General features: G+C 30.8%; 1 protein-coding gene across 1 annotated transcript; it reads right to left on the bottom strand.

The window, feature by feature from the left end:
* Positions 1 to 9,718: 9,718 nt before the first annotated feature.
* Positions 9,719 to 108,227, bottom strand: LOC148275050 (adenylate cyclase type 3-like; the record flags this gene model as incomplete). The annotated part of the gene is made up of 6 exons (XM_088236222.1): positions 107,263 to 108,227; positions 98,166 to 98,281; positions 45,343 to 45,454; positions 44,464 to 44,591; positions 22,084 to 22,242; positions 9,719 to 9,857 (listed from the first exon to the last, which is right to left on the bottom strand). Coding segments are annotated over exons 2-6 (609 nt in total), but the record flags the coding sequence as incomplete, so codon positions are not given.
* Positions 108,228 to 120,861: the final 12,634 nt, after the last annotated feature.

Consider the following 120,861-nt stretch of genomic DNA (forward strand, 5'->3'; position numbering starts at 1 on the left):
TGATCAACATCCAGAGCAATGTTGTTCTGCATAGCGGTAGCCTTTTTAACAAGCATAACCATCGGCAGGTCAGTCCTGTATATCAGAATATGAAACAACCTATAATGACGCTGTCTGGGATTATTATCAAGAACATACAAACCAATTCTCATCATAATCTCAGAATTATCGATCATACTGCGCAACAATCGATAAAAATGTGTAGTCAAATACACATTCCTGTTAGTCTCTTAACTGTTGTAGCCAGGCATACCCTGAAGAAACTCGGGCAGGTAGAGCCAAGGATAATACCCGCACTCTATCATGTTGAGATATCTCAAAAACTTATTTTGGGTTTTCTATATCATAAGAGAGTATTCCATGTGGCTCACAAATCATCGAGCCACTCTCGAGTTTACATGGCACCAAGGAGTTGTAAAGAGTTCTTAGAAAACAAAAACTTCAAAAACTCTGACAGTACGCAGAACAAATCCCGACACCTTCAATACATTACCACTGATTGTCTCTATGTATTCATGAAATGTCAGGGTGCTCACAAATCTTACGCCCAGATCCTTAACACTCGATGTTCGTAGCAGATTCTGGTCGTTCGTTTGTAGCGAAAAAATATAGTATTTTGGGCGTGAAGGACGTAAACAAACACTTGGAAACGTTAAACCTAAGTTTGTTTGTCTTAGTTTGTCAAGCAGCATCAGGCGCAAATTTGATAATGGTCAAGTAATTGATCAGTATCGCTGACACTTAATCAGATGTTTAAGGTCAAACCACACGACAGCGGCGCTGCACATCAAAATTTTTTATTGAGCGCCGCGCAGCTCTAGAGCAGTACGTTTAACTTAAAGCAGTGAAAAAAATATTTCGAATTGCTGCCACACGCCGCGCAGTGCAGCGCACTGACGCTCTGCTGCGGTTTGACCTTTAGATTTGAACTCGGCCCTATCACAACTTGTTACCGTTTTCTAGCGCATTTATTAATTTACCGATTGAACGTGACCACAAAATATAATTATCGGGCTACACATAACACAATTAACATTGATTTTCATTTTACTAATTTCATTTTGTAATTAGATATTGGCTTCTTAATCAAAAGTATTTATATGAATGTTCTCTAAATTTGATTCATATGTATTTCAACAATATTTTGAGTTTTATTATATAAATAAAACACGAGTGATACTTTAATCCACAAATTTGGAATATCCAGTGACCGGTTTCATCGCTTTCGCGACATCTTCGAGACTGGTATCTTTATTAAAAAGTTAAATGTATTTATACAGAACAGAGGTGAGGATACATAATTCAAAGTTATATGTAAGTAAACTAAATAAAGTTATTTTTATCTTAAGGATCATTATCGACAAATTTTCTATGGGTTAACTAATGAATGGATATAATGTTATTTTAATGAGTTTAAGTATTTTATTTTATTGTTGGTGTCCCATCCTTCGTGAGTGTGGTTTTGTAAATAATGATTTCTGAAAAACAAAGGGACGATGAAACGATGAAACCGGTCACTGGATATTCCAAATTTGTGGATTAAAGTATCACTCGTGTTTTATTTATATAATAAATTACAATGAACTTCCATCAAGAATTTTCACTTACAAACTTGAATGTTTTATTTTGAGTTTGTCCAAATTTTTGTAGACAAGGACTGGATTCAACTCCCTGGGGCGCTGTTTATATAAACATATTACAACAGAGATGAAGAACATTTAACAGAAGGTAATATAGAAGTCTAGGCATCTACAGGGCTTATGACCTGTCAATGGCTGGTTTAAGTGGCTACTTTACACACTGTGTAACATTCACCATTCTGCCCATATTTGAACATCTGTTGTAATATGTTAATATAAACAGCTCCCCAGGGAGTTGAATCCAGTCCTTGTCTACAAAAATTTGGACAAACTCAAAATATTGTTGATAAATCCACCTGGTCCATGAAGAAATATAGAAATTGAAAAAATAACATTTTCAGGCGTTGCCTAGTATGTAGGAGAAATAATTCAATTAGATGAATCTCTTCCGCATAAATAAAGGTTTCAGCTCTTTAACTACACAAACATCAATAGATGAAAGAATTGAAGGAATACAGATGTTCAAATATGGGCAGAATGGTGAAAGTTACACAGTGTGTAAAGTGGCCACTCAAACCAGCCATTGACAGGTCATACGCCCTGTAGATGCCTACACTTCTATTTACCTTCTCTTAAATGTTCATTATCTCTGTAGATATTTATTTATAAGAAGGCTTAATATTAATATCGGTAAACTTCACCAGCAGGCTTTAAAAAGTGGCTTGGTGAAGTTTTTGTATTTATTTGGTTTATTTATTTTTAATGTTTCTTATTTTTTATTCATGTGTACTTTTACAATTAAATAAATAGAAAAAAAATTAAAAAGTTTTACAAGTATTTAGCTTACATTTTATTTTATCTTTAAACTAATTAACCTTAGTTCTATGTTAAGCTAGGGTTTCCTAGGACAGCGGTGCCTGTATTTTAACGGCCGTAGTGAACGGTGATGCGGTGGACAGCCATCGTAACGGTGACTAGAGTGTAGTTTCCTAGGAAAACGGTTTTATCAACACCATTTAACACCGTTTCCCTAGGAAACCACTCTCCAGTCGACGTTACGACGGCTTTCCACCGCATCACCGTTCACTACGGCCGTTAAAATGCGGGCACCGCTGTCCTAGGAAACCCTAGCTTAAGAGTTGCTATTATATCAAAGTTACTAGCTAATTTTACGTCAGTTATAGCGTAAAACTACTTAATTGATGTTTAATTACTAAGTCTTCGATAAACTCTCGGTGTCCTTTGTCCTTAATTGATGGAAAAGCTTATTATATCGACTTAAGGGACTCTAAATTTGCTCTGAATAATTAAATATATTGTCAAACTTACTTTATATACGAATATATTAGTAGGAGTATACTAGGAGTACTTTATTGTTTCATTGCTCTAGTACTTCTTCCAACCAACAAAACAATACATTGATACCGAGACTGCATAGGTTACACTTAGGTAACACTTATGGAACGGCTGCAGACATTCTGTCCAGTTCTTTACCATCTTAAAAGTCCACAATATCAAGTTTATTTGTAGCTGCAAACTATTATTGATAATTTAATTCCATAAATTAAAAAAAAATACTCTTTATTTTTATTACCTTATACTTGTTTTTTATTTTTTACTATTATATCAAATTGCATTGTAGTATTGACAAATACGCATTTCATAGATACAAATTTTTATTTCTTATTTTTTCTTGATAATATATGCTTGCTTGTTTATGAACTTAACTTAAAAATGTCTTTCTTGCTTACCGTAACACTTTATATAAATAATGTTTGCTTTACAGAATTTATTTCATAAGCTTATATCTTTGCATTTTTTGTTTATATCCTTACTGTTTTTTCTTGCATAGCTTTGTTATAATTGTTTTTTTTTTTTTTACTTTGTAAAACTATTTATCATATCCTTTTTAACTAATTTCACAATTTTTTTCTGTACATTCTGTTTATTATTTAGTATGTAAGCATGTATTTCATTTTTATTTTTTGTAAATGCCTTTTGGGCGTTAATGAACAAAATAAATAAATAAATATATACATACTGTATATTGAAGTGATTATTCTTAAGTTACTTTAAAAGTTTAAAATTGTGAGATTGCGTTGTATAAAAGATGTGACTTAAAAAGTAATCATCGTTTTATATTATTTACTATTCCATTTGCCTTTTTTTTCTAGCTTCAACCCTTATTCATACAAGTACTTAATTTCACCCGTGCATCAATTTATTTCAGCATGTCTACATCATTTGATACATAAAGGCAAGAAAATCAATCTTCCAATGCAGAGCCCCGATTCACCGTCATCATCATTCTCTTCCTGCACCTAATTATTCATAAGGCACTGCATTGGTACACCAACCGAAGATAATCTTGATCATTTTTACTATATGAAGGTAAGATAATCAGTCTTGCGCTTCAGGTACCAGTCCAGGGACTATGAATTATTTTTTTGTGAGAACACTCTAATAAATTCTTTTTTTTTAAGGATCAACCCGCTTAGCCTCTATTAAGAGGCTTCTCGGCAGGTGGGAGAGAGGGGATATGGAAGTTGGTACTGAAAAATACACCACATCATCCAGACCAATTGAGAAAAAATCTTTCTTGGGTTTTTTTTTGCAACTGGCGGGAATTAAACCCGCGACGCAAGTTTCACAGTTAACCGTCTTACTAACTGCGCCACGGCGCCTGTCAATTCGTATTTACCATGCCGAAAATCAAAGACGACTCAAAGACTCTTGTATGGTAAACAAACGCCCTGACCATAACACCACGAGGCCGCACAAAGAACCCCGATTACAGGGAGTTATCTTTAGTTATCTGTAAACTTAAAAAATATTTTCTGTAACAAAACGTGAACATATTATATTATATTCATCGTCATTATTTTCTTACCGCACCCAGTGGTACATAAGGCACTGGATTAATAACCAATCGCATCGTATCTTGATAATTTTTGTTGCATATACCGGTCCAGGGAATATGAAATATTCTAGTGTGAAAACACTCTTTTTAATAAATATTTCATATCAACCATGTCGGGAATCGAACCCGGGACCTCTTACATGGCAGGCAAACGCGCTGACCATTACACAACGAGGCCAACAATATATAATACTATTCAGGTTTAACCAGTGGCCCCTCGAGGATGCAGCACCTTTTGTGATATAAAGCATCAAATTCACTATGTGCAAATAGAATGTGCTTAGGTCTTTTAAAATCTGCATTGCAGAACCTAAATCTAGGTGTTTGAGAAAAGCTCATTTTGGCAAGTATTTAATCTACAATCTTTTATCATAAACCTCACTTGGTTTCGGTTAAGTCTCATCAGGCCAAAAGAAAACTTTTGCCAGTGCCCCTTAAGTAGTTCCTTCGCATAGTGGTGGTCAATTGCTTTTTGCTGTGCTTCCAGGCCCACGACAGGACCACATTTGGACAACCCACAGCCGGTAGGTCTCTGGGCCTATTGGGGTTGTCTCAATATTACATAAATATACTGAGCTTAGTTACCAAATACCAAAATACTAATTGTTTTATTTAAAAAATAATTTGAAAAAGAAATCCTTAGTAGCTTTAAGCAAGATTTATAGCAGTCTTTTATTTAATACATAATACTTTAAATTCTATTTAAGGTTTATTGTGATATTCAAACATTTTTTCAATTTGTATTTTCATTGTATTGTTTTTTTCTTACCCCGAAGGCAGAACATGGCGTGGATATTGTACTCTATTATTACATTCAAAAGTAACAGTATCAATTTCGCTTTGAACTTTATTGTACCAAAATGAACAATAGCAGGAAATGCAAAACGTTTTCATTTATGGTAAAATAAACATGTTACAATGAATAAAAAACGTAATTGAATAATCAAAATTGTTCGAGGTAACACGAAAATACATTTCATAATAAAGTGAAAAATACAAGTGGGTAGCATTTTATGTTTCTAAACATCAAAATCTCTAATTACATTTTTCTTCTACTTTTACCGCTCCTAACGAAGGTTGGCGACCATCATTCTAAATTCATCACGATCCTGGCCAGTCTAATCAGCGCTGCTGCATCCGGCACACCGGACCACTGTCTAAGATTTCTGACCGTGATGCTTTTTTCCATCCATAAGGAATGTGACCAAAGTATGAGACTTTTCCACTTTTGACTGTGATCTGTTACTCCGCCCTCTCATTGTTCATGATGCTTAAAACAGCTTCGTTGGAGACGCGTTCAGTCCACGAGATTTGAAGCGTTCTTCCACACAACCGAAATTCGAAGACTTTGATTCTGTTCATCGTTGAGACTTTGAGGGTCCAACCGCCACTCCATCTTGCAGCACTGGCAATAAATAAGATTTTATTGCTCTCCATCTGGTACTTAGTCTCAGACCTCAGTTGCACAAGAGTTTCTAAATTTTGTAGAAGGTTAGTCTTGCTATCTCGATTCTGGTTTTTATTGATTCTGACTAATTATGTTAATGAAATAAATTTAAAACATGTTGAAACAAATTACTCAAAATATTGCTGATAAACCATCTCGTATAAAAAAAATCCAGCTTGCCCGCGCTGTACAATAAAAAAATATACCAGCACGTATTAGCTGCAGAGCGTATGGACTAATGATATTATTTCACCTCGTTTCCAATTTAAATTATAAGAGATAGGAGCTTGGTTGCAGCACGTCTTGCAGCTACAGAGCGCATAGACGGTAAGAAATCTAGCCCCCATTTAAACATTTTAAAAATTGACAAAGAAATTTAGTGTATTTATGAAATTTAAAAAAATAACCATAATAATACAAAGGAGTAAGATTACAACATGTCTCACAGATACTAAGCGCATAGACGGGATGATTTGAATTCTAGGCCCCATTTCCAAAAACGTTCCCTGTTGCAACAAAAAAACGTCTGTGTTGCAACAAATTTAAATATGAACAACTCCCTAGGAAGAAAGTCTGCAAGCATTTGGACATACTCAAAACATTGTTGAATTATCTACCTGGTAATAAAAAAGTATAAAAATGGGAAAATTGTTTTCAGGCGTTGCCTAGTAAGTGAATTGGTTCAGCCGAATGAATCTCACCCACATGATCAAGGTTTCAGCTCTTTTACTCTACAAAAGTTAACAGATAGATGAGTTAAGGAAATGCGGATTTTCAAACATAGGCAGAATAGTGAATGTTACACAATGTGTAAAGTGGCCACTTAAACCAGACAGTGACACGTAATAAGCCCTGTAAATGCCAAGACTTCCATATTCCCTTTTTTTAAATGTTTTTCGTCTCTGTTGCAACAAATTAAAATTCGTCTTATATTAAAAATATGTAAGCTAATCACCTCAAATATAATAATCACAGTCGATAATAATAATATATTAAATTAATGTCTAAAATATTTATTAGAGAGGCCTAAAAGTAGATAATTATGAAAAATTAGAAATTTAAACAGCTGTCAATAATAATCTCGCTTTGATTAATTACCTAATTAACTATTTAAATAACAGTCCTTTACTTGAAGTGCTCAATATTTTTTAAATCCTGTAATCCAATACTCACCCCTATTCCTTTTCGGAGAATCTGTAGTCTGGACGTGATCTCATCTTTTCCCATTTATTTTGCTGGCTTATTTTTAACTTGACTTATTTGAAACTGTGATTGTTTTTTATGCGGCTCTATTGAAAGTAACTCTCAACATTCAAGTGAGAGCTTCGAAAATAAATGCTGAATAATTAATTCTCTCATCATCTACAGAACCTGAGGATGGAAGAAGCTCTTGAATATAGATCAGACTCAAATTATTCGTCCCCTGAATAAGTGTTACGCGAGTCTTCTGTGACAGTCCTGATGAGCTCTGTTTTGCATATTTGAAATATAATAAAACCGTGTTGAATGTCGATAAATTATTATTCAAACAAAAATGTATCAAATGAATTCATCTGCATGAATTTAAATGTTCACAAAATAAAAGTAAAGTTGTTAAAAAGCTGTTTAAAAATAATTTACAGAACCATAGATAATCGGTTTTTTATCAGAAGATATTTTTTTATCGCCTACTGAGATTTCACATTCATACATTAAAAAAAAACAAAATACAGGTACAAAAACAATATGCACTTAAAAATAATATTAATCGACTATCTGTTTAGTAATATATATTTTATTCGTTAAAAAAAGTATGTTTTATTAAATGAATTTTATTGAATATATTTTATAAATTTTATTGTATCAAATAAAAAATTTTGAAAAAACTGTTCTTGGTCAAAAAACATGTAAAATGTATACATATCATATATAATCAGTTTATTGAATTTTATAAATTATTTATAAAATTTTAACTAGAAAAAACTGTTTGTTGTCTAAAAATAAGAAAAATGTGAACTCTATTTTATTAACTTTGTCGAATTTTAATTTATCAAATTTAAAAAGAAGTGTTCTTTCTCAAAGAAGTAGTGTTTCTTATATATTTTATTAACTGAATTTTAACGTATTATTTAGTTCTTTGTCAATAAACATCTAAATTTAAAAAAAATAAATTATGTGCTGCATTCTATATTACCAACATGTACATATAATACAAATAACACAAATATATTACTTTTTTTTTTAAAAAAGTTAAAAAGTTAATTTCAAATAAAATTGTTAAATGTATTCCTTGGCATGGAATTTCCAAGAAAAACTATTTTTTTTCATGAATGAAATTATTGATAAAATAAATAATGTGTTTAAAAAATTCAAGATAATATACAAATTTCACTATAAAGATGGGAAAAATACAAAAAAATATAAATGCAATAGGTTTGTAAATTTTAAATGAAACACTCATTATCTTCTATAAATTTAAAATATTTTTTAAATAAATAAAAAAAATTATTAACATTTGTGAGAGTTTCACAGTTCATACACACATTACAAGCACTAGGAAATTAAATAAATATAATATCGTTGGTTACACGGGTTGAGAAGCACTGACTTTACAGATTGAAAGGCGGTGGAGTTATTGTTCAACACACGGGGTTGATTTATGGCTCCGGGTGGCCAAAACATGTGGTGTTTTGGACAGCCAAACTAACTCTTCCTAGTAACAGACGCCTCGCACCGTATTTAGAAGTTAGCGAAAGGGCCTAACAGCCAGCATTTGAACTTCGCTGAGTCGGGATCAATTACTTTGATCTGGATTAATCAAATTATAGATCTAACCAAGAACCCGGTTGTGCTAAATAAGGCAAGCGACTAGGTTAGCAAGGTTTACCAGTATAATATAACCGTACAGGATGAGAGCCGAAGCGTAGCCTAGAAACAAAGAGTTCCAGATAAGAAAAGCAAGCTGGTTCGTTAGGAAAGCCCTGAGAAGGTGTCTTTACCATAAAGTACCAAGAAGATAGGTAAGCAGAAAGGTTAGAAGACGATCCGGATAACTCAGACATCTGGAGCTAGAAATCTGCCTTTTTAAGGCCAAAATTAAAGGGAGATTACAAATTTAAGGGTCTCGCGGGGCAATGGGTAAGCGCGAGTGGCTGAGGGATATCGGAAGGGCATTGCGTTCGAATACCAGTGTATGCAAACCTACTACCCATGTTACAGGAGTTGTGAATGCGTAACTATGTTGTACGAGTAGGATTGCAATATGCAAAATAATGTAAAGAGATAAAAGCACGTGCTTTTCACATTTATTTTGTTTTATTTAGAAAATAATATATTCATCTTAGTATTTTCACGGCTTATGACCAGTCGTTGGTAGTTTTATGAAAACACTTTTCAAATGTCATATTCACCAATATGCAGGATGTTTAAATGTCTATATTTCTTAAATTTTCGATCTGTTGATTTTAGCAAAGTAACGGGGCTGATACCTTTACTGACATGGGTGAGATTCTATCGAATTCATTTAATTAATAACTAATAATCGTAGGGGTAAAATCACAAGGAAAAAAATAATTGCGTTAAAAAATGAATAAATTCTGCCGTTTTTATATTCACGGTCTGAGTATTTGCAAAAAGGTCTAAAGTTTTCACACGAGGATCTTAAATATTTGCCTGTTATTCCTTTAATATGATAAAGTTTAAGATACCCAATCATACTTTAGTGTCTGATATTTTACAGTGTACTTACAATATTGAACATATATATTTAATTAATCAAGTAATGTTCTTTACCGGTTTGTTGACTTTACAGATGAAGTAAGTTTTGATGCCAGCCAGTCTCAGTGCCTCCTCACGCTTCTCTCCATAGGCAGGTTCTACTTCAAACTCTCCATTCAGATAGCTGAGAGTCTTCTCCGAGATGTGAACTCTCCTGCAAGAAAGAAAGAATAATATAATCTGATCAATACAAAATGAGCTTACAAAAATTTAACATTGTGTGAATGAAGAATATGCAGTTATTTAATCAATTTACGGGTTAAAATGTATGAAATAATTTCAAAAAATTGTAATAAGTACCATTTGTAACAAGCAAGGTGGATATTTTAATACATAATCGGTCAGGTCAAATAATATGTATAAAGGACATCTCTTAACCGAAATTTGACTTCTTTCGCTTATCAAACATTCAATTTTAAAATCAGAAAACATAATATTACGCCGTATTAGCTAAGATAGAATATAAGTTTACGTATAAAATTATAAAGCGCCCTTGAGGTGATTTTTCACATACATAGTGCTTTATAAATCAGCCAAAAATTATTATTATTATACAACAAGCACAAGATGTAATAGTACTGTCTATATTATTTCCATCAACACAACATTATTTATTATTTATGTTTAACTTCTCTTACTCAAATGAAAGACATAACCCCTACATTACAAATAATATAATCGCTAGATCCTCAACACAAAGACAATTCAAACCAATACAAACTAATACCACTTTTGGACAAAAGGATTTTGAGTATTATTCAATAAATATCTTTAACCTACTTCCACTATCTATTAAAACAATAAGTCACGAGAAAATATTCAAAAAAGCCATAAAAAATGGATAGTGGAGCTAGGTAGAAGTAAAATGGATTGTCTCATTCGCCCAAACCAATATTGAATCAACTGCTCCACAAGTGTATAGCTTATGTTAGGTTTTAGTTCTTTCATTGTGTGTTTTGTAATATAAATAATATAGATGTACATAAATGAATTATAAACATAAATACGTAGTGTTTAAAACTGTCTGAACATTTCGTTAATTATTTCTGTTTAATAAGTTAGTCTTCTTTGTTTATTCTCAAATGTATTTGTCCTCGGCACGGGTAACTCCAATAAGGTCACATTATGTTTATTATTAATTATAGTTTGTTTAATAATTAGAGAAAAAATATGAATAATAAAAATAAATAAAAGCATTAACTTTGTGTTTAAACATTTTTTATTTTATTTTGAATCTTGAAATAGGGCACACATAAACATATTCGTATGTGTTCTCTAATAATAACAATGTCTGATTCATAAGTTGTTTAACATATATTCTATAACCTTCTGTTTAAATTTTGATTTCTTTTTTTCTTCATAAATGTTTTTCCCATATCATAACATTTTTTACTGCATTATATAATATTGAATTTTGTGACTTTGCCTTTTTTCTAAAGGCTAGCTTTTATAATTTTAAATCATGTTAGTAAATATTAGTATACAACCACTTAATGCATTTTTTTATATCTTCTGGTTTCGAGACCAGGAGTTAAAATTTTACATAAAAATACCAAAAAAAAACTTTACATAGAGGCGTTTCACATTAAAAGAAGCTTCAAAAAATAGTATTTCTCTTATTCATAATCAAATATCATTTCATTTTCGCCCACTTTTGATTTTAAAATTAATAAAAAGTAAAACTTTCAACATTCTAGCCCCTCTCCTTTTCAAACCCTTGCCCTCATCTATTCTTCAACATACTACTAAAAATTATTAATCTAATTAGTGCATATTCAGACACGGTGGTGATTGTATACCCTACAACTCTGCATGTAATTTATATATTTTTTTTGGTAAATACTTTGTATAATGTATACTACGGTGAGTGTTGGTGTAGTAAGAGTATTTACAAAGAGGCGGGTATGTTTCGAAACCAGTAGATATTACAAATTGGTAAGAGGTTATATTTACTAACATCAGTTACAACATTATTTGTTCAAAAGTGCAAGGTTTATTTCTTTGCACAAATTATTTAATATGCATTCGCAAACAATTGAGTAATAAAGAAAATCTCCGTCTTAGAAATGATAGTCTCCATCTAACATGGCTGAGCCATGTTAGATGGAGACTATCATTAACAGAGAACACTCAGTTTTCATTTTACATTAATTGGTTTTATAAAGATTTCCTGTTACTAAATATGCATATTAATTTTTTTGCAATAAATTTATAAATAATAATAATAATAATATATAACAAAAAACCAAAATAAATATTTAATTTATTAACCAAATCTCGCAGAAGAATTTTAATATGGAATAATTTTTTTAATTATTTAAGTGATATTTGAGCAAATTACAACAGGGATGGAAAATACCTAAATGTGGGGAATATAGAAGTCAGGCATTTACAGGGCTTATGACCTGTCATTGGCTGGTTTAAGTAGCCACTTTACACACTGTGTAACATTCACTATTTTGCTTATGTTTGAACATCCATATTTCTTAAATTCATCCATTTGTTGGTTTTAGTGAAGTTAAAGAGTCATCACTTTGTCAGATTTAAAATTTACACCAAACATGCATTTTGTAACTTAGTAGACATAATAATAATAAATATGTACATCTCCCCTCCCCTTTTTATCCTCTCTTTAAGCATTTTTGTGCTTATCCCGCCCAATTTACAGTAATTTAATGTTCTTAAAATAAATATTTAAAAAGTCCTTGATTATTGAGTACATGAAAATAACATTTTTAAATGTATAAATTGTATGTATTTATTTGATATGTAATATTTTCTTTACTAACTTTGTATACTATGTGGAAATCTGTTATTATTTCTGAGTTTATACACTATATCTGTTTGTTTACTAAAAATATGTATGTAGAACTGTTGATTTCCCAAATAAAATAAAGTAAAATAAAATAAAATAAAATAAAGAGCTGAAACCTTTATTCCCTACTTGAAGGTATTCTCCATCCCTGTTGTAATTTGGTAATGTTAATGACTCCCGAGGGGGTGAAATCCAGTCTTTTGTCTACAAACATTTGGACAAACTCATATATTGTGATATTTGAACAATATTGTTGAATATTTGCTATTCTAATTCAATTTGTTATAAATGTTCAATCAGCGTTGATTAATTGAAAGCGATAGCTCATCAATGTACGTTTTCCAAATTTCCTGTACAATTATTTTAGCAATCTGACGGAACATAATTGCACACGTCGATAGTTATCTCATTGATATGGTAGAGAATAATTCAAAATAACATTTCCATGCCTGCATAATAATATGAGACGTTTCGTAAAGTTTTGACTTTGGTTATTATTATAGGAATGAATCGCAACAAAGAATTTATAAAGCTATTTCAACAGAGAGGGAAAAAGTTTTTGAGATGGGAATATGGAAGTCTAGGCATTTACAGGGCTTATGACCTGTCATTGGCTGGTTTAAGTGGCCACTTTACACACTGTGTAACATTCACCATTCTGCCCATGTTTGAACATCCACATTTCCTCAACTCTTCCATCTGTTGACTTTTGTGAAGTAAAAGAGCTGAAACCTTTATCACGTGGGTGAGATTCATCCGGCTGAACCAAATCACCTACTAGGCAACGCCTGGAAACAATTTTCCAATTTTTACACTTCTTCTTTTACCAGGTAGTAATTCAACAATGTTTGATTATGTCCAAATGCTTGCAGACAGGCTGGATTTCATCCCTAGGGAGTTGTTCGTATTTAAATTTATTTCAACAGAGAGGGAAAAAGTTTTTCGAAAAGGGCAGAATGGTGAATGTTACACAGTGTGTAAAGTGGCCACTTAAACCAGCCGATGACAGGATATAAGCCCTGTAAATGCCTAGACTTCCATATTCCCATCTCAAAAACTTTTTCCCTCTCTGTTGAAATAAATTTAAATACGAACAACTCCCTAGGGTTGAAATCCAGCCTGTCTGCAAGCATTTGGACATAATCAAACATTGTTGAATTTATAAAGCGTTTATTAAATGGGTATTCGCAAAGGTTTGCCTTCGACCTAATAAAGTTCAACCGAAATCAAGTGAGGATTATCACAAGAGCCCGCCCAGGGTACTGCAGATTGAACAAACACCTTGCTAGAATGAACCTTTCCGAAACTTCTAGATGTAGGTTCTACAGTGCAGATGAGGAAATACCTTTACAAATTATATGTGGATGTGATGCTTTACATCATAAAAAGAGCCTCATCCTCGGGGAACCACTGGTTAAACCTGAGGATGTTAAAGAGCTCGCCCCTTACCTAATAGCCCGATACTTTATGGATCTGGGCTTGGAGGGGAAGATTTAGAAAAATGTAAACTCTCGCCTTCTAGACAGTAGCCAAACTCTTTATAGACCTGAGCTTGGAGGGTTTATTCACGGCGACCCATCACAATAGATTTTCACAGATTGCAGTTACGTCATTTGACACCTCTAAGAATAAGAATAAGCGTATAATATGATGTGTGGTTGTAGTCATTAAAAAAATAATTTATAATTTTGAAACCCAACAGTTTCTTATTATTATAAGACTCGTGAGTTCCAATAACGAAAATATAATTTTAATAATGACTTTTTACCCTTTGTTTTTCAGAAATCATTATTTACAAAACCACACTCACGAAGGATGAGACACCAAAAATAAAATAAAATTCTTAAACTCATTAAAATAGCATTATATCCATTCATTAGTTAACCCATAGAAAATTTGTTAATTATGATCCTTAAGATAAAAATAACTTTATTTAATTTACTTACATATAACTTTGAATTATGTATCCTTACCTCTGTTCTGTATAAATACATTTAACTTTTTAATAAAGATACCAGTCTCGAAGATGTCGCGAAAGCGATGAAACCGGTCACTGGATATTCCAAATTTGTCTATTAAAGTATCACTCGTGTTTTATTTATATAATAAACTTTATATATCCATTTATTTAAATCTTCAAGTACAAAGAATTAGAACGTTGACGGACTAATTGCTATAAATAATGTCTTCTAGCCATCCAAAAAATAAACTGGTCAAAAGAAAAGTTGGTCAAAATATTTGTTCAAAATATGTTTATATATATATCTCAAAAAGAGAAATATTTGTCTATGGAGAAACCTAATTAATTTAAAACATTAACTGTTTTTTTAATGTAGAGAAAAGGCTTGCACATATTAACTTAAATCAAAGTTTATTATGTTAAACATAACAAAGGGCAAGGAATGTGGAATCAGGTCATGAGTTAGGAAGGAGAGAGAAAAAGGAGCCAAGGAAAAAAAAAATAACAAAAATATGTATTTTAAAAACAATAAAATGAAAGGAGATCAGGGTTCTAAGGATATTTTGTAATGTTTCAGGCGTTTCTTGAAGGTGGCTAGAGAAGGTGCATTTTTTTATATAAAGTGGTAGCTTATTCCTTTATGTATAATAATTTAGACGTTTAATGCTATTTAACATACAATTTAATTATTTTAACAGTGTAAAAATGTTAGTTCGCCTTGTGGTAGATTTAAAATCACATCGCTATTAAAATCCGGCAAGAGTAATCATCCCTCGATCACAAAATTATTTTTTTCGTCGATAAAAATGTGTTAGGATATTGAAAATATACCTGCATTTTATATCTGAGTAGCAAGAACGTGTTTTATCTCGATCAAACACCTTTGAAATAAATTCTTAATTTTGAGCGGAATTGCCTGATTATCCTGATACTATTTTATTTTTTATCGGTAAAAAATCTTCCACTTGTGTCGTTATTTGCTTATTTAGTTTGAAAAGTATGTTTTTAAAAGGAAAATATTTAAAGGTATATAAATTTCATTTCAAACAAAGTATTTCTATAAATGCATACATTTTACACGGTCCCTGTTATCCATAGGTATTGTCTTTTTTAGGGGATTCTGTGTAGGTTAGATTCGTTTAGACGTTTCGGTTACCGTTGCATGAGCCATCTTTAGGGTAAAACATGTATTGTTGTTTTGGTTAGTTTAATATATTTTTTGTCTTAAGATATATCCAATATACACGGGGACATCCAAAAAAGACGATACGTTTTGAAAATATTTTCAACTTTTGCAATCAATACCTCAGGGGCAGAATGTGATTCTTTGAAATATTAAAAAGTGTACTTATTATTTTATTTTTTAATAAAAGCAAGAACTTTGTAGTAATTTAAGTTTCCAGAAACTTTCATTAAAGTACGCTAAAACTCAAATTATCCGGAATAATGCGTGCCAGGCTTTATTACTTTTGAAATAATGCAGCAAATTCAAATCGCAATAAAAACTTACTTAAACATGCTCGGCAGAGTTAATTGCACAATTAAATATAAGTAAAAAAACTTTTACTTTATTTTTTTATTTTCTGAAAATGATCTGGATATTTGGCAATCAGGATGACTGGGGTTCGGATACACGGAGTTTTACAGTATATCATTTACATACGGAACGGTTAAATTTCCAATTACATATTTTATTCTTAAAATCGACGTGTTATCCAAATTAAAAAAAAGACTAGTTAAACATTTAAGTTCGGCTGCATTTAGTATGACGTATTTAAGTATTTTACTTATAATTTTGACAAGTACCGTGCGAAATATAAGTAGCATTTAGGTAAAACGGTAAAAGTTCAAAGATTAGAAGAAAAAGTCCACTAACCGGTTTTTTAGGCTGTTGCGAGGATTTTCAGAAAACTCTACTGATTTGGCAAACATTAATCTGCACGAGTTTGTTCCGGATTTATTCTCAGACAACGCAGCGACGGCGTAGACTGCTTTATCTTATTGGAAAACTGGGCCAGTTCAAAATAATGACTGATCGCTTCCTAGATTACAGTTACAAACAGATGATATCACACCAAATGGTGACTTGGCAAATTTCAGGATCAGGTTCAGAATCTGAGGGTACCTCGACAGCAAAACTATTACGGGGACAGAACAATGGCAACTGTGGTCCCAAAACATTTTAATATGATAGCAAAGAATTATTGAAATAAAAAACAATAACAATAACATATATATAACCCGCGGACATGCCAAACCTTGGAACGCGGGAACAAAAAAATACTGTATGTATCATTCGCGTTCCGTCCATAGATTGGATGGAACCAATGCTTCTCAATGCTTAAATATTAACTTCTAAACAATCAGAATAATTAATTTTTTATATTATAAAATCAGCTATAAGTTAACTGATCTTTTTAGTAACAACAACAAATATTTTTTTATTGGTTTGTTGGTATTTATAGCTATCTGAAATGGGTTTGATATTAATTCATTTATTGTTCCGCCTAATTCTAAAATAAGAAAATACGTAATTCTGTTAGCTTCTATTAGGCGGTTGCTCAGTATTGAATTCACGAGTCGGCGCACGCGCAAATTGAGATCTTTAGTAGCGCTGTGGAAGCAGTTCTAACAAGCCATTTTTTTTTCATAAGTTTGTGACGGTTTTATAACAAATTAAGAACTGAAATTGGTTGACACGATGGTATTACAAGAGTAAATTATGAAATAAAACTCTTTTACGAAGAAATTAAGGCATGTAATTGCTTCTTAGTTTATTTCAAAGTACTTAATGCGAATCACTGTGTTAGTAGTAGGCATATATTTTACCTACGTATCTAGTACCGAGTAACTGCTTCTCTAATCGAAAACCTCATCGCACGCCTCTGGTACGTATGCTAGTTTAATGATAGTATTTTGAATTTTTATTTTTAATTAAAAATCTTCCTCCCTAAAGAACCAACCGTCTTCCGAAACAAAATTACTTTGGATATTGACCTATTTTGTGTTAGCGAGGCGACATTAGTAGCATCACAGTAAGTTAAAAAAGATTCTAGAACATTAAATAAATAGTAATCAAATGTAAATTCAAAAGAAAAGAAAAAATACTACGAATTATTTCGAAATCAAACGCCGTACGTCATTAAGATTATTTGCAAATAAATATATGTTAAATGATTTATTTATTACATTAAAATTATTAAAAATTTGCTATAAATATGAATTTTTCCTATAATAAGTTAAAACAAGAGGTATTTGAAGAAGAGGGTTATGACAATAATGATTTTTGTTAGTGCCCTGTGCGCTACTAAGTAAGGATGACGTGAAAAGCAATTTCAATCTTGTCGTTTAATTAATCATATCAAAACATCGACTCAGAAATATTAGTTTAGGGTTCGATCCACCACCAGCAGATTGTATGTATAGGGGGGTTTATTAAAACATACACAAAATAATTTAATTTCAATGGTACTTGATTTTCGGAACCTTTTTTTCGTCAGAGATTGGTACACATGTTTATGATTTATTAATCTATCAATTTTTGGGCATTTCAAACTCATAGCTGATTTTCGGCAAACAAATTAGTAAGACTCGTTTTGGCGTGATTGGTGAATTTTCAAAATCATTCCAAAGTGAAAATGATGCTCGTGCAATGTACGCTCGCGATTTATTAGCGATTTTTGGATAAAATAGTATAATAGAATAATATGTCAACGGTATCCTATCAAAGAAAAATAGTCTTTCGGAAATAATGTTCGAAATACCAGTTTCCAAAGAGAGAATCTTCAAATAATATTTATAATCTGCAAGCTTGTTTTAGTACTAAAAAAGCTGCTTTGGGTTAAAGATGTAAGATATAGTGTACATTTTTGTATTTTATTTTATTTTATTTTATTAGGGAAATCAACAGTTTTACATACATATTTTTAGTAAACAAACAGATATAGTGTATAAACTCAGAACTAATAACAGATTTCCACATAGTATACAAAGTTAGTAAAGAAAATATATATTACATATCAAATAAATACATACAATTTATACATATAAAAATTTTATTTTCAAGTACTCAATAATCAAAGATTTTTTAAATATTAATTTTAATAACATTAAGTTACTGTAAATTGGGCGGGATAAGGACAAAAATGCCTGAAGAGAGGATAAGGAGGGGGGGGGGGAGATGTACATATTTATTATTATAATGTCTACTAAGTTACATAATACATTTTTAGTGTAAATTTTAAATCTGACAGAGTGAGGTTTGTATAATCTATATTTTTAAATTTTGTATTGTACATTGAAAAAGTCCTACGAAAAAAAGCAGAAATGGAGAAATAAGCTGAGGTAATCGGCTAGTTTCATCGTTGACTGAGAACGGGCTAGGCGCTGTGATATACGGTGCGTGGTGATTTATAATAAGTCTTTTTTTCGCATCAACATATTTTCTATAAAACATTATTATTTATAGTCAAATAAAATGGTAAGCTGTGCATAATTGTCTATTTTGACGATTCACTCCTGCTATAGATGAGATAAAAACCGAATCGCGGTTGGAACTGAAGACCATATCAAGAAGTGCGTTCTAAAAATGTTTTCAGAATAGAAAAAAACGTTGACATAAGTATATTGTATCCAACCATATTCTCATTTTGATGGGGACCATATCAATATTATGGAATAAATATATTTTTGTTTATATTAATACACAAGTATATTAATACTCTACTTGTTTTTTTTATCAAACAGTTCATTTGTATCCACCCGTATAAAATTAATGTTTTAAAATGCAATGTATAATTTTTATCAAATTCCTCCAATTGCATTTTCAATTTTCATTTTATGTGCATCATCGAACCACAATTATTTTCATTCAAAGATATGATCAAACACAGGTTTGACCCATTTCCAATGCAAGTAATTTAATAAACACCACACTAGTACAGCTTAATCCTTTTTAACGGGAATCGGTCTATTTTAGAATTGCAAACGAAACGGTTTTAGGGTTTTTCATTTACGTATCAATTTATTCATAAATAATTTAATCACTTGACAAACGACCGTTATCCTCAATCTAATAAATCAGAACACTCTTGTAATAAAAAAAATTGACCTAAATAACTAATTATCATTTAATATCCCTTTGAGTGAATTAAAATAATTAATAAATAAATATGGATATAATAAAGTGTTCCAAAGTGAATGCCGACTAAAAAAAATAAAATGAAATTCGTTTAATTTAAAAATCATTAAGGAATATATGTATCTAATGTGGTATTTTATTGGGTAATTATAACAAAATGGGAAATAAATAATACCCTTTGTAGTGGATTGATATGAGGGTTTTGCTTGCATAAAAACATATATTGACAGTTGCTAACAGAGAAGCATTTAGGTAAAGTGAGAAAAAAAAATTTTCAACCCAAAAAGTTTTCCTTTCGTTTAACAAAATATGTAAGGTTTTTCTCGTGCTCTGTATTATATTATTGTGAATTGGTTTTTTTTTTTTTGATTTTCATTTTATTTTTTTTCATATGTAGGGGGGGTGTAGTACCTTGGTTATTTCAAATGGTATTTATCTTGGACCGGTTAAAGTTACACTACTTTATTTTCTCCGTGACTAAATTTCTCTCTTATATTCGATGAGTTTTTAAAGTCCTGAAGTGCAGAGGATCGCAAAAGAGGAAGGGATTGAAAAAAGTTAATTTTTTTTCGTGTTCGAGTATAAAACGGGATTAATTTTATCATGTGTAATTTTTATTTGTGTTTGGTACGGTTCAAGATATTTTATTTCTGTCAAATAATATTTAAAGGTCCAATGTACAACACCCCTAGGATCAAGATACATTACCTGTGTTGTAGCTCGGTCCTAAATTTTCCTTTTTTAAAAACGAACGTAGCCCATTAACTAATTGCATTTTTCGTGTCAATGTGAAATTTTATAACTAATTAGAAAGTTGAACTATGATAAGATTTCCCAAAAAATACATTTGAAAATACGTATTAGAAATGGTGAAATAAAAACTTAAAATGGAACCGAAGTACGACAACTTCCCCTAGTGATGATTTATTCCTACGCAAGGTCCCGTGTTTAATTCCTAAAAATACGTTCATAAAATGTTTCGAAAATCTCATGGCTATTTTTTTGTATTTACACATTCATCGAACGGTGACGGGATGTGGCCCCATAGTAATATCGAATTAGAAGTTTGAGGTCCGAACCCCGCTATACCATAACTTGTTTCCCATTTTCTAACACAATTTCGTACGAATGAAAAAGTACCTAAATGGAAATATCATTATCATTATCACTCTCTCGCACTAAAATGGTGCATAGGTCATCAATAATAATTATTATTATAATAATAATCATGGTTTATTAACACAAAAACTTTTTTTATCTACTACATACATACATAGGTAAAAGATTTTTCTTGATCATGTCTATTCTGCCTAACTAGGAACAGCCTGTTTAAGGCAGACATTTTTATGCAAAATAAACAATGACATTACTACCACTAGTCAATTTACTATACCAAATCGGTATACTAAGCGCAGCGTATCTGGATCATTTTTGTTACATGAAGGTATGATGATCAGTTTTATGTTTCAGGCACCAGTCCAGGGACTATGAAATATTTTAGTTTAATAACACCTTTTTGAATATTTTTTTTTATTAACCACGCCGGGAGTTGAAACCCCAACCTCCTGCATGGTAGGCAAACGCACTGATTATTAGACCATGATGCGGAAAAAAATACGACATTTTGGTAAATTATGAGAATCCAGAATGTAGTTTCTCGCACGGATCAGAGGTCCGATGTTCAAACCCCCTCTCTACTCTAACTAATTTCCCATTTTTCAATCGTGAGTTTTTACAACTAGTTGAAAATGAACTTATTTATTTAACCAATTAGCGCTTGCACCTTGTAATGGGCTTTTCCAGACTGGTGCCAATTAAAGGGTGATGGCTGGTCCAATCCGAAGATTCCATTAGAGGATGAAAGCTCTAATTGGTCAAATAAATAAGTAAAAGGGGTTTTTTAATATGTTGCAACAGAGAGGGAAAACATTTTTCACACCCTGTTTTCCCTCTGTGTTGCAACAAATTTAAATATGAACAACTCCTTAGGGAGAAAATCCAGCCAGTCTGCAAGCATTTGGACATACTCAAAACTTTGTTGAAAATAGTTTTTTTTACATATATTTAATTATAAGTTATTATTTAATTACATTAGAATTCCTCCAAGAATTGTCAATAAATAACAATTGTCAATAAATAACAAAAAATAATTTTAAATGTGAATGTTATAATTTTTACACAAAAGTTTTATTAAATCCTTAGGGTAATAATTCTAGCCCTTCAGTTCTATTGCATAGAACAAAAGCGTTCCAAACGTTAGTTTGATTTTTAGTTTAACAACACACGTGTTACGGATGGTTTCGGTTTGCGCTTGTAATTCTCGATACGTATTGCTGTAATCTGTAGCTTAGTTCGTAGTTAATAATCATATAATTGATATTCTCCGTATGGGTGACTCTAGCCTGTGGAGTGTTATTATCATAAAATTATATGTGTATTCTCATATTATTTGAATTGATGCTCACCCCGCCATTCCACTGCTCTCCATCTTATTGGCGAGTTCCACGTCCCTGGAGTACACGTCAAACTGCCACTGGCGCTGGCCAAGTACTCCCGCTAGTACAGCTCCTGTGTGGATCCCTACCCTCATGTCCACCGGAGAGTTGGTGGTCTGCTGCAGGTATCTAAAATGACACAATCATTTTGTAGTGTGGGTGTAGTTCGTAAATACAATTATAGTAAGAAATAGTGATGAAACGGATAGTGGTTTGGCCGGATACCAGATATCTGGCAAGCCTTTAATCTGGATACTCGGATATCAATTATATAAAGCTTACTTAATGTTCCACCAGCTGATACTAATTTCAAAGTTTAATTTAATACGGGAAAACAGATTGCACATAATAAAAGATACTATGAAAACTCAATTGATAAAATATTACATCAAAAAGAAAAACGTTATCTTAAAAATAAGTATTTACATATATCTATTCTACTCCCAAAAAAAATTATGCTAAAACCTAAACAATGGGGGCGGATTCGTTTCGTAAATGACAAAAACAATTATCTCATTCCCAAACATCAAACATTAAACCTGCATTCTACGCAAATAATAATATGGGAACATTGTACAACAAATTGGACAAAATGGAAATCTTAGAAACGAATAAAACGATTTATAAAAAACCAAATAAACCATTTTTTCTTAAGCCCACTTCTGTAAAGTTTTAAAGATCGTATCCATATCACTTCACATATTCCATATTTACAAGAACAACACGACAAAAAATGACTTGACTTATTAGCTTCATATCATGTTCGATGTTATATTTATTAATCACTGGTAATATAATTTAGGATACAATTCATAAGTAATTTATACCTTGATGGAGAAGTTTGTGTAGCTTTTAAATCGAACAGTAAAAAAATTAATTAAGTTGTGAAAAACGAAGTTTTAAGAAATAAAACATTTTTTATTCGCAAGTAAAATTTTTTTTTAGAGTGTATACTAAACACTGACGAAAGTTTTGATGCAAAAAATAAAAATTTTCAAATAATAAGGGTTACTCTTTTTTTTCCAAACACGATCGATATCATTAAATCAATTGAGTAGCCTTGATTTTATGAAATTTTCGCAGTTAAACCTTTATTGGGTGTCCACCGGATATTGACCTGCTATCCGAAATCCGGCCGGATAATTCAACTAGCCGGATATGCCAGATAGGGCAACTAGGGGAGTGCAATACTATGATTTCTACGTACAATATAAGTTTTTTACTCGTATACTTACAAATATTTTAATAAATAAATATTTGCGTTCTTTGATTTACCCAAATATTTCAATTTTGCAATTTCCATCAAGCTGTAAATAACTCACTTAAAAAATAGAAATCAGAATAACGCAAATATTTTAAAGTTTTTTTTAAAAGCCGCATCAAAAAAGATTTCAGGTCTCGAATTTCACAAAAGTCAACATTGGGAAAAAATTAAAAAATATGAATCTTACATTGGCAGAATAGTGAGAACATTTTACATAAGGTAATATAGAAGTCTAGGCATCCACATGTCTTAAGACCTGTCATTGGCTGGCTTAAGTGGCCACTTTACACACCGTGTAACATTCACCATTCTGCCTATATTTTAATATCTTCGTTCCTTTGGCTCTTCTATTTGTTGACGATTATGAAGTTAAAGAGCTGAGATCTTTATTGTTGCGGGTGAGATTCATTTGTTGAATTATTTAACCTAAATACTAGGCAACGCCTGAAAGTATTACTCAATTGTTATTTTTCTTCTTGGACCAAGTGGATTTATCAACAATGTTTTGAATTCGTTAAAATTAATGTTTGCCTAGCCGGACCGAAGAGGGGGATTCAAATCCCCCATAGACCGATTTTAATCATATAACTCGAGTATTATTAAAGCTGTTTGCCTTACATTTTTTGTAATCGTGTAAATAACAGAAAGAAGTATCTTCCTGTTTTTGTTATTAAATTTTTTAAATCGTTTAATAACAATACAAAAAAGACGTAAATAATACAAGGGTCAATTTCACTTTATGTACATAAGCATTTGGCAAACTAACAAAAATGAATAAAATACATGAATTAATAAAATATGTGTGAGCAAAAACATGAACAAATTATTGCACGATAATTAGCACTTCAAACTTTTCCAACTATTCTCGTGACTTGTGACGCTATAAACAAGTAGGCACCGGGGTCGTTTGGTCTTCCCGTTCGAATCATGTGTAATTTTTAAATTCTTAGTGAGGAAAAGGTTAACAGCTCCCCAGGGGGTTGAATCCAATCAATTTGGATAAACTCAAAAGAATATTAAGAAATGTATTTTATTTATCCCTGTTGTACTTCCAAAGAGCTGTTTTTTTATTTTTTCCTTTATTTTTTTTATAAATATTATAAGTTAATGCCTAGTAGGAGAAGATCCGTGCTGAGGCAGACTAACATGTATGTTTATTTATATATTTATTTATGCATACATTCACATGTGCACTCTTATAAACATTCATACACATACATACACGCACATATACACATATACATGCATATATATACATATATGTACATATAAACATACCCACATAAATATTCATATCTATTTATATACACACACATATACATAAACACCCTTACATACACATACATACATATATATTATTTTTTTTAAATTTTTTTTTTCTTGTCATTGTATCGTATAGTGTTTAAATTGTCGTGGATAATCTTAATATTAATGTAATTTACCTTGCAATGTAGTTAAATAAGGTTTCATTTTATTTTCTTCCTAACTTAATAAGCCACTGGGTTATTAATTTTTTTTGCATTGTAGTTACATCGTGTTGGGTGAATAAAATATCTTTAACCTTAAGATAAATTCTAGGAGCCATAAAGCTAAAAGATCTCTGTCCGAAAGAAGTTCTCGTCCGCGGACTGGCTGGATTTCCTCCCTAGGGAGTTATTCATATTTCAATTTATTTCAACAGAGAGGAAAAACACTTTTGAGAAGGGAATATGGAAGTCTAGGCGTTTACAGGGCTTATGAACTGTTATTGACTGGTTTACTTTACAAAAGTCAACAGATGGAAGAGTTGAGAAAATGTGGATGTTTAAACATGGGCAGAATGGTGCATGTTACACAGTGTGTAAAGTGGCCACTTAAACAAGCCAATTACAGGTCATTCTCAAAAATGTTTTCCCTCTCCGTTGAAATAAATTTAAACATGACTTAGAAGCGCTTATTAGCTGGATACATTTCCATGACAACTAAAATGTGAATTTCTAGCGCCTAGCTTGTATGAAACGGAACACTAAGCCGCACCTCTCCGTGTACCGCACGGAGTTCCAATCAGGCAATCTCTGATCGGGATTAAACGTTAGGTATAAGCCCCATAAATGCCTAGACATACACATGTCCTTTTCTAAAACGTTTGTTTTAATGTGTTAATTTATAAAAATATCAATTAATCTCGGTTTAAAAGTTGTATGGTACTGGAGTTGTTGCTCTTAAGGCTGTAGTCGGGTAAAATGAAGGCAAAATTAGGAAATCATACGATTTTGCCATTTTAAACCGAAAACGATAAGGGCAGGTGTAAAGGTTATAAATCGTAAATAAATATAACAACCAGAATTATCTTTTTTTTTAAAAAAAAGAAGATACAATTCTATAAAAAAAAGGTTTCTACTAAAATATTTCAATAAGTTTTTTTTTTAAGTATTACCGAATGCATAATTTTACGTTTAAATAAAGGAAAATGTCACAAAAATGATTTAAAATGCTTGTATTTCTTTTACAAATTTAAAAATTAAAATTTGGCTTTGGCCACTTTCATGTTCAATTTATTATCTTTAAATTATTATAACAAATTTTAGTTCAATACTTATACCCGTATGCAGAGACAAAACTTAAGGTGAGGAAAGTTCATTCTAATTTCAAATGCAGAGAATAACCCAAAGGTGAAAACAATAGAATGTACTTTCCTCACCTTAAGGTTTGTCTCTGCATACGGGTATTAGTCTTTATTAAGAACTCAGATACCTAAGTTCAGTCTTAATTTGAAATGGCGTAAACTGCCGGTCTAAAAGTAATTATATTTTTGTTATATAAAATTTTTAAGTATATTTTTTAACAGAAATACTTTTAAAAAATATTGTTTTTATCTGATATATGTTTTTTTGTTATTGCGCAATTTAAAAAAAAACATTCGTTTTAAAATGCCAAAATTGTATGATTTCCTAATTTTGCGTTCGTTTTACCAGACTACAGCCTTAAGACATTATTTTGAATAAAAATTAGGTGAAGAAAACTTTTACAAAGAATTTTCATTTCCAGGAATGTTGTATGTACAGGGGAAAGATTTTTGTAATATGTCTTTCGTTCCTAAGGACCAATTGAGCTCAATTCCCTTACTCGTCATCCCAATAAGTCTCGTCTTGAGTAACGAAATAAACCAACTAAATAAAGAAGTAATTTTCATTCACCTTAGACACTTAGTTACATTACTTTTTCATTTCTTGTAGTGGGTGCTTTTTTATGTCGTGATAGATTAAAAAAAAAAAAAAATCATAAATGGTACACGTTTTTTTTTTATTACATACAAATCTACTTTTATACATCTAGTAAATGTTATAACTGTAACTCTCCAAAAAACGAGACTAAATTTTATTTATTTATTTATTTAACTTTTTGTACATAATGTTATTTGTACATTGGCGGGCTTATTGCCAAATGGCAATTTCTTCCAACCAACCAATAAAATAAAAGTTTTATTTTTATAATACAAGTTACAGAACATATTCAATAGAAAAAAAAAAGATTAAAAAGTTAAAAATATATAAAAATAGAAATAAACGTATTTGTTTATAAATTACCTTAAATCAAAACTATTACTCAATGGTAAAAAGGAAAAAAGAAGAAAGAGTTAAAAGGAAAGGAGGAGAGATTAAGGAAGAGAAAGAAGATGTTTCTTCAGACGTGATTTAAACAGAGATAATGTAGTAACATCTTTGATGGTGGATGGAAGATGATTCCATAGTCGAGACACATGGACACTATATGAGTTAGAGAAGAAAGAGGAATTGTGTATGGGTATTAAGAGAGTGCCTTGAGAATGAGAACGAAGAGGTAAACCATGAACTGATAAGCGTTGAAATTTTTCACACAGGTATATAGGAGCGTTAGGACTATAAAGTACATTGAACAGAAGTGGGAGGGAGTGATAGTCTCTCCGCTGTCTAATTTTGAGCCATTTCAGTTGCCTACGATAATCAGAAATGTGGTAATATTTCCTAAGACCAAAAATGTACCTTAGGCATGTATTCTGAAGTCGTTCAAGTTTATTGAGTTGCTCACAGCTTAAATCAGTCATGGAAACATCAGCGTAATCTAGAATGGGTAGTAGTAATGCTTGTACAAGAGTGCATTTAGTACTAATGGGTAAGAATTTTTGCAACCTTCTAAGTGAGTGTAGACTGAAAAATATTTTGCGGCTTAATTCATTAGTATGAGCTCGCCAGCAGAGGTGTTCATCCATTTGTACTCCTAGATTTTTTACGGATTTCCTGTATTGAATATTGGTACCATTGACAATAAGAGGATTAAGTGAAGGTATCTCTAGCTTACTAAGCAATCTTTGACTGCCTGCAAACATAATTTGTGCAAACACTTTTGTGCTTGGAGAGTGACTTACACTATTATAGTTATTTATTTATTAGAGTTTATATAATTTTGAACATAGGATTTATAAAGAAAAACAGAATATAATAACACATTCATACTAATTGAAAACTAATGCGGTTTTAACACTTGTTCAAAAAATTTCTTTGGATTTACGTTGAATTTATTTATAGATATATTAGATTTAATAGTTTTTAGTTCATTGGGAAGATTATAGTAATTTTTGACACTTTTGAAGACAAAGCTATTTTGACCATGCCTTGTGTGGAATTTAGGGATATTTATATTTTTCTTTAATTTTTTCTTGTTTATTAATTTGTGTAATGGAATTTATTTTATAAATAGTGTCTATTGTATGAGCTTTAAATAATTTATGTAGACTTTCAGTATTGAATCTTGAGGGTTTCTTTAAAATTACTTAAATATTTAATCTTTGTACTATTTTAAGAGGGTTAAATATATTGGCATATGCACCACCCCATCCAACAATACCATATTGTAACAAAGATGGTACAATAGAGTTATAAGCTATTTTTAAATTATTGATTTTTAAAATATTCCTTAATCTAATAAATATGTAGATACATTTCTTATCCGTTTAACTAGTTCACTAATATGGTATTTCCATTTTCAGTTTTAATGTATGTATACACCAAGATACTTAATTTTATCTGTTATATCAAGTACTGAACATGTTAGATCGCCGTTATTTTAGTTGCAATTGCTTTGGTAAATAATTATTTTTACTACTAAATCTAAATGTGTTTCGTTAACAAAAAATGGGATGATTTTTGTCTTTTCCGTATTTAACGATAGTATATTTTTGTCAAACCATAATTTTAATTTATTTATAACGTCATTGGCTACTAAATTTACTGAGCTCGAATCTTGCATAGAATCGAATTTGTTGCAGCAGTGAAAGAAAACATTTTTAAGAAGGGAATATGAAAGTCTAGGCATTTATAGGGTCCATGACCTGTCATTGACTAATTTAAGTGTCCGATTCAACTTTACACACTGTGTAACATTCAACATTCTGACTGTGTTTAAACATCCACATTTCTTTAATTCTTTCATCTATTGACTTTTGATAATGACAATTACTAAGCCATATAAATGCTTAAACTTTCATATTCCACTCTCAAAAATGTTTCCCCTCTCTGTTGTAACAAATTTAGATCAAAATAAATCAATAAAGAGGAAATCCAATCAGTCTACAAATATTTGGGTATGTAGTGAACTCTTTTGTTTAAATGAAATAGTTGGTTTGACTTACCGCAGTTTCGTTGTAAGGTTGCGTAAATTAAATGAAAGAATCACTTACATTGTTTTCAGGTTTAATAAATAGTTGATGAATACAAGATTAAACAAAAGTGATTAGATTGAATGCAACACTGAATGAATTAACCGTGACACGAATTTATAGTAAGTGGGTAAATTTAATTTTAGAGATAGCTAAACGCTAACGAACTGAAGTCAACGAGGGACACGGAGATTCCGGCGTGCCTCGATCGTGCCGGCGTCAAGCAGTTCCGGTGTGTCTTGCGTGATGTTGCTGGCGATTGAAATAATAGCAGCGTGAGTGCGTGCCCATAGACATATTCAAAACATTGTTTTATTTATTTTTAAAAAAATTAAAATATTATTCTTATTATTGTAGCTAAAAAGGTTTATTGGTTTGTCTGTAAAAAACTGCTAGCGGCAATATGTCATGTATCATATATGCATGTTTACTTTAATAATTATTGTATATAATGATTAATAAAGACTTTTATTATTATTATTATACTCAGAACTGTGTTCATTATACATCTAGACAAGGACAAAAAGAGTTATTCTTTTGCAAATATTGCAGTAAATTGAATATGTATAACTTCGCTGGGGAAAAAAAACTCCCCTCTCCCGAGAATAGGGTAAATATTTCCCTCGTAAGATCCATTCAAAATGAGCTTCTCGTTTAAATTTACACGGGATTTTCATAACAATACCCAGCCGCCCTGTATTATGTTTACCTAGATTATAATATTCTTACAAATAACTCAGAACTTCAGAATTGGGAGATCTTTTCAAAATTGGTGGTATCTAATTTGGAGCGATCGGTTTACTTTAAAGACTTTTTAAGTCAAAATATTTAGGAGGCAAGCCTGATGATTCATACTTAAAGTATTTTTAATGTTTGAAGCAGTTATTTTGTGATAAATTATTAATTATTCAATACATTACAATGAATTACTTAGTTTTTTTTTATATGTATCACTTATTTTTTTATAATTTAATATCTACAGTGAGGGTAGAGTGGGCGTGGCTAAAGGAGAAGAGAGGGGGTATAAAGTTAGGGTTTTTGTGTAGATTTGGGCACAGAGAACAAACCTTCTACTTCACATACCTTTTGTTTTATCTAATTATAGGCAAAATTCATATTTATGGCCAACTTTTAATAATTTTAATGTAATAAATAAATCATGAAACAAAGATTTATTTGCAAATAATCTTAATGGCGTACGGCGATTGCTTTCGAAATAATTCGTAGTATTTTTTCTTTTCTTTTGGATTTACATTACATTACTATTCATTTTATGTTCGAGAATCTTTTTTAACTTACTGTGATGCTACTTGTGAAAACCTGTAATTGGCTTATTTGTTATTTGTTTTGTTATAAATATATATAAGATAATTATAGCTGTTGGTTATACAAATAAATCTAATAAAAATAAAATAAAAACAAACAATAATATTCAAAATGGGACTATTTCTTAAATGTATTTGATTATAAAAAGATATTAAAGTACTTTTTACAGCCTTTCTAATTTTTAATATTTCTTAGTTATTAAGTGTATTTTCCTTTCAAAGTTAAATGAGTGATTATTTGTAAGAAAGTGTTCTCAACAAACTCCAAAAAAAAACTACAGTTTCAAATATACGTGAGGATGTTTTTCCAATTCAAAATGAATTGCAGTCATGACAAGTTAACTTGTAAATAATAAAAAAATGTGTAGTGACTGTCTTGACGAAGAAACCGGTACATCTCGAAACCGGTAGACATAGAAAAGTCGGTAAGTGGTTTTATACAAATATTCAATACATTTAGCACAAATATTTACTTAAATTTATCAACTCATTTACCTTATGAACATGGTTATGTAGAAAGCAGCCAGCTATTAAAATGTGAAACTGAGATAACAGCACCTTTGTAAAAAGGGTAAATAATCAAATTTACACAACAGTTTGAATGTTTTTGACTTTGACAAATGATAAATAATAAACACATTAGTTTTTTAAAGGTATATTACAAACAAGAAGCTAATTATGTATTTGACAAGTTTCAACTATTTTCAAAGTACCGTAAGATTTTTCTTGTACTCTAGGTGTTTTCTGCAAATTAGGAAATGCCATTTTTGTGCGCGATACTTTTTTCACAAGATGATTATTACAGTTTTTTTGTATAAAAGAGGCCTGATTGTTCATGGCAGAACATAGAATTGACCTTACCGCACCCGATAACATCAATATCTCATTTTTTCAAATTGTGGACTGGCCGCTTTCTGCATAACTACGTTCATTTTAAGTCTATGAAATATGTTCAAATAAAGCCGTCAACATCAAAACTTGTTTCAGTTTTATTTTGCCAATTAACTGAACTTTCAGGGAAACTTTACGAAGATGAAATTAGCTTTAATAAAGGAAGTTCTGGTTTTGAGTGACTGCACCATTTCTGTAGCTAACCTACTATGTTGATGAATTTAAAACGTCTATACAGGCTTAATTAAAAAAACTCCTCACCATAAATACTGGTATTTTAGAGTTCTCTTCGTTACCAATTTATTAAAATATTATTTCACTATGATCGTAGAATAACGACGCATGTAATTTTCTTTAACTTTACACGATAGCGGTATTACCATAAACTGCCCAATGTAAACAATCTGTTACATACTGATAATCGGAGTATTAAAGTGATTTCAAACATATTTATCTCTCGGCAACTAGTGCATTATATTGTATGAATACTAGCCTTAATTATTTACTAGCTTTTTCCTGTGGTTTCACTCACGTGGTATTAGGGATCAATAATTCAAGTAATTAATTAGTTGTGTCATTTGTCAATAAAAGTTTCAGTTTATCAATCCGAATTTTTGGATGGAATGCTATATTTTATCAGGATTAAAAGTAATTTGGTCTTCCAACGAGAGAAATACGATCCGTTAGTCATTCATTTAATATTGAATATTTTTTACATCCCACCTTACCGCCTACTCATTTACGAATAATGTTGCTCATTGTTACTGTATTTCATTATTTTTTTAGTGTACTTTTTAAATTTTTGTTTCGAAAAATAAGTAACTTATTTTACTTCTTATCTTTTTGACTATTCCTGTGCAAAAAATCAAGTCGATCAGTCACTCAGTTGAGACGCAAAGGACACACAAACATTCGCATTTTAAAATTAGTGTGTATTTCGTAAATCGCCAGCAGGGAAAAATTGTTCCATAAAATATAATAAATAAATAGCTTATTTTTAATGTGATTTCTTTGTATTTTTTTATTTATTTGAAGTTACAATATTTGTTTCCGCAATTTGCATTATTAGATAAAAAAATGTTCATACAAAACGTAATCTTGTTTTTCTTATATTCTTGTATTTTTTTACGTTTTTACCCGATGTAGCATATTATTTACATGCCTAAAATTTTAAAAGCAAACCGTTTTTTTTTTTAATCATTATTTTTCCCAGTATCTACATCAAAAGATATGAACAATAATATATTTTTAGCTAGAATTTTAAAAATTGAGCAGTGAAAGGTTAAAAAAAAATCATCCCTTATGTCACAAATTGACAAGTACAAAAAAATATCATTTGGTACTCGGGTTAGTTATATTTATATTATTTTCTGGACCTGACACCTGCAATATAAAGCCTTCATATTATCCTACTAAGATTAAATATAAAAGGGAGTCAGTACCGCATTTTTCACACTTTCATCGTTGTTCTACGATCACGACGACTCGTTTATAAAATATTGGGTTTTTCCAAATGTTTGCAAACAAACATATAACAGAGGTGAAGATCAGAGCCCTGTAAATGCACAAACTTCCATATTTCCTTCTTTCAAATGTTTTTCATTTCCGTACGTTAGTTTTAAAAATTGGGAACATTTAGTCTGTATCTATAAACATTTGAAAAAAGTCCAATAATTCTTGATAAAACCAACTGGTCCAAAAAATTTTTTTTTTAATTCAGATGTTTTCATCATCAATAAAATTTTCAGCTTTTTAACTTCAGAAAAATCATTTGGGAGAATTGAAGAAAAAAGAATGTTCAAATAAAGGTAGAATGGTGAATATTATTCAGTGAACAAAGTGGTCATTAAAACCATGCAATGACTGATCCTAAGCCCTGTTAATGCTTATACTTCCACATTTAATTACCAAAAATTATCTCTATCTCCAGTACATGTCTTCAAAAATTTATACAAACTCAAAATATTTTTATTTCATATTGTACCTAATTTCAAATGCCTATATCTAGAGGTCATTTTATGTATTTTAGATTCAACAGGTCAACGTTGGTTTTTATCTAAAGTGCTGAAATACCCTCAAAATACGTTTTTTTTAAGAGTAAATAAGAAACGAAAATTGAAAATTAATTTATTTTCTTTGACTGCTATTTAAAAGCAATTATTTACTTACATATTAAAAATAACATTGACACATTTAAGTCGCGAACTTTCATAACGTTGTCATAAAGGTTAAATCGTTCAAAGGTGAAACACATATCAGTTAATAAATATACCTTACCCCTTAACGCTCATAATAGGGTGGTAATAAAATGTCTGATGAAGGATATCAGGAGATGGGCTTAAATAATAAAATGAATCAATATTTTAGTAAGCATATGCCTTTTATTTTATTTTAATTATTTACTGACAATTCTTGATAGAATTCCATTGTAATGATGTAATAACTAATAATTATATATATGTTATTACTTTTAAAATACTTAGTACACTTCCACTTATTTATTTGACCAATAAGCGCTTTCACCCTCTAATGAGCATCTTCAGACTGGTGATGCCCAATCCAGTCCAGCCCGATCTAATCCAGTCCAGCCTAATCCAGTCTGAAGATGCCCATTAGAGGGTGAAAGCGCTAATTGGTCAAATAAAAAGTAGAAGTGTACCTAGTATTTTTAAATTAATAACTAATTAAATTATTTCATCATATACCTTTTATTTTCATTTTATCGCATATATTTATTTTTATTAAAAAACAAAAGAATTTGAAAATTGGCGGTATTCATCATCATTCCCTTTCCGCGCCTAATGATGCATTGGGCACTGCATTAGCAAAACAATCGCAGCGTATCTTGTTCATTTTTGTTACATGAAGGTAAGGTGATTAGTCTTACGCTTCAAGTACCAGTCTAGGGACTATGAAATATTCTAGTGTGAAAACACCCTTTTATTTATTTAAACGCCTTTTAGGCTTTTACTTGTTTTTACATACATATATACAATTAAAAACCGTAATGTATTTTACACAGAAGTAGCAAAAAAATATATAAATGATTTTTAGAAGAATAGGAAAAATATCAAAAATATCATCTTTACATATTAGTATAAAAGTGGAAATAAAACTAAAATAAAAATAAACTAAAATATTATTTCATTCAACCATCTCGGGAATTGCGGTCGGAATCGCGTCGCGGGTTCGATTCCCGCCAGTTGCAAGAAGAAAATCCATGAAAGATTTTCTTCTCAATTGGTCTGGGTGTTGTGGTGAATTATTATCTACCTCCTTCCATATCCTCTCTTTTCCACCTGCTGACAAGTCTCTAAAATAGGGGCTTTGCGGGTCATTCCTTTAAAATAAAATAAAAATTACGGTTAAATATTAATTATTACAAATGTGAAATATGAAATGAATATTTTCCTGGCACTTGTTCATAGCACCCCCATAATTCATAATTATTAGCCTTTAAGTTAGAATACTTGAGTTCTCCTTTCTGGCTACGATAATTATTTATGGTGCATAATTAACTTTGAAAATGGCCACAAGTTCAATTACAAAGTTTTTCTATAAAATTCGAAACTTGAAATTCGCGGTACAATCTGTTCATTCGTTGCTTAATGTTTAATCCCATTAGAGACTGGTCCTTTACCATTTTAAGATGTCCACTAATTTTTTAGACCGATATTGAAAATGTATAATTCACCCACCCCTTCTTTCTGAATTGAAAAGATTTTTTGTTACAATCCAAAACTTCGAAGAAGTATAATCAGTCAAAACGTTAACAAAATAAAAAAATCGTGTCTTTAACTTATATCCAAAAATCAAATTTTTTTTTGAAAAATAAAAAGGGTTGCATTTCCATAAATTTTATTTTAAATGCTTGTGATTTCCATTTTTAAAAAGCGTATTAAACATGTTGTCATTAGAGATGGTAAAAAAATGTAATTGCTGTTTTAAAACAGTTACCCTTTCAAAACACCTAAAACAGCGTTGCAAAAATAAATTAAATCGTTTAAAAAAAAAACAAAACCAAATCACCGAGCGCGGAAGTAAACAATAAAAAATCTCGCTTCACTTTCGAAAACTTTATTTAATAGTATTATATTCCGAAATTCTCACCCCTGCTATCAATATTCCTCATCATTAGAAAAACCCCACCTCATCCACTTCACATTGCCTTGCCCTTTCCACCCGACCATATTAGTACCTAAGTACTAATACGTGTATATATTTTAAAATACAAAGACAAAGTATTATATAATACAAAATATTAATACGCATTCGTGATAAAGCATTAATTTCTTTACTCCAGCAGGCCCAATACATAAATAAAATATGTCTCAAAATCTGCTCATAAAAACGTCGAAACAAATATCACTATTTTCAGGCGTTACCTAGTATGTAGGTGAAATAATTCAATTAGATGAATCTCACCCGCATAAATAAAGGTTTCAGCTCTTTAACTTCACAAACATCAACAGATGAAAGAATTGAAGGAATATAGATGTTCAAATATAGGCAGAATGGTGATGTTACACAGTGTGTAAAGTGGCCACTAAAACCAGCCATTCACAGGTCATAAGCCTTGTAGATGCCTAGACTCCTATATTACCTTCTCTGAAATGTTTTTCATATCTGTTGTAAAATGTTAATATAAACAGCTCCCCAGGGAGTTGAATTCAGTCCTTGCCTACAAAAATTTGGACAAACTCAAAATATTGTTGTTAAATATCACTAAGATTTGTGGAGTAAAATAGCCTAAGTAAAATTTTGTTTTAATTCGATAGGTACTGAAAATATTGTTAAATACATTTGGATCAATTACTTTACAATATTTCAGATAAACCATTAAACATACTAATGTTATCTATTAATAGTTTTAAAATAACGGTCAAGCGAAGTAAATTCATTCCTACTTTGGATTTGTCCTCGTTAGCAATACAAACAGCGGAGTCGCCCGCGGAGAATCATAGCAGTTAAAACAAGTAACAAAATATTACTTGTGATTAAGTTAACTCGCTTTGTAATATTGGAGGGATGTCTGGTGGTGAAGTTGCCATGGCGGTAGATTTAAAGCAAAAATATTTCACAACGATTTGCTATTTAATCTCCTGAAGGAATAAGGAAAACAAAAGACCTGAGATGGCCTCATTACACCCATTTCTGTATCTGGAGGCGTCAGGTGGTTAAAGGTATAAGTTTTCATTATTGTTCTTTATTTGGCTTGAATGGTAGCCACGATACATTTCAAGAACGAAAATGCTCTGCAAAAATAAATTGAAAAATTAATATAAGGTAAAGAAAATTAAACAATTTTTTTGATATAAAAATTATACACTAAACTAATCGATTATGATATAATAACTTTATTTACATATAGGTTATTGATTTAAAATACTTGGCACACTTTCACTTATTTGTTTGACCAATTACCACAAGGATCTATTTTGGGTCCAATATTATATATTTTATACATTTATGATTTGTCACTGTACAATTTTAAGGGTAAAAATATTATGTATGCCGATGATATTAGACTATTTTATAAAAATCAAACAGACGTAATAACTAACAATGACATAAACGAAGACCTAACTGTATTGACTAAATGGACAAACACAAACTTACTTACACTTAATGAAAAAAAATGCAATATTATCCATTTTGAATCCAGAAAAAAATGACATAAAATAGATGCTCACATAAATGATGAACGACTAACTGAAATTGAACATGTTAAATATTTAGGACTAACAATAGATAGACAATCAATATGAAAAAATCATATCAACAATTTAATTAGCAAAGTGGCGACATTATCGAGTCTTTTTTAAAAATCAAAAATTTTGTTCCAAAAACAGAAAAAAACATAATGTATGAAGCCTATGTAAAAACTAAAATTTGCTATATGCAATTACTATGGGGAACAGGATATCAAAATGAGATAAACAGACTACAAAGACAACAAAATAAAATATGAAAGTTAGTATATGACCTTCCCACCCAGCACCCAGCCTCCGAGCGGCTGGGTATGAAATATAGTTCCTCTCTGCAACTTTAGTTTAAAATACACAAATATGTGTTAAATTGTTATAAACATTGAGTTAAGTCGCTAAGGTGACATACTATAAACAAAGAGTGAGATAATCAATTTAAAGCTTTGTTGTATAAACGTTATTATATTCAACGCTTTGTTCTAATCAAAATATATTCAAACGCCACAAACTCTCTTGATTTTATAACTGTGCTTCTGTTAAAACTGTTTAAAAAAAGTGTTTCTTTGTGAAAATCAAGTGCCGTAATTTAACTATTTATTATAAAACAATTTTTGTATGATATAGTGCTACCTATCTATGTTCATTTAAAAATACAAATGATACCTTTTTTTCTGTATCACGTAAAATTACTCGAATATCAAAAGTAATACACAAGTTTATCTGACATCTTAATTAAAGTAAAATAATAATAATCAGAAATTTTAGGCGGGAAAGATGCGTATAGTAATAACAAATAAAATTAAAGAGAAGCGGATATATTCTTTGGTACCTGCACTCTACACTACGCACACAGATGCGTTTCTACTATCATGCCCCAGGAAACAGCCAAATGTGAACCAAGAGTTTTTTTACAGTTATTTACTAGGAAAAAGACAATAGATCCTGTTTACTCCATACCAAAATAAAATAGGGACGAGTTTGACTTTGGGTATCGTCTATTGTCTTTTAACCTTAATAATAAGTTAAGGAATGCTTTATTTGTTAACTTTTTATATTTTACTTTTTGTGCTGTTACATGTTCACTTAATTGCCATACTTACTAGTTCTTTGCTCAATGTATTATTATTGCGTTTCTTAAAATTATTTTTTATTATTAACTTTATAAAATCATTCTTATGTTGTTGAAATTCCATTTGTCGATGCGTTTTGAAGCTGCAAGATTTTTTGTGATGTTAGCTATCATATTATTTTTATCATATTATGTAAATGTTTTTACACACGCATCCTCACACAAAAAAAAAACTCGCACACGTGCACTTCTATGAATTATATTTAACTGAACTGGATTTTTATAATTGTATTTATGTGGAAAACTGATTTGGATTTTTTAATGTTTTTTTTATAATGTTGTGTATATTTTTTTGTATTGCTGTTGTTTTTCTTAATAAACAAAATTTAAATTAAAAAATTAAAAATTAAAGTTATCAACTATCAAATATCTAAATTTAGTAAATGGGGTCAACAACTTCAACCGTCCATGCACACAGTAGCTGCAAGACTTGTTGTTATCTAACTTCCAACTTTATAAATTTGATTTTTATTTCGTTTTTTAAAATATCACTTAAACTCTAAACTTCATTGTCAAATAAAAAAATTAAAAATAAAAATGTAAATAGGGGCTAGATTTCTTATTGTCCGTGCGCTCTGTAGCTGCAAGACGTTCTGTTATCTAGCTCATATTTATCATAATTGTGATATATCATAATTGGAGACGATGAACTAGAATCCCAACCGTCCATGCGCTCTGTAGCTGCAAGACGTGTTGGGATATTTATTTATTGTACAGCGCCCTTGAGGTGATTTACGCAAAAATGGCGCTATATAAATTATCCAAACATTATTATTATTTCCTATCTAACTGTAACTAGAGAACTTTTTAAACAAACCAAGCAATTAAATATAACTTAAATCTTTCAACTAGAATGATTCAAACTTATCCATAAATTAACCACTAATGTAATTGTAGACGAAGAACTAAAACTTTTTAAAAATGAGTTTACAACCCAAAACTACATCACTTAAAATGTAAGATGGATTCGTTTTAAAGTCATAAAATTTTATTGAGAAGAAAACCGAATACGGAAAAAACTGATATATCTTGTCAAAAAAGCAATCTCAATAAGTCAAGCATGTTATTGTTACCTTCAATAATATTCTTTTGCACAACCTGGCTAGGGGTAAAATATAAATCATGAACATAACTCACCACAAATTGCCAGGCTCTAGTCCTGTGTATAAGTTTATGGTCTTAGTGTTGTGGCAAAATACGAGTTCTTGTGAGCCTATATTAAGATTGATAACGTGTCATGTTATTATAATAAATTGCAATTTTAATATGAACACAACTAGTTTCAGGTATTCTGACTTACCCATCATCAGGTGTTAATATAAACTAAACTAACATTTTACAGTCCCTGGAGTGGATCTGAAACGTGAGACTATTCATATTGCCTTTACGTCTCACATTATCAAGATTTGCTGCAATAAGAGTACCAATGCAATACTCTAGGCACCACTGTATGCACATAGAAAAAAGGCAATTATTGTTTCTATTTTTATGACATAATCACTTACATTTAAATATAAGTTACCAATTAAAAATGCTTTTTTTATGTAAAAAGAGAAGTATTTCAGCTCTTATTATTGACTAAAATATTGAAATTTTCAGGCCATTTCCTAAAAGTCATAAAAAACTTGTGCTTGAACCTTGGACCTATGGCTCGTGAGTCTACAATACTACCACGGGACCACAACCTGATTTGAAATTCCACTTATTTCTTAAAACTATACAGTGTAAGGATAATTGATATAAAACTAAATAATATCTTAAGTGTAGGAACATTTTTTTAAAAATCGAAAGAGATACAATACATAATATTTTAATGAAACAAAGTGGAACAAATTGTTAAAAAATAGATGGATATAATGGATTGAAATTGAAAATACTTAGTATTTATCTCTTTCGAATATATTTTTTTAAATGTACCTAAACTGAATATGAAATTTTGTTTTATGCATATTATCATTACACTGTATAATATTTACCAGTTTGAAGACGGCCATCAAAGTGTGAAAGCGCTAATTGGTCAAATAAATAAGTAGAAGTGAACAGTATTTTTAATTCGTAACTAATATATGAACATAAGTCAATAAATCACTTTAGTGGAATTCCATTAAGAATTAACAGTAAATAACTTGAATCGTTTCAATTGTAACCGAACGTTGCAAAAAAAATATTATTCATGTATTGAATCACAATGTACCTGAACGTGTTTATAAATGGATGGCATTAACGGTTAAACTACAGCAAGGTTTTAAGTCAAATTAAAGCTCTATTTTCTAATGCGTGATATTATTGTATTTATATAACCTACATATGCAACGATTTGTTTGACCTGTGGGTTGTTTCAAAACCTCTTTAACATCCCATTTTTGCCAACGCGGCCTGGTCTAGTGCCAAACGACAACGGTTAAAATTAAGTTTGTAAAAAATTGTTCACAATAAACTTCCAAATATCACAATAAAATAAAATAGTCATACAATTAATATGCATAGAATTTTCAACTGAAAAGAGGAAAACAGTAAAAACTCACACATCAATTATGTGTTTATTTAAATATTTATGCAAATCATTTACTTTTTTCATTCATTTTAACTTTGTCTCAAACTTTTTCATAATTTGAAAATAGGTTTCTTTTTTTCAACTCAGTTTAACTGAGAACATATTAATTCTGCGTAATCTATAAATGTGATTACTAAAATTAATTACATTATAGTATAAACCATAATATATAACATTCAAGTGCAATAAGATAGTAAAAAACAACATTGTCAAGGATTTTTCTTTGTGTTGCGTTGTATTTTTTTTCAATGTTAATGATGAAAAAATCTTTCTGGGTGTTTCTTTACCTTTATTTGCTCTAACTAGCTTAGACTACCTGCAACAAATTATGTAGTGTATATAATATAATAATTTATAATAATTTATTTTAATTGCATTTTTTCAACTTGTCTAAAAGCATGTAGAGGATAAAACGCGAAAATCTACTTTTTGCCGTTTTGAAGTTAATTATTAGCTATTTTATACGTGAATAAAACGCCGGTATTCATTTTCGTCAAAGGAATGCTTTTTTTAAGTTAAAGTTAAAGCCCACTTTTAAAATGCAAAAATCATCAGTAGTTCCAAATACTCTATATTTATATATACTATTAGTATAAAAAAAATCATTATTTTTCATTGAAAGTTATATATTGCAATTATGTTATATATTGAAATATGTAATATATTGAAATTACCTCATTAGGTTCAAAAGTTGTGATGTTTTGGAAATCGCAAAATCACAAAATCTTGTTCCCTGAATATTCATTCGTGTGACTCCCGTGGTTTATCCTTTAAAGTACAGGAATTTTCACTTGCAATAGATTTTGTTCAGGCCTGAAAGGTTTCTTCTTCCGATTTTCTCCTAAAATGGGGAATCCGTAGGTTTCAGGCAAGATTTCAGCAGAACAAGGAACGTTATGCTTATTGCAGTTTCGTACCAACATATATTAATATGGACTGCTTTAAACTGCCCAAAAACTTTTGTACTTCAATTCTGGCATTTTGATTTACCTATGCATTTTATTTGAAAGCACGTTTAGATCAAAAAAATAACTATTCATTTAAAATAATTTTTGAAGTTCAATATTAATTTATCGGTAAAAAAAATAAACATAAGCGGCATAAAACATTACCTTTCGTTGTAGGTAGTTAAAGAGCACTACCGCCAATCCGATCAAATCAACACGTGAAAATATGAAAAAATGTTTAAGACTGTCGGCGTAATTCAATTTTATAAAATAGTCGAACAAAATTGTCAATAGGCTCCTTAATTTCCCGCCATTGTGAATAATTTTCCACTCATTGGCGGAGTTGAATAAAGCCTTTACCAACTTTCAGATTGCCTCCCCACGGCTTCACTTGTACAGAGGAACATTTCGATATCAATATTCAGAAATGTAAATTCAGTTTGATCAATGAGTCCCGGTTGCTACATATTTAATCTTAGCTTTATTTCCCTCAGGTCGAATTTGCCAACACAATGCCGCGGTTTGTGGCCGAGTTAAAAAAGTTCAGAATTTAATATTTTTGCATTTTATCATTTGGATTGTCGTTACCGTAATGGGTCGGAAAGTTTTCATTTCGTTGGTTCTTAGGAGGCTTATTGTTCTAGTGGTGTCGGTCCTTGTTTCAATGCCATAGGTCATGATAGGTCTAATGCAGGTTTGATAAACTCGCACTTTGCTCTCCTTCAGCATATGTTTTTTTTTCCATACAGCATTTCTTAAGCCTCCAGCCACAATGGCAGTATTTTTTCAGTTCTTAACATTAAAGATTACAGAATCTATTAGGTAAAGATCCTCAGATGTCAACTAAATTGTGTTTTGTAATTAAATTCGGTTTCTGTACGGAAAAAGATTTATTTCAATGGTTCCCATGTTCAATGTTTTCTGTAATCAACCGCTTATTTTTAGACCTACCTGAAACCCTTTCAAATTTCTGCTGGCAGCTTGTTGGTGGCATTCTAATGTTTTTTTCTTTTCGAAAAAGTCACGACAAAAAAAAAACATTAAGTGTAAATGTTTTTAAGGATAAGTGGCTAAAAGAATTTTCAAACATTAATCGCACTTCTTATACAATTTAATAATAATATTATACGCGTATTTTATGACATAAATCATTCTTACTGCCTTACCCCTTCTCAGACAATCCTGTACATCATGCCGGGAGACAATTAATCATCAAGTGTTTTCTTGGCAGGTAATAACAATTTATTAAGTGCGGTAACTTTAGAGAAGTTAAATTACTCCCAAAACAGACACCAAAGATGGTTGTTGTTATTTACCCTTCGCATAATTAATTCCCACCGCTCTGAAATCCGATACACTTTAATAATTACCATTTACGGGAATTTCCAATGATGTAATTATGCATTTCAAATTGAGCATCATAATATGAACATATTGATAGGAGGTTTTTCAGCACCGATTTAATTAAACTTAAATAATGTTTTACATCAGTTTAGAAAATCAACGTCTAATAAAATATAAATGTTAAGTTCTTTCCGAAATTGTATTAGAAAGTATATCATTTTATAAACATTATAATACAACATTCATTCATTTGGCAAAATATATATAAAATTCCCTCTCGTATGTGTAGACAGCATAACAAGTTACACATAGACACTGAGAGAAACATTGACATCTTTGGAGATTTGTCAAGCGTTTACAAGAGAGTTTTCTATTTTAATTGTTGTCCTAATTATTTTTTGTACACATCTGTCATTAGCTTTCATTGTCCTAATATTTTAAACTTTCTTTAAAAATATTTTCATTTTTGTGACTCACACGCTGTGGACAGTTATAAAGGACAACTGGCTCAGTTATATTTTGTGTTCTAAATGAGTGTTGCTAGGAAATTGTTTTTTTTTTCAAAATATTATTTTTTTATTGAAATTTTTAAACTGTAACTTTTTTAACTTGTAACCCTTATGGATAATAACATTCATTTTACAAAAATAACATATCATTATTTATTTATACTCTGTTGTTGATAATTATATTTTTTACGCCTTTTGAAAAGTTTGTCTGAGTCTTTTGTTCAGTTTTGTTTGGTAGTTTATTGTATAATTTCAGTCCCCAATTTATTAGTCTCGATTGTGCTTGTCTTGTTTTGAATGTTGTATGTGATATTGTTCCGAAATTCTTGTATTATGTTCATGTTTATTACAAACTTTTTTCAAGTTGTAGTTCTTTGTCTACAATGATATCAGTGGCTAACTTATGAATAAATTTAAAGGATTCTAGTTTCAAAAAAATTTCATTAAAATTTAATTGTTTAGTTCTTTTAAGAGTTCTTTAGTTGGTGTTAGATAAGGGAGGTCATATACTAGCTTCAATATTTTATTTTGCTATCGTTGTAATATGTTTATGTCATTTTACTTTTTCTGTTCCCCGTAGTTGTTGCATATAACATATTTTAGATTTGACATAGGCTTCAAACATAATATTTTTTTCCGTTTTCGGAACAAAGTTTTTGATTTTTTTAAAAAGACTCCATAATGTTGCTATTTTGCTAATTAAATTATTGATGCGAGCTGTCTATGTCAATTGTCTGTTTATTGTTAGTCCTAAACATATTCAATTTCAATTAGTCGTTCTTCGTTTATGTGAGCATCTATTTTATAACATTTTTTTTTAGATTTGAAATTTATAACAAAACTTTTTTTTCATCAAATGTAAATAAATACGTAAATTGAATATATGTGTTATCTTTGTCAAACTATTGCGATGTTTTAATTCGATACGATAGTTGAATCAATGCAATAAGTGCATATTGCATTGATTAAACTCAAATTGGTTTAATAATCTAAATATAAACTTACTTGATTGATTTGACCATTGATAATCCCATGTGAATACAAAGTGCAGCATGATCAGGCCTCTCTACTGGTGCACCGCTAATGCAATAATAACAGTCTCCTAGAATCTTGATACGCAGTTGCTGATATTTCTGGAAAAAATAAAATAAATATAATAATACCGAAATTATATTGACACATTTTATTTTATCATACTATTCGATCGTTTTTTATGGATTTAAATCTTAGTTTATAAACATACTTATCTATTTTTATTTAGAATTCCCTTTAAGCAAGAATTCTATTTTATGAAAATATACGTATATTTTGTACATTATGCAACCAATTATATTGAGTTTAAACAACTGATTATCTATTATTATATAAAACTTTAAAAAGTCAAAAAAGATAAAACCAACCAGAAATGCATTTTAACAACAAAAAACAACATAAAATATTTTCATTATATAATCAGTGCATGTTTGTCCTAATCAGTGCATATGCTTATGAAATGCATGTCGTGTTGGTTTTATATTTTTGTGCAACAACCATGGTGAAGGTGAATCGTGGGTTTTGGATGTTGGTTTAATTGGTGTCCTGACGAAGAGACAGGTACGTCTCGAAACCAGTAGAAATAGAAAAGTCAGTAAGTGGTTATAAACAAATATTTAATAACATTTAGTTATTAAGTTCTTCATTTGAAATATTATTCATAAGCAACCGACAAACGGAATTATTAATCATAGAACTAGTGTTAAAAAGTTGCTACGCTTTGTAAAAACCTTAATAACTTTTTACTTTTACGTGTATGTTTAAGTTGAATTTTTCTTTCAGCTGTCTTGTCATTTTTGTAATTCATAATTGATTTTGTTTTTTAGTAAACTTGATAAGATATTTATTTACCTCTGCTAGTCTATCGAACCTGGCGAACAGTTCGTTGAGGATTGCAACCAGATCTTGGGCGGAGTAAGTTGATGAGATGGCGGTAAAACCAACAATGTCGGCATACAGAATACTGAAACAAAATGATTATATTAATGAATATCTTAATTAAAAATTGATTTGCAAAATCAGTCTATCAAATATAGAAGTTAATCCACTTATTTCATTTCATAGTGGTGCCGCGGACTCGCGGATCAGAGTTATTTACGATAAGTTAACAATCTGAAACCAAAATTAAATCTGGCAGTTGTAATAAATATTTTATTTCGAAGAACTGTAAGATTTTTTTAAATATTTTTTTATTTACAGTTGAGAAGGTTTAGGAGGTTGTTGCATGTTGTCTATGTTAGTTTGAACACACCTACAGTAGATTTCAAAGGATGTTTTTTTAGTATGAGAAATAAATTCCAATAGGGAAGTATCTCTTTTTACAATTTTAAATTAATAAGTGCCTATAAAATACGATTCGTTTATTTTTTTAAAGTTTATTTGTAACCGTTTGAATTTAAATGGAACATCGTCATGAATCTTGACGTCAAGGCCAAACATGTAGCGCTTTTGTAGGGACATGTTTTTCAATAATTACTTTTTTAAAGCTATGTATGAAAACATATCTCGTGGTTGTGTCGAGGTGGGTATTAAATAAGACCTTGAAATACCATTTTGAAGGCTTGAAATCAAATAAAATAACATATATAACGTAAAAATAAACGCTATACCTTGTAGAGCGGAATTTCTTTTTTCAAATGACGAAAACCATCTTTATTTGTAGCAAAAGAGAGGAAAAACATTTTTGAGAAGGTATCATGGATGTCTTGGCATTAACATGGCTTATGACCTGTCATTGGCTGGTATAAATGGCCACTTTGCACCTTGAAAATAACTCTAATATTTATAAATCGTAGAAATTTTGTTTTAGTAACGTACAGTTTCTTATCAGATAATTGTTATTCATCAACTACTTACCTACCAACTTTGTAATAAACTGTCGATTTATAAGTTTTGTGCAAGTAAACAACCGCTTTGACGTATGAACTCTTTAGGTAAAGTTATTTTGTTTAGAAAAGGTTACTGTGTTTTGAATGCTACTTACATACTTTTACCTAACGTAAAATTGACTTGGTTTACACATTAACAAATTCAAAACGACGATTTATAAGTAAATTATACTTTTTTTATTAAAGAAAACAGACAAACAGTAGGCGCACATAAGCATTTTATTTTGTGTTCTACAATAATAATAATGTGTAGCCATAAATCTGATTTGTAAATAGTTAAACACATGTGTCTAAACTTCTGAATTTTGATATGATATGAATGAATCTTGGCCTCATTTATTACAATACAATTCAATTTAAATTTACAACCATTTATTTTTCTTTTTTTTACATTGTGTATTAATTTATTTGAATATAAATTATAAAATATGAAAATAACATACATAACAAATAACAGATTCTAAAAAACACATTAATATCTTAAAACGGGAAAACTGTTTCAAGTCGGGTGTTTAAATGTCTCACCAGAAAAAAAAATACATTCATATGTAGACTTTTACAACTCATTAAATCTGTTATCATGTATAAATCAATGTAAATTGCTGTAATAAATTTGTAAATATGTAACCATAAATAAAAAATGAAAACCGAAATTTGCTCGACTACTTACAACAATATTATGGAAAAAAAATACTCAGGTGAAAAAATCCGTTAAATTGAAAAGCAATAAATTTGAAACACATATTTGTCAATTATCATTGTCAATTTTTTTCTTTGTTCTTTGAATGTTAACAATTTAAATGATTGTTTTAATAAGAGTTCCATACTACGAATACATATATACAGATTCAACACATCATTGAAAACAGTAATCATGTTGACAAACATATAATTAATGCTCTTATACTTGATGGAACTTCCATAATGTTATTAATGAAAATGATGAAATGATGGAACATAAAATGCTTTTACATAAGCCTTTGATGTTGAAATTCCCCTCGCACATTTTTTAAAGATTAATAATTCTCATCAAAATAAACGTTTACTTTAGAAATTTCAGATATTCCTTTGAGTTCTGTGACCAAAGTTTTTTTAGCTAAGGATATGGCAAGGAAGTGAAGCTACCGTATTCTTTACCAGATTTAAGACTTTAAGTGTGTGTGAAAATCCCTGAAGTAATTTTCAAAGCGACGAAAAATAGCGTTGGTCTTAAGTAAATTTTATAAAATGCTAAACAAATACTGAAATATTTTAAAAGGGGAGCTTTATTCCTTTTATCAAAAAATTCAGAGATGTAATTGGAAATTCCAACGGGTTTCATAATGTTAGAGTATTGATTACAATGGATGATTTTTCAGTTTTCATCAAATAACAAATTGAGCTTCTTTTGGAGAAAATAAATTTTAATTTGAAATATAAAATAAATACAAAAATAGGAGTAATGCAAGTCAATTTTTCTTTCACAAATGATGGTTTTCTGGCTTAAAATTGAAATGTTTTTTTAGACAACTACAAAAAGGTTTACTAGTTTTAATAGTACTTATTTAGCTTTCATTTTTATTTTTTATGCTTTGTTTTGCATATACGGGGTCTTTCATTGAGCGCTTCCTATCTTTAAATTTAAATAAAACAAAGTGTGTGTGAGATATCACCGAATTTTTTTATTCGTTTGAGATGCCATTATGTAAAGAATGTCTCTGGGTAGCTCGCATCCGAAATGTCCAATTTGCCATGATTCTGGCGCATAAATTAGCCTGAATTTGACCAATGGCATGAGTTATATTGACTTTGAGCGCCGCCGCAGTTTGTGACTTATTTGCATGGACCTGCGACTAAAAAAAACCTCATAAGAAAATGTCTTACCGAGTCAAATCGCATAATCTCGGTGGCCAGTTCACAATACCTCCTCGTAAGATGACCATGCTCTCAAATCACTCTTGCAGAATACCCAATGAGGCATGAGCTGTATGGCACGTAGCGTCGTCTCGTTGAAACCACATGTTGTTGGTGTTCATATCATCCAATTCAGGCCAAAAAAAGTTAGTAATCATCAACTTATAGTGCTCGCCGTTGACGGTGATGACCTGACCAACGCTGTTCCCAAAGAAATATAGACCGGTGACACCGCCAGACTGAAATCCACACCAAAAAGTGATTTTTTCAGAATGCATTGAACGTTCTTGGATTTCATGTGGATTGGTATCGTCCCGAATTTGTCAATTTTGTTTGTTAACGTACTCATTCATCCAGAAATGGGCCTCATCGGTGAAGATGATTTTTCGATGAAAATTAGGGTCAGTTTCCAACTGCTCCAGAACCCATTCAGCGAACATACGCCGTTGTTTATGGTTGTTTACTTTCAGTTCTTAGGTCAAAATTTGCGACGCAAAATTCGCCTAGTTGTGGTATGCGAAAGGCCGAGTTCTTGCAAGCGACGCGAAATCGGATTTTCCTTGGCTTGGCTAGTAAATAAAAAAAGTAACAACAAACTGGTTTCGAAACTTTTTTCGACTGACTTCTCGGTTTCAAAGTAAATGCAAATCATCATCATCATCATCAACACTTTGCTATTCACAACCACTAGTGCATAAGGCACTGCATTGAAACACCAAATGCAGCGAATCTAAAGTACTTGTTATTGCCCTTGAGGTTGTTTTCAGATAAATAGCGCTATATAAAGTATCCAACAATACATATATATCTACATTCAAATATAGGCGAAAGCCAGGTGATTAGTTTTACGCTTCAGGTTCTAGTCCAGGGATAATAAAACATCACAATGCTAAACCACAATTTTAAAACAATAATTTTATTTATTTATTCATGCAAACCCATATATATTACATACCAATAATTATAACGTATCCCTAATTCATATTGACCTTCTCAAAAATCTAACCTAGAATACCAGGAATAATAATCTAACGTGCTAACCACTACAATACGAAGTGGATTTGTTTACACCATTTTTCTTTTTTCAGGATTTAAAAGAGTCAAAAACACTCGTCCAGGATGCCGGTTCTGTTTGACAAGCAGAACTGTTAAACACAGACTTATTAAAATGGATCAAAATAAAATATTTCACGTTCTAGTAGACTATTTACCTCATTAAATTATTTCAGTATCTTTATCATATTTGATACATGAAAGTAAAGTGATCAGTTTACGCTTCAGGTACCAGTCTAGAGATTATGAAATGTTCTAGTGTAAAAACACCCTTTTAAATAATATTTCACATCGACCATGTCGGAAATCGAACTCGAGACCTCTTGATCGGGTTGTGGTCCTGTGGCTAGTGTCTCGGACTCACGGACCAAAGGTCTGTGGTTCGAATCCCACTCTACCCCAACTTGATTCCATTTTCTAATAGTGAGTTATTTACAACTCGTTGAAAATGGCCCTCAAAATTAAATATTTGGGTAAATCATAAGAACGCAAATATTTCTTTTTTAAAAGAAAAAAAAAAAAAAAAAATGCTGACCATTACACCATGAGGCCGATATTTGGCTAACATTTGGACATACTTAAAATATTTTTCATTTATTATTGTTCTACGTTAAACAAAAATATTTTCAAAAAATTATAGCTATACATGGGTTGTTATGATTTTTTGTAAATAGTCTTGTACCATAAATGGTTGAGTTACCTTTACAACCCCCGTGTTGAACATCACATATTTCTTCCACCCACCATAGTTTATTCCGATTCGGCATAATGTGTATATAAGACTTGTAACTACGTTTATATCTCGGGTGGGTTTTGAATTCTCCGGTAAATTCGGAGAATCATTACGCTATAAATTTTCCAAGTCACGAATACTGTCCGTGTTTCCAAAACATTCCGTACTTAGAACATAAACGTTGGAAGAAAATCTACTACATCGACTTAACAGGAGAAAATAGTTTGTAGTATTAATATTAGGGAGAAAAGCTTTGATTTTTGAAAGTCGCGAGTTTTATTTTTTTATTCAACAAAACTTCAAGTCCGTTCAGATATAATTAGACAGATTCTATATTGTAGAAATAATTATATAATAATAAAAACCTTCTGTCAAAATTGTGAAGTTTATAAATTAAAATATACCATAGACAACATTTAAGAGAACGAGATATGGAAATCCTGGCATTTACAAGGCTTATGGGCTTTCATTGGCTTGTTTAACTTACTATTTTATACACTACTACTACCATTACGCCATTTTCCCGTAGGGGTAAGCAGAGATAATGGACCGCTACACACGTCTATCCTGGCATACATTCCTAGAGTCTTCCACATTCATACATCTTGTTATACATGCCCTTCGGTTCTGTCTGCTTTTGACATGACCAGACTTAAGATTTTGGTTTATCTGATCATGCCACGTCTTCCTTGGTCGTCTTCGTCTCACGTTGCTGTTTATTTTCGCCATATATACTTGTTTTACCATTCTTTCGTCGTCTATTTGTTCTACGTGACCAAACTATCTCAGAGACCCTTTCTTAATCTTATCAATTATACTTGACTCAGATTTAAGCTCTCGCCTGATTTCATCATTTGTAACCCTGTCATACGTTGATTTCCCAAACATTCGTCTAAGAGATCGCATTTCAAACGCCTTCACTTGGCTTTCGTCCTTCCTCTGCCGGTTCCTTGTTTTACTTCCATACATAAGTGTTGGGACTAAAACTCCGTTGTGCACTGCCAGTTTAGCTTCGATTGACATATTTTAGACACTTTGTAACATTCATCATTATGCCTATGTTTAAACATCCATAACTCTTCAGATTTTTCATCTGTAGATTTCTCCGGCCGGTGGAGGGATGATAACGGTTCTGGTTCTCGGACTTGTTTCCTCCGGTTTACTAACAAGCTAATGAACTAACATACCCTATCGCCGTCAGGATTGAGAAAATTGGATTGAGAGTGCCAGATAAATTGACTGTACATACTTAGGTTACTCTGGCGGTGATAGGGACATTGAAAGCAGTAAATGTAAAATCAAAAATTTAAAATTCTGGAACCGATTTTTTTGAAAAAAAAAATTACCGTTCATTACAGCTAAAAAAATGATTTTGCAATGTGCGGATCTGAAAAAAGACCACAAGACCTTTCAAACAGATCCGAGCAAGAGGGTGGGGCTGAAGTTAAAAAGCTGAAACCTTTATTAATGCGAGTGGTATTCGAACAGAAATATTTCACCTTCATACTATGCAACGCCTGAAAATCTTTTTCTTTTTTTATACTTCTTCATTGACCAGCTGATTTTATAAACAATATTTTAAGTCGGCCTCCGTGGTGTAGTGGTCAAGACGCTTGACTCACGCACGGAAGGTTCCGGGTTCGATTCCCGGTGAGAACACAAAAATTAAAAATGTGATTTTTCTCAAGCCTGGGTGCTCTGTGATGTAATTCACCACTGTAATTAGGCCTCCTGGCCTGTTGTGGTGCAAAAAAAAAAAAAAAAAAAAAATGTAAAAAAAAAAATGTAAAAGTCTATCTTTATTTTGTACAAAAAAACCTGTATTTAACTATAAATACATTGAAAATATAAATATATTACAACAGAGATGAAGACCATTTTGTATAAGGGAATGTAAAAGTCAAGGCATTTATAGGGCTAATAACATGTCATTGGCTGTGTACATAAGTAGATATTCAAAAGTAGGCTGAATGGTGAATGTCACACACTGTGTAAAATGCCCACCTTAACAACCAATGACAATTCATAAGCCCTGTAAGTGCCTAGACTTCTATATTCGAATCACTATGTAAAGCGCCCTTGAGGTATTTTATAACGAAAATGGCGCTATATAAGTTATCCATAATAATAATAATAATAATTCCCTTTTAAAAAATATTCTTCATCTCTATGAAAATGTTTGGTTAACACTGAAGTACTTACTCAAAGAAAGCGTTCTTTCAAATGAGCTTTTGAATTGTTTTTTAAATCATTAATGCTTTCAGTTTACGTAAAGTTCTTGAACTTCGCTTTGGAAATAAATATAATTTATGTTTTAAATAGCTTTTGCTTTACTTTATAATAAAGCTTTCCTAATTAACTTAATTCATTTTAATTCTTCAAAAGATTTTAAAAAAGAGCTTTCTTGTTCCGCTTAATTTATCAGAAATCTCATAATGATCTTGCCAGAATGTTGTGGTTATCATTGAAAAACGTTATGTTTATATTTAATTGTTTTCTATGCTTTCTACGTGTTTTTTTATGCGCCGTAAAAAAATTGAGCATTAAATTTTAATGCGAAGTTTCTTGAAAATCTATGAAAAAAATAATAAAATAGATTTTGCTTTGAACGCCGTCACTAGTTTTTCTGAATCAACCAATGACAGAGTGTTGTAATAGGTTTTTGGTGTACCAGAAGCCAATTTACTAATCGGCAGAATTCACTGAAAAGAGCTTGTGACGTCACACGCGGAGTTATTTCAAAACTACAAACCATTAAAAAATCATAGCGCTGATAATGCGATGCATATTTTTTTTTACTTGGTTTGATAGTATATCACAAATAAAAAATGTTTAAAAACCACTGAACTTTCCACTAAAAGAATTATTAGTCTCGGACTCACGGATCAAAAGTCCGTGGTTCGAATCGTTATTTACAACTCGTTGAAAATGGCCCTCAAAATTTAATATTTGTGTAATCTTAAGAACGCAAATATTTGTTTTTCCTTTGAAAAAAAATAATTAAGCTTGAGTGTAATTTCATCACTCCTGCTTAGCACTCGTAAATTCTTTTTTTTTCTTATAAAGATAAATATTACAAAAAAAAAACATATCTTTGCCCTGTTTTTGTATTTTTAAAACGTATTTCTTTTTAAACTTTTTTTGCATATTTTATCACTCATAACTAACTGTATTTAAAAAAATAGGAAAGCCTTATTGATTTTTTAAATAAATAAATACAATTTTATTTTGTTTTAACAAAGAAACCACAGAATAACAGAAATTTTCACGATTAATTGTATGGTTTTGGCATTGTCATTCACTATAACTTAACTTATAAACATAACCTAACATTTTATTTATTATTTTCTGATTTTAGTTATTTTGGATAACTTTGTATTTTATCTACATTGTAAGTAATGCCTTTTTTATTTTTTTATACATAGAAGGGCTTGGGGCTCAAATTTTGGTAGGGCCGCGGTGGTGCATATTTTGCTGGAAAATATGTACTTATAAAATGTCGTGTAATGCCGCAGTTGCATTCCATCAGCAACACTACCAATAGTCCTACTCCCTAGCGTCCATGAGTGGTCTCTTTGGCCCCGCGAGCCCTGGGCAATGTGGCCACTGGCATTAACATCAGTGCCATAGCAGATAGGGAGAGGATGAATGGCAAGTGTCCGGCGCCATAAAACGGGACCCCTCCAGCTAAGGGTAGGTAACCCCGAAAGAAAATTCCATCGAAGAAGGCAACGGGAAACCACTTCGGTCAATAATTCCCAGGATATCACTATGAAGAGAACCAAACAATGGCCCGAGTCCCGGGCGGTCCTTAAATGGACCAGGGGTGCGAAGAATCTCCCGGCTCGACATAGAACTGTGGAGGAGCTGTTTCGCACTGCTCAGGAAGCTTTCTACCAAGTGATCGTCAACGTTGGGGGGACCCGACATGACACGTGAAGAAGAAGATACATAGAAGAATGTTAAAAATTCCACTCAGGCATGACCTGTGTCTTGGTTCATTTTATTTATTTTATATATTTCGTTTAATTTAGTAATATTTATTTCAGATTTAATTACGTTATATATAAGTTCAGTATTTTTTTTAAATGTTGTTTTTATTAAAGTCATTTTTATTCTTATTTTGAAATAATTATTACTGTTGTGTCATATTTTGTTAATGGTTTAATAAAGCTTTCAACATATTATTTAGAGATATATTAAATACAGGTTTTTAGGATACACTGAAGCCTGAGAAACGGTAGCGCAAAGCTTTTGACCAACTAATGAATCCTTTCAGTTTGTTTTGTGCTTTGTGGCAACTGATATTTTCAATTTCTTTTTTCGGTAGCTTTATTCAACTTGTATATAACATATATATATATAAATGTATATTTCTTTTATAAATACATACAACTGGTTAACAATAACGTAAGCACCTAAAAGCGAATAGGCAGTACTTCCTTTCATCTTTATTTATGAAACCATACTACCTGTTTCCTTCAATTTTTTTTTAAAATGGAACAATAACAGACAACTTAACATATAGACATACATGGATAACATAAAAGATTTATAATGTTTTTGGTCAGTCACCATTTATAATTGTTCACAGTATGCAATGTGTTATTAAACAATAATATTATTAAAAAGAATAATGCATTTTAAAAGCTAAAGAAACTTAGTAAAAATAAAATTAAAGAAAAAAGTCATATTAAGCGTATGTAGAAAGACGAACTTCAACTCTACGGTTAATCAGATACAAAAAATGTTTTGTTAAGAGTGGCAAAAATTAGGCATTCAATTATACGGCAAAGTTTTTTAAAATGTACGAATTTTTTTTTAAAAACGAACTACTTTTAACGACGTTCCAGTAATGATGGAACATCAATTAAGCTATTCAGTAAATTAAACATAAAATTAGAGTCAATGCTATTTCTACGTTTTTTTTAGACTTGAGATTTTTAACATTGACTGCATTTATTCGTAAGTGTAGTCTTCCCTCTCAAGGTCAATCATCCATACTATTTTTCTTAGCAAACGATGTTGCACCGATTCGATATGATTTATCCGGCCTGCATAGAAGGAAGACCAGATCACGGATACATATTATAAAGAGGACAAACAAGTAATCAATATAGTGTTTTAACTGTGAACATATAAGTAAAGTCATTAGATGTCCTGCTAACAAAACCCAAGAGTTGTAGTAACTTGTTAATTATACTCAGACTCAACTACATATGAATAAATATTTTTTATTTTGTAATCAAAGGAGATAGGTTTTTTCACTGTATAAAAATACATTTTTTAATATTTAGTTCTAGGTAGCTGGCTTTGTACCACATGTAAAAAGAATCAATATCTGACTGAAGCAGCAAACCGTCATTTGTATTTTGAATTATTTTAAGAATTTTACTATTGTCCGCAAACAGCCAAAACGAACAAAAGAAAATACATTTGCTACATCGTTAATAAACTAATTTTTAAAAAGGGGTGCCAGATGGGTACCCTGGGGTACACCTGATGTAACATCGATACTAGCTGATAATCAGTTCTCAATCGTAACTTTTTGCTATCTTCCAAATAGATAAGATGATATGAATGACAATAACAAATCTCTTAATCCAAGACCATTAGCAATAAGAATTTTATGGTTAACTTTATCAAATGCCTTTGCAAAGTCTGTGTAGAGAACATCAACTTGCTGACCACTCTCAAGTGCTTTGATATGTGAATATTCCAACAAATTTGTGGTATTTGATCTAGCAGTTCTAAATCCGTGCTGTTCCTCAATCAGTACATTTTAAATAGTGGGGTAATTTTACGAGTTATTAAGGATTCAAATAATTTAGGAATGGGAGATATTAATGATATTGGTCTGTAATTGCATACATCAGATTTGTTTTTCGATTTGAAAATAAGTTTTATATACCACATTTTCCAAATATTAGGAAATATACCAGATGAAAGTGAAAAATGAAATGATATAATAATAATGGTTGATTTTGATGGTGGTTTTGCATTGCAATATTTAATTGATCTTTGACTGACACTTGAAGCGCAAAGCTGATCACCTTACCTTCCATGTAACAAAAAATATTGAAATATGCTGTGATACGATCACCAATGCAGTGCCCTGTGCACCACTTGGTGCGGATAAGTAAATAATGATAGAGACTAAACAAAAAATAGATTTTTAAAATATTTACAGTTTTAATGTTTCTGGTAAAGTATTGCCATAGAAATAATACTTCTGTAAATGAAAACTATTTTTTTTCGTTATTGGACGCATTTATAAAAAAATCAACAAATAATCTGAAATTGGGTATGTGTTTATAAAAATATTTGCAGTTGTTTTATTTTGCCTGCTGTCGAAGGGAAAAGCCAAAATAGTTCAAAAATCTTAGACATTAAAAATTTATTAAAATTCACTTGATTTTATGAGAATTTGATTAATTTTATTTTCACAATGGCAACACGGAAATATTGTTAAATTATTACTAAGGTACACGCTACCCAGTGTGGCATTTAAAAAACAGTTTTATTATATATCGTGTTTATGATTTAAGAATGTTGGCGTTATTTTACGCTTAAAATGATATTGATAAAATAACAGAATTTTCCCACACATGTTTATAACATAACATAATACTAATTTAATTATTTCCTTTGACTGCCTAATAACAACAAATTGATAAATTATTCTTGATTACAGATTCAGGATGTGAATTTATCAGGATGTTATGTTCGTTTATTATTCAGGTGTTGATTTTTTTATATAAGCTTTTACCTTCGTTTAGTAATTTATTTTTTAATTTGGAAGCTTCTTAAAAGAAAATTTTATTTCTGAAAAAGGTTTTGAAAGGACGATTTTAAGAAACGTATTTTTATTTTAAAACTAGACTAACATAAAACAAGAATCGAAACAATGAAAATAAAAAGGAAAGTCAAGTATATATGAAGGACAGACATTATGCTACACGATAATTTTTTTTGTGACCTTTTCGATCCTGAACGTAAAAAAACATCGGGAGTTCTTGGGGAGGGGGGGGTTACAGAAGTACCACAGCTAAAACGCTGTAAATACGACTCACAAAAAAAACCTTTGTAAAACCATTTTATAATATTTAGAATTTTCTGCAAAATTCATACATTTTATAGATGTGACATCGCGCTGCTCTCAGTATGACACGTTGAACAGCACTGATCTAAATTTTTGCCACGCGTTAGCGAGGCAGTACAGCAAGGAAGAGGAACGCATGTAAAATATAAATCACTGAATCCAGGGTTTTTTTGGTTATAGCTGGAAAAAGCCCACATCAATATTTTAAAAAATTTAACTCTGAATAGCGATGAAGGAGCACAGAGGCAAGTGTGAATTATAATTGAAAGAATTTAATTACTTCCTTTACTTAATCCATTTCCGCTCCGTAAGTGGAGCACATGGTGTCAAAAATCTATTCAAGACTCTGCGACCAACATCACCGTGTCCTCCTAAGTCAGGTTTGCGTCCCTTAGTTCAGATCTGAACTACCGAGGAACAGTCAACCGTGAACGTTCAGGGCACCAAAAATCCGATGCCTTGTTGGAAGGTATCCGTGGTAGGAGTATATGGTTCAACCAGCCATTTACGTTTCCGCCTGATGACAGTTGTCGCCGGAGGTTGCTGTATTCGTTGTCCAATTTCAAAATTTCTTACAAAGTTACACTATCAAACTGCTGCACACTCAGTATTTTTAAAGGCAACTACCTATTTTCAAAAATTCAACAGTTTGTTGCTTTGGGCCCCTGTGAAAAATATGCATTATAAAATTATTTTCTGCGATGAAAAGAAAAGAACTCTCTTTCAATATGCGTATACGGTAATAAAAATATTTTTCTGCGCAATTTTTGTTAGTATTAGCATAATGATTCTTTGGTAGGCTATTATTCATTCATTATTTATTCTCATCAACAGAGTATTGCTGTTATTTTAAGATTTAGTATTTTCTTATTGAATGGAATATTTCCTTCTAATCTGGCTTGAATTATTTCTTTGATTGCGTGGGTGTTTGTTTTGTTTCTGGCATATCCATAATATTTTACCATTACCCTTGTTATAATAAGCTACAGTAGGCGTACAAATATTATTTAATATTTTATATATTATCAACCTCAATTAATAAATCAAAACCGAGAAATCAAATTTGCAATTATTCCTGTAAAAACATATCAACTCGAGTTATTTCTCGTAAATCAAAAATATTAACATATTACAACAGAGATGAAGAACATTTAAGAGAAGGTTATATAGAAGTCAAGGCATCTACAAGGCTCTTTTTATTTTTATTTAGGAAACATGCAGTACAGTTACAAAGTTTTATATTTTACACAGTTAGACTTAACTCTAATGGAACAGTGAAGTTTCCATATTATAAAGTAATTATTATTATTATTATTATTATTATTTATTATTTATTATCATTATATTACATACACAAAATTATAATTTATATAAAGTTGCTTTGACTGTCTTACTAAGGTTATTGACCCCGTTCTAAGACAGTAAAAAAAAAAAAAAACAGTAATCAATTTATAGAAACAGTTATAAAGATACAGGACAAAGTGAAAAACAAAGTAAAAAATGGAGTAAAAACATGGTAAAAAATTTAGTAAAAACATAGTCAAATGCAATAAAAACATAAGTAAAATTGTAGTAAAAACATAGTAAAAATATAGTAAAAACATAGTAAAAATGTAGTAAAAACATAGTAAAAATGTAGTGAAAAAACGTAGCAAAAAAAAATGATTAAAACAAAGTAATAAATGCAGTGAAAACATAGTAAAAACCATGAAAATAAATAAATATGTCTATAAAAATATTAGAAAGTTCAAAGAAGAGAAAGAAAAAAAAAACATTAATGAAAGTTATTTCAAAATTAAAATTTAAGTAAAAAAGTTGTTTTAAAGTTTGTAGTTTGCAGTTAGTATTTACAAATGAAAATAATATCAAAAATAAAGAAAATTTGTAAAAAGTAATTAAAAGTTAAGAATTAAAATAAAGAGTGAAAAACATGATCAGATGTAAAAATAAAATAAAATAAAAATAACATTTTTAAAAAAGGAAAAACATGAATATACACATACATATTTTAAGGGATTCAAAGAAACGATGGACCTGTCAATGGCTGGTTTGAGTGGCCACTTTACACCCTGTGTAACATTCAATCAAAAATATAATTATCGATTTCGTCATCAAAGAAACTTTAATTTAATTAAAAAAAATTCCGAGTTATTTACAAACGAAGCCAAGCACATCTAAAAAAGCATCAAACCGATCCGTTAAAATGTCCACCAATTGGTTGCTTACCAACAAACCAACATAGCTTGCGTTCTACGAAAAATAGTGATAGAGCTTCTCTCTAGGTTACGCATGAGGAAAATACAAATATATTAACTTTAAATATCGAACCCGAAACCTTCCGTACGTGAAACAATCGTCTACTCACATGACTAGAGATGCCAATTCCCTTGTCAAATAATTTCTTGATCTCTGTTGAGATATTTTTCTACCCTTTTCAATGATTAAATCTGAACTCAGCATTTTATTACGTGTCAGTTTCCCCAGGGACCACTTTCAGCGGCATATGAAAGTATAACAGTACTTGACAGCTCAGTTCATTTTTCTTAAATTTTAGTTGGCAAAATTGCTCTTGTTTCTTGTGGGGTCGTACCTTTAGGACGAAAACAACTCAACTCAAAAAATCAACTTTTTGGGAAACCGAAAAAGAAGAGTGTAAATTATAACACCTTTGTATTCTTTCGTCGATTGTTTTGTATTTTTCGAAGTAAGCACCAAATTGTGAGTTAAAAATTATACCGAAGGCATTTAACTTTGAATTTATAAAAAAAAAGAGTAAAAAAAATAAATTATTATAAGTTTAAACGAGACATTTATTAAATGAGTCATTATTAGATTGAAAAAAAAAACAAACAAACAAATGCACCTTGATAAATAAGATAATGACATAATTATTATTAGGTCAGATCAGGTCACCAAACACATGCTTTTATTTATTCACGGAATGACATATATGTAAATAAGTCACTAAGATTATCTATAATTTAAATGATAAAATGACATTAAATTAAATAAGTCGCTTAGATTACCGGTATGTCGAAACGAAATAATCACAAAGCTAAATCGGTCGTTTTAATATTCAAAAAAATAAAGTAAACATGTCTTTTGTATCGAAATAAAATTGACTCAACCGGCTTTCAGTCACTATTTGTTTGTCTGCGTTGCATTTTTCAAAGAGCAATGTAAACACAACATTAATTGCGTCGCTTCCGTACTTACACGGAATCTAAATTCTCTGAGTAATAAAAAAACCGATGTAGCGGTTTTTGTCCTGTTGCGTTGTTTTAACTGCAGAAAGATGGATAATGTTCATTAAAATCGTTTTATGATCTTAATTCATTTTAAGCTCTTTTTTGTTTGATCGTTTTTGTCCTAAAGGTGCGATATGTTAGACACACGTATTTTGATATTATGCTATCCTTACGGCTCTTTTTTCAACATTTTAATCACTGAAAAATAAATAGACGCTTTTAACTAATAAATTTGATATTTAATTGATTTATCCTCAATAAGAACTGAGGGAGCTCTCCAACTGATTTCCATTTTCTAGTTCAAAAGTATTTACAACTCTTTGAATTGAAATATTTGGTCAAGAAATCTCAAAATATTTTACTTAAACTAACTAAATCTCTTCACAACAACAAAAGTTTCAGCGCTTAAACTTTACTAAAATTAGCAGACAAAAGTATTGAAGAAATATGGATGTTTAAACATTAGCAAAATGGTGAATGTTATACGGTGTGTAAAATGGCCACTAAACCAGCCAACGACAGGTCATAAGCCCTGTAAAAGACTAGGCTTCCATATTCCGCTCCCTAAAATGTTTTTTATCACTGTTGTAATTTGTAAATCTTAATGACTCCCTAGGGTATGAAATGCAGTCTTTCGTCTACAAACATTTGGTCAATCTCAAAATATTGAGATGAAATATTTGGGTAAATCATATGAACGAAAATTATTTATGAAACTAAATTGTATTTACGAATCAAATATACATTTAAAAATAAATATTCCGTAAATCAAATAATCACACCATTATCTTCATTTATTTTAACAAACATTTGATCTTTGTTACTTTTTATTGAATTCAGATTTGAATCTGTTATTTATTTTCTGATATAAAAGGACTTTCAACATTTTAATAATTTTCAATGCAACTCGAGGCTTTATTTCCTTTCGGATTTATCCTTCCATCCGCTTTTCTCATTTCTTATACATTATTTTTACATGAGTTACATCCTGTAATCTTTCCGCCGCTGAAATATACTGAAAATAGAGTACCTTTTTTCATCTGACAGATTCGTTCAATACCGAGAACCGTTTCCGCAATTATATATGTATGCAATAGCTTAGAAACGGAAGTAACTAGAATCAAAACATAAAATAAAACAGTTTTGAAATGAATTTTTATGATTCATCATAAACTTATATCATTATTATCATTTCTCATTTCACATCTAGTGGTGCAGAACTAGAACAAAAATCCAGGGTATCTCAATTATCTATTACATAAAGGTTAATCAGTCTGACCCTTAAGGTTTCAATCCTGGGCCCAAATTACAACGAGAAGTTAACAGAATTATCTATAACAGGTATAAAATCAAATCGAAACTTTTGTACTAAAATAAATATATGTATTGTGATGTTTTTGTAGGTTATTGTGCCATTCTTTGTTGCCGATGTTTCGGACAGCGTTAAAACTTCCATTATCTGGGCTGATAACTCAGAAATGTATGTACAAAAATAATCCAGAAAAACTTCACAAGAAACTGATAGGGCGTGATAACCTACGAACTTGAATATACAGTATATTTTTAATGAAACTTAAAGCAGCTTCCTCAGTAATCTATTTCTACTCCTATTTCTTACTATAGTGTAGAGTGAGTTTCTAGAAACCGTATCTATTATTTTGTATTTTTGATTATGTACGAATCTAAATTTGCATAATTTATATTTTAATAATTATATATTTTTTACATTTTATTTTTTGAATTTTTTTATTTATTACTTATCGCCCCCTCAGCGCCCTTGAGGTGATTTTCACAAAAATTGCGCTATTTAAATTATCCAAATATATATATTACATTGATATTACATTTCTCGATAGTTATTACATTGCATCACATGTCATTATAATTTAATCCAATTAATTTGACTACGTTTGTTTTATAGTTATTTATTATGGCTTGACACGTGCACAGCCTAAAAAACCGTAATGGGTTCATTAATATTTAAACAAGTGTAATTTTAAATGAACGAATGAATAAAAAAATAAATTAATCTGCAATTGAGGATGTTTCAAAAATGTAATTTGATTAAACATTAAAAATTGTAGTTTGGAACCACCTTTAAACAAAGATTTTGCTTCCACCTAGCCAGGAATCGAATATAGGACCTCAAATATGGTGAATAATTGTGTCAACCACTACGCTAAAAGGCATTCTTCGTGTACTCGGACACAGATTTAAGTATCTACAAAATATCTTCTTTATTTTTCTAAATAGATAGTTAATAAATAAAATATATACGAGAATAGTATTTTTGAAAGACAAAAGAACCGGTCTATATTTTCGTCGTCCCTTCCAAAGGTGTTGTGACGAAATTATTTTAAGTACGCACTTTGTCACACGGGTAGTTGTTGATACATACAACACTTTTTTCTTTAACGAGAAATTTGAACGATCCTAGAAAGCGCGGTCGACACACTTTTTTCCATCTATCCATCAATCTCCATCTCTTTTAAAATATCTGGCAAACATTCAGAAATTGCAAACAAAGTTTTGCATGTATAATGTTTTTAATAAATTGTGTTTAATTTTTCACTTGATTTTTTTTTCTTTTTCTTAATCCTGAAAAAAAATCTCAATTTCTTAATTTTATAATCAAGTTTTATTTGTTTATTTTTTCTTTAGCACTTTTTCCGAGAATATCGCTAGATGAACATCGTTGTATCAAAGAAACCATTAATACCAAGGGGGATTTAATTACAAAGTCATAAAACAAATTACATTGCCCCTATTAAATTGATCTTCAAAACGAAATTAATTATATCGGCTCTAAATTACGCTTTAACTGAAGGCTGTAAAAATAGCCACCGAATCGATCATTAATCTGACACCCTCTAATTTTAATTATACCATTTATGTTTTATTTCCAAACCAATCGCAAGAATTTAGTCAGCACATCAAACATCTTTCATAATTAAAAGCCTATTTATTAAAACATTTAAGTTCGTTGGTCAAAAGTCTTATTGGGAGTTCATTTTAATTTATTTTAGTGAATGAAAGACGAGTCATAATTTTAACAACCGGCTTTATTTAATTTCAATAAACGCAGCGTGTCTCGATTATCTGATATAGGAAGGTAAAATGATCAGTTGAGACTGAAGCGTAAGGGCTTCTGAAATGAAATATTTCAGTGTGATCACCTTTAAAAACCAATGGTTCATTTTGACCCTGCTGTAAATCCAACGAGACACCAAACATGGTAGGCAAACGAGCTAACCACTATATTACGAAGAGGAATTTTCAACACTTAAGACCAATAGGTATTGAACATTGTTTTTCTGTTAGTCTCTCGCAGATGCCGCCCCGATACAGTACGAAAAAAACAATTGCACGACGGATTTATTTTGGCCAACTGAAATCGACAAAATCGACGTTTCGCTGTCTCGTTTTCCGCACCTCAAAAGTGAACTGATCTTGATGTTTTTTTTTTTAAGAAATAATATTAGAATTAAATTTTCTGTTTTGTTATTTTTCTTGTTTTTCAAAATTATTTATCATGTTTGAATATCTTACGTCCAAAGATGGCAGATAAAACTGGGCGTGATTTTGGGTTTTTGGATGGTCCTAGCTCCCATAAAAAACAATTTATTATAATAGAAAAGCAACAGGAAAACACCAATAGTAAATATTTAGGGTACGTAAAAAAAATGCCCTTGTATCATAATCCAAGGAAAAAATACGGGACTATGTTTATATGAATTAAATAAGACTGCATTTCCTCTTAATTTTCTCTAAATATTTCATTATAATCTGAGAGGAGCCATCATGTTAAAACCCTTCTTACAAGATTCTAGTTCTATTTCAGAGCTGTGTTCTCTATTCACAGGTGCCACCGTTTTGTAGCAACAATTCACGGACAGTGTATACTTGTAATGCCGTATTAAACTGACTTCATGATCTCGGCAATAGTTATTCTCACGTATCTGATATATTTAGTGTAGGGTATTGTTCTTATAGAACAAACCTTTTGAACTTTTTCAAAGATGGTGAATGATAATTATATTTATTTATTCATGCATTTCATAATATATACAGTTTTTAATTCACTTTGCCCAGCTGTGTGAAACAGTACTTATGACGTTCTTGTTGTATTACTGTAGAATGTTTTATTATTTAAACTTTCCACTGAATATGCTGTATAATTTTTAGGTTATTTTTTTTAATATAAATCTTGTATAATTTTTAGGTTTAATTTTTTTTATAAATTTTTAATATAAGGAAATTTATGTTTTTTAAAAAATATATATATATTAAGCCAAATATGTTAGTATTTTAAATGTTTGTAAAAGGCAGATTTGCCGTTTATGTTAGTAAAATATATTAAATAAACACACAATAAATGCAATTTAGCGCAGTTTATTTATTATTTACAAGAACAAGAAATAACATTTACATATGAAATTATTTATTAGAAAATAATGACTACAGTGGATGAAATGTTTGTAGGTACTTATGTTTTAAACACTTAAAAACAGAATACAAGTCTAGTGTTGTCAACTTTTCTTGACCCTTCCACTCGAGCGCATGTAGCAAGCACTGTTTCAGGTGCGCCATCTTGAATATTTTGCCGAGAATGTAGAAATGGAATAGTGTCCTCATTGACGATGTAATGCAATGGTGTGCAGTATCTTCACTTTCAGTCGGCTGAACTCAAAAGCGGGGCGAGTTTCCACTTACAAAGCGCGGATCTAGAATGCATAGAAGGATGTACCCATGCAGAATGCCTTCTTGGCGCTTAAGTTTCTAGTCGCAAGCATTTTCAAGCGGCTTTCCCGCTCAAATTGTATTATTTTACAAAGAAGTTACGTAAGAACGATATAGTGTTTTTAATTGTATTTTGTTCTAAAATTTCTTTGAATTTAATGTAAAAAATATAAGCAACAAATTAACTTATGATATAGACATTTTTAATAAAACTATTATTCATTTAAAAACGTTCTTAAATTCATTGTTTAAAACTAATTATTAAAGTCTTAATACATTTTTTTTTCCATGCAATTTTTTCATTCTTTTGATGTGTATTATTATTATCTTATCTCTTTCTGAAATTCATTGATTAAATATTTTTGTGTACTCACTGTTAACTTTTTTTTATTATTTGTTTTTAACATTAATTTGTTAATACCATTTTTTGTTTGAATTATTTACAAGTTATTTACAATTTGCTTTTTAATTCTCTCATTTTTCTTATATACATATTTATTTATTTTCTTTTTTATTATGCAAATTTTTACCTTTTATTTTGCATTGCAGCATACTTTATTTGTTTCTTTATGTATACAAAAAAATTGTTGTTTATTTTTAAAATTATTACTTACTATGTTTGTACTTACCTGTCTATCACAACATGAATTGTCTCTTCGTTCTAGCAACAAGAGAACATTTTTAAAACCCATTCACCGCTCTATTTTTTGCCTCCTCTTTCGCACTAGTAGCTGCTCTATTGTGGAATAATCAACTCACTAATGTCAGGACATGCCCTTCTTTATTTACATTTAAACCTAGATTGAAATTTATATCGGTTTGTGGTCCCGTGGCTAGTGTTACGGACTCACGGATCAAAGGCCCGAGGTTCAAACCCTTTTCTACCCCAACTTGATTCCCATTTTCTAATAATGAGTTATTCACAAACCTTTGAAAATGGCCCCAAAAATCGAAATATTTGGGTCAATAATAATAACGCAAATATTTCCTTTTTTTTATTTATAAACGTAATTATTTAAATATTTCAGTTTTTATTTTCTCCTTCTTCTTTCCTTCCCATTTCTCCTCCACTCTTCATAGTTTAGTTTCATATGATTCTGTATTCTAAAACAAGATCAATAATATGTTTATCGATAAATAACATAAATGTTTTATTAATATTTGAAGCATTAACTTTGGGGTCAAACATTTATTGTATTTAACCAAATATTCTTCCATTTTTTCTGGTTTCGAGATGAGCCCGTCTCTTCATTCCCTCCCTTTTTGTTCGACTATTTCTCCAAAAACATCAAAATTTTGATAAACTAATTAGTGCATATAAGGGTTGCCTACTAAAAGCATGTGGTTTCAAATAGGCATGTTGGTTTTATGTTTTCGAGTAACAACTATGATGAAGGTGTATAGAGGCATGCATGTTGGTTTAATTGATGTCCTGGCAAAAAACGGGTACGTCTCGAAACCGGTAGACATAGAAAGTCGGTATGTTTTAATATACAAATAATTAAAGACGTTTAGTGACATAAATCGAATCAAAAAATATTTAATTAACGTTAGAAAATATTAGTATTTAACCACTTATCGACTTGTATGTCTACTGGTTTTGGACGTATCTGTCTCTTCATCGGGACACTCTACACCAACATGTAAATACAAAAGTTAACAGATTGAAGAGTTGAGGAAATGTGGATGTTCAAACATAGGCAAAATGGTGAATGTTGCACAGTGTGTAAAGTGGCTTCTTAAACCAGCCAATTACAAGTCATAAGCCCTGTAAATGCCTGGACTTCCATATTACCTTCTCAAAACTGTTTTCCCTCTCTTTTGCAACAAGTTTAATTATGAGCAGCTCCCTAGGGAGAGGATTCAACCGGTCTGCAGCTGTTTGGACATGCTTAAAACATTGTTGGAATAAAATACACTTTCATTTCACTTTCATCATTTCACTTTATCATTCATTCCACTTTGATCACATTTTCAATACTGATTACATAAGGATTTTTACAAAATCCACTTGAGCAGTCTTTGTATTGAAAAACATTATTTATTTATTTGACAATAAGTTCGCCTCAGGATTTATAAAATTCACCAACGTAAATGTTTTTTTAAACAGTAATTCCGTACCAGCATCGCATAAATTCTCAATTATTTTCACCGGAAACGTATTTCTGATTATGTACTATTTTCTGATAACCTTTTGAAAAACACATCTGAATGTTAATAGAGGATTTCCTGTGAGCTTTTAGTGAAGCACTCCTCCTGAAAGGTGTATAATATTGAACTTGGAGACTATCGAAGCACCCCCATCCCTAAACAGAAGATGGAGGGTAGCTGAGGCTTCCTTTTATTGGTCCCATGCCATTTGAGTAACACCTACAACCCTTATTATCCCTTGATCTCACCCTGCCTGAACGCGACTGTGAAATCTTCACTCTTTATTTTATAAAAGGGTTGCTTACACTTGACTGCTTTAAAAGAAAATAAATGTTTCTATTCATGAGTTATTTGAACCCCAAGATATTCTAGCAACGTTTTAGAAAAATTAGCATACATTCAGATAGATATTATTGCCAGTTCGTCTCCACAATTCTGAAATTTAGGATCTTTGGAGTGTCGGAAAACATAATCGATACTTTATAATATTAGGAAAAGATTTGTTTGAATCAGAACTCTGCCTTGATTGTTCTTATAAATAGTGATCATGATATAAATGTTTTAATTACAAATCAACTGTCTGATTTTTACAGTTTTTATTATACAATTTAAATTTATTTCAAATCACTAAAATAACTTGACTGGTTTCGAAAACGCTAAACTATTACAGTTTTTAATAGCTTTTCCTGCAATTTTTACTGTGGTATTTATAATTATTCTGTCAATTATCTGTTATTAGATTACCCTTATTTATTATTGTTTCATTATAAATCTTTTGAATGGTTTAAGTTTTGATTTTTAACCTGACCTTTCCTGTGACGTAACCGGCGCGGCGTTGCAAAATGCACTTAATTCATTAATACCTCGCCAACTGCTCTCAACATTACCACAAAATTTTTCGTCGTTTTCAAATAAACGTTAACGCAAAAAAAAATATTTAACATGTTGACGTATATTTAATCAATGATTATGATAAAATTATAAATAAACTTATGAATGAAACTTCTTGGTTTAGATTTACTTTTTATTATTTTGACCAACGAGCGCTTTCACCTAAGTAGGCATCTTCAAGACTGGTTAATTGTTCACAACATTTATAGTTTTTAACTATTCTTAACATATTTTGAAGATAAGATCAAATAAGTGTTTTAATAGGTGACAGAAACATAAATATTTACAACTATTTATAATTTTATCATAATCATTTACGATGGAGAATATAATTTTATCATAATCATTAACTATCAAGAAATAAATATCAACAATAAATTATTGATTGATTTGGTGTTTATTTTATAGAACTCCATATTTAAACTTATAATTAAAAATCAAACACTGATTTGAGTCTACTGAACACTTTATTTTATTTTTACAAATATAAACATATAAAAATAAAAACTTCCAAATTAATAAATATCTAAATAATCCTAATTTTAAAATAATAAATGAACAAACCAACCTTATATCTTCACCACTATTAAACATATTTAAATAGACTGTTATTCTTCACTTTGTTCCTTTTTGTATACGCTTATATGACGCGTAATTAATAAATGAATCATGTTACAATTGAATTGAGAAATTATTAAAAATAGAAATATTGTATAATAATACATTTATGTTTATATAAATTTCCTCATAATATTTCAATCATGTTTTAAAATTAAAATGAACGGCAACTTGTTATAATATTATTGATATTTTTTCGACAACAATTATCTAAATTTACAAAACTATAAGGCTTCATTAATTATCTCACAATACATACTTGCATGTCAATAAATGCTTACTTTGTTGTATTTTCCCCGAAATTCAAATATAAATACCTAAATTCCCCATTACCTATTAAACACTTAGCCTCACCCTTAACCATCGGTTTTTCCCTCAATTATGATTAATGTACATGCTATAGTTCATAAGATTATTTTTATTTTCTACTTAAGTACCTTGAATTATATAACTATATAAGGACATTCAATCCTAATAATCTTCACATTCGTTTGAAAATACCCTAATAAGGCGAAACAATTGTCACGAAGTTTTTATTTTTACATGTTTATGTTTGTAAAAATAAAATAAAGTGCTCGATAGACTCAAATCAGTGTTTGATTTCTAATAATAAGTTTTTTATATAAATCAACAATAAACATCAATATTATAGTATATTTAATCATTTTAAATGAAATATTTTGTTCATAATGTTCAAAAAAATGACAAAATATTGAATATCCTGAGACAAATGTTTGTAAAACTTTTACTTGAGAGAAAGAGATGTAATCTAATTAGATAAGTAAGCAAGATACTCACATAATTATTATGAGATCAAAATAGACTGAAACTCATGCGATCATTTCCTATCCTCAGGTTTCCTAAGGTTAATAGAAGGTAACCTCAGCTTACCACTAAGTTTAAATTTATTTCAACAGAGGGAAAAATTTTTGAGAAGGGAATATGGAAGTCTAGGCATTTACAGGGCTTATGACCTGTCATTGGCTGGTTTAAGTGGCCACTTTACACACTGTGTAACATTCACCATTCTGCCTATGTTTGAACATCCACATTTCCTCAACTCTTCCATCTGTTGACTTTTGTGAAGTAAAAGAGCTGAAACCTTTATCACGTGGGTGAGATTCATCCGGCTGAACCAAATCACCTACTAGGCAACGCCTGAAAACAATTTTTACCCCGGATGAATCTCACTCTATCTTAAACTTATCTAGATCGTATTTTATAACGTGAAGATAAATTTCTCAGTCCTACACTTTTAAAACACCTTACATAAATATTTTACATAAACCTTTCCAAGAATCAAGCATATTACACCATGCTTGCAGGCAAAACACCCTTATTACTAAGCCGCATAGCAGACAATAAAAAGTTTTTAAAAAAATTAACTCACGAAATATGTCGGAATCATATTTGTATTTTTATTTTTTAATTTATTGAACGCCCAAAAGACTCTTACAAAATAAACAGTCTAAATGTATGTATATAAAGTATATATAACGACAGTTTATCAATAATTATAAATACATTATTTAATAATGTAATAACTCATATTTACATATAAGTTGTTAATTTTAAAAATACTTGGTTCACTTTCACTTATTTATTTTGACCAATTAGCGCTTTCACCCTCTAATGGGCATCTTCAGAATGGTGAATATTATACAGTGTAAGGATAATTTATATTAAACTAAATATTATCTTAAGTGTAGGTTCATTTTAAAATAAGTTGAAAAAGATACAGTACGCAACATTTTAATGGAATAGAGTGAGACATATTATTGAAACATGTGTTGGCGGTGTACTTTAAGAGAATATTCTATTATATGAAAAATATTTCTTTTTTATTACAATGTACAGGGTCCAACTAAGGGGGCTAATAAGGGTGAGTTTTTGAATTCCATCTGCTGATTTAATAAAATTCTATCACTTTTATTTTTTATCGTATTTATTTCTAAAATTTTCAATGTATCTAACTTTTATCCTTTATTTCCTACATGTAAAGTTATTATGTTTTTTGATTTGTCAAAATTATGTTTTAATTCATTTAAATGTGATGCATAGTTTGATATGTCGTTATTTAATCTATGTGAAGCGAAATGTTCATAAAACATTAGAGGGTGAAAGCGCTAATTGGTCAAAATAAATAAGTGGAAGTGTATCAAGTATTTTTTAAATTAATAACTTATATGTAAATATAAGTTATTACATCATTACAATGGAATTCCATCAAGAATTGTCAATAAATAATTTAAATGAAACATTATTCAATTGTAAACAAAATCATGAAAAAGCCAATATTAATCGAAATGTAAGAAAAATCACATTTAAAAGTTAGAGAATTTGGATTATAGCGATACAGCGAATAGGACAGGTGATTTAATTGTTGCAAGAGTGGTGTGGAGTAAGTCCAACAGCTCTGCATAATTGTTTGAAGTTCTGTGCATGCGAGCCAGGGGAGAATGGTGAGCATTGGCGGCTCCTGACCCGAATCCTTGGCATTGCATTTTTTTACATGTTGTTTATTTATTTATTTATTTGTTTTTTATACACCACAAGTGCCTTTTACAATAAAAAAAATATATAATGAGTTAGTTAGACATACAAAAATTTAAAAACTAAAAAATAATATTAAAGCATGGGCATAAAAGTAACAAGAAATACATGTTTGTATATCAGCATACAAAAGATATAAAATGAATTGACACCAGATCATTAGCATAATTAGCTTTTGCAAAAAATTTGTTAATCATTATTATAGAACATCATAAAATATTTTTAAAGAGACGATTTTAATTCGCAGAGACAGAGTTAAAAATGTCGATTTGAGAGGTACATTCATTTCCTAGTGCGTGTATACGCGGTATAGGTGAGTGACAAAGAAAGTTGGTTTGAGAAGAGTGACAATAATATACACTATTTTATCTAGTTCTACGTGTTGGTATATTAATATTTATTCAATCTGGGAGTTTGCAACAACCTTATTTAGAGTTAATGATTTTATATAAAAAATATTAGGTCAGTTATCGTCCTGAGATCTTACAGAGTACGTAAATAAAAATTTATCAAAAATATGTAGTTAATTTGTTCTATAGGAATATGCAATTTAAATAAATGAATTTTAAAAAATTTCGTTGGACTCTTTCAACATTATTTATGTTCGTTTTGTAAAAAGGGGATTATAAAGTAGAGTTATGCTCTAATTATCTTCTAATCAAGGATATATGCAAGAGTTTCAATTTGTATATTAAATTCGATAATATTATAACTATATGAACGGTCTGACATAGAAAACGATCAATAGTATGACCGCCCGCGTATTGAAACTAGGAGCAGTAAATTTGCCTAACATTATACGCACGTCCAGGTAACTAAATCAACTAAATTCGTACTATTATCATATCATTACGCACATTCAAAGTGACGTTACAAACGAACTTCAAACATCAAATCTGTGCATGCGTTGGCAATGCCCAGAGTATGCATATTGTTTTTTTTCTCTAACGCGCGATTCACCGGTATAAAGCGTTATCTATCTCGCTCAAATCACGATTTTAGGAGATATGGTATATTTCATATAAATTCAGAGGTTTGCTTAGAGACATCTCTTATTTATTGCGCCGAGAAAGTTTAATATTTTGGAAGAGCGTATTAAGCTTTTAAAGACAAAAACTATTTTCAAGAAAGGAGTTAAGGACTGGATTTTCCTTAGTGGAAGGGATTTGAGTAGGAAACTCCTTGATGATTTTCCGAAGGTTTGAGTTTACTTTTTACCATATTGATGTGCCTTATATATGTTTTTTTAAATATTTTTTTATGTTTCTGATCCTATATTTGTGGTGATATATTCATGTGTCTGTGTCATATAATTGCTCGTCCCATCTCAACACAGGACTTTTAGTCCCGTGGAGTTGGGACTCATGTCTCAAATAATGTACAATAAACTTATGTATATAAATAAATAAATAAAAAATAGATAAAGAGTAAAGAATTGTGCAAAACAGAACCGTGATGGTGATGGTAGTTGTGTTCCAGGGTAAAAGCTCAACCAACTTTCGGGTGCCTACAGGAGTGCCTCAAGGGTCAGTACTCGGACCACTTCTCTATCTCCTTTACACTAAAGATATAGAGAACATTATCAAAGAATGTGGATTGTGGTCTCACTGCTACGCAGATGATACTCAGATTTATTTTTATTGCAAACCAGGCGAGAGAAGTGTGCTTGTCAATTTAATTGATGGATGCATCGAGAAAATAGGAAACTGGATGGCTGAAAACAGACTTACATTAAACCCATCAAAAACTGAACAACTATGGATCGCTTCAGCCAGACGACAGAATTTGATCCAAGATACGGCCCTACCCAATATAGGGAGTACCGCTTTACCCACCGTTAAACTACTGGCAGTTTTACTCAATTCTGACCTTTCTCTTGACGCTCAAATTAGTAGAACTGAGACAAATTAAATGCATACGCAAAAATTTGCCGGTTGATGCCGCCCGTCAATTGATAAATGCGTTTGTAGTGTCTAGAGTCGATTATAGTAATGGTATCTATGCAGGTCCACCAATGAACAAAATGACTCGCCTACAATCTGTACTGAATGCCGCAGCGAGACTTATTTTCGGAATCTCTAAGTTCAGTCATATCACTCCACTACTTCGGGAACTACACTGGCTACGTTTTTCACGGAGGGTCGAATACAAACTCTGTTGGCTTATGTAATAATAATAATAATGCGCATAGCGCAGGTAACATAGAATCAGTGGCCCCTCAGGCAGGGAAACATTCACGTCGGTAAAGATCTACGCAAAAAAAAGTACAAAACAGAATATGCACAGCGACGATTGCGCATGCGTAGACAAGATGAGAAACTTGTCCTCTGAAATCAATCTTGCTAGATCTTTTGGCACTTGTATTGAATATTATAAAGTTTACGAGTATAATTTTTCAAGGAATCCCTGTTTCTTTGTACCTTTAGCACCAATTTACTATCAATGAAATTACTAATTTATTTACACATATTTTTACTTTGCAGTTCACTGCACTTATGCACTTACTAAGGAACCGCCTCTGATGGTGAGTGAATTTTGTGCTTTTGTACTCGCATTGAAACATTTGTAGAACAGTTTTTTACCATATACTGAGTTTTCATGTTTATTCAAAACTTAAAACTAAGAAGCATTTATGAAGCATGAGTTTTTCTACTGACATTTCTTATGAAATAATCAAAATACGAATATAAACAAAATAGATTTCAAAACAAATATTCAGAAAATCACTTAATTACTTCGGGCCCGGTGGACATAGCTGTCGATGAAACTACCAACCAGCGGCCCCGGTAATAGTTTTAATTAAATATAAATACATGTAGTTCAAATACATTTTCATTATAAAACTTCATAAAATAACATAATTTACACCAGTTTTTATTATATACATTCAAACAAAACTTATATTCATAAAATTGTTATTAATGATTTTAATTTAAACTCTTTTATTTCCATAATTACATAAAATCATGATTTATAGCCCCTGCTTGCACTTGTATATAACATAGAAATTTGTTTAGTCTCCCACCAGTCTGACGATGTCGGTCACGACGAAACTCAGTCACTGGTAAAAGTTTATAAATAAAAGTGGAATAAAACTAAATACGTATTTTTATAATTATATTTGAAAAGTATTTACCTAATAAATACCTTATCATAGCCGTATCGACACAAATACTAAAAATGCTTCAGCGCAACAAGCGAAATTTTCAATGAAGCCATACGAGATTAATTATAATATTATTTTATATATTTGTAGAACTAACTGTTTGGTTTATTGTTATATTTTAGAGGTACGAATAAAATTACTTCGTTTTATGAACCACTTTTCATTCACACAACCGATTTGTTTCGGCAACTTCACGTTGCCCTCTTCAGGGTTATATAAAAACTTAACATTCAAATGTAATTGAAACAGTGAACAGATTAGTGGGTGTCAATAAGGATAGAGAAGTGAGATTTTTTTATATGATAGGGTAGGTTTAGAGGAGGGGGAGAGGGTGATTGTGTTAAAGGTAGGGTTCGACTCTATAAAAAAATATTTAAAATAAGGCTGTGACTTAAGTTTAACTCATTATTTATAACATATTTTCACAATTTGTTTGACGGTTTTTTTTATTTCAAGAATTTTCAAATTATTTGACTGATCAATTTTGTTATTGAAATGTTTTATTTCGATTCCATCTTTAAAATTAAAGGACTGGTTATTTGTCGAAATATGTTCAGCAAATTCCGAAAATTGACACCCACTAATCTGTTCACTGTTTCTTTACATTTACGTATGTTTAGTTAATATATATATAAAACGACTTAACTCAAAAAACCTTAAAATGTGTTTAGATCATAAAACGACTTCATTTTCTCCGAAACGAAAGCCATTTTCAGGAGGAGTGTACAAGTCTGGATTTTGTCTAAGGGAAGAGACTATTGCAAGAGACTGCTGCGAGATATTGCATAGATTTATATACTATTAAGCGTTTTGTCCAGGTGCCCTTTGAAATATATGTATGTTTATATGATAATTTTTAACATATGTATATTTTTTCTAGTATTCAATTATGTACGTGCTTCCACTTTCCATTAAGTTGTATTCCAACTCAAAACAGAGCCCTTGGCCTCATAAAGTTTAGGATACGTTATTATAGTATTTTTTTGTAATATGTATGTATTTGTATGAATAAAAATTAAAAAAGAAAAAAAAAGAATATTATCCATCTTTCTGCATTAAAAAAAATGCAACATTCGGGAGGTAATAGGACAAAACCGTTACATTGCTTTTAAGTTCCGTGTAAGTACGGAAGCGAAGCTATTAGTCTTGTGTTTATATTTCTGTGTGAAGGACGCAACGCAGACAAACATATAGTGACCAAAAACCAGTTTTGAAAGCCTAAACCGATTCAAATGGCAACTTTTCTTTTTTTTTTAATATCAAAACAATTAATTTAGCTTTGTGATTGTTTCGTTCCGACTTACCGATAATCTTTGTGACTTATTTACATATATGTCATTCCGTGAATAAATAAAAACATGTGTTCGGTCGACTTTTTCTTATTTATCAAAGAGCATTTGTTTGTGTGTTTTTTTTTCAATCTAATAATGACTCATTTAATAAATGTTTTGTTTAAACTAATAATAATGTATTTTTATAACGCTTTTTTTTCATGGATTCATAGCTGAATGCTTTCGGTTTAATTTTCAACTCAAAACTAGAGGCTAACTTAAAAAAAATATGAAACAATCGATGAAAGAATACGAAGATGTCACAATTTACATTCTTCTTTTGCAGTTTCCTAAAAGATCATAAATATTGACTTGACGACTTAAATTTCTAACGGTATTAACCAAATCATTTCGTGACTTTTTAATGTTATGGTGACTATTTTAATGTAGCAGAAGCATAAAATAAAAACAAATATTTAATACTATAAATACCTGTCTAGGGATCTTTTTAGTATGACGTATTTTTTTCTCAGTTTAACGAGTTAGTAACACAGACACATAAGTTTTTAGCCTTCTCTTTTTCGTACGTTTTTAGGTTTGTTTCACGTGGGTAATGTGGTACAGAAACCGAATGTTTATTTATAAAAAGTTTTTAACATGGTTGAATGGTTCAAGTTGTCAGTTTGTAAAACAAGGACGAAAATTGCTCAAGGGATGCTTGACAAGGACGCAAACAGAATTATATTCAATACACGAGTTTGTTCCAGCAACGTGCACAAAATACATAGCCCATCATAACTAGGTTAAACAACTAACTTGAAGAAAACTAGCTTAATAGTTAACAAGACTCGTATTGTCACACATATTATCAAGGCTGTAATTTAAGAGATTAGTAGGAATCGTAGTTTACGTTCTTTAAACATTCGTATTTTGGTTCTTTCGTCAACAAAATATTCACTGTTAGCAATTTGAAATAAAAAAGCGGACATTTTTTAAAACAATATTTTAAGTTTGTCTAAATTTATGTAGAAAAAAAAATTGTTATAATAGAATAAATAGACATAATGATATTTATCTTGGCGTGTAAAGAAATCTATAAATAAATAGAAATAAAAATACTAATATTGGCTTGTATAGAAATACTTTAAAAACAGCAATTATTTTTTGTAAAAAAAGAAACTTTGTAAATTTAAGCTAGTTTGAAAATGTCCCAACTAGACAAAACGCATCACAAAATACGATATGTATATTTTTAAAAATCTAGTAAAATTAAAATGCAATAAACATGTTTAATTTTGGACACATTACCAAATTTAATATGGAATTCTTCCAATTGTCTGTGTACGCAATAAATAAGTAAATTAATGTCCGTTTTGGGGCTCCATGAAGTAATAACTACGAGTAAGAGATTTTCAAGAGCTGTGGCCATGTGGCTCTTGGACAAGGCACAATACCCTTAAAACATATTTTTTTATTTATGTATATTTTTTTTATGCAGATATGTGTATATGAATTTGTATAATTATGTACTTATTGGAGGTATAGTGCCTTGCTGTCGCTTCTTGCCGAGCTGCCTGCGGGAGCGATACCCTACCGTTACCACACCATAATGTACAACTTGCATCTTTATTGGTACGGGTTTACCTACATAAATAGATGCAACAACAAAAAAAATATTGGAATTATACAGACAACATTGTAATCTTAGGGATTATATATAAAAAAAGTTCATGTAAATACGCATTGTATTAGTATTATTTTTAACGGGTAAAAGTGATTTTTTTTAATGCATAATAAATGTTATTATTATGACTATTATTATTTTTATTTTTAAATAATATTTTGAAAACGTTTAATAAGTATTTTCTTACCTCTGCGTTTAAGTGAATACTCTATTAATGTTAAATGTTCGCTTTACCCTCAAATTCGAAATTCACAAATCTTGGAACTTTGAGATGCAGTCTTGTTCTCATTTGCATAATATAATCCACATTTTATTTTCGAATGCATATTACTAACTCACAATGTCTGCATCTTTACCATGCAAAATGATCCATGAATATGGACGATTGTACTTCGCCTTGAAAATAAAATATTCAGACTACATGAAACGTTTTCATTGTAAAATAAATATTATGAGTCGACTTCGTTATTTTTTTTGTTTTTCTATTAGCACCCGGTGTTGCAAAGTATAACGATCACTTTCATAAACTATTTAGATTTTACTATTCTTCTTTAATACCTACCTATCTTTACCTTCTTAGAGTTTTTCTATTAATTTTTTTCTCGTCCATCATTTTTGTATGATCTTTATATTTTATAATATTATTCCATTTCCATATTTAAATCATTACGAAGACCAAATAAGATGTATTATTTTTATTTATTTATTTACATACATAAGGTTTTTGTACATTATTTGAGACAATAAGTCCCCACTTCATGGGACTAAAAGTCCTGTGTTGAGATGGGACGAGCAATTATATGACACAGACACATGAGTATATTACGACAAATATCGGATAAGAAAAATATATATATAAAGAAACATGTATATAGCACATCAATATGGTAAACAGTAAACTCAAGCATTTGGAAAATCATCAAGGAGTTTCCTACTCAAATCCCTCCCACCAAGGAAAATCCAGTCCTTAACTCCTTTCTTGAAAATAATTTTTGTCCTTGAGAGCTTAATATGTTCTTCCAAAATATTGAACACTGAGAGATGTCTCTGAGCAAAAATCGTACGGGTTTTGGGTATGACATAATTTATGCTCTGGGAAAACCTCGTACGGACATTCTGCTGAGACCTCTCCTTATGGTTTGACCAGAAGTGTGTAAGTGCTTCTTTTAGGTAAAGTTGTCTCATATCCAGCACCTTCATGTATTGGAACAGCTTTTCTGACGGGTATGTTGGGGGCGTCGGAACATTATTATCAATAATAATTTCTGTGAAATTAGGATATATAAAAACAAATAAATGCCGCCTACCTCAGAACAGGTATTTACTGTACCTCATGAGGATAGACAGTGTCTAATAATATATTTGTTTATAATTTCATTCGACATAATTCTGTTATACCTAATTTGATTTAATTGTGCCCTTTTCACTATTATGCAAACAGAACATATTGTAATATTTACTGCAATAATTTTTCGTCGATTTTGGAACTGAACCGAAACTATCGAATGATTTCAAACTAAAATTCATAAATTCTCTGGCTTGAGATTTTAAAATCCAAATTTTAAAAATAAAAATGGGAGAGCATTCCATGCCATAGGGCCTGCGACCGCAAATGCGCGTTCACTGAATTTAGTGCGCCGCTTGCATAGAAGTATAATAACTTTTTCTCTCGCCGTAGACGTAGCTGATCTAAACGTATGATGCCTATCATTTTTTTATCTGGAATGCATAGTTCCCTTAGATATTCTGGAGCAGAGCATCGTCTGCATGTTGTGCTAACGACCTTATCTCCTTTAGTCCTAGATTTACCACTTTCTTCGTTCTTAAAAGCGTTTTTATTTATTTATTTTGTTTGTGTAAAAAAAGTTTTTTGTTTTATATACTGTTGTTACTGTTGTTGTTCCTGATTGTGTCGCTATAAACTGTGTCTCTGTCCTTAACAAATGTTCGTTTAGTGTAATTAATAAATAAATAAATATAGTTCTAAAGATGTTTAACTTTTTATGATTTTTAATTGTTCAAAAAATGGAGTTTAACTTTAGTCCCGAATTATAGTAACTCCTAGAATTTAATTCATTTGTATTAGAATTGTAAAATTCTTTGTATTATATGATTTATAAATATCAAAAATATCTTAATTTGTTGCAAAAGAGAGGGAAAACTTTTTTCAGATGGGAATATGTAAGTGTACACACCGTGTTAAGTTGCGACTTTAACCAGCTATTGACAGGTCATATTCCCTGTAAATGCCTAGACCCTTCTCAAATGTTTTCCTTCACTGTTGCAATAAGTTTACACATGAAATATTGCAGTGTAAGTCCACCGTCTTAATCAAATTATACGTCGACCTTCCCAGGAATCAAACCCGGGACCTCTTACATGGTGGTCTTCAAAGCAAAGCACTGCACTACGAGATACTACGAGATACCCAAAATATCTAACTAATAAACTTCAATCTGTTTTCAATGCAACAGCAAGGCTTATTACGGGAGTAAAAAAAATTTCTCACATCTCACAACATCTTCGAGATTTGCACTGGTTAAAAAGCCCAGAGAGAATAAAATACAAGCTGTGCTGGACAGTATTCAAATCCCTTCATGAAATGGCTCCAAAATACCTATCAGACCTTTGTATTAGGGAAAATACATGTCAAAGAAAATCTACTCTTAGGTCAGCATTTGATTCAGGAAGAGGAAAACTTGTTGAAATCCGGGGCTCCCCTAACACTAGATTTGGAGATCGTGCTTTAGCCGCCGCCGGCCCCTCTACCTGGAACCAATTGCCTTCAAACTTACAAATCATTGACAGTCCCAGCCAGCTCAGATCCCAACTAAAATCCCACTTCTTTAAACTATCATACCCTCAATTTTAAATCTGGAAATATAATGTATCACTTAAGTTTAGTTAGAATGTAAGTTTAGATTTACAATTGTAAAACGCCCTTGAGGTGATTTTTTTACAAAAATGGCGCTATATAAATCAGCCAAATATTATTATTATTATGATTACGAGACGGACTTATCTCCACTCGATTTCCACATTCGGGATTTTTACCTGAGAGCAGCCATCGAGTCGAAAGCACTCGTCCAGAATACTGTTTCTAATTCACATACAGAATGGTAGTCTTAATCCGCCTGGACACAGAGTAATACCTTACATTACAATAAATGAAAATGTACTATGGTTAGTAGGTGTATGCTTTTAATAGAACAACACATTTATTATTAATGGTACATTACGTTTTATAAATCAATAATACGCAGAAACCATCTTAAATAATAAATAAGGAAGTTTTTAATAAAGTGCGCAGAGTTTTATATTTTTACCGGTGGATATAATCAACAAACCACTATATAATAATTTTGTTTATGTTTTTTTTTTTAATACATTTATTGCTGAGCACACAGTGGTATAATTCGAAAGCTTGCCCACCACATACCGTACACCGCACCTGAGGACATAAGTCTCCTTGGCGGTGACCACATACACTGAAAATTCCTCGTTGCCGAACGAAAAAATCTGCTCGAATAAGCTCTCTGTAATCTACTGTAGGCCGAATACAACACCAGATGAGAGTAGTGATGTCAGGAATACCACTAAAGATCACCAAGGAGTTTGTTTACCTCGGGAGCAAAATAACGTGGGACAGTCGGTCTAAGAGCGAGGTCGACAGCCGTATACATCAAGCTAGACTTGCATTTAATAAAAGGTCAAAAATAATAGAATCAAATAATATAGACCTAAAACTTAGAATACTCCTAATCAAGACCCATGTATGGAGTAACTTGATGTATGGCTGCGAGACATGGTGCCTATCCGAAAGAGACAAACGGAGACTAGAAGCTTTTGAGATGTGGTCCTATAGAAGACTACTAGGAATTTCCTGGAGAGACCACATTACAAATGAGGAGGTTCTCCAATGAATCGAAGGTGGAAGGCACCTGCTCAGGACCGAGATGGATTGGCCATGTAATACGTCAAGAAGGCCTCCTGCATGTCATAATGGAGGGGATGACCGAGGGGACGAATTCTAGGGGACGCCCACGCCGAGAGTACCTGGAGGACCTATTAGAGGACGTGCGCTGCTCATCATATGTTGACTTCAAAAGAGCCGCACAAGACAGGGAGGAATGGAGGAGAAGAATGAAAGCAATTGCTGCCAGCCAATCCCAGGATTGAGACCAGAAAAGAAGAATCTATTCGCCTTAGCAACTTTATGCTAAAAAAATGTAATCCGGAAGTACATTATATGCACTTCATTGGATTGAGTAAAAAGGAAATTGAATTCTTCACTGACTGGGATTAAATTTATTGGACATCATCAATTCGCTGAAATTATTGAAAAACTTTTAAAAGCCTTGAACTTTTTTTGCAAGCCACTAGATTCTTCTCTGTTATTGGTGGCGTCCGTTTACAAATTAAAATTAGAATGTCAAATTATTTGTTTTTAATATTGTCAATTCCTCTTCGTGCTATTGCGGATATTCTAATCAATCTTTTAAACACATCCTGTGATTTTGTCTCTTTTCCCCTCTCTATGAGTATCAGATAGAGCTTCTCGCTAGTATCCGCGGTCTTGTTATACACGGTTTTCAGGGCCAGACTGCGAAATTTTAGAGGAACACTCCTCATAGTAAGCTTTTAAAAAATCCCAAAAACATTTTTTGGAAAAAATTTAGGATTTTTTTAAAGCTTACCATGAGGAATGTTACTCTAAAATTTCGCGGTCTGGCCCTGAAAAACCGTGTATAACAAACAGGACCGCGGGTACTAGCAAAAAGCTCTATTTGGTACTCATAGAGAGGGGGAATGGGACAAAATTACAGGATGTGTTATAGCAATATCCGCAATAGCACGAAGAAGAATCGACAATATTAAAAACAAATAATTTGTCATTAAATTTACTGTGACCTGATTAAAACTGCGTAGTCCAGTGATCGGGAATGACCGAAGAAGATTTTAAGCGCTGACGGATTGGAGGAAAAAAAGAAAGGTAAAAGAGGAAGATTCCCATCGCGATTGCCAAGCACCGAGAAAGAGCGTTAAAGACTTTTTTATCCGATTAAGTCATTGTTTCAGTTAGGGAGTAAACGGACGCCACCAATAACAGAGGAACTCTTCCTCTTTAAGTAGAAATTCACGGATCGTTGCTGTATCTCCAGATCCAAAGGGAACAAGCTTATTAGAACCGGGAATGCGGGAAGAAGTGCAAGAGCTAGAAGAGGTTGCCTTTGTCCACTTAAAATAATTTTCCTGTAATATTGCAACTCACATCGGTGTGCCCAGCCAACAGCCAACTGCATAACACACGAAACCTAAAAAATGTATTTATAATAGAACGTTAAAGTTTCAAAAGATATGTTTGTGTATGTTTTATATGTGCGTTCATGTGTGTGCGTGGATGGCTCGGAGTGTACATTCGGTATTTTTATTTATTTTAATTTATTACCTCCATGGAAAACGCAAATGTCAACAATTATCCCTTTCTCACTTAAAATTCTTATTTATTTTTTATTTTTTGTCACATTTAATGTTTATATCTTTTTAATTTATGAAAACTTAATTGGTCTTTTCATGTTAAAAAATTGTTGTTTTTAGTACTTATTTTGTATGACTGTATGTTTTCTAAATAAAATCAAATAATCCCCAGCTAGCTCTGGCCAAGCATGTAACTTTGTGAAAAGCCATTTTCCCCAAATCCACGACTTTCCTGGCATTAGAAGTATAAGATAAATTACTTTCAAAAATAAAACCAAGGTGTGCCGCTGAATTTGAAGCTCAAATAGCATTGACCAGGAATTTGATAGGAGGACACACAAGATTGTCTTTTAACTTTTTCTTTACGAAGCATTAAAAAATTACACATGATCCAAACGGGGGGACCAAACGACCCCAGCGCCTACTTGTATAAATATAGCGTCACGAGAATAAGACGTTGGAAGCGTTTATGATCGCACAATAATTTATTCATGTTTTCACACGTACAAAAATTTTACTCGTTCGTGTCTTTTAAATAGTTTTGTTGTACATTAAGTGAAATTGACCAAATCGGTCTATGGGGTATTCAAATCCCCCTTTTCGGTCCGGCTAGGTTAATAGCGGAAATTGGGTTTTTTGAGGAGCGAAACTTAATTTTTTCGAATACCCCAATCGGCTACTTTATTGAATGCATTAGCTGCGTCACCTTCCAGGGATCTGTGGGAATTGTGGTGCCTCAGAAGTAGGTACCGCCAACCGTCGGGCATAATCTACGAAAGCGACAGGTTGGCACCCCAGAGGATCAGTGACGTAGGTAAGCCTATAAAAGTACCGACGCACTGATCGCTCACCCTTCTCTCCGAAACTATGGTTAACCGTGACGTAGAAAATATTCGTATAGAAAGTAAATTCAGTGTTTCATTCTTTTATTTAAATGTTCATTAATATATCTCATTCACATTATTGTATTTAATTTTTGCTGAAATAAATAGCGTTCAAATATCGTGTAAGTACAACTTTTTTTATATATAATATTTGAAGCAACCTTTTGAAGAGTAAAGTGAGGGCTTCGCGTGAGATGTCGGATGTAGGACTTCCTCCGACTTCCTACACCATACTTTTGTCTGACATACAGGTATTCAAATATCTCCGCGTAGCGTAGCCACGCTGACCGACCTACCTGCAAAGACAGAATAGAGTCGACGAACTGGGTGTCCAACACAACTGTTGACACCAAAAAATAGGCCCTTCATAGTATTATACAATTAAATACATTTGAGAATCACTTCGATGACCCGTGTGCATAGAAAACTTGGTTTTGTACTTCGTACATGTTCGTCCCTGTTCGTACCATTTATATGCCGATGATTTGCAATTGTATATTCATTTCAAACCCGTTGACATTGTTGAAACACATAGAGTAATGTCTCTTGCACTCGAGCATATCTCTTCATGGACAAAAAAACATAGACTTCTCATAAATCCAACAAAAACCTAAATTGTACTTGTTGGTAGTAAACAAATGTATTGTAAGGTGAATTTTTCCACACTTCCTCTTTTCAAAATAGATGGTACAGAAATTCCATTCATGACTTCAGTCAAAAACTTGGGTATTATCATTCATAAGCATTTAGAGTGGCACGATAAGGTTAACGAAGTTAGTCGTAAACTTTATACCAGTTTTCACTCCCCCAAAAAATTACAGAATTTCTTGCCAATTAATGTTAAGCAAACATCAGTCCAGAGCTTACTTCTTCCACTACTTGACTACGCGGATGTATGTTATCCAGATGCTAACTCTGAATTGCTTGATAAGTTAGAACGATTGCAAAGTATTTGTATTCGTTATATCTTCAATTTTCGCAAATTTGACCACATAACCGAGTATCGCATGCAACTACACTGGCTCAGTATCAGGCATAGAAAAAACATTCACATTCTATAACTTCTTCACAATATTTTAAATAATCCCACTTCGCCTGTTTATCTGAGAGAGCTCACAACACGGACTATCTCTTCGTTCTAGTAACGAGAGAACCCTTTTATATCTTCAATCTTCGCAAATTTGACCGCATTACCGAGTATCGCATGCAACTACACTGGCTCAGTATCAGGCATAGAAGAAACATTCACATTCTATAACTTCTTCACAATATTTTAAATAATCCCACTTCGCCTGTTTATCTGAGAGAGCTCACAACACGGACTATCTCTTCGTTTTAGTAACGAGAGAACCCTTTTAATGCCTGTCATCGCTCTAATTTTCTTGCCTCCTCTTTCACAGTAGTAGCCGCTCGATTGTGGAATAATCTACCCACTAATGTTAGAGACGTCCCTTCTTTATTTACATTTAAGTCAAGATTGAAATGTCACTATCTAAATATTTAAATTGTTCCTTTATCCTTCTTCTTTCCTTCCTATCCCCTCTCCTCTCTTCATAGTATGGTGTTATTTTTATTTTTTTATACATATATTTATTTTTGTTAATCTTTGCTTTTAATTTTTGTATAAAATTGTAAGATTCAATATGTCCATGTATTTATAATTTTCTCAAACTGAACGGTTTGGGTAGGTAGGAAAAAATTGCCTTAAGGCAATATGCCCGCCCTTATATGTATATTTATTGTAAATGTATATAAAGTGTTAAATAAATAAATAAATACATGTCAGGTATTTAAAGATATCGCGTGTATTAAAATGGTCTACTTTGCTTATGTTCGCAGTTTGCTCGAGTATGCCTCTTCTGTTTGGTCTCCACAATATGTCATACATAAAGAAAGGTTCGAGAAAATTCAATGGACATTTCTTAGACATCTTAACTGGAGATGCAGGAATACCGATCTTAATTATATGTCTTCCTGTAAAAAGCACCACTTGCTTAGTTAAGAAGATCGCTGTCTACTATTAGACATGTGGGTCCTACATGACATACTTAGTGGACGCCTTGATAGTCCGGCCTTGTGTCGGAGTTATCATTAAATGTCTCTGGCTACCACACCCGTCACACGTCGAGCTCTCTATTTTATGTGCCAGCAGTTCGTACGAACTATGTCCAAAACTCTCCACTTATACGTTTAGCTCGTGAATATAATTTAAACTTTCCCCTCATTGATCGGTTTGATTGTCACAAATTAACATTTAAAATGCGCGTTTTAAAACAAACTTTTTTTTCGTATACTTAGTTTCGATAATAAAATTTTATAATATCTCTATTTCTTAATATTTTATATATTTTTCTATTTTTGGCACTTGTGCAATAATACTTACACACATGTCCACCCCCATTCCATAATAACACCCACTCACCCACCCTCTCACACACTTACGCTAACACAAACACACAAGCATGTATTGTACGAGTATTTCTGTGGATATCTGTCATCGGCTTTATTCTCTATATATTTTATTTTTCATATTTTTTTACATCTGTTACTGTTGATATTATCATATTACAACAAAGATGAAGAACATTTTACATAAGATAATATAGAAGTCTAGGCATCTACAGAAAATTTTCAAGCGTTGCCTAGTATGTAGGTGAAATAATTCAATAAGATTAATCTCATCCGCATAAATAAAGGTTTCAGCTCTTTAACTTCACAAACATCAACAGATGAAAGAATTGAAGGAATATAGATGTTCGAATATGGGCAGAATGGTGAATGTTACACAGTGTGCAAAATATTGTTATTACTGTTGGTATCCCTAATAAATAAAATAAAAATAAAAAATAAAATTATAACAACAAAAAAACAGTAACCTAACACAGCACCAAATAAGTACACAACACAATATGTACACGGTCTTGTATCCAAAATAAAATACTTATATTGGATTTCATTCTACTTTCATTATTTAAATATACAAAAGTGTATAATCTGACGCGTTTCGTCTTATTACAACATTATCAAATTCCTTTCAAACGTTTGATAATGTTCTAACAAGACGAACGCTTCACATTTTACACTTTTGTATTTTAAAAAATAAAGGTATATTTAAATCCAATGTACGCGGTCTTTCAGGGCCAGACCACTAAACTTCAGAGGAACATTCCTCATAGTAAACTTTTCAAATAATCAAAATAGTTTTTTTAAACTGTAAAACTAATATTTTCAATGTTTTTTTAAAATATAATCTGAAAAAAGAGTAAATCATTGATTTTTCGGACTAACATCCCTTCCCGCTGTTATTTGGTTATGATTTAGTTATTTTCATTAAAAGCTTTTTGGATTTTTAATTATTCTTAAATATCTAACTTTTGGCCCGTATTATTCATCTCTTTTCAATAAAACTTATAATATTTAGTTTTACAGTTCGCTTTTTATTTTGAAAACTCAATTTTACGCATACAATATTTATGTCAATTTTTAACACGCGTCGTTTAACGAACTAATTGCTCTTTTTTCTCAAATTTCCCGCTCGCTGCCGTAAAGCCATTTTACGATTATTGCGCACCTCAGTCAAGGGGTTAAATCAATAATATTCAGGCCATCTTGTTCCTTTACTTCTCCCTTGTACTCTTTGAGTCGTACGCTACAATTAGGAGTTGCTTCCAAGGAAACTTTTAATGTAACTACTCGGCTCAAATGTCACACGGCTAATTGGTTTATGGTAGCAACTGGAACATTCCAGAAGTGCTTTTTCGAGTCTTATTCCAAATTCCTGCATTTTGAAACCTTAATTGTGATACTTAATATCGTAATCAGCGCTATATACTACGATTAATAAACCTAAGTATTCCTTTAAAACCGAATTAGTTGACATTCATTTTAAAGCTTTCAATGACGATGTGATTACTTTGCTCGAATTTATATATGCATTAAAACTGATTAAAACCAATATTTTCCCTTTCCGCATCTTGTGGTGCATAAGATACTGCATTTACACACCAACCAACGTACGGTTTGAGGTAATTTATATGTAAATTAATTTATTTCTATTTTTAGATAACTTTAACTTTTTTGAAAATTTTATATGAAATATGTTTTGCAATGTGAATTATAAAAATAAAACATTTATTTTAATAGTTGGTTGGAAGAAATTGCCATTTGGCAATAAGCCCACCAAAGTACAATTAACTATAAAAAAGATAGCATTATCAGTCTTACAGTTCGGGGACTATAAAATATTATATTGTAAAAACACATTTTTAAATAAAATCAATTTTGTTTTTAATCACATTTTTTTCCTACCGACCGGCTTCAAAGTTATACAAGCTTTTTTATCAAGGTATACTAAAGTTAACTAATCAATTTTATCCCATTTTATAATTTTTTCTCAAATATTATGCTGCGTTTAAGCTAATAAATAATAATTAAAAATTGAAGTTAGCCAAATAAACAATGTTTCCTTTAGTCTACTTCAGTCTAGTTTTTTTTATGATCATATTCACCTCACATTACGCTTTTTCTCAAAAGTATTATTTATAACAATAGTTTACAAAGTTAGTGCAACAAACATTTAAAATAAGAAGTTTATTTATTTACTTTTGTTTTTTTTTTTTAATTTTATTCCAGTAAAGTATTCCAGTAGTTTTAAGTGATAATTGAGTGCGCTCCCCATTTCGTGATGATCTCTAGTGCATCTTTTGTTTTCCTTTTGAGTTTTTGCCTCTCACTTGGCTCTTTATCTAAGTAACAACGAATTACAGGTAACCAACTACCACACGCAACTATACTGGCTCAGTATCAGGCATATAAGAAACATTCACATTCTATCAGTTCTGCGCAATATTTTGAATTTTCCCACTTTGCCTGTTTACCTGAGAGAGCTCTTTCAACTTCTATAACAACATGGAGTATCTCTTCGCTCTAGTAACGAGAGAACCTTATTAATACCCCTTTACCGCTTTTATTTTCTGGCGTCATTATTCACAGTAGTAGCAACTTGATTGTGAAATCCCGCCCCTTCTTTATTTACATTTGAATCAAGATTGAAATGTCACTATCCAAAAGTTTGAATTGTTCATTTTTCCTTCTTCTTTTTTTCCCATCTCCTCTCCTGTCCTCTCTTCATAGTATTATTTAAATTTTTAGTTAATTTTTATTTTATTTTTTGTTTTTTTGTTTTAAATTCTGCACAAATACCTTGAATATGTCCATGTACTTGTAATTTTCTCAAACCGAACGGTTTGGGTAGGTAGGAAGAAATTGCCTTAAGACAATATGCTCGCCCTTGTATGTATATAAATTGTGTATGTATGTAAAGTGTGAAATAAATAAATAAAAATAAACATCTACCAATAACTTTGGCTAACAAACTTGAATGTTTTAGAAAAGGTGTTCATGTATGCCTTAATAACTAATTAAAAAATATATGATTTGTATGCTAACTCGACTGTTTAAACCATAAAGTAGTGCATACTTAAGTCAAAACCATGTCTTGAAATCATTGGTTCATGGAAAATAACCCGTATTTCATAAGCTTAAACTTGTATTACTCAAACAATGACATAGTCAAACAAAACTTTGGTGGGTACCTCCCTATTTAACTAAGATTCCACCATGCGCACCAGAAATCCTAAAATGGTTTCCTATTTCCTGTACATAAATACTCGTATATCTTCCTGTTTAATTAATAACAAAGATTTGATAAGCTTTTTAAAAATAATTAGTAATGGAACGTAACGCTATAAACCCTTTACCGCCTATTTTTTCTACGTCCAACTAAAAATATGTTTTCTAATTATGTATATAATGGGAAAATACTTTTTTTTTCGTATTTACATCGGGCATAAAAAGTTCTTATTTACAAAAATATAAGAAACATAAGGAGTACCGTTTTTTTAAGAGCACTTTTTAATCTAATAACGAAAGTTGCTGAAACAATAATTACTTCAAATCTTTAAAAAAATACAAATAAATCACCATTTGAACATTAGCTAAATTACTTATTTGACAGAACACATGCAACTAACTTTTTGTTCCAAATTTTATCAAGCAGTTTTACCGTGTTAGCAATTTTTAAAACAAATTATAAAGGCAAAACAAATTATGTATGTGTATTATTTTATTGAATACATTGGTCACCGAGTGATAAAAACGTTTAGAACCACTTTTATATTCCGGTTATCTGTAGGTTTCAAATTGTCTACACTGGGCAGTGTAGGGTGAAGTATCTGTTTATTTCCGTTAAATATAAAATCTTTACTAAAGTGATACCTAGCAACTTCTCAATATTTGACACGCCTATAAATAAACCTTTTCCTTTTTTAAGTATTTATTTTCATCTGAAGTTTTACTTGGAACCACGCGTGCACTTTGAAAAATGCTAAACTTATAAAGAAAAATGAACCAGGCAGCTTTTTTACCTTTAGAAGGACGATAGAGTGTGTAAGAGTCATTACTGGGATAGGTGTTCGTTAATTTCCCTTGACCAGCAACCATAAATACCTATGTTCAAGTCTAAGAAAAGTTTTTTTTTTTGTACAATAGATATTGTGTAATAAGTGGTGTTTTATAGACAAGAATATGAATAGTTAAAACAAACTTAGTTGAGCGTAGCGGTAACGCCCAAATTATTAACAGATTACAACAGAGATGAAGAACTTTTTGTTTACATGCATTTGAATTGTTTTATATATTTTTAGTCTCTTACGATGTCTCGATTGATGAAAACTTGAAAACACCAGGGGCTGATAAAACACATGTGAATATTCTAGGGCAGGTTGTAACGCATTTAATAAATACAATCTCAGTGAGAAATTTCATTGAAATTGAAATGCAGTATAATTAGACCAATATAGTGTATCAATTTACTCTCTTCTAATTGTAATACCCAAATGATACTTTGTTGATTTCAATTGTTTACCGTTTTTTGACTTATAGCTGTATTCTAAATTAGTATTTTTCTAACTTCTTCTTATTTTAAGATTATTTCAATATAACCCATACGAAAAAATGTACTCCTGTTCTCCACTGCAATATATGTAGGTATGTATTATTATGTATCCCTGTATATTTTCTACTAATATGTAATGATTTTTTTTATTTTATTGTTATTTTATTTTTCTTTCTCTTTTTATTTCATTTTTATTTTTTGCTTCTTTTTTGTGTAAAATGCATTTCTGTCTTCATATTTAAAAATGCACTTCTGTTCTTTTCACTTTTAAACTAATATGTAAAGGTGATATTTTTAATATTTTTATTTGTCTTCTAAAAATTATTTATATATTTTTTTGCTACGACTGTGTAAAATACATGTCTGTCTTTATATGTATATATGTATAAAAAATATGTAAAAGCCTAAAAGGCGTTTGAATAAATAAATAAATATTTAAAGGAGGTGATCATTCATTATTATAGAATATTTGACGTATTGGTATTTTTTTATGGACACAACTTATGTTAACACCTAATATAAAAACCTGCATCTTTTGTTTATTTCTTCGTCAATTTTTTGTTTGTTTTTTGTACATGGTAATTAAAAATAATGTCTTGTTGCTGTGACGTCAAGATTCGTTATATTGTTCTACGCAAAATTCAACGGCCACGAACAAATAAACATGAATCGTGACGTATTAGGGGCGTGGCAAATGGAATCACCGTTTTTGCGTAAATTCTAAATTACTAATTAAAAGGTATTTTTTATGCTACTAATAATTAGCAGAATTTTTTTTTTACTGGACAGTATTTCCTAGACCTTTATTTCTTTAAAAATGAAAATAAAATGGTTTGTAAAACCCCTTTAAGCGTAGTGAAATAAATTAAATATTTTAAATAAACTATCAATACTTAATATAAGATGTAATAATGATTTTCAAATATATGACACTATGAGTGTTATATTTATTTTTTCAATTGACCTTTTGTTCAAAAATGCCCTTTAATCTTTTTCGGGAAAGCGATACACGATTTTATATCTACTGTTTAATTTATTACCTTTCTGCCTGTATCTGCAATATATCTTAGTTTTTATTATACACAAAACGCTGTATCTTTATTACTGAAATAAAACTCTAAATCAGGTATCAAAAGGCGTATTTATTTACGGTAGCTGAACGATTTACTTTCAGGCTCATAAAATACGAAGGCTTTTTACCTGTTATATTAAATGTGTGCTTCAATATCCAGCGTTTTTTGGTTAAATTTTATTTTCTAAAATCTAACGCTTTTGGTAACAAACTTCATAGGACCGTCCAACTCATAAATTCATACACAATAATTCATATTGGTAAATATAATGAAAATTAATATATTATCAACTTATTTTGCTACTCATGTAATCATTTGAAACTACAAAAATTAACTTATTTTGCTAATTACGTAATTATTTAAAAAATAATTTATTAAGTGGCGTGTATTTCCCACATTCCTCATCATTTAACATGTATAACATAATGTATTTTATAATATTTTATTAAAGTTAATATGTGCAAGCCTTTTCTTCCAAGTAAAAAACAGCCGTTATTTTCAATTAACTATATTTATGATTTTTTTAGTATAAAATTTCGACCAAAATCTTATTTTTGACCAATGTGTTTTTTAGTTGGCTGGAAGTTATTGTTTTGAGCAATAAGTAGAAAACCAAATTGTTTTAATATATTAAAATAAAATAAAATCACTTTGTTTTTAAGTACCAATTATATTTTTTATAATTTGACAACCAACTAGTTTCGGCAATACTATGCCTTTTTCAGGGTTAATTACATACAAACATAACATACCTTTTCAAAACTAACATACCTTCACTGTGAAAAATTTATATATGTTATATTAGTTTGTAATCAACCTTGAAGAAGGCATAGTATTGCCGAAACTAGTTGGTTGTCAAATTATAAAAAATATAAATGGTACATAAAAACAAAGTGATTTTATTTTATTTTAATATATTAAATAATAATGTTCCACAAAGGAGGTGCTTCAAACATCAAAAACAAATAGTTTTATTTTATTTTTTTAAAGTTTCGGATATGCTCATCTCAAAAATTATAAACTGAAGTGCTCCAAAAAACATTTTTTTTTCTACGAAGTCAACGTCAAACCAATTAACAATTTTATATAACAATGTTTGAGTATGTTCAAATGCTTGCAGAGTGGCTGGATTTTCTCCCTAGGGAGTTATTCATACTTCAATTTATTTCAACAGACAGAGAAAACATTTTTGAGATGGAAGGCATTTACAGGGCTTATGATCTGTCATTGGCTGGTTAATGTGGATGTCGAAACATGGGCAGAATGGTGAATGTTACACAGTGTGTAAAGTGGCCACTTAAACCAGCCAATGACAGGTCATAAGCCCTGTAAAAGCCTAGACTTCTATATTCCTATCTCAAAAATGTTTTCCCTTTATGTTGAAATAAATTGGAATTTTATATAAGCTTATATGTTTAATAATATAATTTTTTAGTCGGCACTTACTTGACCACTAATTGTTATAAAATAAAAACTTTGTTCGACGTTTATTTTATATTAAAAGAACACCTTTACAATTTAAGTTTCAATTTCAGAAGAGCACTCCTCCCATTGCCGGGTGATTTAGACTAGGCCCCATACATATATATTTATACCTTAGATAAGTAAAATACCCACCAACTAATCCAGCATTAGTTTTGACCACTGATTTAGTTGTTTGTTTTTGTATAGATTCCATGATAACACTGTGTTATATTATCTACTTAAAATATTTGTTTTGTATCACCCGTCGATAGGAGGGGTGCTCCCCAGAAACTAGAGTTGTGTAATTTCAAAACAATAAACGTGTAACACTAATAACAAAGTTTTTATTTTATAATAATTAAATAAACTCATGAGTTCATTGTTATCCGATAACACTTCAACAACAAATACTGTCATTTCAAGCCAATGGTGGTACTTTACGATGAAGTTGGCTCTGCCGGGAAACAACGAGAACTTATTCACATCCCTACTATAATGAAAAAGTTCCGCCTTACGGAAAATTTGATATAAAAAATGTTTCCTTTCGCGCAGTAATAATTAGAGTGTTATATTGTACGGCAAAGTTTCTTGAAAATTTATAAAAACGAGAATAAAAACGAACTACTCGTACTGTGAACGACATCACTAGTTATTATGAATCAATTTATTATAAGAGAGTTGCAAAAGATTTCCAATTTACGGTACGTCAACGAACCAATCGATAGAACTGACCCAGAAGAAGCGGAACAGAACTTGAGACGTCACACGCGGAGTAATTTCAGAAATACAAAACTTGAAAAAATCATATCGCTGATAATACGATACATATAAATCTTTTTTTAAAAGTTTGTCTTACTATAAGAGCATTTTTTTTAATCGCTGAACTCTTCATTGTCTGCTGGTTTGTTTTTTTTATATATCAAAAGTCTTTGGCAGAATTAAATGGGATAATAATGTCTATCTCTCTATTCAATCCGTGCCTAATGTCGGAGGATGGTGATTACGCCTGACTCTAGGACTGGCTCGTCAGTGAACAGTTTCCCTCCATCTGGAATGGTCTTGTACTGTTCTATAGGAATTCGTCAGTTATGATTCTGATGATAATTCAGTGACTATGCCGCTCCATCTTGTCGGTTGACGTCCACGCGACCTTGCCCCTTCGACACTTCCCGAAGAATAGTTTCCTTTAAACTATCAGAATTTCCCCTGGAAATATGACCAAAGTATTGCTGGTTTCTTTTCTCTCACATAGATGTAACTTTTCTCATTTGTCCAGTTCCTGGAGTATAGATGCATTCGTACGTCTGGCCATCCATGGAATTCGCAGCATTCGCCGCCAACACCACATTTAACAGCTTCGTTTTTTTTTTCTTTTCAGAATCCCTCAATGTCCAACACTCCACACCGTACATAAACACTGAGAAAACCAAGGCATTTTTTACTATTTTTATAATGTCTTCAACGTTAACATTAGTAATGTCAATAACAAATCATTAAAATAAATTACATCGTGATATAAATCTTAAACTAATTACCGTCAAATAATTGATTGAGAAAAGTGAGTTATTTTCATTCGAGAAATTTTATTAAATACTTTTTTTTCTAAAATAAAAACAGGCTCCCGACTTACATTGTAATGTATTGCTTTGAATTTCAACATGACGTGATAAAACGAATGTTTGATACCCCTGATCTACTGAAATTGATTTCATTCTATGTACCACCTAGATTAAGCAGAACATCTACAATATTTTATTGTCAAAATTCTCGAACGGTAGCTCAATATAACTCACCTATTGTTAGATTACAGAATACCGGGAAAAAATATGCATCACATTTTGATATATTTAGTTTATCTCTGCCTAACTTAAAACATAAAGTGACCAACATATTTTTATCAAAAGAGCAAATCATCTTCAGAAGATTGGGTTGGAATAGTTATAATTTGATTGATTAATGTATTTTGTTATTGTATAATTTCTTTAAAATATGTATGTATTTCAAGTAATTAATAATGTGTACAGTACGAGTATATTAATATTTCATACTCGATTTTTTTTATTTTTAATATTTTTATTTCTAAGCACTCTTTATACCACATATATGTAAATGGCAGAAATGCCGTATATAAATAAATAAATAAATAACACGTCACAAAATATCGTGACTTGACGGAATTTCATGAGAAGTTAGATGCCAATATTTCCTAAAGGGGCGTAGGTAATTTTTCCTACATTGTTTTCTCCTCACCCGCAACTTAGTGTTTGAAATTACCTCCTATAACAGTGTCTGACAAGTAGATTAATAGTAGCGATATTTTTAGAAAGAGTAAAGAAAAAACTTACTAAAAAATCTTTTTCAAAGGGCTACCTTTTACTGTACCCTTTTACTTATTTTTTAACACCTAAAGTATTTTTTTCTGTGTTCTGGTGGATTATGAATACAGTTCTACCTGTGAAATAGAATCAGAATCTTGGACGAGTGCTTTCGATAAAATGGCTTTTCTCAAATCTCGAATAAGGAAATCGAGTAGAAATTGGTATGCCCCGTAGTGTAGAAGTTCGATTCCTGGGAAGGTCGACATGAAATATTGACTAAATGGGTGGTCCCACAAAACAATATTTCATTAGCAAAAAAGTAAAACCACTAGTTATATTTATATAAGTTTGTAAATGGTAAATTGGAAAGTTCAAGCTGTTTAAGTAATTCAAAGGTGTTTCTAATGGTCATACCTTAAGGAACCCGAAAACATTCCACACAGATTAATTTTAGAATAATGTATCATTCTTCAATCCAGTGTCAAGAATGTGCAGATTATATAACACCATTGCAAACGTAGAGACCGTTATTTTTGACACTAAATCTAGTGTCAAAAATAACGGTAACACGGTAACGGTAACAAAAATAACAAAGCAATCGCTTAGGTTTAAGAAGTGTTTACAAAATGCGTTTTTATATTGAGCTATTATTTTTTTACATTTAATTTTGATGGATTACATTGCTAGTTTTGTTTTGATGCATATTTTGTTTAATGTTTTTATTAGTTTTATATTACTGAATGATTTTTTTAAATAATTTAATTTTGTTTATTTTTATTTTGCATTTTATTTAATGCGTATTTTATTCGTGTTTATTTTATTATTAATTCGCAGAGTTTTTACATTTTTAAAAAAAAATTACAACAATTTATATTCAATTTGATAATTTATTTTGCTCGTTTTATTTAAATATGTATTTAATTAGTGTTGACATGTAATTAATGAAATATAAGTAGTGTATTTTTTTATTGTTTAAATATTTATGTGTATTATGTATTATTTTTTATTGTTTGTAAACCAAATAAATAAATAGTTAATCCTGGATTAAAGCATCACCTTATTTTCTTGTGGCAGATGATTGATAAACTTAATTTGGTGAACTAACCCAGTGTCATACATATAATGATTGTTTTTGATATAGGTAGTTTATTTAGACACTGAACATATTTTCTTTTCTTCTAATTCTAGAAATTACAGTGCACAAATAATGAAAAAAGCAATTGAAATACCCATACACCTAAATACAGCGACACGGTACAAATAACTAGTACATAAACACATAATTTTTCAACAAAACACGCAGTTCGCCCTGAAGTTGGCTTCTGCAATGGTAGCCGAAACGAAGGAACGAATCCAATTTACACGGGAGCACCCAAAAAAGATACATCTTAGTATGTTAGATGAATTAATTATATCTGTACTTTTTATCTGTGTCGGGGTGGATGAAGTATGGGTTTTTTTTTTATTCGATAACTATAAAATCTCAGGGGAAAGAAGTCCGCCTCATAGTGAAGTGGTTGGCCCGTTCGCCCACTACGTTTGAGATCACGACTTAAAAGGATATGCGGGGCCAAATAATTATGATGAATAGGTATTTGAACGTTGTTTTTCTATCACACTCTCGCAACTGCGTCCCCGACGCTGTACGAAAAAGACAGCTGAATTTCACGTTGGACTGATTGTGCCTAGCTAAGATCGACGATTCGTCGTCCTGTTTTCCGTACCACAGTGTATTTTGCATCACTGGGTGCGTTTCGGAAAATGATGATGATAATACTTTGGTTAGATCTGTTTAATCTCATTCTTACAAGGTTCAACCCGTTTTAAAATTGAGTTTTATGGGTTAGGTTTACTCGTTTACTATACTACTCATAAACAGAAATGTCGGTTACCATTTGACGTTTTTTTCCGTTAAATAATCACTACAAAAGCTGTCGTCATAGTCTCTGAGATCTTTCAACCAAACGATCTCTCATTTTTTATCTTGGCGGTCTACTAAAGACGCATAAATATTTATTAGTCTTTTGTTCAGCATCAAACGGCTGCCATGTTTGAGGGAAGGAAAAAATAAAGGAAATTCTCGAAAATGTTTAAAACCGCGAATATAAACTCCATCATTTCGACAAATGTAAATTTCAACTAATTAAATATATGATGTCTGAATTTATTATTTGTATGATTTTTTGTAAATATTTCAACAGTTTTAAATCTTTTGTATTCTTTGAAATCAGACTACATAAAAAAAAATTCACCTGTTTTGACAAATACCTACGCAATTATTTTTCATTTAACTTTTCTACTTAACTTTTTGTGGTGCATCTGACCTTTACATTTTATGTCTCTGTTAGGCTATTTATTTAAGTATTTACGGTATCTGCCATTGATGTGAACGTGTTATTAAAGGGTATTTTAAGAAAATCTATTTGCTTAGGCAATAAAAAGGCAAAATAATACACCTTTTAACCTGACTAAGCATTAATTAAAATATTGTGAAATAGCACAAAAACTTACCTGACGTTTTCATGTCTGGACATGTAGATCTTTTTAAACTGAGTATCTGTGGATCCCAGGTCTTGTCTCATCTTCACGGCCACGTGCTCAGGAAGCACCGAAAGAAGAAGACGCTCCTGGAAAAAATCACAGTTCATCTTATATAAGTACGAAAGACAATGCAATGTAGAGCCGAACACCGCTTTAACCCGCAACGCGTAATCCGCTGCAACGTCAGCTCAGACAAGATGCCAAACGTCGTGCATCGAAAGGACATACACATTTCATCTTGGTATTTCGTGTCACCTGGCCACTAGCTTCTCGCCAGTGTTCGCTATTGTTAATTCTTTTTGTACAAAATAATAGTATGTAACTTGTGTGTAACCGTTTAATAAATAACTTTAATTGTAATCCATCTTTCTCATTTAACCGTCCTATAAAATTACAACTTTTTAAAGATTACCTTATTTTTATATATTACTTAATTATTTTTTTTTCTGACATCTCTAATTAAAAATATGTCTTTTTTTTTTTTTAACGCTGTCTTACTCAGAACAGGTAATTACATTCTATACCTAGTGAGTATAGACAGTGCTTACTATCAATATTATGTATCTTTTTTGGGTGATACCGTGTATGTTGGATTTGATCCGACGTTTCGGCTACCATTGCAGGAGCCATCTTCAGGGAAAACTGAAGTTTTCACAGTTTTCCCTGAAGATGGCTCCTGCAATGGTAGCCGAAACGTCGGATCAAATCCAACATACACGGTATCACCCAAAAAAGATACATAATATTGATAACAGTGACCGTGAAAACCTTCGCACCTATTTAGTGCTTACTATGTTTGTTTATATTTTAATTTTGCTTATTTGTCTATTTTTTACCTTCTTCGCCGTTTTGCAAACAGAATATAATATTACTATTCAAATAATAAACGCCGATTTTCGGCACTGAACTGAATTACAAACCGTTATGAAATATCAACAATAATTTGAGTTCGTCCAAACTTGTGTACACAACGACTGGATTCGACCCCCTGGAGAATTATTAAGGTCAATATATCAAACAAATGAAGGACGTTTTAGGAAAGGGAATATTATAAATAAAATAAATAGTTTTAAAAAATAAATTAAAAAAATATTCCATTAAAATAGCTTAATAGTGCAGAGCCAATTCTACCATTTAAAATAAAAACATATTTCATTTTAGTTTATAATGTAGAGAAAATTTACATAATTGTTAAATATATTATTGAAAAATTTAAAAATAAAACTTCCTTTAAAATATTACTTAAAGTAGAAAACAAAAACGAATTCAAATTATTAACTTGTTAAGAAAGAAAGAATAAAATGATAATTTAATGATTTTTTTAGCATAAATGAGGTAAAATAAAATAAACTATTTATAGTATGCCCTTATAATGGTCTCAGCATTTCCAGCCATTGCTAGAACATGGATGAATGGATCCACCTTGCAGTGGCTTCGAAAAGGGTGTTGTTGGAGCTTTTCAGGCGTTCCTATAGGCTCTAAACTCTTTGAATAATATAGAAGTCTGGGCACTTAGAGGGCTCATATCCTTTCATTGGCTTTTTTGAGTGACCACTTTACACACTCATCATTAACCATTATTAAATACTATTATTTTTGAAAATCTATTTCTATCGTGTCGATAATAAAGCTGTTATTTTGCGAAATTTTTTAAAATACGCAATTATTCATAGCTTCGGGAATATAGGAAGTTTATAAATAATTCCATCCCTTTAAAAATAGACAAGTTCCACTTCACATCACTGTCCCCGCGTTCATTAAACTCATCCCCCTTATGAGGAAAATTTATTTCAAGGGGGTGTTTTTATTAAATTAAGAAAATACTTTAGTTCGACAAACTGAATAATTATTCTCATCTTCCTTCTGCTGTCACTGAGATACAGTGATGAGAGAATTTTTCATCTGATCATTTGAGCGTATGAAAATATTTGCATTTTAAATCACCCCAACCCTTATGGTGGTTGTGATAGATCAATGGAAAGGAAAAATTGATGGGGACGTGCACTTAACGAATTCTTTGGCGTTTTTATTTTACTCCTCAGAAAATGATAATAACGAACCTTTTTTATGTCAACACATTGTCAAATTTTAAACTTTTGGTCTTCCGTGGGTATTTTCATTTTATTGTTATTCGATGATTTTTATGGTACGTGTATTTCTTTTTATTTTAAGAAATGCTACTGGATTTTTTTTAATGTTTATTTTTGGTATAAATGTGTACCTTAAAAGCATAAATTCGTGTATTTGGGAAGCATGCTTTCAAAATGAATCATGAATCGGTTTGTTGCCCCGTAGCTATCGTTGCGGACTCATGGATCAGAGGTCTGAGGTTTGAACCCCACTCTACACCAACTTGATTTCCATTTTCTTTTAGTAAGTTATTTATAACTCGTTGAAAATTGTTATCGAAATTGAAATATTCGGGTAAAACACTTGAGACCCATCCTATCCTGAACTCAATACAATAGAAAATTGTGTATCCTTTAGAACATAATATCTTATTTAAAGGAATATGTTTTATAGTAGTAGTTAAAATGAAATTTAAGTAAAATATAAAACATAAGTGTAAATATACTATATATATATGTATAAAAATAAATGTAAAACGAACTCTTTCTCTAAATACAAGTTTTCACTCTATTAGAGAGGTAAAACCGTTATTATTAATTATGTATGTATCAAACATTTTGTTATTTTATACTTATGTTGTCAAAATTCTTTTTTCAATAAAAAAAATTAAATTATAGGAACGCTTATATTTGGATTTCCAAAAAAAAATTGGAAAAGTAGAAAAATATGTTGAAAGGACAGTAAATGCGGGCAAGGAAATGAACGGCGCAAGCACAGTAATTGCTAATAAAAATATGCCAATTGAAGCTAAACTGGCAGTGCACAACGGAGTACAAATCGCAACACGTGTGTATCATCAGTGAAACACGTATGTGGCAGAGGAAGGATGAAAGCAGAGTGAACGCGGTCGAAATTCAATCTCTTGTGGTGCCTCAGAAGTAGGTACCGCCAACCATCGGGCATAGACTACAAACGCGACAGGTTGGCAACCCAGAGGATCAGTGACGTAGGTAAGCCAATAAAAGTACCGACGCACTGATCGCTTGCCCTTCTCTCTACCTCTGCTACTCGCCACTTACTACCAGGATCCACGATCGTAGTCTTTCGAAATTATTGTTAACCGCCACGTAGAAAATATTCGAATAAAACGTAAATTTAGTGTTCTCTTCTTTTATTTAAATATTAATTCATATATCTCATTAAGTTTATTGTATTTAATTTTTGCTGAAATAAATAGTGTTTAAATATCTTGTAAGTACGACTTCTTTTTATTTATAATATTTGATGCCACTTTTTTAAGAGTTTAGTGAAGGCCACGCGTTAGATGTTAGACGTAGAACTTCTTCCGAGTTTCTTCACCATACTTTAGCCTGAAGTGCAGGTATAAAAACATCTCCACGTAGCGTAAGCACGCTGACCGACCTACTTGCAAAGACAGAAGAGATTCGACGAACTGGATGTCCAACATAACTCTTGACCCCAACAATAGGCCCTCCACAATTTCGACGAATGGGTTTGAAAATAATATATGAGATTTCAAATTTAAAAAAATGTCGCTAATATAGTTTGGTCATGCAGAACGTATTGATAACGAAACAATTGTAAAACAGATGTATATGGCGAGAATGAATGATAACGTGTATATATATATATATATATATATTTATGCCTATTTATATACATATATGGATAATTTTTATAGCGCCGTTTTTGTGAAAATCACCTCAAGGGCGCTGTACAATAAATAAATATCCCACCACGTCTTGCAGCTACAGAGCGCATGGATGGTTGGGATTCTTGTTCCTCGTCTCCAATTATGATATACGGGAGCTAGATTACAGCACGTCTTGCAGCTACAGAGCGCATATACAATAAGAAATCTAGCCCCTATTTACATTTTTTATTTGACAATAAAGTTTAGAGATTTCGTGATATTTAAAAAAAATAAATAAAAAACAAATTTATAAAAATAGAAGTTAGATAACAACAAGTCTTGCAGCTACTAGGCGCATGGACGGATTGAATTCTAGACCTGACTTACTAAATTTGGAGATTTGATAGTTGATAACATTTACCTATTGAAGCTAGATTACTAATCGTCTTGCAGCTACAAAGTAAATGGACGAGTGAAATTCTGGCAACTTAAAATTATCAATAAATTTACAAAAACAAACATTGAGCATAATAGTAAATTTGCCAAGTGTTCGTGATAAAAAGTAAACAAAAAAAACTAAACAGATAAAGCACTTCAACACTGTGGATAACATTACAAATAAAAATATCCGAAGGGTAGCTTTTGTTGTCACTAGTCACTGTCGCAGTATCGCACATGTGCAAACACATGTTTTTGCTGAATTCCTAGAAGATGGTCCGGTCCACGTGTAGTTGCCGGAGGGGGGAAAGAAGCCTATTGTTCCAACAACTTTGTATCCATTTTAGTCTGTATTATTTCGTTTTATAATAAGTATCAAATTCCCGCTCAATTTTATTCATATTTTACATTATTATTAAACAAACGTGTGTATGAGAGTGGTTCGAGGATTGACGTATCATTTTGTATGTACGAGTATATTGGAAAACGTAGGACGAGGGCGACCAAAAAAGACGTGGCATGATCAGATATGTAGACCAAAATCTCAAGTCTGGTCATTTCAATAGCAGATACATTCGAAGAACACGTATGATAAAATTTATAAATTTGGAAGACGTTAGGAATGCGCGTCGGGAAAGATTTGTGCGGGGGTTCATCATATCTGCCTTTTCCTATGAAGAAATTGCGTGATGGTAGTATTAGTTAATCTTTATATAGATACAATAAATAAGAAAATATATTAAAATACTGAAGCCTTTCTATTTCAATTTTCAAATTAACATAAAGCATAGCTTAACTAACTTAATCATAAATGAATTTATTTATTGCACACTATACTACTCTCATCATCAAAAAGGCAATTTTTCTAAAAAATCACAAAATTAGTTAAGTATGAGATCAATTAACAAGAAATTTCGAACCATTTGCTGTCTTGCAAAAATATTTCAGTACGAAAAACGGTAAAAAAAAAAAAGAGTTTTTCAAGCAATAACACAGTATCTAGAGATTCATAAGCAAAACCGCAGTGTAGACATGACACGAACTGATTTTTTACTTGGAAACAATTGATATACTGTTTTTTTGCTTATGATTATTTACTTAAATCATGATAAATACTCAAAAGTTTTATATCTCAAAATATTACACTAAATAATTATATTATTATCAAAAATTACGGAACAAACATTCATATAATAAAATACAACTTTGTTTTTCACCGCCTATTTTTTATTTATTTATTTTTTTTACAGACCGATTTCAGAGTTACACAAGCTTCTTTGTTAAGGTATAATCAACAAATGAATTCTATTTTTTTTGACAGTGATTACTAAATATAACATCGAAACGTATGAAGCTAATAAGTCTAGTGTTTTTGTCATGTTGTTCTAGTAAACATAGAAAGCGTAAAGTAAGATGGATACGATCTTTAAAACTAGACAGAAGTGGACTGAACGAAACATTGTTTTTTAGGTTTTTTATTATTTTCTTCTTGTTATGAATCGCTTTTTTAATTTCTAGGATTTTCAAGTTGTCTATTTTTAATATTTTATTTTTAACACAAAGAGCTTATAATCCGGTGTCATTATTAAACTTATAATTATTTTCCATCAGATGGTTTGCGAATTATTTCATTATTTAGGCACATTAAGTGTTTTTTCACTGTTATGTTGCAGTTTATTTTAGTTTTTCCAGGGTAATTTTTTTATTTTATTTTTTATTTCAAAATACAAAAATGTACAAAAACACAATTGTATTCCCATGAGTTAGCAAACTCATTCTGGGATTGATACAATTAAAGATAATCAGATAAAAATAAAAATACATTTAGTTGAACATAATTAAAACAAAAATGGACATATCTCGGAGACCTTTTTAAAAACAAATTATAATATATTATTTTAACATTAAATCACATGGGTCAAGGGTTATCGAGAAATAATTTGAGGAAATGATTTTTTAGTGTTATTTGATTTCCATTCGTAGACTGGTAAGCAATCAGTACAATTTAATTGATATATGCAATATATTATATTTACTTTATTTTCGTTAATTTTTAACAATGTTTCCATTTTATTATTTATGGAGAATGCAGCTTAAATGTTTGATGGTAAGGAATTAGATTATTGTTTAGAAAATTGACATTTATAAAATTAATCCGCCTCCATTGTTTAGATTTGTCAGCTTTATTTCATTATAAAAAATATAGTTGTATTATATTTATTTTAAAATAATGAATAACCACAAATTTAGTGTTTCAACACTAATTAAGTATCGATATAATCAATTATATTTATTTGAGAACATTTTGATAAAATTTCATCATGCGATTTATCATTTTTATTGCTCTGTTGGATACTGATTTATTTGAGCATTTTCATTGAAGTAACACATGGCATACCACTTTGATATATAACCCCTCAGGTTATATAATAATATAGGTTGAATGTGTTAAGCGGAAATGCTTATATTAAGTTATCCATGTCTCGTTTCGTATTTTGAAATTGGCGTGATGAGGTGTGTAACGTTCTCACCCTTCTATCTCCGATAATATAATACGGAAACGGAATGGTTAATGAACCTTTCCATAACAGCTAGGCAAGACATTATTTTCATGTCCTCTCCATTAATGTTATATTACTGAGTGCCTTTGGTTCGAATACCTCCCACTTTAGTGGCGTATTTTTATTAAAGCACTTAAGATCCTTCCCTGTCAAAGCAGATATTATTATTTGTATAAAAATTGCCACTTTCCGTGGATACAGCGTAAAGCTCAGAACTTTTATCTCAAAAGAGCAACAGTTACATGAAGTAATAAAGTTTTCATTACGGCAGTAATAGTGTCTTTATTTTTACTGTGGGGAAATAAGTTCCCAAAGCTATGGTTTCTTAGGAAAGCGGTGCCATTATCTAGCGCCTGTAATATGCCGTGATGCGGCGGGCGTTATAAGGCCGTCCGGTGTCCAGAAATATAAACTTAAAGAGAGCGATGTCGTTATCTGGCAGCTGTGACAACGTATTTGTCAAACATTTGCTATGGAATTAGCTCCCGCAATTTACCACATGTTTTAGTTGTCATAATATAGAAATCAATTACATTTAAATAACAATTTTGAAATGGAAAAAAAAAATGTAATAGATGCTTAACTTCTTTTTTATGGCAGAAAATATTTTTTTTACTTTTCATATAAGTAATTAATATGTTGTTTACATTAAATTATAATATATACATGTTTATCTGAATCATCAATATTAAAAACTAATTACTTAAATATAGAAAATAGTTATTACACAAATGTGTATTGAAAAAATATGTATATAAAAAATATAATATGGAAAATAATTAAATATAAATCAGTGGAATTGTACTAAGTTATTGCCGAAACGTTATTTAAATAAACACACTGGGTTCAGGTTCAGCATGAAAACAACTCATAAAACTAAGACAACAAGAAATTACAGAAATTTGAAAAAATCGATAAATAATAATTTCAAAAAATACTAATCATATAAATATTTTTTTCATATATTCCACTCCGGTCTTATTTCAGAAGTTCAAATGGTCTAGTTTTAACGTCTCTCACCCCTCACTACATTCCCTCACCGACACAAAATACTACATGATACTAGAACTTGACTTATTACATTCATACGTATAAGATTTAAAAGATACTTAAAATTATAAAACAGGATAATATTCATTACTAAATTATACTTTCAACAATGTTTGAGTATGTCCAAATGCTTGCAGACTGGCGGGAGTTATTCATTTTAAAATTTATTTAAACAGAAGGAAAACATTTTCGAGAAAGGATATGGAAGTCTAGGCATTTACAGGGTTTGTGACTTGTCATTGGCTGGTTTGAGTGGCCACTTTACACATTGTGTAACATTCACCATTCTGCCCATGTTTGAACATCCATATTTCCCCAACTCTTCCATCTGTTAACTTTGTGAAGTTAAAGAGCTGAAACCTTTATCACGTGGGTGAGATTCATCCGGCTGAACCAAATCACCTACTAGGCAACGCTCGAAAACAATTTTCCAATTTTTATACTTCTTCTTTTACCAAGTAGTTAATTCAACAATGTTTGAGTATGTCCAAATGCTTGTAGACTGGCTGGATCTGCTCCCTAGGAAGTTATTCATATTTAAATTTATTTTAACAGAGAGGGAAACTTAAACTAGCCAATGACAGGTCATAAGCCCTGTAAATGCCTAGACTTCTATATTACCTTCTAAAAAATGTTTTCCTTCTCTGTTCAAATAAATTTAAAAATTATACTTTGATAGGGAAACTTGTGTAGCTTCGAAACCGGCCGGTAATTACATTTTTTAAATTGATTTTACTGGGAATATAAATCGACAACCGAAGCAGCAAGTCAATATTTTATATTGAATGTAATACGTCTTCTACAATACTAACAGTATTGCGCAGAAAACGTTCATCAAGATAAGGGCAACGGTCTGCAGTACATTCACCCCATGGAGAAAAGAAGAACAAAGGAACGTGCCCTTTAAATAGACCACAGAGCGTTGTAACGCCCAGTCAGCCCAAGCAGTCAGCCCAACAAGTCAGTTAACGCAGTCACTCAATTCAAGCATGTAGTTCAAGTGCAGCTAGTTCAACTTCTCGTCACCGTAACACTTGCGCAACGTAATTCAATTTATTATTTACTCCCCAGGTTTGTTGCCATACACGCATTAAACTTCAACCTTGTCACATATGTCAATTTTTAGTTGGAGTTGGAGCTCCAACCCTCAACAATCTAAATCCTATATAATAAATGCGTATTCGAAATAAATTAAAAAACACCTAAGTATATGTAATCCAGAGCCAAATTGTCAACAATAATTTAGACATACTCAAAATATGGTTGATTATATAAATACTTGTTTCTTGGTTACCTGTTCAGCACTTTGCTCCTCAATGACAAGCTTCACCTCCAAACTTTGCCTGGTCTCGAGAAACGCTTGTCTTTGCTGCCTGTCATCCAGCAAGAAGCCTAACAAGCCAAGGAGACCAGCAGCCACCAGCAAAATTGCATTCGACAAGTGCTGAAACAAGAGAAATCATCATTGTAATTTTTTGACGTTTGTTCATATTGTAATTTTGTTACATTTTTTATTTATAATTTCTTCGGTTACATGTTACATTAATTCCTTTTTTTATTACATTATGTATCACATTATTTAAAAAAACAATTCCACATAGGCATGGTTTGTGCGTGAGTATACTAAATCTAGAATATATTATAAAATCTATGGAATAGACAAATATATAGGTATAAAATAAAAAGTTACAAGACATTATCGAGTCTTTTTTTAAAAATCGAAGATTTTATTCCAAAACCGGAAAAAATTCTAATGTATGAAGCCTATGTAAAAACTAAAATATGTTATACGCAACTATTATGGGGAGCAGGATATCAAAATGATATAAACAGACTACAAAGACAACAAAATAAAATATTAAAGTTAGTATATGACCTTCCCTATTTAACTGCAACTAGAGAACTTTTTAAACAAACTAAGTAATTATGTATAACTGAACTCTTTCAACTAGAATCATTAAAATTTATCCATAAATTAGCCACTAATGTAATTGTAGACGAAGAACTAAAACTAGTAAAAAATTGTAGTCAACATGGACATAATACGAGAATATCAGACAAATACCATACACAACTTTCTAAAACAAGACAAGGGCAATCAAGACTAATGAACCAGGGACTGAAATTATACAATAAACTACCAGACAAAACCAAACAAAAGACAAACATTTCAAAAGATGTAAAAAATATTATTTTGAACAACAGAGTATAAATGAAAAATGTATATATTATTTTATGTAAAATGAATGTAATAATCCGTAAGGGTTTATAAATAAATTTTCAAATAAAAAAATAAATAAAAAAAAGTATTATTCAGTTTTTTTTTTGTATGAGTAAGTGGAAAATAAGAAATAAAAAAAATAAATTGATATTAACAAAAAAATATTAAAGTTAAGTTAGATACCTAATTTAATAACGAATTAATACGAAAGCAAATAAGAACAGATTACCTGGAAAAAAAACATTGACATCTGTATTTTTGACCCAGTTTATAAATGAATGAAAAGAAGAGAAGCTTTAATAATCATTTTCCGTCGTGCCTTTAAGGAAGGAGTTACACAGTTTAGAGGCAAGGACATTTGCATGCATCTTAGTGTTGATTTACAAAATATTATCTCCAAAATTTTATTTTTTTATTTTACTGGACTGGTACCTGAAGCGTAAGACTGATCATCTTACCTTAATGTAACAAAAATTATCAAGATACACTGCGATTGGTGTACCAATGCAGTGCGCTATGCACCATTAGGTGCGGAAAGAGAATGATAATGATGATATGTTTTATTATTATTAAGCATAATTTTAATTATTAGTTTTTGTACTATCATCAAAGGGTAAATATAATTCGTGTATACTCCACCCCATCCAATTACTCCGTGTGATAATTTTGATTGGATAAATGAATGATAAACCAGTCTATTAATTTTGTAATCAAAAATACCATTTTGGCGCTTAAATACATAAGTTAAATATCTCAGTTTGTCCATTTAAGTTGGCTGTCAATAATGATACTAAAGTACTTGGTACATTTCCCTGAATTATTTTTTTTCGTGACGTTAGCATAGCAATTCATGATATTATTTCCTTTCACTATATCATCTTAAATTATCCTTTTTAATAATAGGTGAATTTGTTTTTTAGGATCTTTGTCTTTTGTTAAAGTAATTTCCAGTTTTTCCAGTGAAGTTTCTGAAGAGATTTGTTGTACCTGATTTAAAATTGTTTTAAGATGTTCTGTTTCCTTTTACGTCTTTTTCAATTTACTATTCGTTTTTTTTCTTTCATCTTCGTATTCTTTAATTTTCTTAGAAAAAAATCAATTGCTTTGTTAATTTCACTCATTTTACTCTTTTTATTTTTTTTATATCGATACTGATTTTTTAAATTAAATCTTCTTTATTATTTGTTTTATTTATGTCATTTAATAAGTCTTTTTTCAATTATACAATTTTTTGGTCTATGTAATCATAAAATTTCATTTCAACTAATGCTCTTGTAGTCGTAGCCATTATTTTTCTATGCTCCGCTGTCAAGATTATGGTGCATACAGGGCACAGGGCGGGAGATTTCTCGGGTTGTAATTCGTCCTATACGCACACAGGAAGAACATCTATGATTGTGTTGAAAGGTTTTGTAATATTCGCGCTGGCGTTGTAGTGATTTTAAAATCTTGATTTGACGGTTTGCATAACAAATGATAAAATAAATAGAATACTTATTTCTCCATAAAATATTATTTATTTATTGAGGTCGTATTCAATTTTATTAAAAACATATTATGAAATAGGAAAAAAACATTTGTAAAGAAAATAAGAAAATCTGAATTAAAATAGAAGATTAAGAAATGTGTTATGTTTAACAACTTATTCACGAAATGTATTAACATTATTATTATTTGAGTACACATAAGAATATGTTTATGTGTGCCCTATTTTAAGATTTAAAACAAATCGAAAAGGGGAATTTGATGTTTTTGCTTCGAATAAAGAAATTTCTACGTAACATCACCTCAACGTAAGTTTCATATAAAAATAAAATTATGTCATGTATAATTATTTTTAACTGCCATATTAGTTCATAAAAGTACTCATGTCTCTTAATTTTTAGTAAATAGTTATATATAACTCCTTACCAACTTTTCTATCCTTAACGTTTTCGAGATGTATATGGTCTAGGGTTATTAGAGGTAACAATAATAACATTAATAACTGTCAAAAAATAAGGAAATATACTATCTATATTGCACTCAGAAACACCTGAGAATCTTACGATTGAATATCACATTTTTTAAAGATTTTTTAACTATTGAAGCACCATAAATTTTTACTGGATTTCAAGTAAGTTTATTATATTTATTACAGTTACTGACAGATATTTGAGATACACTTTTTAAACACCATAGATGAGACATATCGTATACAACTAATTGTAAACAATACTTAATAATTTATAAACTAAAAACAGTACACGGTGTGTAAATATATATATTTTTTTAGTGTAGGTACTTCACGAGAAATATTGATACAAATTTAATTTAACTATACATTTTTTTTATTTCATTTACAGTCTTCCCATGTCACTCAACTTTCTTCTAAACTAATTTGCTCCAGCGAGAATTTGATTTTTTTTTTTTAATTTTTATGTTATCTGTTAATATGACACCTTTGACCAAATGTTGTGTTAAAGGGAGGAATATTAAAAATATTATTTCTTGCCATTTTTATACATCTATGTCCCTGGACAGGGGGACGACGATGTCCATCTCCAAAACTGTCTAGCCGAATCATTTGAGTGTATACTCGTATTAATCACTCTCTGGCACATCAAAGGCTTTACTAATTTATAACGAGTTCTTTTTGAAATATTAAGAATATGTTTTAATATTCTTTTTTGTACATTAATTATTCGTTTGAGATGCGAAACTACAGAAAATCTCCTCCCAATTCGTCCATATTCTGATTGGCAAACGTGTCTAGACTTTTATTTTTCTCTCTTGAAAGAGATCTCTTTCTCTGTTGATTATAAATTTATTTATATTAGTAAAATACAATTCTTGTGAACATTATGGGGAATGACGTCTTACAATAGTTTATTTTATTTTAATTAATAGTATATTTAGGATATATAAATTACAAAAAAAATCATAAACGATGTTTTTAATCAGTGTTACATAAAGAAGAATTATAAGTGCAGCTTTTCAGTTCTTTCTTGAATATATTGTATTCCTGACTGTACTTTTTATTATCTTTATTCATTTCATTAAAAATATATATTCCTCTGTAAGTATAATGATGCTGTTTTCTAGTTGTTTTCAATTTGGGAATCAAGATATTACCATCTGTTCTAGGTCGCGTACTTACGTTTTGTAACCTAGAAATATTACTATTTATTTTGTCTTTATGTATTTGAAGTAAACAATTCTTTTTATATAGCAATTGTACATTTGTGCATGTTGTGTTCACATATAATTGATGAACAATATCTATACATAACAAATTGTCTCAACATTGCTTTGAGTATGACACGCTGGATTTCCTCCCTAGGGAGTAATTCAAAGATTTTTTTTTTTACAACAGAGAGAAAACATTTTCGAGAAAGGAATTAATTTAGCAAACGAAGGTCATAAGCCCTGTAAATGCCTAGACTTCCATATTCTCTTCTCAAAAATGTTTTCCCTGTGTTGCAAAAAAAATTGAAAACAAATTGTGATTATTATACCAATGTCATATGTATTGTTTATTCCCTGTGAACTATAATAAACGTGAATTAATTAATTGAAGAAAGGTCGCAAATAACTTGGGCTAAAAAAATAAGAATTAAGTTGCAGTAAAGCAGGGTGCGAACCTTGGACCTTTGATCCGTAAGTACACAACACGACCATGGAACCAAATTGGAATGGAAAAATATCGGAAATATCTAACATTCCTTTTTATTAGTTATTATTAACCCTTATTTTTAAAGATTTACAAGCATGAACGAGTTAATGAGACATTTATATCTGGTCAATTTAAGTAAACGACGATTTTTTTCATTATTAAGCTATGTAATATCACATTTTGTACCTTGAAACCATAACGCTTTCAATAAAGAAAACTCATTTTATTAATTTAAGTAAAAACATATACTTTCTAATTAAGCGATTGGCTGATTCGCTTTCGTTATGTACAGAAACGATCGAACTTATTTGTTATTCAATTACAAAGGAAGCTTAACCAGCGCACGCGATGGTTGAAACTGGCTGAACTTGGAACTTTTATCTCTGAACAGAACCTCGTTTTATTATAACTCTTCTACAATATTCGTAAGTTCTAGTAAATGACTTTGTGGATAACGTCTTTTATTGATTTATATATGCTTTTCTTAGTTACTTGATAACATTTCATGAAACTAATATAAATTTTAAATACATTTTAGATAAAAATCTATCAAGAACATTTATTTTTAATCCATTTTTAATTATCAAGGCTTTCCATAAGTAACTCATTGCATAGTTATAAATCATGTTATTTATAGTTTCAGAATTTACTTTGTGGAATTTATTTATGCAAAAATGTTTTTGTAGGGCTATCAGGTGATTCGAAATTAATTGATAAGTTTCTTGTGTTTATGACGTCTCTTAATTTAGGTAAAATACTTGATAACTCCAAATCGAACAAACACCACCGTGGGCTTTCCAGCAATAGTTTTTCCGAATTCGCAAACCATATTATAGATACAAACCATTTTTTTCATTCTCCTAAAAATAATCTTTTAAATTCTGTCACAAATAAAGGTATTATTGTGAGTAATTTAGAAAATATTGAAATACAAAAAATTTTTACTCAGAATTTTTTTTAATTAATATTTGTTTGTATCCAATTTCCCGTAGGGCTAAAGTTACTCATTATAATCAAATTTCTTTTGATTTTCAAAAACATTAAGGAAACAGATAATTTAAGCTCTTAAAATGAAGACGATTTAGAACTCAAAATAACTGTATTACGTCAATACGTAATTATTTACATAATACCTTTTTCGACAATACTTTTAAGTTTTTTCCTAATTTCATTGCATAAAAACTTGATGAATTCGCTACAAATTTAAATTTAAATCACCTAACTCCTTCTACTACTACTACCATCACGCCATTTCCCCTTAAGGCAGAGAGAATGGACCGCCACACACGTCTATCCTAACTTTTTCCACGTTCATACATCTTTTTATACATGCCCTTCAACTTTGTCTACTTTTGACATTACCAGACTTAAGGTTTTCTTTTATTTGATCATGTCACGTCATTCTTGGTCGTCTTTGTCTCACGTTGCCATTAATTTTGCAGATATATTTGAATTACCATTCTTTTGTCATCCATTCGTTTTACATGATCAAATCATCTTAGAGACCCTTTCTTAATTATGTCAATTATACTTGACTTAGATTTAAACTCTCGCCTGATTTCATCGATAAATTTCCCACACATTCGTGTTAGAGATTGCATTTTGACCGCGATCAATCGGCTTTCATCTTTCCTCTGCCAGTACAATGTTTTTCTTCCATACATAAGAATTGGGACTAAAACTCCGTCGAGCACTGACGGTTTAGCTTCAATTGACATATTTTTTGAAAATCGCCTGAAATATTCGTTAAATTACAAAATAGTGCTTTTTAAAAAATACTATCATTACTTAAATGATAAATAATAACCATCGTTTTAGAATTACATGCATATTCCATATCTTAAGGTAAAGTTTTAAAACGTTTTTATATTTTAGAAATCAATTTTTCACCTTTTAAAATATACATGTACCCTTTTTGTAGTTAATTTATAGTTAGAACAATATCAAATTGGCGGCTTCTGTAGTATAGTGGTCATTACGCTTGACTCACACTCGGATGGTTCCGCGTTCGATTCCCGGTGAGAACACAAAAATCAAATGTGATTTTTTCTAGCCTGTGTGTTCTTTGATGTAATTTATCATTGTAATGGGGCCTCCTGGCCTGTTGTAGTGCAAAAAAATAGTTTCAATATATTATAATATGTTTATCTATTTGTAACAACTTATAACATTTTCATTGCTTTTTTTTTTATTTATTTGAAACATAACTTCAAATGCACTGAAAAACTAAAATAGTGTAAGCTACTTTCGAAGCACAAAAAGTCGTCTCTTTTTTGGAACGTTACAGCTTTAAGATAATTAAATGAATATAAAAGTAGATTTTAAAAGAAACACAATCTACTTTTGTGAAATAATCATGTATTATTTTACTTTTAAGATACAGAAAGTTGCGTGGTGGGATTTAAGTTTTAGTAAGAAGTATGAAAGTTGAAATGTTAGAACTGTAAAAATGTATAATATCAATAAAATTTATTTTTTTTAAATGTGACCATATGTATATATATATATATATTTTAAATAAAAAATTAAATACACAAATAAAAAACAAAAACCTGGGCCAGTAAACCTGTGCTAAAAATGTGCGGGATCATATAAAAATTAAAAGATAAAGCAAAAAAATTCATAAAATATAAATGCGAAAGAAACATAAGAACGTATTTAAAATAAAAACAAAGGTTGGTTTTTACAAAGACTTTGAATAATCTTAAAAACGCTTGACGAATCTCAAAGTATGTTAATGTTTCTCGCAGTCTTTGTGTTCTAAAAGTGGTAAAAACTACTTCATTATTTTTAGGAATTTAAAAATCATGTCAAAAAATCTGATAAATCATTCTAATTTTTCGCCAATGGTTGGAAGCGATAGTGCTTTACAGGAGCCTTTGGGACACTAGATCACTTCCAAAGGTGTCACACAAAAGAATTCTAATAAATACTTACAGATACCTAAACAAATATTAATACACCCGTCTCTGCTATTATGAAATTCCGTCTGTCAGCTTAATCGAAACTTGATACAACTTCAGAACATTCCCTCTTATTTACAATACAGAAAATTTAGCTCAACAATTTTGGCACCATTTGCCAAATATTATTTATCCTGAAATATAAATACAGGTATGAGTAAGTTTATCTTAACAATGTTTGATTATGTCCAAATGCTTGCAGACTGGCTGGATTTCCTCCCTAGGGAGTTGTTCGTATTTAAATTTATTTCAACAGAGAGGGAAAAAGTTTTCGAGAAGGGAATATGGAAGTCTAGGCATTTACAGGGCTTATGACCTGTCATTGGCTGGTTTAAGTGGCCACTTTACACACTGTGTAACATTCACCATTCTGCCCATGTTTGAACATCCACATTTCCTTTGCAAGCATTTGGACATAATCAAACATTGTTGAATTACTACCTGGTAAAAGAAGAAGTATAAAAATTGGAAAATTGTTTCCAGGCGTTGCCTAGTAGGTGATTTGGTTCAGCCGGATGAATCTCACCCACGTGATAAAGGTTTCAGCTCTTTAACTTCACAAAAGTCAACAGATGGAAGAGTTGAGGAAATGTGGATGTTCAAACATGGGCAGAATGGTGAATGTTACACAGTGTGTAAAGTGGCCACTTAAACCAGCCAATGACAGGTCATAAGCCCTGTAAATGCCTAGATTTCCATATTCCCTTCTCGAAAACTTTTTCCCTCTCTGTTGAAATAAATTTAAAGTTTATCTTAACCCAAATTGTATTTAACTGTAATTATTTTGAAACAGAATAACGATCGTATAAAAATATTTAATCATAAATCAGTTAAATAGTGCATATGTTAATAAGCAAACTTCAACATTTCTAAAAAAAGAACTTTTTGAATTTTTTTATAGATATTTTTTTTTCATTATATACGCCTCCACTCGTTTGCGAAACTTTTTGAAATTTTACCATAAAATTATAAAATTTGCAAACTTTGCATAGCGAGAAAGAATTTTCATTTTAAAAAATGTGTTCAAAACTGGTAGTTTTTTAAAAATGTTTACTTATTCATCATCATCATTCATTTGTATTCCGATCCCAGTGTATCTTGTTGTATGAGGGTAAGCTGATCAGTCATACGCTTCAGGTGCCAGTCCAGAATTTATGAAACATTTTGGTGTAAAAACACATTTTTAATAAACATTTCATGTAAATCACGTCGGGAATCGAACCTGAGACCTCTTGCGAGGTAGGCAAACGTGCTGACCACTACACCACGAGACCGACATTACAAATATAAAATCATAACACCAGAAAAGGTAAGCCGATGTTATGTAATCTTATTAATATGGTCTTTGCTCCGTTTTTTTGTAATTAAAATATTTAAGTAAATTTTTCTCTTTTTTATATTTTTAAAGTAATAACCCGCTAAGCCTCAATTTTAGAGGCTTGCCGGCAGGTGGGTAAGAAAGGATATGGAAGGAGGTTGTGAGAATTCACAATAATGTTTGTCTTTGCTAAATAGTTTTATGTTCTTTTTGTTCAGTTTCTTGCATTTATGTTTCTTTATGTAACTGTTGTAATTGGCTTAGGCCGTACATATAAAAATACATAAATAAACACCCAGACCAATTGAGAAAAGTATTTCTTGGATTTTTCGGGATAGAACCCGTGACGCCAGATTCACAGTTGGCTGTCTAGCCAACGTTGTCACTTAATACAATTTCTAAAAAACTGTAAATAAGGTGGTGCAGGGAGAAAATTCGGCGTTTTTTTTCTGTTAGTAGACTATCAAACTAATAAAAATTATAAAAAATATATGTTGTATTAATACAGCTATGATATGATTTTTTGAAGTTTTGTTTTTTTTTATATTACTCTGTCTGTGACGCCACTTTTTGTTTTCAGTGAGTTTTTCTGACATTTACAAAGTGATTACAGATGAATTGTGTCGCATAGTCTCTTCCAGTAAAGACAGCATGATGAAGATTTTTCGACAACAGGGATACTAAAAAGTTTGTGCTTTTTACCATAGTGGAATACACGTCCTTGTCAAAAAATGGACAAAAACTGCGGACATGGACGAAGACTATATTGAAAAGTGACAAATTAATCATCAATAGTGGAGTTTATAATCCACGAATTGCATTTTAATTCCTTGACAATTAAAAGAAAATAATAAATAGGAGGCATTTGTTTTTGACTGGCCTTTATACGTAACTTATATCATGTGTCTTTGTTTTAAATGCGTACGTTGTTTCAAAATTAAGTTTTTTTTATTATTTTTTGTACCATAGGGTTTAGTTCTATTTAAAATTACAAACTCGTGTAAGGTGCCTAACAAACCAAGTGAAATAATATTGAAAATTGAAAAAAAAGTCATTTCCTTTTTTAAGCTATTGTTATTTTCAGTTCTATGCGGTTTTATAAGACAGATTCAATGAACTGTATGGTAAATTTAACTCCCCCTTGTATTACGATACGATTTCTTCGAAGGTAATTGGCATCTTGCTCACTAGAACTTATGACATTTTAAAGTAGTTCGTTTTCTATATTTATTCATACTGATGTTACTGTGCTACTATCTCAACAAAGCTTATGGGATATTGTATTCGGAAAGGCTAAAAATGACTTAGTAAAAAAAATGTTAAACTCAAATGACCTAACACTTAATCACTCAAAAATAAAATACATAACATCTAAAATTAATAATAAAACTATATATAATCCAAATCTTTCCTTTACTATTCACAGCTGTAATAACAATAACCAAAGTCCAAATATTACATGTATTTGTAAATCGTTGGACATAGTAGATTCAATTATATTTAGGCATTTATATAGATAGGAATTTAAGATGGACTAATCAAATCGAACATATTAAAAATAAATTTTAAAAAGGTTTTGAGTATGTACAAACGCTTGAATCCTCTCCCTAAAGAACTATTTATATTTAAATTTATTGCAACAGAGAATATTGCACTGTTGAAAAAAATATAAAAATGAAAAAACAAATTTACTTTTTTAAAACTGTTAGAAATATAATTAGCCTTAAATAACTTGTAAAAATACATAACGCAATAAGTCAATCAGTTTTAGAATATGGAATAATTGGATGGGGATGTGTAAATAACACACTGATCAAACAAATAATAATTGCACAAAAAGCTTTAATAAAAATTATCTCAAGAGTCCCAATCAGAACTAACTTCCTCGGTACATTCGAAAACCTTATGTAAAATCTACAAAACAACGTTATGTAAAAGCTCTGTTACTATATGCACACAAACACTATTCTTTACCTTCCATACCTTCTTTTACAAATACAAGAGTAACTAGATAATCCACCCTGATGCTGCAAAAAACATAAAAATTAATACAACCTTCGGTCAAAGAAGATTGGCCTGGCCTACTACTCGGTTAAAGTGTACAATCTACTTCCATTTTCCATAAGGACAATTAGTTAGTCCTCACAATAATAAAATTGCTTTTAAGAAATTAAAAGTGGAGGTGGGTTGCACACGGATCGATGAGTGGATCATGCCAAATAAGCAAAATGTGTGTACTGTTTATGAAATTTGGTCTATTGGTCTATTAACCTTGGTTATGATTTTTTATGATTGTTTTAGTTTATATTGCTTATTGTGTTAATGATAATTAGATTAATTACGTTTTTTTCTTATAATTATTATTATGTTAAACTAATATAAGCATGTTTCACTTTTTGTAAAAGTTTCCTCGGAACGGGACACTCCAGTGAGGGAACATTATTCTTGTATAAAAAAAGAATACAAACATGCAAAGTATAAATAAATACTTTTTCGAGAAACTTCACCATACAATTATTGCATTCCCTTAGCATTATACTTTCCATTTTGATAACCATTATTGTACACGCTCAGTTTTTACCAAAACATATAGTTATCATCATCATCAGTCTCTCGTGTCTAATGATGAACCCAGCTCCGCCATTGACATCTTCACATTTCATCTTTTTGTACGTATTTAAAAAAAACATACTACCTACGGGTCATAAATTTTTAATCATAACATCTACTTACGATTGTTATTACTTTAAAAAAAAAAAATTGTAAGAAACATCAATAAAATTCCAGAGTTTGATTAAATAGAGATGATGCTTCATAGAATGGTAGTTTGAATGATGTTCTAAAAAATAAGTGTTTTCGCGTCAGCATTACCGTTCAAAACACGCTGTAGAGTAAAAAAGCCTAACTGCCAGTTTACAATATTCTGAGTTTGTCCAATTTTTCTAGACAAAAGACCGGACTTCACCGCCTAGGGAGTCATCAAATTAACTAATCACAACAGGATGGAGGGGCATTTTAGAGAAGGTATTATGTAAGTCTTCTCTGGTTTAGTGGCCATTTTACACACTGTGTAACATTCACATTTTACCTATATTTGAACATCAAATTTCTAATTCTTCCAACTGTTGATTTAGTGAAGTTAAAGAGCTGAACCTTTGTTTGTAAACAGATTCATCTGAATAAATTATTTCACATACTAGGCAACTCCTGAAAACAATTTCCCAATTTGTATACTCTAGGACCAGTTAGTTTTATACAATATTTCAGTTGGTCCAAATGTTTGTAGGCAAAAGACTGGATTTCACCCCTTGGGAGATTAAATAGAAATAATTCAATCAGATGAATCTCTTCACAACAATAAAGCTTTTGGCTCTTGAACTTCACTAAATCTATTGTAAGTTTACTGTGAATTCAAAACCATGCGTCGCGCCTTTTTACGGTGCTTCACATTTACTGACTACAAGTTAAGTTCCGGAACTTAAGTCGAATCGGACACAAGGCGGAATATTTAGTTCTGCATTTAGTGTATACATATATATCAATGAGAAATATATGTTTCTTTCAAAATACATAAAGTTAAGAGATTATTATTGGCCTTGCTTTTTACTATATTTCTTAACATCTCATTTGGTCTTCATGGGTAGAACTTAGTGGGGAGAGACGAACTAATAGAAGAGAAGTTGTGTCTTTTCATTCAAGGATCGATAAAATTAACGAAGTAGAAGGAGAAAGTTTCATCCTGAAAGGGATTAAAAGCGTTAAGTCGAAAAACCTTATCATTCAATATTGATTCTACAATCCCAAACATTACGGAGTCCTGAATTTGTAATGGACATATTTTTATTTTATAATTTGTTCTGGCGTCATTCTTATAGTACTACTCTTATGAATTTGAAATATAACAAGAACCTAAACACGTCATGATTTTAAAACAAAGATGCATGTTATTTTCAGATCTGCGATCCATGTAACAAAGGTCTACGACGTATGCAATGGAAGCAATTTGCTGATGAATTTCGATAAATCGAATGTGATGGTTTTTGAAAGAAATGAAAGTATGATTAAATGTGAAATCACTGTGAATGGAGTTATACTAAAACAAGTAAAGAAATTTGTGTATCTGGGAAGTATGTTCACTAGGATAGAATGACTGTGAAAGATATTGAAAGGAGGGTAAGTACTGAGAACAGAGTGAACGGTGCACTTAAATTTTGTCGCAAGAGGCAAAATTAGCCGTTCACAACCTACCCTGGAGCGTGGTTATCCTGGAGCCGACCATGATTTAAGGAAGCGAATATTGACTTGACTTGAAAAATGGGTATGAAATTATGTGAAATGCTATCTCTTAGAAGAATGTGTGGTCAAACTATGTACGATAGATGCACAAACGTCGAGATCCGTACATTATGTTAGGCTGAGATAAACACTATCGACAAAATCAAGAAAAGAGCTCTGCGTTGGTTGGACACGTACAGCAAAGGTCAGCTAAAAAGTCTTATGATGCGAATGTTAATAGATGCAGAAATAAAGGAACACCGAGAATGACATGGCATGACCAAATCCAACAAATATTTGAAGATGACACGTCAAAAGTAGGAAATATCAGTGTACGCGCATGAAAAGACGTATGAATTAACATATAACAACAGAGATTAATATTTTTTAGAAAGATAATATAGAAGTCTAAGCGTCTACAGAGCTTATGACCTGACATTGGCTGGTTTAAAGTGGCCACT

The sequence above is a fragment of the Micrasema longulum genome, unplaced genomic scaffold (assembly GCF_059751315.1).
Source record: "Micrasema longulum isolate JH-2025_06_02 unplaced genomic scaffold, ASM5975131v1 h1tg001523l, whole genome shotgun sequence".
In the NCBI taxonomy this organism is placed as follows: domain Eukaryota; kingdom Metazoa; phylum Arthropoda; class Insecta; order Trichoptera; family Brachycentridae; genus Micrasema; species Micrasema longulum.